General features: G+C 46.3%; 1 protein-coding gene across 2 annotated transcripts; it reads right to left on the bottom strand.

Annotated features, from left to right (window-relative positions):
- Positions 1 to 11,048: 11,048 nt before the first annotated feature.
- LOC141272983 (uncharacterized) lies at positions 11,049 to 60,170 on the bottom strand. 2 transcript variants are annotated; one of them, XM_073684237.1, is made up of 8 exons: positions 60,024 to 60,170; positions 42,915 to 43,778; positions 32,269 to 32,354; positions 32,089 to 32,167; positions 31,905 to 32,002; positions 29,500 to 29,614; positions 12,056 to 12,209; positions 11,049 to 11,972 (listed from the first exon to the last, which is right to left on the bottom strand). In XM_073684237.1, exons 2-8 carry the CDS (start codon positions 43,756 to 43,758, stop codon positions 11,231 to 11,233), a joined length of 2,118 nt encoding a protein of 705 aa, XP_073540338.1. In that variant the 5' UTR covers positions 43,759 to 43,778; positions 60,024 to 60,170; the 3' UTR covers positions 11,049 to 11,230. The 2 variants fall into 2 exon arrangements, with proteins under 2 accessions (XP_073540338.1, XP_073540337.1); XM_073684236.1 differs by lacking the exons at positions 11,049 to 11,972; positions 12,056 to 12,209 and adding an exon at positions 24,122 to 27,799.
- Positions 60,171 to 125,726: the final 65,556 nt, after the last annotated feature.

The following is a 125,726-nucleotide window of genomic DNA, read 5'->3' as shown; positions in this document are numbered from 1 at the left end:
TCCAAGCTCCATGGAAAAGTTGGAGTCTTCCTCCCACTTTTCTGGCGTCATCTTCTACGTGTGTTAGCACTTGTAGAGGGAAGGGGATTCCTCGAGATACCTCCCTTCTGGTAGCTCCATCTACCTGACTTCCCTTTTCCGGAATATTCTGGCTTTTGCTGGTAATGAGGTTTCCGAAAGGAGGAGACCTTCTTAGGTTTCTCTTCCGGAAAATCCTTTTTTTCATCTGAGGCCTTCTCCAGTATTTCATCCAATACTGGACCAAACACCCGGAGGCCTGAAAAGGGAATGGCACATAATTTACTTTTAGAATGACTGTCACTTGACCAGGTTTTTAGCCATATTGCTCTTCTGGATGCAGTAGAAAGGGCCCCATTCCCAGCAGCAAATCTTATTGATTCTGCCAAGACATCGACGACGAACCCTGTTGCCATCTTAAGTAGTGGAATAGAGTCGAGGATCTCCTCTCTGGATGTCTTCCTCCTCAGGTGGTCTTCCAGTTGTTCCAGCCATACACTCATGGATCTTGCAACTGAAGTGGATGCGATTTTGGCTTTTATTATTGCTGCAGATGTTTATTTTTAAGGAGACTGTCTGCTTTCCTATCCATTGCATCCTTTAGAGATGATGAATCCTCAAACGCGATGGATGTTTTTTTCGCTACCCTGGCAATCGGGATATCAATTTTTGGGGTTTCCTCCCATAATTTTATATCTTCTGGTTCGAATGGTAGGCGAGTTCTGAAGCTTCTCTGTGTCCTCCCACTCTTCCAGGATCATTGCCTTAATGTGATTATTCACGGGAAAAACCTTATTCCTGCGGGTTCTCAACCCCCCAAACATCTTATCCTGCACTGATGATGGTTGGTAAGTATCTTCTATCTGCATAGTGTTTTTTACTGCAGTTAACAGTGTATCGGTATCTTCCCAGGAGAAGAGATATTTTTTCTTCTCTTCTGGAGGGTTAATGATAGAGTCTTCCCTGTCCTGATGGGGGGCAGAAAAATCTGACAACTCTTCTTCCCCAGAACTGGACTCCAGCTCCTGACGTGGCCTCTTGAGACGGGGCGCACCCTGAGGAGCTTGCAGAACGACTAAGTATGTGACAGTACTCTGCACTTCCTCTCTTACTATGGCTCTTAAGTCTGACATGAAGGAGGAATGTTCTTCTTTGACAATTTTGGCAATACAGGTAGAGCATAACTGTTTCCCGTATGTGTCCGGTAGTTTCTTGTTACAGATGGCGCTCCTCCTTTTCTTAGGAGCTGATGTCATCGTGTCTTTTTTAGGTGTCTACTTGTCCTAAAAAGACAAGGAGTACAAGACTTTTACTACCGTATATCAATGGGAATGAGGTGAGAAGAGGGGAAGTACCCAGTAAACTTACTTGGGCTGGAGGTTCAGTCAGAGTGTCAGAACGACCAGTGGTTTGATCTGCCATTGCTGGTGTGCTGGTTGACTGATGACCTTAGTCCCATTCCCCCCCTTAAATAGATCTCACCTGTCTTCCATCTGAATCGTCAGAAAAAAAGGGCGTTTCTCCTTTAATTTTTAGTTTGGCACCATTTCTTTCAAATTTTCCGGAAGTGCGTTCCACAGTGGAACGCACGCCGGTTACTAGAGGTTCGCGTATCGCTCCCTCTGTAACCAGAAGTGCCGTCTCTGCCATCTTGCGCACGCTGGAATATGCAGGGCTGCAGCAGCCGGAACCAAGAGCCCCCTTTGCGGGGAAGATGGTTCCACTCCTACTGGAAAAAAAGGCTGAGGGACCCCTGGATTCAGCAGGGTGTCAGCCTCCGGACCCTGGCAAGAGGGAGGGGAGGAGTGCGAGGACCCCGGCCCGATCCTCCTGCGCCCGGCTTCAGGAACTCCTGCTCCCGGTACGTAACCTCTTCTGTGTCCGTCCCTGATAGGGACAGGAAAAACACTGGAGTGAGGGGCCTTTTAACCTCTTTTGTGTTTCCTGTCCCTATCAAGGATATGAAGGATGACCTCCTGATGGTGCTGTCAGGAGGGACGTCCTGGAAAACAGTAATAATTTCCTGAGTCCTCCCATGTACAATAATAATGTTCTGAGTCTCCCATTGTACAGCTCCCATATACACAGTATGATGCCACCACAGCTCCTCTACACAGCTTTTATTTACTACACTACAATTAACTTGTGTTGTGTTTTGTTTTTACCACAATTACCCCATTTCTAACAATGACTAACCAAGAAATACTAGACACTGTACATTTCAAAAATATAGCAGCAGCAATAGGCTGCAGTATTGTTGTGGCATTTACATATAGCAAATGTAATTTATTAAACAGGTGTGCAAAAAATCAGTAGTCTGCTACACTTTTTAAGGCAATGTTAATATTGTTTTTCATTGTAGCAATATTGCCGGCCTGCTTCTGCATGATTGCAAAGCACATAAGTACTTGACATGCAATAGGACAGGAACACTATAACCACATTGATGAAGGAAGTGACAGCAGCAGATTATGGCTCTCCTCTCTCCCTCTTTATCAATTAAATCTCAGTATTGTTATTTTTCCTTCACACTCGAATTCTCTTCATTGCTTCACTGTCACACACACACACACACATACACTATCTGTACAATGTGTTCACTGCTTTAGTCAGAGATGGGAAGAGAAAGCCATAAACTGTGAGCTGGATGATCTCCCACTTATCCAGATTCACCGCAAAATGCCAGCTGCATTCCCTGCCTTACCTTCTATACAGGCTACAATAGTCGGTCTTGATTGGCTGTGGTATACTATGTGCTATATTCTATATGATGTGATAATGTAGCACCCTGAGGATTCGGCTGCTACAGGGGTATTGCACCTCAACCCAGAGGTGTGATATTCCACTCCCGGGCAAGGAAGGAGTGTGGAACTGAGCTCGGTAGGCTGCATGCACTACATACATCCCATTTCCGAGGAACAGGCCGACGGTACTCCCACTTAGAAATGTGCAGGTACGACCGAGTCTGTTCCTGGCTGGAGTGGGAGGGGGGTGGTACATCCCAAGTAGTGTAGGGGCAGATAGGGGGAGCAGCCTGGGTAAAGATAGGAGCTCATTGGGTGCTGGTCACCTGAGCTCACACATAGAGGGTGTATATAAGGTGGGCACCAACTAAGAACAGGGTCAGTTGCAGAGAGAAAGTCAGCGAGCGGAGGAGAAGAGAGACCCAGAGTGAGAGAGGAGAAAGAGAGACCCAGAGGGGGAAACAGAAGAAAGGACTCTAAGACCCCAAATTAAATCCCCGGGTGAAGAGTCGGCACAGGGTACCGGAACCCAAGCTGGTGGGGGCAAAAACACACCCCAGCCAGAGACCGGAGACCGTGGGCAGCGTTTGCCACGGCCACCCACCACATCCACCACGAAGGCATACCACGTGGAGGGTCAGGGAACCCAAGGCCAAGGGTCTCCCAACAGAAGGCCCGAGGGAGCTGGACCTGGGTGGATCAATAGTGGGGACGGCCAGAGAAAGGACAGAAGGAGAGCTCAGGGTCACGCTCCGGACTTATTTGGGGGTTGGCTGGATCCAGAACCTGGTGGACGCAGCACGGCTCGGGAGGTCACTCGAAGCTGGAGTGACCGGAACATCAGCAGTGAGTAAACATCCTAAACTGCATAACCCGACTCTGTCTCTGATTGCCGTCTACACTGCATCACCACAACTCCCATCCTCTGCACCTGATCCCCCTGAGGCTATACCCCACCCGTTGGGGGTTATATCACCAAAGCTGCACCTACACCACCAGCCTCAGCGGACCCTGCTGCAGCGGCGGCCACAGTGACCGCAACACAACGGGTGGCGTAGTCGACATTAAGAACTTAATAACATCTGTAGGACTGCCACATACAACTGAGTTTGACACCCTGGGCACGGACCGGGTCACAGCCACTCGAAAGACTACAACCCCCATCTGATCCGGCTCCGGGTATTCCCTTGAAAGAAAGGAATATGTCCCAGGGGGCGCGTCAACTTTGGCGTAGTCGGCAGGATTACGTGCCCGCAACACCCGGGTACTGCGTGCCTGAAGAAAAGTGCAAGTTTACCTCAAGAAGAAGTCTCCTGCCGGTTCCGGAGGGTCCCCGCCATCGGACCCCATCACCAGTCGATTCCCGCCGGTTGTCCGCCATTAACAGCTTTTTCCCGCCATCTGCAGGGTTTCCCGCCACTGGGAAGCGATTCCCGCCATTTCCAAAGGTTTCCCGCCTTGGAAGAGCGGACGCCATTATGGGCGTGCCAGAGGGTGGTGAGAGGCCACCTCCCATCGTGGGCCAGGACCGAAAATGGCGCCAAAAGTGGAAACCGCCCCCACCAACAGAGACTGTGATGCTAGAGGTGTCTGTCAGCGTGAAAGAACCGCCCCTGGAGCTGACAGTCACCAAGTGGCCCCGGGACCGCCCTCGAAGTGGGAGGAGACGAAAGAAAAGAACGAAGATGGGTGCCGCCTGGAGCAGTCTGGAGCGAGCGCACCCGGAGGCAAGAAGCCTGGAGAAGAGTAACGGAGGAGCTCACCCGGAGATGGCGAGAGAGCAGAGCAGCACCGGCCCGCTGGCCAGGAGCCTGCTGGAAGAAGAGCAGAGCAGCACCGACCCGTTGGTCAGGAGCCTGCTGGAAACCACGACCCCACTAGGCCTAGTGGAGGTCCTTGCACAGCTCCCCCGAGACCGGGAGTGTGCACAGACAGCCCTGGAGGGCCTCGCACGGAGGATGGCCCGGGTACAGCGAGAGACATTGGCGGAGTGGAGCCGAGAGATGGCCCAGCAAACCAAGACCCGGAGCACGCCAGCCAAGATGAGGAGACAGACCGCCTCTGAGGATGGCGCGGGAGGACCCAAGGCCGGAGACGGCGCCGAGAAGGGAGCCGAACGCATGGAGGCAGGTAAAGGGGACGTCTATACCCCAAACCGGGACACCGCTTACCTGCCCCAGCTCCCCGTCGCAGAGCCCGAAAGTCCCCCTGCTGTGCCCGAAAACGCCATGTCACCGACGCAGACTAGGCCCCAACCGGAAGCCGCCGCCGCGACCCCTGTGACGCCATGCGCACCGACCCCGAGCGTGGCAAAACAGGAAGTAACACCAGCCTGGTCGCAGGGCCTAGAATTCCCGGGCGTCGCATCACCAACAGCGCCCCCTACCTCCGCGGAGCCTCCGGCCTGGCCGCAAGGCCAGGTAGCCCAGGGCGCCGCTGTCCTAACGGTGCCCTTCACCTTCCAGGTGCCCCAGGCCTGGCCGCAAGGCCTGGGCAACCCGGGCGCCACCACCACCGCGCCCGCACCCGTAAAACCAAGGGTGCCGCGTCTGGGAGAGGACTTGTTTGCCCAGCACACGTGGCCGGACGGGCAGCCTTTCATCTGGCCCCAGAAATATTATGAACTGGAGCACCAGAGGAGAGTTGGGGACATGTGTGCACCCCTGATTCCGGCTCCGAAGCCCGTGATAAGGATCTCGCCCCCGCTTGAAGAGACCCAATTTGAGTGGGACCCCACCGGAGAAGACCTAATGGGGTTCACTCAAGAAACCAGGGCAGCTGCAGCGGAGCGTGCTGAGTGCTGCCGACAGCAGCTCGAGGAGTTTGCGAGGGAGCGGAGAGAGAGGCGGGTCCGGGAACAACAGGCCCAAATAAGGAGCGCCGAGCAGAAGAGCCGGACCAGGAGGGACCCCCGTGCAGCGCACAGTCCCCGCACCACCGGGACTGTAATTAAGTTCAACATGCAGCATGGGTGGGGCTTCATCAGAGACCACAACACCCCCGGCGACGTCTTTGTCACGCGCAGAGATGTGGAGTCCCATCTGCCGGAGGGGCACAGAGGTCGTGACCTTTATATCGGGGACGAGGTCACCTTTACCCGGCACAAGTGTGCCAAAGGACCTTACGCCCTCCATGTGCATCGCCTGACAGAGGAGGAGCTGCGATGTGAGGAGGAAGAGCAAGAGGATCCGGACGGGTCTGAAGCTGAGATCCCCAAAGAAGGAGCAGGAGGAAGACGTTGTTGAGTACAGCGGAGCAGGTGCTGTAAATAGTTACCCGATCGGGGTACAAAGAAACTGTTATTGCTAATATAGTCCCCGTTGGGACCAGCTGAGTGAACTGTTCACCCGTTTACCCTTAATCCCACAGGCTGAGGACTGTGAGCAGCCATTCCCTTTTCCCTCCTTAACTGGCCGAGGACTGAGAGCGGCCATATCCTTGTATATAGTTGCGCGTCCTAAAGCGCCCCCTACTGGTTTTACTGTTAAATCATCTTAAAGAAAGGAACTGTCGCACTTTGCCCGGTCAACAGTTGCCCAGTGACCGGAGGAGGAACAAGAGACGACGAGAATGTTTAATGCTGCTAATTTATATAAAGTTTTATATGTTTTATATGTTTATGTTTATATGAAAATTTTTGTATGTTTTGTGATGTTTTTGTCTTACAGCCCGAGGACGTGCTGTGGTTTACCAGGGGGGAATGTAGCACCCTGAGGATTCGGCTGCTACAGGGGTATTGCACCTCAACCCAGAGGGGTGATATTCCACTCCCGGGCAAGGAAGGAGTGTGGAACTGAGCTCGGTAGGCTGCATGCACTACATACATCCCATTTCCGAGGAACAGGCCGACGGTACTCCCACTTAGAAATGTGCAGGTACGACCGAGTCTGTTCCTGGCTGGAGTGGGAGGGGGGTGGTACATCCCAAGTAGTGTAGGGGCAGATAGGGGGAGCAGCCTGGGTAAAGATAGGAGCTCATTGGGTGCTGGTCACCTGAGCTCACACATAGAGGGTGTATATAAGGTGGGCACCAACTAAGAACAGGGTCAGTTGCAGAGAGAAAGTCAGCGAGCGGAGGAGAAGAGAGACCCAGAGTGAGAGAGGAGAAAGAGAGACCCAGAGGGGGAAACAGAAGAAAGGACTCTAAGACCCCAAATTAAATCCCCGGGTGAAGAGTCGGCACAGGGTACCGGAACCCAAGCTGGTGGGGGCAAAAAACACACCCCAGCCAGAGACCGGAGACCGTGGGCAGCGTTTGCCACGGCCACCCACCACATCCACCACGAAGGCATACCACGTGGAGGGTCAGGGAACCCAAGGCCAAGGGTCTCCCAACAGAAGGCCCGAGGGAGCTGGACCTGGGTGGATCAATAGTGGGGACGGCCAGAGAAAGGACAGAAGGAGAGCTCAGGGTCACGCTCCGGACTTATTTGGGGGTTGGCTGGATCCAGAACCTGGTGGACGCAGCACGGCTCGGGAGGTCACTCGAAGCTGGAGTGACCGGAACATCAGCAGTGAGTAAACATCCTAAACTGCATAACCCGACTCTGTCTCTGATTGCCGTCTACACTGCATCACCACAACTCCCATCCTCTGCACCTGATCCCCCTGAGGCTATACCCCACCCGTTGGGGGTTATATCACCAAAGCTGCACCTACACCACCAGCCTCAGCGGACCCTGCTGCAGCGGCGGCCACAGTGACCGCAACACAACGGGTGGCGTAGTCGACATTAAGAACTTAATAACATCTGTAGGACTGCCACATACAACTGAGTTTGACACCCTGGGCACGGACCGGGTCACAGCCACTCGGAAGACTACAACCCCCATCTGATCCGGCTCCGGGTATTCCCTTGAAAGAAAGGAATATGTCCCTGGGGGCGCGTCAATAATACCATGCCGTTATGTGCAAGCTATGCCTGGTCTGCAAAGTTTACAATTAAGACACATTTGACTTCTCACATTTCCAGCAATGTCACCATCTATTCCTAATCTGCACAAACTCATCCTACCGTCACCCCAATGCGGAGCCTGCTGCTGCCATATTTGTCCCTGTTATTGGACCTGCTGTGTGCCACGAAAACAGTGTTCATCCTAATGCCTACCATTGTGCCCCTTACAAAGTAAAATGCCTCCTTCGTGCCCTCTGGATGGTAAAAATTGTCCCCTTAACATTTTTTTTTTGTTTAAATGGTTTTTATTAAGGGAAATTTTACATAATGGGGAATAAAAACAAAAAGGGGATAAAATACATAAGAATAATCAAACAATGGAAGAATATTAGCTAGGAAATGAGAAAAACAAGCTATACCTTAACCTATCTAAACTAACGAAAAGGTAACGAAAGGGAGAGGAGAAGAGGAAGACCTTCCCTTCCCTACCCCTTTTCCTCTCCCCTCCCTTCCTCTTTTTTTCCTTCCTCTTCTCCCCTTAACATTTTTTTTTAAGCCTAGTGCAAGTGCCCTAGAAAACTGTAATAATGTCATAGGAGGCCTCCCCATTTTACAGCTCCCCTTATATACACTCTGATGGCCCAACAGCTCCCTCTAGCCAGTATGATGTCCCATAGTTACCCTACACAGTATGATGCACCCATAGCTCCCCTACACACAGTTTAATGCCCCCCAAATGGTATGGTGGCCCTCACAGTAGTCCTCACACAGTATAATGCCCACCACAGCTACCTATGCACAATATAATGCTCCCCAAAGTATATTGGTCACACAGTATAATGCCCCCAGTCCCTCTACAAATAATTCTTCAAATAAAAAAACCTCACTTAACCCATATTTCCGGATCTTTTCGAGTCCGAAAGTAGACAGTGAGAGGGTGCGGATGGACAAAGTGGTGATGCCCTCCTCCCTGGCGTGATGAAATCATCAAGTTACTCTGCCCCCTACTAGGAATCAGGCTATGCTTCACCTGCCCGTTTTGTTGGCCACTGACCTAAAGCAGCCTGTTATCTAGAGAACGGAGAGCATTAGTTCAGGGAGACTGTGCTGCTGAAGAGTTTAACTGTATCTGTGTGCCGTGCAGTCACTCTGTGTGAGCCCCTCCGATTAAGGGGCCTGGGCAGACCATCCCCTCTGATCAGTTGTAGTTACGCTACTGCCCCTTCCCCTTATCATGCAACTTCGAGCACTTGGCATCCTTGAATTTAATTTAAACCAGGTGATTGAAATGTATGCTATATGTATGGTCTGATGAAGGAGAACTACTCCCTTAAACACGTGACTGGAAATTTAAAAAAAAATAATAACTTTTTATTACAAAAGCTGTTTGCACAGTGAACTTTCTGGAATGCTGACAATCATTGGATTATCCAGCAGCACCTCAAATTATTCTCTCCAAAATCGTTATCTGAAATACACAGTTTAGTTCTTGGCACTGGTTCATAGAAAGTGATAAAACAAACATAAAAGAGAACTATATACATTGCATGACTGTAAAAGTACTGACCCACATAATAAATAACACCTTATTTAAGCTGAATGGTCAATTGGCGTTTTCTTTTCTATTCACTCAGTGTAAGAACGGAGCAGCATCAGGTTTGTCTATAAAAACTATAGATGGATCAGTCTTGGCAGAAGGTAGCGTGGACAGCAACTTGTAAGAGAGGAAGACACCTAGTGGCCATAAATAAAAAAATAAAAAAAACATTTTTGGTAATGAAAGATTATATATATTATATAACTGGCAGCCCCCAGAGGCTAAATTAAACATTGATAGATAAAAAAAAACTATTTAAGTGATTTAATTTTGTATTAAAATAATTGATTAATAATTATTAATACAAAATCAATAATCACGGTACCTTCCCTTTAAAGTTGACAATGGTTTGAGCCACATTCATGCATGGTCTTACCCACTCCTAAGTGACATCTTATCATATTATTCCCATGTGTGCACATTCCACTTGTTGTGTTACTACTGATCATGCATTTATGATGTATAATTGTATATGTAGGAAAAGTTAAAGCAAGGAAAACCCACAAAACCCATATCTTTGTACCGTGTTAGCCAGTAGATAGAAAAATATTTAGATTTGAGAGTCCTCAGTGGTTGTTACCTTTTAATGGCTAACTGAAAAGATGGTAACCCTTTCACCTTCAGACGATTTTTCATTTTTTTTTTCCTCCCTTCTTGCAAGAGCCATAACTTTTTTTTTATTTTTCTGGCCATATAGCCGTATGACAACTTGTTTTTTTGCGGCACAGGTTGTACTTTTGAACCATTCATTTTACCATGTGATGCACTGGAAAGTGAAAAAAATTACAAGTGCATTGAAATTGCAAAGAAAAAGTGCAATTCCACAATTTTTTTTTCTATTTACCATGTTCACTGCATGATAAAACTGACCTGCTATTCTGATTCTCCAGGTCAGTAGAGTCCACAGATACCAACTTTTTTTTATTTTTTTTATTTCAATGATGGAAAAAAAATAATTGTAAATTTGTATATATATAAAAAAAAAATAAAATAAGAAAAAAAAAAAAGTTTGCTTTTGTCACCATTTTACAAGGCTCGTAATACTTACATTTTTTCGGGATCTGGGGCTACGCAAGAGCTTATTTTTTTCACCCTGAGCTGAGGTTTTTATTGATACCATTTTGGGGTTGAGATGATGTTTTGATCGCCTGTTATTGCAGTGTTGTGGCGACCAAAACACGTAATTCTGGCATTTTAATTCTTTTTTTTTATCATTACACAGTTTACGAATCTTCATAGATTGGCCTTTTAAGAATGTAGCAATGGATTTTTTTTTTATTCTTTTTTAATGGGGCGAAAAGGTGGGATTTGAACTTTCGTTATTATTTTTTCATATTTTTAAAAACTAACTTTTTACTGCGATGTGTAGCGAAAAATCGCAATCTCCTATGAACGCCACCTACAGGATGGCTTTCACAGAAGGATAGTCTTGACAAGCACGGAGGTCTTCAGCAGATCTCCAGCTGTCATGGCAACCCATCGGCGCCATGTGATCACGTCATGGGTGCACCGATGGGCATGTGAAATGACAGAAATTGACAGCGACTTAATAGGATAACAGCCGTGGGCGGAGCTCCAATCCACCTGTTAAAGGTACATATGATGGATGATTAAATCAGCCATCATCTGCCGGGAAATTTATTTTGTTTGGATCACAACCAATTTAGTGTTCAAAATATGTGTATTTTTGTTACTCATTACATTCAAAGCTTGAATATTCTGTATAATGATGTTGGACACACATTGTTTGAGATTGTAAAACATGGTTTACTTTATGCTGTATAAGTCATAACAATTTACAAAATATGTCGTTTTTTGGTTTAAAAACACATGGTTCAACATCACCCCCCACTTCTAAAATGACAAAATATGTCTCTGACAAAGAATATACATTACAGATTATAAAAAAAAAAAAAAAAGAGCCAGAAGATCAAGGAGCAGGAGGTACATGCCTGGGTGATCCAGACCTTTCTGATGTTTAATGCGGTGGGCGCAAGTTGGCTGAAGAAGAGGGAAAAGTGTGGAGTGAAGGGTTATACACTGTGGGGGGTTGAAGAACAGTATAGGTATGTGCAGAATGCGATGGAGGCAAGGGATGGTGTGGTTGGCGACCATGAAAAAATGGAGGGCGATTTTTGCTGGAAACATGAAATTGAGGGTTTAATTCCGAGCCAGAGACAGTTCTGTAAAGCCCATGTGGCCGAGAATAGGCTATATGAGAATGGACAGTAGCTGGTGGTGGCTGAGAAGGCACAGGGGGTGGAATAACTTTATTAACCACAGTGTGGCCAGTTTGTTGCCAATGCTCCAAAACAGCAAATAATTCCACAGGGTCACTAGGTGGGATGGCTGCCTTAACCACTATTTGTAAAGCAGCACGAGTCCTAAGGCGAATCTGGGTTGGCACACGTCGCACATAAGGAACCAAGCTGCGGCAAAATGACTCCTCACCATCATCATTTACAAGGCGGCTTAAATAATCAAGAACCCTGGTTTGAAACCCAGTCACAGTTGCGGTGGTCTGCCCCTTTCTCTTATGGGACCATCTCGAAGCACAGGAAGGAGCATTTGCTGGCTCTGGTTCTGTGGAAGTGGTAGTAGCAACAGAGACCTCTACAGTTTTCTCCGGTTCCACTACCTCTGCAGTGGCAGATATGTCTGAGGGGTTAATCGCCTCTTCTTGCAAAGCAGGATCCACATCTGGTAAGTTGCTTTTGGAGCTGAAATGTGTAATAAAAAAAAAATCACTACAATGCACACTTGTAAACATTTTGGCAATGCACAAAGCAAATATTGCACTTACGGGAGCTGCTCAATAATTGAGGATTGGAGGCTAAGCCGTTCAAAATATATGTATGGCTTCTTTTTTTTAGCAGACAATCCACTTTCAACAATCTGCATAATCTCCCCCGGGTTGTGATCTTGGCAGCTTCTCCGGCTTCTAGTTACATCATCCACTGTAAAGTGATTACATACAGGTTTTCAAAATTGCCCTCCAAAAAAATTATGGAATTAAACATTTTCTAATCATTTTGGAGCATTAATCACATTCTTTTGGAACTAACCTTGTGCAAAGAGCTATAAGATTAAGTTTTCTTTATTAAACATAGCTGTCAGAAGTATTTTTTTTTTGGCTGCTAATACTATCTAGACAGTTCTAAAATACAGATTAGGTTTGTCCGCCAACACCTGTATAGACTGAAATACTATGATATACAGTCATGGCCGAAAATGTTGGCACCCTTGAAATTGTTTCAGAAAATGAAGCATTTCTCCCAGAAAATGATGAAATAAACGTGTATAACAAAACATGTAATTGCCTTTGTATGCATTGAAACACAAAAAATTAATGAAAAAAGGCAAATTGGACATCATTTCACACAAAACCCAAAAATGGGCTGGACAAAATTGTTGCCACCTTTCCAAATGTGTGGGTAAACAACGCTGTTTCAAGCATGTGATGCTCGTTCAAATTCACCTGTGGTAAGTAATATGAAAATCACACCTGAAACCAGATAAAGGGAGAAGTTGACTCAATCTTTGCATTGTGTGTCTGTGTGCCACACTAAGCATGGAGAACAGAAAGAGGAGAGACATGACGAAGTAAGAGCTGCTCTGTTGACGTGACAAGTCACAGAATTGTAAGTGCTTAGCCCCATAGCAAAAAATAAGCAAAGACCCCTTTGAGATTGTTCAAAACGCTTTGCGTGTCCTTTTTGGTTTATACTTTTAATATAGCAGTTGATAGAAAAATATTTAGATTTGAGAGTCCAGCAGTTGTTTCTGCTTGGAACCAATTACTAATTATTATTTTTCCATATTCCCCCCCATCATTAATTAGATCACACACCCCTATATTTTTTTTTATCATTGGTATCGCTTAATCATTCTTTCACTCCATGATTTATTTATTTTTTAAGCTCAGTTTTACTGAAGATTATACAACATTACAAGGTTATATCATAGAACAAAAGAACAAGCAACATTTCTCATTGTTCAATAACGCTTTTTGACAAATTTAACCATGCCCTTAACATGCCATGGGTCTAATATCTTATGTTTTTGGTTAAGATGCCCATGTCAGACACCAAATATCACAAGAGAATACTCCATCGCCTAATGTGGGACTAATGTGAGTCAAAAGGCAATCAAACCAAGGCTTTCCTACTTTAAATCAAATTTTTTAGGACTGTATTTTTATATACCACCCTATCATAGAAAACTGCAGTATTTACCATATTAACCCAGTGTGAAATTTGTGGGGGTCTCCTATCCATCCCATGGCGATAACCTTGTGAGCCAAAAACAATGTTTCCCTGAGAATAGTGCGAGGGTAGCGAGGCCAGGTCTCCTTATCAAGGATTCTTAGTAAGCACACCGTAAGGTATAGGGGGATTGTGTGATCTCGATAACGATAGCTATGACCTCTTTCCAAAAGTCTACGATAGGAGGGAAATACCACATCAGGTGTATAAAATCTGCCGCCTCTTCCCCACACCTGCAGTTGTGGATCTACCCATTTTAGAGAACCATGATTTATTTTTAAACATTGCCTTTTTTTCCCCTTTTTACATTTCACAGACTTTCGAAGCATTAAAGGGAACCGTTCACTTCGGAAAACGCCATTTACCTGTAGATATAGGGATAAGCTGCAGGTAAATTTTATTACAGGTAAATTGCCCGGCCACCTTACTGAAAGTGCAGCTACAGGGAGAACGTGATTTTATTTCCCTTGGAAGGAAACTGCTTTCAGTCGTGGAGTCGGGCACGGAGCGGCTATAGTAGTTACTCAATGCACCCCTCACTACACTGAGTGGCAGCTGTCAACATGTCCTGGCCCTTTAATTGACAGACAGCTGTGAATGCTAATCTGTGCAGAGCGAACGGTCTAGCAAAATGCCAGGACATGCTGACAGCTGCCACGCACAGTATAGTGAGAGGTGCTGTGAGTGGCGACTATAGCCGCTCCACGCACGACTCCATGACTGAAAGAAGGTGGCTCAAAAGGAGAAAAGAAGTTAATTTTCTCCTGGGAGCCGCACTTTCAATAAGGTGTCCAGGAAGAATTGTAACACATTTACCTGCCGATAAATAGCGGTTTCCAACGTGAAAGGTTCCCTTTCACTAACATTTTTTATGCGCTTCAATAAGGCTCCTGCTTGTTGCTAATGGTGTCTTCTTTCTGACAGCTCATTCCACAAATTCAAATGCCGACTGCGCTACAGCCCGTTTGCTTTTTGTCCAATACAGTCTTCTGTAATCTCAGAAGCATCATTGCTAGCTCGACAATTAGACGAGGGAATTTACTTATCTACTAATTACATTGTTACATTGTTGAATGCTATTAGTTACACTTACATTTGTTCTTACTTACCCAAGTTCATCTTTCATTTACTCTCCCAGCAGCACACGCACCTCTCTTTTCCAGATCTGTTCATTCTATCATTTATTACCAGTGCTTATAAGTTTAAGCCAAGAATCATATTATCCCAACTATCTCTCTTTATATTACTTATTGTAGGTTTAAAAGGGATACAACCACCAAGTGAGGTCAGCACGTTTGTGCCCTTTTATGTATTTAAACCTATGTCTGTCTACAGCATGTTTATATAATGTGTTTTTCCTGATCACAAAAGGTCAGATTGACCAAGAAACGTGTAGATGTAAAACATTGTGATAAAGTCTTTACTACAAGTTAGAGGTGCTGTCCGAATCCTGGTCTTTGGGGATTTAGATGGCAACCCCCTCATAAGTACTCCACATAAGATATGATAAATGTGAACCTAACCTCAAAAGTGATAATAAAAGTTATGTACCAAGAAATAGTAACAATAAAAACTTCAAGTCATCCGGCAAAAAAGAAGCCCCAACATCACTCAGATAGGTCAATGGAAATCAGGGAGTTTCCTCATTATTCAAAGGCTCCAGAAAAAGTGACACAGCATCCCGAAAATTCTGTACTCCCACACCATGTGGCTAACCTTCCTTTCTGAGCCTTGCAATGTGCCCAAGCCACAATTGTCATGTGTTGTTATAGTCATTATTGTTATCTTGCCATGGTCATGATTCACGAGGAGGACCACACCTCTTCATGAACCTGGAGTGCCATTCGCTACGCCAGAAACCACACACTCCAGTTAGGTATTTAAAAGGGGTATTCCCATCTCCAAGATCCTATCCCAATATGTAGTAGGTATAATAATAATGATAATAGCAAATACCTCCAATTAGAAATGGAGTGTAGTTTTTCTGATTCGCAATGTCTCTTTCCTCATGTGCAGGCATTGCAGGACCTTAGGTATCCATGGTTACGTCCACTGATATAGTAACAGTTATCTAGCTGCCAGTGGTCGTAACCATGGATACCTAAGGTCCCGCAATACCTACACATGAGGAAAGAGACATAGCGAATCAAAAATACTATACTAAATTTCTAATTTAAGGTATTTGCTAATATTATTATTATTACACCCACTACATATTGGGATAGGATCTTTAAAGGGGTTTTCCCACGAACAAAAGTTCATTTTAAAAATGGTCTGTGTCTGACCGTGTACGGAACATACCACAGCTCCTGGGCAGGGGAGGAAGAAAGACCATAGAGACATTACAGCAGGGGATCGGATCACAGAGGATTCATTTCCTGAGGTAAAACATTTCACTGCCTATTTTTAAACAATGTTTTACCTCACAAAATGAACTGTGCAATATATTGAATATAACATCTTAGTTCGGTAGATCAATAGAGGTCTGATATTTCTCAAACTTTTATAGTTTATTTATTTTTTAAATAAAACAAAACCTCAATTGTCTTTGTAATGCCATTCTACAGAAGTCTTAACACTTTATTTTCTTGAGCAACAAAGCTGTGTGAGGGGTGATTTTTTTTTCTTTGTAGCATGAATGTAACGTTCTCATTAGTACCATGTAGGAGTATACTGAACTTTTTGATTGCTTTATATTCTGTTTTTTAGAAAGTAAGACCATCATTGTCATGCACAATTTTGTAGTTTTTTTTTATTGGAGTTAATCAAACAGTATGAATGATATAAACTTTATTCTGTAGGGTCATTGCAATTATGAGGATACCAAATTTAAATTCTCAAATCTTACTATTCTGCACAATAAAACTACATTAAAATATAAAAGTGTCGCCACATTCAAAGACTAACATTTTTATTTTTTTTCTGCCAATACAGCTGTGTGATTGCTGCTTTTTTCCCTCAAACTATTATTTGTGCCATTTTGGCATCACTTTTTATACATTTTTAGCAGGACAGCGAGACAAACAAAAACAGCAATTCGGTCATAATCTTATTTATATTTTTACACTGTTAAACCCAGCTACATACCACTATCTAATTGGACAGACGCGTATGACAAGAAACCAGTTGTTTTTTTCAGTAAGGGCAAGTGAGAATTTACACAGTGCAATTTAGACAGTCATATCTAGATGCAAGACCTGCACATTTTGATATGGATTTGTTATGGAGTTTGATGAAAAAGAACTGGAAAGTAGGAATATAACTACTAAAACACTAAAGTTTTTACCTTGCATCTGTTTTGGATGATTGGCAATTTCTAGACTTAGGGACCAGATATGACATTTATTAGGGTGGACAAAATGCGTGGCATCATTTTCCCCTTTGTTGTCCATCATATCTCCTAGCTGCGTTACTTCTTGAGAGGAGATGTAATTTTAGCTCCCCGAGCCACTAGTAATGTGATCTTTAAAGCTAGCTATTAGGAGTAAGTGCAGATTTTTTTTTTTTTTTTTTTTTTTAAGTCAACAGTAATATTATATTATATATATATATATATATATATGCGTCCCTGCCTCCTGCTAGGCAGGGATGCTGTTCCCCTCACCTCTCTGCTCCGTGCCCGGCGGCTTCCTTCCGCTCTGCTTGCAGCGCCCGCTCTCCCCCGGTCACTGTGCTTAGGGCGCGCGCTCCCCCTCTCTTAAAGGGGGCACGCGCGTCGCCCTAAGGAGTCCCCGGCCAATGGCCGGAGGATCCCTCCATATATAAGGCACCTCCTCCAAAATGGAGGTGCCCGAGCAATGTTGTTGCACTGTTCACTACTCTGCTTCAGCCCTCAGGTCCCGTTTCCAGTTACCTGCCAGTTTACTGTCTGATTCCTGTCTGTTATCCGCTTACCTGTTTGCTAGCCTGAGGTCCGACGGTCTGCCTTCCGACTCCTGTCAGTCTGTCTATGCACCAGCTAACCCGCTCACCTGGGAGCGCTCATCTGCTACCTGCCTGTTAGCCTACCTGGAGGCTCCGCCGTCACGTGCTGTGACCACCTGCCAGTCCAGAGACTCTTGCCCGCTCACCTGGGACCGCTCATCTGCTACCTGCCTGTTAGCCTACCTGGAGGCTCCGCCGTCACATGCTGTGACCACCTGCTTATCCAGAGACTCTCGCCTGCTCACCTGGAAGCACTCATCTGCCATCTGCCTGCTAGCCTACCTGGAGGCTCAGCCGTCACAGGTCGTACCTGCCCGTTTACCCAGAGACTGTCCCGGTCACCTGCTGTGACTGCCTGCCTGTCTTCCCTGGTCGCCACCCTCTTCCTTACAAGGACCGCCCCCTTGTATAAGTTGCTCAGAGGTTCCGCCTCCCAGACCCGTTACAGTTTGCTCGGGCCATGGAACCCGGTGGCACCCAAGCTCCCTCGCTCTCGGACCTTTGTCATGAACTGTCCCGACAGAGGTCCCAACAGGAGTCCATCCTGGGTCACCTGCGGAATGTCAATACTCGCCTGGACACTTTGACTGCCCCACCAGCAACCACCGCTAGTGTCATGACTCGCAGCCTGGCTGCTCCGCTGCCCACCAATACCATAGTATCCTGCTCTGAAATCCGGCTTTCTGCACCTCCTCGCTTCGGAGGCGACTCCGCTCAAGCTCGGGGCTTCATTAACCAGTGCACCCTGCACTTTGAACACCAGTCCCACCAGTTTAATTCCGATCGGGCCAAAGTAGCCTTCATCATGTCCCATCTCACGGGGGAGGCACTGGCTTGGCTAAATCCTCTATGGGAGAGAGGAGACCCTCTGGTGTCCGACCTGCCAGCCTTTCTCACGGCTTTCCGGAAGGTCTTTGACGAACCCGGACGGAAGACCTCATCCGCCTCATCTCTGCTACGCCTCCGTCAAGGGAGTCTCACCGTGGGCCAATATGCCATACGGTTCCGTACCCTTGCTTCGGAGCTGGCCTGGGATAACGACGCCCTGGTGTCCGTCTTCTGGGAGGGTCAGTCCGGCCGTATTAAAGATGAACTCGCCGGTCGGCACATTCCTACCACTCTCGACGACTTGATTACACTTGCCACCCGGATTGACATCCGGTTCCAGGAGCGCGCTAGGGAGGTCACCCGTGAGAGGAGGATTCCACGTCTAGTCCCTACCCTCCAGAGACCCGTCACTCCCTCTGTTACTCCCCAGGCACACTCACCTGAGCCTATGCAGGTCGACCAGACCAAGATGGTCAAGACCCGTCAAGACTTATGTCGTGCCGAGGGGAGCTGTTTCTACTGTGGCAGTAAGGAGCACCGGATCCGTTCCTGCCTTGAGAGGTCGGGAAACGTCTGTGTCTAGGATCGCTCAGAGAGGTCGCCCTAGACAAAAGTAAACCCTCTCCATCCCTGATGCTGTCTGTTTCTATCTTCTGCGGAGAGAACCGCTATTTTGAACTGGCTCAACTTGACTCTGGAGCTGCTGGAAATTTCATCTCTCAATCCCTGGTAGAAAAATACCGCATTCCCACCAAACCTCTGGCCGTACCTTGTCTAGTTCCCGTTCGTCCTGCCCGTCCTTCTCCTACCCCAGCCAATCTGCCCGGTCTTCCGGTTCCCTATTGGTCTTATGCGGATGTCTTCAATAAAAAAGAGGCAGAGACTTTACCTCCTCATAGACCATACGACTGCCCAATCGACCTGATGCCCGGCTCTACTCCTCCCCGTGGGCGAATCTACCCTTTGTCCGCTGCTGAAACCCGGTCCATGTCTGAATATATTGAGGAGAACCTGGCCCGGGGATTTATCTGGAAATCTACCTCCCCGGCGGGAGCAGGCTTCTTCTTTGTCAAAAAGAAGGACGGCTCACTCCGTCCATGTATAGACTAGAGAGGCCTAAACCAGATTACTGTGAAGAATAAATACCCCCTTCCGCTTATTCCTGAATTATTTGACCGTCTGAGGGGGGCTAGAATCTTCACCAAACTGGATCTCCGTGGGGCGTATAACCTGGTCCGTATCCGTCAGGGGGATGAGTGGAAGACGGCATTCAATACCCGGGACTGCCACTATGAGTACCTTGTGATGCCCTTCGGTCTCTGTAACGCTCCTGCCGTCTTTCAAGAGTTGGTCAATGACATCTTCCGTGATCTTCTCTACTCCTGTGTGGTGGTGTACCTGGACGATATCTTGGTCTGCTCTCCGGATCTTCCTACTCACCGGAGGGACGTTCGTCAGGTCCTGCTCAGGCTCAGGCAGAACCACCTCTACGCTAAATATGAGAAGTGCATCTTTGAGCAGACCTCTCTTCCATTTCTGGGCTACATAATCTCTCAGACAGGTCTACAAATGGATCCTGAGAAACTGTCTGCCATCCAGAAGTGGCCCCGACCAGAGGGGTTGAAGGCTATTCAGCGGTTCCTGGGCTTCGCCAACTATTACCGCCTGTTCATACCGCACTTCTCTTCCCGGACCGCCCCTATCTCTGCTCTCACCCGTAAAAGGTACGAACCCCAGAGAATGGCCGCCCGAAGCAGAGGAGGCATTTCTTTCCTTAAAACAGGCCTTCCTCTCCGCCTCGGTGCTGCATCGTCCGGACGGCAACAAACAATTCTTCCTAGAAGTTGACGCCTCCTCCTCCGGAGCTGGGGCGATACTTACCCAAAAGTCTTCTTCCGGAAGAAAGGTAACCTGCGGCTTTTTCTCCAAACTTTTCTCCTCTTCTGAGCGCAATTATTCTATAGGAGACTGAGAATTGTTGGCCATTAAGATGGCACTGGAGGAGTGGCGTTACCTGCTCGAGGGGGCTCTCCACCCGGTAATAATTTACACTGACCACAAGAACTTGGCATATCTCCAGAGCCTTAACCCGCGCCAAGCCCGGTGGTCTTTGTTTTTTGCCCGCTTTGATTTCATTCTTCATTTTCGTCCGGCTGACAAAAACATCAAAGCTGACGCCCTGTCCCGAACCTTTCTGGTGTCTGATCTTGAGGAGGAGCCTAAACACATCATCGATCCCGCCAGAGTAATGCAGGTAGCCCCCGTGGGCCTAAATAGTCTCCCTCCCGGTAAGACGTTCGTAACGGAGTCCGATCGGGAGAAGATTCTACACTGGGGTCACTCGTCTAAGCTAGCTGGGCACGCCGGTCAGAAAAAGACCCTCCAGCTTATTACCCGGCACTACTGGTGGCCTACCCTGCACAAGGATGTAATTGACTTTGTTTCTGCCTGTGTGTCCTGCGCCCGCAACAAAGTTCCGAGACATCTGCCTGCCGGCCGCCTTCTTCCTCTGCCAGTGCCTGCTGCCCCGTGGCAACAAATAGCTATGGACTTCATAACAGATCTCCCCGTCTCTGCCGGTTGTACGGTCATTTGGGTGGTTACTGACCGCTTTTCCAAAATGGCTCATTTTATTCCCCTGCCAGGCCTCCCGTCTGCTCCCGAGCTAGCTAAAGACTTTATCCGCCACATCTTCCGTCTCCATGGTCTGCCTCTCCACATCGTGTCAGATCGTGGGGTTCAGTTCACCTCACGCTTCTGGAGAGCCACATGTAAACTGCTCGACGTCACCCTGGACTTCTCCTCCGCTTACCACCCACAGTCCAATGGTCAAGTGGAGCGGATCAATCAGAATTTGACCAGTTACCTCCAGCACTTCGTTAATGCCCACCATTCAGACTGGGTGGATCTCCTACCATGGGCCGAGTTCTCTTACAACAATCACGAGAGCGAATCTTCTTCTAAATCCCCGTTTTTTGTAGTCTTCGGTCAGCATCCTCGGATCCCTTTCCCTGTCTCCACCTCTGTGGACAACCCGGCCGCAGAATCTCTCGTTAGCAAATTTTCCTCCATTTGGGAGAGTACCCGATCCGCACTCCTTCAGTCGTCCGAGCGGATGAAGAGACACGCCGACAAAAAATGCCTGGATTCCCCACAATTTCGTCCCGGAGATAAAGTCTGGCTCTCATCCAAATATGTCCGGCTCAAGATTCCTTCCTATAAGTTAGGGCCTCGGTTCATCGGCCCACTGGAGGTTATCAAACAGATCAACCCGGTGGCCTATAAATTGAAACTCCCGGCCAACTTACGGATCCCTAACTCCTTCCATGTATCTCTTCTCAAACCCGTGGTACTTAACTCCTTTTCCAAGTCTACAGGTACGCCTCCTGCTCCGGTTTCTGCTGAAGACGAGTTTGAGGTAGAGAACATTCTGGCCACCAAAAGGGTAAGAGGAAAGACCTTTTTTCTAGTGGATTGGAAGGGGTTTGGTCCTGAGGAGGGAACATGGGAGCCCCGGGAGAACATCCATGCCCCTCTCATCCTTGCTAAATTTCTGTCTGGCCTAAAAAAGGGGGGGCCTAAAGGGGGGGGGTACTGTAGCGTCGGCGTCCCTGCCTCCTGCTAGGCAGGGATGCTGTTCCCCTCACCTCTCTGCTCCGTGCCCGGCGGCTTCCTTCCGCTCTGCTTGCAGCGCCCGCTCTCCCCCGGTCACTGTGCTTAGGGCGGGCGGGCGCGCGCGCTCCCCCTCTCTTAAAGGGGCCGCGCGCGTCGCCCTAAGGAGTCCCCGGCCAATGGCCGGAGGATCCCTCCATATATAAGGCACCTCCTCCAAAATGGAGGTGCCCGAGCAATGTTGTTGCACTGTTCACTACTCTGCTTCAGCCCTCAGGTCCCGTTTCCAGTTACCTGCCAGTTTCCTGCCTGTTATCCGCTTACCTGTTTGCTAGCCTGAGGTCCGACGGTCTGCATTCCGACTCCTGTCAGTCTGTCTATGGACCAGCTAACCCGCTCACCTGGGAGCGCTCATCTGCTACCTGCCTGTTAGCCTACCTGGAGGCTCCGCCGTCACAGGTCGTACCTGCCCGTTTACCCAGAGACTGTCCCAGTCACCTGCTGTGACTGCCTGCCTGTCTTCCCTGGTCGCCACCCGCTTCCTTACAAGGACCGCCCCCTTGTATTAGAGATTAGAGACCAAAAGTTTGGACACACCTTCTCATTTAAAGATTTTTCTATATTTTCATGACTATGAAAATTGTACATTCACACTGAAGGCATCAAAACTATGAATTAACACATGTGGAATTATATATATACTTAACACAAAAGTGTGAAACAACTGAAAATATATGTCTTATATTCTAGGTTCTTCAAAGTAGCCACCTTTTGCTTTGATGACTGCTTTGCACACTCTTGGCATTCTCTTGATGAGCTTCAAGAGGTAGTCACCGGAAATGGTTTTCACTTCACAGGTGTGCCCTGTCAGGTTTAATAAGTGGGATTTCTTGCCTTATAAATGGGGTTGGGACCATCAGTTGTGTTATGCAGAGGTCTGGTGGATACACAGCAGATAGTCCTACTGAATAGACTGTTAGAATTTGTATTATGGCAAGAAAAAAGCAGCTAAGTAAAGAAAAACAAGTGGCCATCATTACTTTAAGAAATGAAGGTCAGTCAGTGCGAAAAATTGGGAAAACTTTGAAAGTGTCCCCTAGTGCAGTTGCAAAAACCATCAAGCGCTACAAAGAAACTGGCTCACATGAGGACCGCCCCAGGAAAGGAAGACCAAGAGTCACCTCTGCTTCTGAGGATAAGTTTATCCGAGTCACCAGCCTCAGAAATCGCAGGTTAACAGCAGCTCAGATTAGAGACCAGGTCAATGCCACACAGAGTTCTAGCAGCAGACAGATCTCTTCAACAACTGTTAAGAAGAGACTTTGTGCAGCAGGCCTTCATGGTAAAATAGCTGCTAGGAAACCACTGCTAAGGGCAGGCAACAAGCAGAAGAGACTTGCTTGGGCTAAAGAACACAAGGAATGGACATTAGACCAGTGGAAATCTGTGCTTTGGTCTGATGAGTCCAAATTTGAGATCTTTGGTTCCAACCACCGTGTCTTTGTGCGACGCAGAAAAGGTGAACGGATGGACTCTACATGCCTGGTTCCCACCGTGAAGCATGGAGGAGGAGGTGTGATGGTGTGGGGGTGCTTTGCTGGTGACACTGTTGGGGATTTATTCAAAATTGAAGGCATACTGAACCAGCATGGCTACCACAGCATCTTGCAGAGGCATGCTATTCCATCCGGTTTACGTTTAGTTGAACCATCATTTATTTTTCAACAGGACAATGACCCCAAACACACCTCCAGGCTGTGTAAGGGCTATTTGACCCTCTTGTGATGGGGTGCTGCGCCAGATGACCTGGCCTCCACAGTCACCAGACCTGAACCCAATCGAGATGGTTTGGGGTGAGCTGGACCACAGAGTGAAGGCCAAAGGGCCAACAAGTGCTAAGCATCTCTGGGAACTCCTTCAAGATTATTGGAAGACCATTTCCGGTGACTACATCTTGAAGCTCATCAAGAGAATGCCAAGAGTGTGCAAAGCAGTCATCAAAGCAAAAGGTGGCTACTTTGAAGAACCTAGAATATAAGACATATTTTCAGTTGTTTCACACTTTTTTGTTAAGTATATAATTCCACATGTGTTAATTCATAGTTTTGATGCCTTCAGTGTGAATGTACAATTTTCATAGTCATGAAAATACAGAAACATCTTTAAATGAGAAGGTGTGTCCAAACTTTTGGTCTGTACTGTTTTTTTATTTATTTTTTTTTATTTTATTAAAAACACACACACACACACACACACACACACACACACACACACACACACACACACACTCTGCTTTCTTCTCCTCCAGGAATGGTCTGTCATTTTCACCATTCTCAATTCACAGGGAAAAATCGGTCTTCTGTGAATACAGACTTTCACATTCCTGTGGTAGAAGATGACAGTGTCATGTAAAGAGAACTTGCAGAAGAATGTCTGTGCCTGCCTCTAACTCCTTCTCCTTACACCTCTCTACGTAGAATCTTATGAGCACCAACCATCATCTCCTATCTCAATATCGAGAAAACTCTGTTTTCACTGAAGACAGAATTTAGCCGTGAATTGAGAAGATAATCAGTCCTGGAGAAGAATGAAGCAGATATCTCTAAGAAATATTACAAAGTTTCTTATTTTCACTAGCAGTATGGATTTATGAAAAAATTAAGATGGTTACTCTTAAAGTGATTAAAGCGGTTGTCTAGTGAAAACCAGTTATCACATAGCCAAAGAATAGGAGATAGATTACTGATTGGAGGACCTCTGGGACCTCTACCAATCGCAGAACGGTTTTGCTTTGTTTTTTTCATCCCTAACAGGTCACTTTTATCCCAATTACAAAATGAAGTGGTGGACCACCGCTCCATTCATTCTCTACGTGGCTGACAGAAAAAGCTGATCTGAGCATTCGGCAACCCTATAGGGAATGAATAGAGCAGCAATTGAGCATTTTCTCATTCTAACTGGAATTTAACAGCCCTATCCTGCCAATAGGCACAGATCCCAGCAGTCAGATCCACATCGATCACACCTCCCCTCCTTTCCCTTTTCAATTTCTTTTTCTTTAAACACTTTTTATAAAAATACTAGTACATAGTTATTGATCCTGCTTGATTTGTCAGTTGACGTACTGTGTATATTTATGATGCCATTTAATAAAAATAATTGAACCATAAAGTCTCTTCTATAAATGAAAATACCATTGTCACTTATTTCTACTGAAGTGAGAATTCAGCATGAAGAAACAGAATTAAAGGGGAGCATTCATTCAGTTTCATTCCTCAAGAAGGTGACAAAGCTATAGGTTATCCTATTTGTATTGAGAAATCTTTTCCTCCATGTATTACAACAGTTGTTTTCAGGTAAATATATTCTGGGGTTTTCAAAGGTTAATTCCACAAAAAAGTGGTGGAATACTGTTATTGACCAGTTAATATACTGTATGCGAGTAATATGTCTCTAAAAAAGTGTTCCCAGTCCAGTTTTGGAGTATAAAGTTATGAATAGTAAGCGGTACTTGATGGACGGAGGTTGAACTTAACGGACCTAGGTCTTTATTCAGCCTACGTTACTACGCCTTTCAACGGCCTTACTCATTTTTCTAACAGGTAGACAGAAGTTAGACGGAAAGAGGAGTGCCGCCTGTGGTCCAGCAGATTCACTCTAATTTAGAACTGTTTTGGTTCATTGCATATCTTTTTTTTTTTTTAAACACCCGCTGTACATATGGTCTTTTTCAGCCATCTTTCTGTAAAATCAATACAGGAAGGCTCAAAAAAAAAACAATATGCCTCAGTAAAGCGGAGACTGCCCTAATCCAGCTGCCATTGAAAATTGGACTGGATGCCGGACCATGGTAGCACTAAATGTCTTGCTTAACTCTAGCATTGAGACATCTTTTCCTCAATTAATTACAACAGTTTTCAGGTAAATATGATTTTAAAAAGGTATGGCAGAATGAGGTTAATTCCATGAAAAACGGAATGTCGTTATTGGCTGCTACATGCAACTAATGCATTTTAGGCTGGTTTCACATGGTCCTATGAACTTTATGGCTGGATTTTAAGATCCGTGTTAGAGCCATAAAACCTGGACACCTTCACCATTCCCACTGAATGGTATGTAGAGCACTATGAGAGTGCAGTCAGACGGCCGCATAAATCAGAGCGAGATCTGAACACCGTGCACGGACTGGCCGGTGGCTCTCCCAACCACAGCTACGTAGAAATACATGAAGTATAGCTAAAAAAGTGACAAAAAGCGCACAATAAGGCATGACCCAGGCAATAAACGTTGTAGATTGTATGGTATTGCTCACCTGGCTGGGTTGTGTCAGGCACAACTCCTATGCAGATAGATACAAGCTGCTGCTGCTCTGCATGCTGGAATAAAACCAGCAATAAATGCAATAGCAGAAAGGGATATATGGATAAATCGGCTGCACTGCTCGAAAAGAAGATATCTAATCGTGATGATGGTGTTGAACAAAGAGCAGTTTTATTAATCTATGTTTTGTTCAACTCTGAAACGCGTAGATTAATAAAAAACAGACCTTTGTTCAACACCATAATCACAACTAAATGTGTAAATAAGCGCAGCAGATTTATCGGAATATCTCTTTCTACTATTGTATAGAAATACATGAAGCCGTTATTCTCAAGCAGGGAGAGCTGCCGGCCAGTCCATGCACTGTGTTCAGAGATCGCTCCAATTTATAAGGCTGTTTGACTGCATCCTGATCAGAATTTATTCCAAGAACATTTATCCACAATATAAAAAGTCATTTGTCTTCTCTTCAGTGTGAATTCTCTGATGTTTAAGAAGATTTGATTTCTGGGTAAAACATTTCCCACATTCAGAACAAACGAATGGCTTTTCCCCGGTGTGCGTTCTCTGATGTTTAACAAGATTTGTTTTCTGAGTATAACATTTCCCACATTCAGAACATACAAAGGGTTTCTCCCCTGTGTGAGTTCTCTGATGAATCTGGAGTTTAACTTTATTAATAAAGCTTTTTCCACATTCAGAACAAGAAAATGGCTTGTCCCCTGTGTGAATCCGCTGATGTTCTGCAAGATCTGATTTTGTGGTAAAAAATTTCCCACATTCTAAACATGGAAATGGTTTCTCCCCTGTGTGGCTTCTATGATGATCCCGTAGTTTGGCTTTAGTAATAAAATATTTCCCACATTCAGAACATGAAAATTGCTTTTCCCCTGTGTGAGTTTTCTGATGTTCAACAAGACCTGATCTCTTGGCAAACAGTTTTCCACATTCAAAACACAGATATGGCTTTTCACCAGAATGGTGTCGCTCATGTTTGACTAGAGAAGATTTCTGGGTAAAACATCTCCCACATTCTGCACATGAATATGGCTTTTCTCCTGTGTGAATTCTCTGATGTTCAACAAGAGAAGGTTTCTGAGTAAAACATTTCCCACATTCTGAACAAGTAAATGGTTTCTCTCCTGTGTGAATTCGCAGATGAACCCCGAGGTTGGTTCTATTAATAAAACGTTTCCCACATTCAGAACACGAAAATGGCTTCTCCAGTGTGTGAATTATTTTATGCCTAGAAAGAAAGGATTTCCTCCGAAAACATTTTCCGCAATCTGAACAGAAATATGGCTTTTCTGGTGTGTGAATCCTGCCTTGTATAGAAAGACTTCCATTTTTTGTAAACTGTTCCACACATTGAAACATTTTTTTTCCTCTATGATCCATTCTTGGAGTAACCACCTGTAATTGACCAGTTGATGGTTCCTCATTTAGAGTTTTAGAGGGCAGATCTATTCTTTGAAATCCCAGATGCACATTAGTACTCATAAGGTTTTCTCCTGCAGCATGCTGAATGATATCTGAATCTTCTACTTTACAATTTGGAGAAAATGTGAAGTGTCCTCCTGATTTCTTGCTGGAAGTATCTGCTTGATTAAAAAGAAATTTGACTATTTTTACTTTAAATTCCTATTAAAAAAACTGATGTAATTCAAGATTCTGGTCTCCACTCATTGCCCACAATTATGCATAAGACTAACATTTAGAAAAATGCTAACTTATCTTAAAATCCTGCCCTCCATAAATAAATCAGCCTTCATTTAAAATTTGACAAGTTCATCTATTTGCCAGTTACAAGTTTTTACAAAATAACAAGCCATGGGATAAAGAACACATCTCAAGCTTCCTTGAACATGGCTAGGTTATTTCAACAGTTGCACATAGGTTTAGAATATGGTTGCACACATCTTTGAGATGTAATCCTACTTATCCTTATTTTAACTGATATACAGTGACTCATGCGGAGCCAGAAGACTTTTCTCCTGTATTCAAAAGATAGGCCTAATTAAAGGGAACTTGAACAGATATAATTATTCATTAAATACTGCATTGTATGTACAATAATTAAACCGGTTTGAAAAACAATTGTCTTATATGGTACCACACTTGCTTCATTGCTTTAAAAAGAAAAATTCTTGGACATTTTTTAAATCTGCTTTAAAGATCCTTAAAAGGTGTTGTTTACTACCACCTTAAAAAATAACAGCCTATACTCACCTTTGGTGTTGGCACCGTTCCAGTGATAACATCACGTGAGCCCCAGGGGAGCAAGTATTGTCATGTCTTGCAAACCATGCAGGAAATCCTCTCACTTCCTTGGGACGTAAATGACATTCGGAGGAAGTCTGAACAGCAGCAGCTCTCATTTCTTCTGGATGTCAGCTTAGTCCGAAGTAAGTGAGAGTGAAGTGGCCGCTGATTGACTGCAGGACTTGCAAGACATAACATCACGTAAGCCCCAGGTGAGCCAGTGCCATCGCCGGTACTGGAGGTAAGTATAGGCTGTTTTTATTTTAGAAGGGGGAATGTAGTAATTGAGAGGAGAAGTGGAAAACCCCTTTAACCCATTCACGATATACGACATACATTTACGTCATATATTGTGTCCCTGACTTTATTGCGGGCTCACGCACCGAGCCTGCATCTTTCCCGACAGATGATGGCTGATTTAAGTCAACTATCATGTGCCTCTAACATCCGCCAAAGGTGAATATCAGCAGCATAAACTGACATTTTGACAACTAAAATCTTCACCACAAAACAACATTTTACTCAGTGTGGAGACGGTACTTGGAGAAAACTCTGCAGTGTATCCGCCCCTTGTTAACACTCCAAAATCTTCAAATACGGGGTTCTCTTAAAAACCTGGTAGGAGTTCATATAGTGCCCATTCCTGGCTCACAGTTTGTATCAGCTAAGCCTGCAGTACAAATCTGTCATATCATCCACTGCCCTTATGTTGCATATGAAATAAAAGAAGAGCATAGAACTAAACATTAAAAATTGTGATGAGTTTACCTTTGTTTAAAAAAACAAAAAAAAAAACACGTTTTTTTCATATTTCTAATACAGGATTCAAGCTGCATTAAACTAGATGTCGCTCTTCTACCCTGAAGGCACCAACACCAGAACCTGCCTTTTATGAATGGGGCTACCACTTCCATATGTGACTTCTGTATTATGCCAAATGTGACCTGATCCATTATCGAAATTACTATAGCAGCAACATCCTCTAGTAGAATTTCACTTAAAAAACAAACTCTAAATACACGTGTTTATTACTGACCTGTATCAACATCTACAGGAATTTCCTCCTCCTCCTTATTTTGTTGATCATCCGTCACATGAGTCTCCTCCTCTTCTACTTTAACCTCCAGTTTAATATTGGTTAGATCTTCACCCTGATGTCACAGATGTAAAATTCAGTACACAGTTGGAGAAGTCTAAAGATACATCCTACAATAAATGCAGTGACACCTAATGAGCTTTCCTTTGTGAGTTTTACAATTCATGTATCTTTTGTATGTTTCTTTACCAATTGTATATTTAGGTAATTGTTGTATGACCAGAAAGGGGCAGGGATATAAAAATTATCTGGAGAAGAAAAAAAAAAAAGTTAATTATTATAATATATTATATACACACACACTATAAAAGTGCATTTACACTGGCATGTTAACTTCCCAATTAATCGCCTGTCTAAACAGGTCACCAATCACCTGACAAGCAAAGCTTTGGGTGAAATGATTTTTTGCTGTAAACAACGTTATTCTATGCGCAGAGAACTATAGTATGCGGTCAACATGTCTGAACAGGCTATTAAACCATCACCGATAGGCTTGCATGTAGTCGACAGGTGGCCGGTTAATGGCCTTGGTTAGCCAGTGTAAATGGACCTTAAAAGGGAATCTGTCACTAGGATCAACCCCCCCCCCTAAGCCATCTATATGGGCATGTAGGTCATAGGAAGTTGACTAAAATGATACCTTGATATCTGCGATACGAAGTCTTAATCCAGAGAAATCCACGTTTTTTCTTGTATGTAAATAAGCCGTTCCAGGCTACGGGCCGGACACTGATCTGCATGAGAATCTGCCTCCAGAGCTTATTTTGAATAAAAGGGGGATGTTACCAGTGTGATGTATAATGACCGTTCGCTTTTCTCTTGATCTCACACTGCAGAGCTGTGTGTGATTATACCCGACACAGCTGCAGGTTCCAGCTCACAGCCAGACAGGGTTGCAATAGTGTTAACAATTCAGGGTTGTGGAGCCGATAAGCCAAACCTCCAACTTCTCAATTTCCCCGACTTCCAACTCAGACTCCAACTCCACAGCACTGCCTCACTACTGAGCGTGTACATAAAGTGAATCACAGATTCATCTCAACTAAAAGCCAAGGTCCTTCAATCAGGAATAGAACAGACATAGTAATGTAAGTTGAATAAAGACCTAGGTTCATCAAGCTAAACCTTTCTCCCCCAATTTTACATTTTGTCTAATTTAACTGTAACCCACAATGTTATAGGACATTTCATAACTTTCTCAAATTCTTATGAAAACATTTACAGCACATCCTGCATTGTACTACTGTACTAATTATATACTTTAGGAGTCGGAGTTGGTCCATTTTATACAGACCGACTCCACAACTCCAACTTCACAGCCCTGGTTGCCATACAGCAGAGCTGTGACAGCTGCAGCTGCTAACTTGTTTGTTATGAGAGAAAGTTCAGTTCTCCTGTTCTGTGTTAAGTCACATGTCTCACACTGGTAACTCCCCCATTCATTTTATTATATATATATATATATATATAATTATATTATATTATATTATATTATATTATATTATATTATATTATATTATATATATATATATATATATATATATATATTATATTATAGATATATAGATATATACACACACACCCTGGAGGCAGATTGTCATGCAGATCAGTGTCCTGTCCATTGCCCTGAACAGCTCATTTACATATAAGAAAGTGGATTTCTCTGGAATAAGACATCAGATCGCAGATATCAAGGTATCACTTTATTAAGCTTTCCATCACCTACATGCCCATAAAGACAGCTTAGTATGGTTGATCTTACCGACAGATTTCCTTTAAAAAGAACCAGTCATGTCCCCAAATGCCGTTATAGGGTTACACTGCAGGTTAATAGCGTTCCAATACTGTCCAGTTGCCTTACTGAAAAAGCAGTTACCAGGAGAAAATTAACTTTAACTTTATTCCTCCTGGGGGCCGCCAGCTTTCAGTCATATAGGTATGCCCGTAGCGGCTGCAGTTGTGTCTTTGTTAGCAACGGATCCTAGCGTGCCCCATCAATTTGATTGACAGCTCACTCTTCACAGATGCGGTTCACAGCAAGCTGTTAAAGTGCCGGGGTGTGCTTATAGCCGACGCTCACTGTGTACTGAGCAGTGACTGTAGTCATATTAGCCACGCCTCTGACAAACTCTGCAACTCCCGGGAGGAATAAAGTTAAATTTTCTCCAAGCAGCTGTACTTTCAGTAAGACATCCAGACAGCATTGGAACACTTAACTTGCAGATTAACACTATATCCACAGGTTAACAGTGTTTGAGCACATGACAGGTTCCCTTTAAGACTACGACTATGGGGTCACACACAAGCTCTATGAGAATTAGATAGGTGTCTTGGCCCAGTCTTACCTGATGATCCAGTTTGACACTGTCATTCTGGTCTAGGAGAACTTGAGAATACAAAGGACTAGAACATCTGTCTGGTGGATTTTTCTTACAGGACCCATCTGTTGGAATCACAGAGACAATGACTGAATACACTGTATGTAATCCTTAAACTTATCTACACTATAAACAATAGAGGTCTCCTTACTCTGCTGATCAGCCTTTATATACATCTCCTCCTCCTCTTTGTCTAGGACTTCAATTTTAATGTCCAGCAGACGTTCAGCCTAAACAGACAAAGTAAGAAATATAGAATTTTAAATAATTTCACGCAGTGACTGTAAACCGAAATGAAACAACATTATAAAGATAAGTCTGTTTTATTTACCTGATGAACCTGCTGGTTGTTGTGACAATCCTGGGAATACACAAGACCGGGACATTTCTCTGATTTTAATCTTTTTTCGGACGGACCTGTAGTAAAACACACAGCGATGGAATAGATTATATACACGTGAGGACCAGGAGATAATAATGTACCTGTGTGCAGAAGTATTAGGCAAGTTGTATTTTAGAGGATTATTTTTATTATTGATCAACAACTATGTTCTCAATCAACCCAAAAGACTCATAAATATCCAAGCTTAATATTTTTGGAAGTTGGAGTGGGCTTTTTTTCGATTTGGCTATCTTAGGAGGATATCCGTTTGTGCAGGTAACCATTACTGTGCCGAATTATTAGGCAACTTAATAAAAAACAAATATAATCCCATCTCACTTGTTTATTTTCACCAGGAAAACCAATATCAGTGCACAAAATTTAGAAATAAACACTTCTGACATGCAAAAACAAAAAAAAATAGTGATCAATATAGCCACTTTTCTTTATGATGACACTCAACAGCCTTCCATCCATAGATTCTGTCAGTTGCTTGATCTGTTTTCGATCAACATTGCGTGCAGCAGCCACCACAGCCTCCCAGACACTGTTCCGAGAGGTGTACCGTTTTCCCTCCCTCTAGATGTCACATTTTATGATGGACAACAGGTTCTCTATGGGGTTCAGATCAGGTGAACAAGGGGGCCATGTCATTATTTTTTCTTCTTTTAGACCTTTACTGGCCAGCCACGCTATGGAGTAGTTGGATGCATGTGATGGAGCATTGTCCGGCATGAAAATCATGTTTTTCTTGAACGATATCGACTTCTCCCTGTATCACTGCTTGAAGAAGTTGTCTTCCAGAAACTGGCAATAGGTCTGGGAGTTGAGCTTCACTCCATCCTCAACCCGAAAAGGTCCCACAAGTTCATCTTTGATGATACCAGCCCATACCAGTACCCCACCTCCACCTTGCTGGCATCTGAGTCGGAGTGGAGCTCTCTGCCCTTTACTGATCCAGCCTCTGGCCCATCCATCTGGCCCATCAAGAGTCACTCTCATTTCATCAGTCCATAAAACCTTTGAAAAATTAGTCTTAAGATATTTCTTGGCCCATTCTTGACATTTTATCTTATGTTTCTTGTTCAAAGGTGGTCGTTTTTCAGCCTTCCTTACCTTGGCCATGTCCCTGAGCATCACACACCTTGTGCTTTTTGATACTCCAGTAACGTTGCAGCTCTGAAATATGGCAAAACTGGTGGCAAATGGCATCTTGGCAGCTTCATGCTTGATTTTCCTCAATTCATGGACAGTTATTTTGCACCTTTTTTGGCCAACACGCTTCTTGCGACCCTGTTGGCTATTTGCCATGAAACGCTTGATTGTTCGGTGATCACGCTTCAAAAGTTTTGAAATTTCAAGGCTGCTGCATCCCTCTGCAAGACATCTCAGAATTTTGGACTTTTCAGAGCCCGTCAAATCTCTCTTCTGACCCATTTTGCCAAAGAAAAGGAAGTTGCCTAATAATTAAGCACACCTTATATAGGGTGTTGATGTCATTAGACAACACCCCTCCTCATTACAGAGATGCACATCACCAGATTTACTTAATTGGTAGTTGGCTCTCAAGCCTATGCAGCTTGGAGTAGGACAACATGTATAAAAAGTATCATGTGATCAAAATACTCATTTGCCTAATAATTCTGCACACAGTGTATATACAAAAATCCAGTTCTTTCAAACCACAATAGTAGACATGGAGAAGACGACACTGAAAAGTGCAGTGGTGGGATATTTTTTATACGTTTTGCCTATTCTTAAAAAAGTTTACATTGGGATCTCAGCCATTGAAACACCATTTATGAAGCTCCACAAGGATAGCGCTTGGGCTGGTACCACCTCCACCATGGAAACAGTCAGTCAAGAGTTTAGAGGAATTGTAAATGATAATGACACTCATTGGCAATTTAAAAGTTCTTAAATATAATTGAAAAGTTATTGCAGCATCGATGAGAGCTAAGTGCAAAGATGCCATAAGTCTGAACTTTCATTCATGCAGAAGCACCCACTCCCAGTAAGCAGGGGAGCACTGCACCCCTGAAAAGCCATTATGGGACAAACCCTTTAAATTCTTCTCACATGACAAAAATTACACAAGAAAGGAACTATTACAGCTTATAACTGTACCACTAAATTGTTTAATTTAAACCTTTTACTAGCAAGTGCAAATAAAGCTAAAAGTGTCAGCAAAAGCAAAAGTCAGAGCTAGTTTTGCTCATCTTTCCCTGTAAAGCCTATATTGAACCTAAGGGTGGATCCAAGAATTTTCCTAACTACTTTTATCCCTTTTACTAAAAAGGGAGGATATGTGTCCTCTGATTTGGCCAATGGGGCATCTTGGTTAACGAAAGATGGAGGGGTCTTTTCATTCTATTAAACAGAAGTGAAGATGAGCAGTTGCACAACTAATCATTCTTTGTGAATAATTAGATTTGTCAATTCTATGACTCAAATGTCTCCAAGCATCTGGAGAATATGTATTATATATTTATTTTTATGTACGAGTCTATGTCCAAGTGTCAGGCTCCGCATGGATCAGAACTGTAACCACAAACATTAAAGGGGTATTCCCATCTCCAAGATCCTGTCCCAATATGTAGTAGGTGTAATAACAAATATCTCCAATTAGAAATAGAGAATCAAAAAAACTATACTACATGTCTTTTTCCTCATGTACAAGCATTGCAGGACCTTAGGTATCGACCACTAGCAACTAGCCAACTATCACTAGATCAGTGGTCGTAGCCATGGATACCCAAGGTCCTGCAATGTCTGCACATGAGGAAAAAAAGACATAGCGAATCAGAAAAATTATACTGCATTTCTAATTGGGAGATATTTGCTAATATTACTATTACACCTACTACATATTGGGATAGGATCTTGGAGATGTGAATACCCCTTTAATTCTTTAATGTTTGTCAATTCCTCAGGGACATTTTTCACAATTAGTCTGTTGTCTACTTTTAAAAAAATAAAAACAAGGGGGGGGGGGGGATATAAATGACTTTTATATATATTTTAAACTCAAATTTATCAAAAAGCGTGAGAATTGCTCTGGCAGTGGGGACAATTATTAATTTCCCCAGCATTAGAAGAGATCAAAAGCAGAAAAACAATCTAGGAATGGACTACTGAACACAAAAACTTTAGAAACTAAATAAAGATTAGAAATCTGGTTTTACAGAGTCAAATCCCATTCTGAATACGGAAGCCTGGGCTATAGGGCACCTAACGGATCATTGGCAATGCACGCTTGTAAAATTATTTAGAAAAAGTCTTGCATTATAGTGTTTTTGTGTCTAACTGAATTTCCCCTAAAGTTTTTTTTAAAAAAAAATAAATAAATTTTCTAGTGAGGTTCCTCAAGACTCAATGGATGAAATTAACCCCTTCACGACATCCGCCCTACATATATATTTCCACAAACCACCATACATGTACGGAGCAACATTCGTGCCGGCGTGAACATCAGTGGATGTCAACGATAGATACACTGCAGTGTAACGCCCACAATCAGATATATCGTGCAGATAACAGGTGTTTTAACCCCTCTGATGCCACAGTAAATTGTGACATCGATTGGCTCACTGCTCCGATCAGCACAAAGATTGCATAAGGCTTACTGCAGAAATGAAGCAGAAATTTTCCGGAGCATTTCTGCATCTCCTTGGCAGAAAAACGCATGCGGTTTTGACACAGCCCACGCCCATGATGCGTTTTTTGGTGCGTATTTGCAGCGCGTAAACGCTCCAAAAACGCATTGCATACCTTATCCCATGGCATTCTGCAAGTTCTGTGCACATGGTCAGGATTTTTTCTGCGCGGATTTTACTCGCAGAAAAAAATACGGACATGACCAATTCTTGTGCGTTTCTGCATGCGTATTTGCCTATACAATGCATTGGAAAAACGCATGGCAAATACGCATGTAAAAACCACATGCGTTTTTCAGTCAAGGAGATGCAGAAATGCTCAGGAACATTTCTGCTTCATTTCTGCCTCCTGGGCACTAAGCCTTAGGCCGATTGTTTCCATGATGTAAGCAGGGTCACCCACGTACAGTGGCCTGTAAGGTACTGCCTTCAGCAGGAGGGGATACACCTCCTGTGTGCGATTCACTCACTGATCTAGTACACTGCAATGCCTTTGTATTAGATCAGCAATCTGGGCAGGGAAAGTTGAGGTCTCATGAAAGGACTGGGCAAAAAAAAAAAAAAAAAAAACACGTGGGTTCTCCCAATTCCTAGCGTGACACCGAGCCCCTTAGCTGCCAGAACAGCAGAACCCCACCATAAGTGACGTCATTTTACAAACTACACCTCTCAATGAATTCACCTAGGGGTGCAGTGATCATATTGACACCACAAGAATGTCACAGAATTTTATACCATTGGGCAGTGAAAAGAAAATAATTACATTTTTACTTAAAAAAATAAAAATAAAAAAATAAAAAAAATGTTGTTTTAGCCCCAGTGTATAACCCAGCTTCTTGGAAAAGAAAGCGCATGGACACCATTTTCCAGGGGACGGACCCTGAGACAACACAGCCCTAACCCCCAGCTCCAACTTCTACAATGAAAGGTTGAGAAAGTGACTGAGTGTAGGTGATGTGGGAAAACATCTCTTTAAAAAGAGAAAGCCTGCTGAGTGGCATTCGACCATTTAGCGAAATCAGACCCCGTTTTTGTCATGTCAGTGAGGGTTTTCACTATTACCGAATAATTTTGGATAAATTTCCGGTAAAAGTTAGTAAACTCCAGAGAGCACTGCAATGCCTTCAGGTTCTTAGGACGATCCCAATCAAGTATAGCACTGATCTTCTCCGGATCCATCCGAAAACCTGACTGTGACAACAGGTACCCCAAAAACGGAACCTCATGGACAGCGAAAACACATTTCTCCAGTTTGGTATAAAGTTTGTTATCTCTTAAATTCTATAGTACCTGTTTACCATGATCCCGATGTGTCTCTAAATCAGGTGAGTGAATCAAAATATCATCCAGATAGACCACCACAAACCTGCCCACTAAATGGTGGAAAATATAGTTTATGAAATGAAGGAAAACTTCAGGTGCATTGGTGAGACCAAAAGGCATAACCAGACTCTCGAAATGCCTCCTCAGGGGTATCGAAAGCAGTTTTCCATTTATCCTCTTCTCTGAATCGAACCACATTGTAGGCTCCCCTTAAATCCAACTTGGAGAACACTTTAGCTCCCACAATCTGGATGAATAAATCCAGAATCAGAGGAAGAGGATACAGATCTCAATTCCCGGAAATCTTAACAGACGGAGACCCATCTTTCTTCTCAACGAAGAAGAACCCTGCTGCCACAGGTGAAGAGGAGGGTCTGATATGTCCCTTCTCCAGACTCTCAGCAATGAAATCCTTCATGGCTTGTCTCTCCGGACCAGAAAGATTATACAGTCTGGACTTAGGTAGTTTAGCTCCGGGAATCAGGTTAATGGGACAGTCATACGCACGATGAGGCAAATTCTGACACTCCTCAGAAAATATATGTCCTCAAAAGCAGAAAAATGCAGGTAAGGTCTCCGTAGAGACTGCAGAAGGAGAAGTGCTTAAGCAGTTTTCATGGCAGAAATCTCCCCATTCCACAATTTCCCTGGATTGCCAATCCACTACCGGATTAAGCTTCACCAACCAGAGTAGACCCAGTAAATAGGAGTGTGAAGGCCCTCCAGGACATAAGGAATTAATTCATAATTAAGGGGCCCCACCCTCAGTCTTATATCATATACAACTGTGTCAGACATCTCTGAGTAAGTGCGCTGAGTCGATGGCATAAATGGGGATGGGCTTAGTTAACGTGCTGCAAGTAAGCCCATGAGTTTCAACAAACCTAGCATCAACCATGCTGACTCTAGCTCCACTGTCCAAACACACAGAAATTCTCTCAATCCTGCTCTCTAGCACCACCTCTGCAGTGATGACAAACAGAGAGCTGCATGTAGAAGACAAACACACCCCCTGATTATCCAACCCCACACTACCAAGGGGTCAATCAAGTTCCAGATGTTCCTTTTTGCTTAGGAACCGAGGGACAGACCAATAAAATGTTCCTTCTTAAAACAAAACAACCCCCCCACTCTTGCAGATTTCTGGGGAAATATGCGACGCAGTAGCGCCCCCCAACTGAATGGGCTCCTCAAAATCCATGAGTACAGATTCACCCACAGACCGCCCACCCCCACCCCCTGGCAATGGGGTGTTGCTCCAAAAAACGGGCTCCGGAGAAGGTGGTCTTCACCCTCCTATCCCGAAGGAGTCCATCTACACGTATAGCCAACGACGTGGCAGCCTCTAAGGACTCAGGGGTTTCATAAACTGCCAAGGCATCCTTCAACCTTTCTGAAAGACCCTGACAAAATTAGCTTCTAAGAGCTGGGTCATTCCACTTGTTATCGGTTGCCCATCTATGAAATTCAGAACAATATGTCTCCACTGACCGATCCCCCTGCTGAAGGCGACGCAGCCTGGATTTGGCCATGGAGATTTGGTCAGGATCATCACAGAGGAGGGCCAGAGCCCCGAAAAATCCTTTAACCGATCGGAGGCAAGCAGAGCCTTGTGGCAAAGAGAAAGCCCAGGATTGAGGATCTTCTTGTAAGGCCACAGCCCCACTATCAGTAATTTTTCTCAGGAGTCAGAAACCAGGTGAGGAACAATCAGAGAAAAGGTATAGTAGAAAAAAAAAAAAGTGCACCAATTCTGCATTTATCACGCACTCCTGGTTTTGGCTCCCACTCCTGAGAAAAAATACTGGCCTTAATGCTGACCAAATACTGATAGTGGGGCCGTGGCCCAACAGTGAGATCACAATCCCCACTCGCTGCTCCTCACCTCCTCCTGAAGAGTAAAGTCGTAGCTTAAAGGATCATTTACAAGCTTCTTTAAAACACTAAGAATTTGTCTCTACCTCCTGAAAACCTGTCTGGGAGGGCAATTTTGGGATCAAGCTGGATGGCCTACCCGCAGAGTCCCCAACATTAGGAGTCTGTGACCGCTGCTGAGCAGCTGATCGAAGGTCGGCTACCTCCAGTGACAAATTCTGAAGCCACTCTGAAACGGGATCCATAAACACAAAAAAAATTTTTTTTATTTAACTGGCTGGTGATAATATCATGCTAGGAATGGGGAGAACCCAGAATATAACCACGGGAAAAGGGAAGGGAGCCCTAAATCTAGGGAAGGGGAGAGTGGAGACCCCTAAACAGAACTACCGACAAGCCCTAACTCCCCTATCGACCCCAAATCGGTGATGCATGCATCACCGAGCAGGGTACTAGCCCTAGCAGACCCCAAGGCTGGGCCCTAGCAAGGGAGCGGGAGGGGTGAGCACAAAGTTAGCTCCACTAAAAACTAAAGAATACACAGAGGAAACAAACAGGGGAATACACTTCGCACCAAGATGACACTGGAGAAGGCACAGCAACAATGCATGAAGAAACTCCAAGGTAATTCTAGTCGACTATTACAATCCCAGGCCTGAATAGGTATAACACACCATCACCGGCAAACTGAGCACCTGAGTGTATTTAAGGATACAGAAAAGAAGTGCATCAGCACAAAGGTGAGGATAACGCAGGGTCCTAAAGGGAAAGGTATAATAAAAGGATCAGGTAGATGTTTGTAAGGCCAAACGCAGCGACCTTCTACAGCCGGACACCATATGACTGTGTCAACATTGACACACCCGTGACACTCGGCCAATTTGACATGGTACCCGTTTTCCACCACATATGGAGTATTGGTGTACGCGTGATAATTTGCATAACAAATATTGTACTGCTCATTTTCTCCTATTAGCCCTTTTGAAAATTAAAAACTTGGGGCTAAAGCAACATTTTAGTGGGGGGGAAAAAAAAAAAAAAAAAAAAAAGTAATTTTTCACTCACTCAGCCAAATGTTTTACAATTCTTTTAATCACAAGAGGGTTACAAATGCTTACTACACCTCTAAATGAATTCCTTGAGAGGTGTAGTACCCCAAATGGGGCCACTTGTGGGGGGAGGGGAGGGTTTTCACTGTTTAGGTGCATCAGGGGCTCTGCAAACGCGACATGGCGCCCGCTATCTATTCCAGGCAGTTATGTACTACAAATGTCAAATGGTGCACCTTCCCTTCTGAACCTGACCGCTGCGCCTCAAACAGTTTTTCACCAAATATAGGGTACTGGTGTACTCCGGAGAAATTGCATAACAAATTGTATGGTCCATTTTCTCCTGTTACCCTTGTGAAAATTTAAAATTTGGGGCTAAAGTAACATTTTTGTGGGGAAAATTAAAATTGGAATTTTTTTCATTGCACATTGCTTTAATTCCCGTGAAGCACCTAAAAGGGTTAATAAACTTCTTGAATGTTGTTTTGTGCATACACGAGAACTTCTTAAGCAGTATGCGACCCAGAAGTGTATGTCAAGTACACTTTCCTATAAATAAAATTAAAAAAAAAAAAAAAAAAAACACACTATAACTCGCCTGTTAATTTTACAGAACGGTTTTTAAGGCTTTCTCAAAAGTATTTGCCATCGAAGTAAAATGAGGGTCATGTTCAAATTTAAAGGGGAAGTGCAGGTTTTCATGAAAGTTTGCAGTCACTATAACTGCAGACTTGTGAATCCTCACAGTGCGGTGCCGGCAGCAAGAGCAGGTCATCATGTGATACATATATATATACACAGTGGTGGCCAAAAGTATTGGCACCCCTGCAATTCTGTCAGATAATACTCAGTTTCTTCCTGAAAAGGATTGCAATCACAAATTCTTTGGTATTATGATCTTCATTTAATTTGATTGCAAGGAAAAAACACAAGAGAGAATGAAGCAAAAATCAAATCATTGATAATTTCACACAAAACTCCAAAAATGGGCCAGACAAAAGTATTGGCACCCTAAGCCTAATACTTTGTTGCACAACCTTTAGCCAAAAAAAACTGCGAACAACCGCTTCCGGTAACCATCAATGAGTTTCTTACAATGCTCTGCTGGAATTGTAGACCATTCTTCTTTGGCAAACTGCTCCAGGTCCCTGATATTTGAAGGGTGCCTTCTCCAAACTGCCATTTTGAGATCTCTCCACAGGTGTTCTATGGGATTCAGGTCTGGGCTCATTGCTGGCCACCTTAGAAGTCTCCAGTGCTTTCTCTCAAACCATTTTATAGTGCTTTTGGAAGCGTGTTTTGGGTCATTGTCCTGCTGGAAGACCCATGACCTCTGAGGGAGACCCAGCTTTCTTACACTGGGCCCTACATTATGCTGCAAAATTTGTTGGTAGTCTTCAGACTTCATAATGCCATGCACACGGTCAAGCAGTCCAGTGCCAGAGGCAGCAACGCAACCCCAAAACATCAGGGAACCTCCGCCATGTTGGACTGTAGGGACAAAGTTCTTTTCTTTGAATGCCTTTTTTTTTTTCCTGTACACTCTATGTTGATGCTTTTTCCCAAAAAGCTCTACTTTTGTCTCATCTGACCAGAGAACATTCTTCCAAAACGTTTTAGGCTTTCTCAGGTAAGTTTTGGCAAACTCCAGCCTGGCTTTTTTATGTCTCGGGGTAAGAAGTGGGGTCTTCCTGGGTATCCTACCATACAGTCCCTTTTCATTCAGACGCCGACGGATAGTAAGGGTTGACACTGTTGTACCCTCGGACTGCAGGGCAGCTTGAACTTGTTTGGATGTTAGTCGAGGTTCTTTATCCACCATCCGCACAATCTTACGTTGAAATCTCTCGTCAATTTTTCTTTTCCGTCCACATCTAGGGAGGTTAGCCACAGTACCATGGGCTTTAAACTTCTTGATGACACTGCGCACGGAAGACACAGGAACATTCAGGTCTTTGGAGATGGGCTTGTAGCCTTGAGATTGCTCATTCTTCCTAACAATTTGGTTTCTCAAGTCCTCAGACAGTTCTTTGGTCTTCTTTCTTTTCTCCATGCTCAATGTGGTACACACAAGGACACAGGACAGAGGTTGAGTCAACTTTAATCCATGTTAACTGGCTGCAAGTGTGATTTAGTTATTGCCAACACCTGTTAGGTGCCACAGGTAAGTTACAGGTGCTGTTAATTACACGAATTAGAGAAGCATCACATGATTTTTCAAACAGTGCCAATACTTTTGTCCACCCCCTTTTTTAGGTTTGGTGTGGAATTCTATCCCATTTGGCTTTAGGACAATTCTTTTTGTGTTTTTTCATTGAAGACAAATTAAATGAAGATAATAATACCAAAGAATTTGTGATTGCAATCATTTTCAGGAAGAAACTGAGTATTATCTGTCAGAATTGCAGGGGTGCCAAAATGTGTGTGTGTATATGTATGTATGTATGTATGTATGTATGTATGTATGTATGTATATATATATATATATATATATACACACACACACACACACACACACACACACACACACACACACACACACACACACACACACACGTATATACGTGCGCACTGCGAGGATTCATGACAAACCTTCAAGATTAAAATGGCGGAGACAGGATTCAAAAACTAACATTTTTTTAATCCTTGACAAGGTCTTCCTCTGATACAGATTCAACTCTATCAGGTTTACCTGAATCGTTGGATAGAGATGAATGTCCGCAAAGATCAGAATCGTCAAAGCTTGATAGCTGTGGCAAATAATCTGAATCTTCTTCCAATTTTATTTTGGAACTGTTGTCATCAAAAGAAGTTTCCATGTTCTGCGGTGCTGTGGTTTGTTCCTCTATAGTTGGAGATAACGTTGTCTGTTCAAGTAAGTCTGGTTCAGTAGTTTGGAATAAGACTCTTCTTATAGGAGTCATTTTCTTCAAGGGTGAAAAAAATTCTTGACTTTCAGCAGAATGTAATGCATGTTTATCACCAGTCGATGTGGATGTCAGTGTATGGATTCCTTGTACGCTGTTTCCTGTCCAGATTAATGTAGAATTTATCAGAGTGCTGTATGTTTGAGTGCTGAAGCTTCTAAATCCAGGTTTGGTCAAATCATCTTCTTGACTGCTTAAATTTTCAGTCTCTACCATTTCAATCAGACACAGTTTTTGAGCAGGTGACTCGAAAACTCGCTTTGTACTTCGGTGACGATTTTTTTTTAAATTCTCCTCAATTATTGTTTCGCCTTCGCTGACAGTGGGGAATATTGATGGTATGGCATCAGGTTTTAATTTTATTCCATTATAGTGGTAGTCGTAACACTCAGCTGAAAAATGTCCAGAGCATATTACATATTTACTGGTAGTACGGCTATCCATTATTTTGTTTGACAATGCGTGGATGTCATTAAACTTTTGTCCACTGCTCTCCAGCCATGATATTATTTTGCCAATGTCATTTGGGAATTTGTGAAACATTATAGCTTGACTTTGGCCTTTGCGGCCGGACTTGTTACAACACTGGTTCACAATGCACGAAGGCATGTTTACAATATTTTATTTCTCTGAAAAAAAAAAAAAAAAAATTAAAATTACATTTAGTTTTATTAATCCAACTATATATAATGCATTCAATTCCAGCTATTAAGTAAATGACACCTACATTATGGGTTTTGAAAATGCCACTTAGTGGACATGGAAACTACACTAAACCACACTAAGTAACAAAACATAGAAACATTGGTTCAGATAAATCCTAGCAGCTAGTCAAATGTTAGGTGTTAAGTGGAGACTTAAAAAGGAGTTGCTTGGGACTTTTATATCGATAACAGGTTGGTGGAGGGGGGGGGGGTAGTTAATGAAACCCAGCACCCCTGCTGATCAGCTGTTCCCAGAGTTGCGGAGCTGCCCAGCACAGTTCCGTCAGATGCATAGTGGCCGTGGCGGGGTACTGCACGTCCTCCCCCTACTGGTACAAATAAGGGGAGGATGTACTGTACCCGATTAGCCACTATTCTGCTGATGGGGCTGTGCAGCTTTGCAACTGGTCACATCCAACTGGCAGCGGAGACAGATGATCAGCACCCCCACCAATCAGATATTGATAGCCTTTCCTTGGGATAGGCTATCAAATAGAAAACATAATAGACAAGCCCTTTAAAAAAGGGGTTGATCTTATGTATGGACTTTTTTTTCTACCAAAGAGAACCTAAGATCAGGATTTTATACCCTAAACAAATGGTATGTATGTGAAGAAGCTTAAATGCACCCATTTCTTGTACAAATCAGTTTTAAGAGAAATTCATAGATACAATTATATGCTGTGGGATCCAAATGCAGCCAGGGTGGATCAATGCACTTGAAGGTCTCAGTCCTCGTTCCCCATTACACATCAGCCGCTTGGCTCCCGTGTCTCCCCAATAGATCAATCTTGTTTCAGGCACCTGTCAGACACCACTGGATGTGGAATAGGAAGAAAGGCAGGAGATCTAGTGCATCTTTGTTCCACCCAGCCGCACTTGCAACTCATTAGTACAGAGTTTCAAAGATAGATTGCTCAAAAATGGCAAAAACTATCAGCATTAAAGCTGCTTTGCCTACATGCCATTTATATGAGGTATAAAATCTTATTCTCAGGAGCTCTGCATTTGTGGCTATAAATCATTGGAATAATTGAATTGAAAAAGAAGTACTTTTTTGCTTTATAAGGTGATTTGTTTCTCTGCACGTTCAACTTAAACGGTCATAAATCAGCTGAGAGGAGCTCAGAAAACGAGAGCTAAAAGATTGAAACTCTCCCATTGGACCTTCAGAATGTGATCACTGATGGATTGTCAGTCAACCCATGCTGCAGTCAGCAATCAAAAGTGCAACACAAAGGCTATAAAAAGCAAACATTGCAAAATTATTAATATGTAGGTTTTAGCCAAAAAGTATAAAAATGCAATCAAAGAAACTGTACATTTTTATGTCTTTGTGTGCACCACTCATATGTACAGTGTTACTATGTGATGTGTACAGTGTGCATATTTGTAAACTAGGTCCTTGATATGTATTTATCTCATACCAAAATACCTGCTCAATCTGTCTATACATTTCTGTGCTATCCAGTTTTTTATCAAAGCTACCTACAGTCATAGCCGAAAGTGTAGGCACCCTTGAAATTGCTCCAGAAAATTAAGTATTTCTCCCAAAAAAAATTATTGCAATTACACGTTTTTGTTACACACGTTTAATTTCCTGTGTGTGTAATGGAACAACACACACACACAAAAAAAAAAAACACCAGAAAACTACAAATTTGACATCATTTCACATAAAAACCACCAAAAACAGGCCAGACAAAGTTGTTGGCTCCCTTAACTTTATATTTGGTTGCACACCCTTTGGAATAAATAACTGCAATCAATCGCTTCCTATAACCATCCACAAGCTTCTTACACCTCTCAACTGGAATTTTGGACCACTCTTCTTTTGCAAACTGCTCCAGGTCGCTCATATTTGAAGGGTGCCTGCTCCCAACAGCAATTTTAAGATTTCTCCACAAATGTTCAATGGGATTTAGATCCGGACTCATTGCTGTCCACTTCAGAACTCTCCAGCGCTTTGTTTCCATTCATTTCTCTGTACTTCTTGAAGCATGTTTGGGGTCATTGTCTTGCTGGAAGACCCATTAATTAGGACGCACACCCAGCTTTCTGACACTTGGAGCACTATATTGCGTCCCAAAATCCATTGGTAATCTTCAGATTTCATGATGCTTTGCACCCAGTGCCAGAGGCCGCAAAGCAACCCCAAAACATCTTTGAACCTCCACCATATTTGACTGTAGCTGCTGTGTTCTTTTCTTTGTAATCCTCATTCCATTTTTGGTAAACTGTAGAATGATGTTCTTTACAAAACAGCTCTATCTTAGTCCCATCTGTCTACAAGATGCTTTTCCAGAAGGATTTTGGCTTACTCATGTAATTTTAGCAAAATGCAGTCTAGCTTTTTTTTTTTTTTTTTTTTATGTCTCTGTCAGAAGTAGGGTCCTCCTGGGTCTCCTGACAGAGTTTCATTTAATTCAAATGTCGGATAGTTTGCGCTGATGTACCCTGAGCCTGCAGGACGGCTTGAATTTCTTTGGAACTTGATCCACCATCCGGATTATCCTGAGTTGCAACCCTTCATCAATTTCTCTCTGCACTCCACGTCCAGTGAGATTAGCTACAGTGCCATGAGTTGTAAACTTCTTGATTATGTAGCACCGTGGACAAAGGAACATCAAGATCTCTGGAGATGGACTTGTAACCCTGAGAATATTGATATTTTTCAACACTTTGGGTTCTCAAGTCCTCAGACAGTTCTCTTTTCCTCTTTGTTCTCCATGATTAGTGTGGCACACACAGACACACAATGCAAAGATTGAGTCAACTTCTCCCCTTTTTATCTGGTTTCAGGTGTGATTTTCATATTGTCCACACCTGTTACTTGCCACAGGTGAGTTTAAACGAGCATCACATGCTTGAAACAAAGTTGCTTACCCACAATTTTGGAAAGGTGCCAACAAGTTTGTTCAGGCCAGTTTTGGGATTGTGTGTGAAATTATGTACAATTTGTTTTTTTGTGTTGTTCCAATACACACAAGTGGACTCCACGACTCCAACTCCACAGCCCTGATTACAGCGACCCAACACAGTAGGCTTGTACCTCAAACTGATATAACCTGACAGGTTCCTTTTAACTCCAATAGGGTGTTACTAAAGACTTTTCTCTGAGAATGTTTACTTCTTCTCCTGCATGACACTGACCAGTCCGAAGCAGGCTCTCTCAGTGTGAGACATGAATGCAAACAGTCTCCACACTGATCTCACTGCAGAGCTGTGTGTTTTTGCAAAGTTATAGAGTAGCGCACAGATGACGGTGAGATGAAAGGTGTTAGTAATCACTGTGGGGAAGGGGCAATACAGCAGAGCTATGATTTGTCTCATGACAAACACCTCTGCAGCTCAAGCTCTATTCTCACAGTGCTGTCAGCTCTGCTATATCCCCCCCCCCCAAACTGAGTGCTGTGAGATGAAAACTGAAAGGCAAGTGTAATCAAACTCATCTCTGCTCCTGGCACTTTGTAAATCACACATAGGTAAACCATTGAGGAGATAAGACTGTCTGTCATTACATGTCTCACATGTTACTAACCTTTTTGGTGGCATGTTCTTCTTAATCCCTATGTTACTATCTGCTTATGATTGGTCAATGTCAGAGACAGAGGAAGTAGTAGACATTCCCAGTGCAAATCTCTGGCAATGCCCCCTTGGACTTATCAAATTACAACCTAAACTTTACAAGCTAACTTCTCTACAATGGGAGGATAAATTAAAAGATAAAAATTATGCCTTACGCTTCCATAAAGTGGACAGTTTAACAAACTAAGATTGGTGAAAGGACCTCTTTAAAGAGAACCTGTCAGCATATTTTTAGATCCTAAACTAACAATGTCTATGTAAAACACCTGAAATGTTGATTATGGCTGTACCTACATATTACAAGTCTGTTTTTCTGTCTTCTGAGATCCATAGGCCAATGTTTATGCTAATGAGCTAGCAAGTGCACTTCCCACAACCCCCTTCCTTTCAATGTCTATACCCCTGAGGAAACCACATAGTAGTGGTGATACGCCCTGGGGTCTTTTCCTCATCTAGCCATGACACACAAGTTCTTATTTCATGATTTAGTTCTCTCATGCCTACCCCTCTATTAATTGGTCTTTCATTTTTGTTTTCATTTATCTTATTTGAGGATATTGGTCTATTACCATTGCTCACAGACTACTGTGCAGTATTAGATCAGTCCTCTAATTTATATTTTTCTTTGATAATAATCCTTTGTGTTTTTAGACATCTGCATCGATCCATTTAATATTATTTGTTAGTGTTATTTTTTCCTGGCATTTGTCCACTGCATTTTGGGAATATATTAGTCTATTGGTACCGTATTTTTTATTTTCTGACTACAAATTTATATTAAAAAGGTGTATGTCTATTTACATAGGCTTAGCTGAATATCCTGTGAATTGTTTGCATCAGGCAAATGAGGGTAGGAGTGGTCTTATTTTAGACACCTCATCAGTATTTTTATAGCCCATTGGCTTTTTTTTAAATTTTGTGTTCCCATGTCTTTTTGTCATTTGTAATAAAGACGTTCTAGTAAGGTTTTAAATTACAAGCCAAGCATGGTTCCTATCTCTCCCACAATTCAGTTGAGGCATAGAATAGACACCAGATAGACCCCAGATTAGACCGATACACACACTTTTTTTTGCTTAAAAGGACAAAAGAAATTGGCCATCTTGAAATTTTAGCCCTTTTAAAGAGATCATTTTACAACTTTAATTTATAATAAAATTTATTTTGACCAGAGATGCCCAAACTCTTACATGCCACATTTCAAAAGAGTCCACCCTTAGTCATTGCTCATACTTTAAACACATAGGGTCAGCTTATGACCACAGCACATGTATATATGCTTTTTTAATCCTTAATGAATAAAGGATTTAATTTTTCACACCAAGTGCTGGAATTTTATATATAAAAGGAATAGTTCAGGGATTAAGAATACAGCAAGATGCAGTGAGGGTCTGGTCTAAACTCTATATAAAAAGATCACGTATGGTCTAAGGTTGGTAAATGGGGGGGGTTAGAATTGAATTTGTATAAATGGGGTGGGCAATGGGTCAGGATAAAGGGAATCAAACACCAAGTACGTAAGCAGGGGAATGACTTGAGGGTAGTACATAACGAGATATGCATTTTCATATAGGGAATCCAGATTTATTTATTTAGGTGATCTGGTGTGTGTGCGCTGTACTCTCTTTGGTATAAAATGAAGGGGTTTACAGTGGCATGTAAAAGTTTTGGCACCCCTGGTCAAAATTACTGTTATTGTCAACAGTTAAGTAAGTTGAAGATTAAATGATCTCAAAAAAGGCTTAAAGTTAAAGATGAGACATTTCCTTTGTATTTGGGGGGGGGGGGGGATTATGTGATAATTTTTCACAGTTCAGAAATTACAAAAAGGAAAAATGGGCCGATGCTAAAGTTTGGGCACTCTTGGAGATTTGTGTGCTCAGATAACTTTGACCAAGGTTTCAGACCATAATTAGCCTGTTAGAGTTATGGCTTGTTCACCATCATCATTCAGAAAGGCCAGGTGATGCAAATTTCCCAGCTTTCTCTCCTCTAACCTTGTGCCAAAAAACAGCAGCCATGGGTTCTTCCTATCAGCTGCCTAGCACTTGGAAAATGGTGGAGGCTCACAAAGCAGGAGAAGGCTATAAGAAGATAGCAAAGCGTTTTCAAGTTGCACTTTCCTCAGTTCCAAATGTAATTAAGAAATGGCAGTTGACAAACAGTGGAGGTCAAAGTCTGGAAAACCAAGCAAAGTTTCAGTGAGAGCTGTTCGTAGGATTGCTAGAGGCAAATCAGAACCCACACTTGACTGCAAAAGTCCTTCAGGCTATGTACACATGTTCAGTATTTGATTGCAGAAATTTCTGCATCTCCTGGCAGCAAAAACGTGTTTTGCCATGATTTTAATGCGTTTTGAAAAAGTTTTTGTACAGCAAGAAATGCTTTTTAGAGCTAAAAAATATATTTGAAAAAAGAAACGTAGGACATCGCTTTAACCCGTGGATTACCGTCCGACCTGGGGAGAGTATATTGGTTAATTTAAATGATTAAAGAATGCATCTGTTTTATTTAAAATAAAGTGTTTTATCCTCAGTGTGTGTGTTTATTTAACTCTTTACTTATATGTTTAGTAATGAAGGTGTCTGGCTGACACCTCTTCATTACTAAAGCTAAGGTTAGGTGTCAGACACCTAATCCCATTACTCCCAATACTGCACTTGTTTTGTCAGTACATGCGGATCCACCGCATGTAATGACATTTCAATCGGTTAAAATCTGTAGTTGAGACTAGTGTCTCCGCTATAGAAATCGACTTGCTGCGGGTGAATTTGGGTACGTGCCCATGATCAGGAACTGCTGCGTGCTTGACGCTGCATATTTATACAGAATCAAATCCGTAGCGGCCAGAGGTTACAGCATAGTGTATGGTATTTCTAGAAATCCCATGTCCACTATGCATGCATCTGAGGCTGTGGATCACCCGCGGACACTGGCATGTGGCGCATCTTTCAGGACCGCAGCATGTCAATTTCTCTTGCGGAGTCGCTAGTCTCTGCAACAGAAATGTGACCACTAGACTGTCTTGAATGCTGTAAATCCGCATGGTTCAGTAAAAATATGCGGATTTATCTGTGTTCAATAGAACGCAGCAAAAATATGCTGCGTTCACAGCGCCGCTACGTCCGGATCGTGGGCACATAGCCTGTGTGAAGACCCAGGGTCTTTCGTGTGCATACTACTACTCAGACAACACAGGGTGAGGGTAAAACAGTGTGGCAATACTTTAATGAACCACCAAACAGACAATAAACATATATAAAACAGTCCCAGCAAATATACAAGATGGTGCAGCATTACACAGTCTCACTCTTCCGTTCGCCCGCCGGGAATGGAGCAATTGCGACTTTTGGACTTCCAGGGCCAACTACCTCAACCAGTGGCACTCCACTTTGGTTCTCAGAGAGAAGGTAGCAGCAAGCTTAGGAAGCTGACAGTCCATTGAGGTACAAGGCCAGGAGACCCTGGCTTTTTCGAACATATCCATGGGACCACGTGACGAGATGGTCCCAACCTGGTTTCTCCGAGTGTATCCATGGGTTCCAGGTGACCGGATGGTCCCAACTTGGCTAACTCAAACATATCCATGGGACCAGGTGACCGGAGGATTTCCCAAACGTTTTCATGGGACCAGGCGACCGAATGGTCCCAACCTGGGGTCTCAGAACATATCCATGGGACCAGGTGACCAGAGGGTTATAATCCTGGTTTCCCCAAACATCTCAAAAGGGTCAGTGATGGCAAATGGAGCAGTATCCCTCCAGCGAGGGCAGTGTTCCCTTGGGCTGGCATCCTCTAGAATCCAAATCTGTCTCTCTGGATGGTGCCATGCTACTGTCCTGAAGAGTCTCTCAGATTCTTCTTGCAGCACGATAGAAATCCCTTTTTATATTTACATCTGTGGCTCAGGTCATCATTCACAGGTCAGGGGAGAAAGTGCAGGGCTCATGTCCCATTTTTTGAGCATTTAATCAATTTGCATAGTTTGTCCTCCTGTTTTGGGAGTCAAGTTAGCTGGCCTGGTTAAATATGTAATTAGCATATTAGCAAATATTATTGTTATATTACCCCGAGTCTGAGTCACTGTCCTTCTTGACAGCCAAAGAGAAAACACACAACTTCAAAAGTCAACATAAAACATAATAGTGTATTTCTCCTGGCCTAACAAATTTAGGCGTCTGGATAATTAAGATTAGAAGCTGTCATCACAGCCTAAAATTAAAATAATGGTGTGGGCTCCCGCATCATTTTCATAACCAACAGAGGGAAGCCAACCACTGGGGGCTGATATTACTAGCTGGGAAAGGGGCCATTAGCCCAAAATGTTCCCTGGCTATTAATAATAGCCAGTAAAAGCTAAGCAAACAGCTGTAGGCTAGATTACACGGGGACCCGAGAAATTTTTTTTACATAGGGTTCCCTTATAAAATCAAAATCAGCAAAGGCTAGGCAGACAGCTGCGGGCTCATATTAATAGCCAAGGAAGGGGCCATGGATCTTGGCCCCCTCCGAGGCTAATAATATCAGCTCTCAGCGGTCGCAGAAATGGCGCATCCATAAGTTGCGCCAAATTTGTAGCTTAGACTCTGCTCTTACCACTTGCCCTGGTGCGGTGGCAAGTGGGGTAATATGGTTGGGGTTCGTGTCAGCCTTGTATTGGCAGCTGACATGAAGCCCAGGATAGCAATGGAGGGCGTCTATAAGACGGCCCTATTATTAACCCTGTAGTACAGGTTTGGAAATACAGACACGGCAAGAATAAAGTCTTTTATTTTAAATAAAATTCCACATGGTTTTAATCATTTATTTAAAAATCAAAAAACACCGTTATACTCACCTAACGTTCATTCCGCTCAATCCATTGTCTCCTGTAAGAAACCAAAAGTAAAATACAATCATATCCCTCACCTGTCCGACGTGATGACATAATCCAGATTGTCCCACGAAGATCTAGGTCACTTTTAGAGCAGTCACATCAGCAATCACTGGTGTGACTGTTCTAGAGGACAACACTCTATACACTGACAGGAGCAAAACCACTCCTGTCAGTGTATTTTTTTTTTTTTACACTGAGCACAGACACCGGCTGAAGAGACTACTTCTCCCCTCAGCCACGCCTGCTCTCGCTATTATCAGCAGGAGCGGCCGTAGGCTGATGAGAGGAGTAGTCTTCCGCGGTCAATTCTTTGTGCATTTTTGCCGTGTTTTTGACTCAATGACTTGAATTGAGTCAGTCAAATACGCAGCAAAAATCCGCAAATATTTTTATACTTGTGTTTTTGCTGCAAATTTGACTGACTCAATGGAAGTCAATAGGTTAAAAAAGCACAAAGAATTGACATGCTGCAGATTTAAACGCAATGACAATCCTGGCAGGAAAATTCCTGATCAAGTGCACAGCACTTTAGGATTGTCATTGCATTAGCTAGCACAAGGATTCCCTAGCGTTTTTTGTCCATTTGTGGCAGAAAAACGCTGCGAAAACACACCAAAACGCACAGTGTGCACACAGCCTTAGAGAAATTTAGCACACTTTCAAGTTGTGGTACATTGTTTTACTGTTCAGAGACACCTGCACAAATATGGCCTTCGTGGAAGAGTCTTCAAAAGAAAACCTCTCCTGCGTCCCCACCATAAAGTTTAGCATCAAAAGTATGCAAAAGAACATCTAGACAAGCCTGATGCATTTTGGAAACGAGTCCTGTGTACAGATGAGATTACAATAGAACTCTTTGGCCACTATGATCAAAGGTATGTGTGGAGAACAAAGGGCATAGAATAATCAGGAAAAGAACATCTCGCCAACCATTAAGAATGGTAGTGGATAAATCATGCTTTGGGGTTGTGTTGCAGCCAATGGCACGGGGAACATTTCAAGGGTAGAGTGAAGAATGGATTCAATTAAATTTCAACAAATTCTTGATGCAAACATAACACCACCTGTAAAAAAGCTGAATTTGAAAAGAGGATGGCTTCTACTAATAGATAATGATTCTAAACACACGTCAAAATCCACAATAGACTACCTCAGAAGGCTCAAACAGAAGGTTTTACAATGGCCCTCACAGTCCCCTGGTCTGAAACAAAGTCAGAAGTGCCAATTTCAATAATCCTCTTTGGAATCTCATATGTCCCTTCTCAAAAGTTCACAAGATCAGAAGTCAGGGGAACCTATTTCTACATAGGTGTAGGTCTCATAGGCAAGTCCCAGGCATACATAGTCTCCTCTCATTTTAAGGGAAGGTGCCACAATTTTTTATTAATAATTATTGGTTATATAATCATCAATTATTTTGATAAAAAAAAAAAAAAAAATCAGTTTTCACTTTTTTTTTTTTTTTTTTTTTTTTTTTAATTCAACCATTGGGAGCTTAATTTGCATATGCTAGAGTGTAACGACACTTCTACACCTCAAATACGGCAGCCCCTGTACATAGAAGTCAGCGGACGTTTTCCAATCGCATCTCCTGTATTGTGGCAGCCTCCTGCTGTGACCTGTGCATGCCCTCTTGGCTGTCCAGGTCACAACTGTGGGAGGAGATTGGCACCATTTTTGTGAAGCCGACAGTGTGCTGTGGGCTACACTTTCCCCCTGTCATCGCTCAGTGCGAGATGAGTGATGACTGGTGCTGCCAGGCGATACAGAAAGTGGAGGCCCTGGATGATGTGAGTATTGTCGGAGGGGAGCGGTGATCGCAGCCTGACTTCAGTAGTACAATTCAGTCTGCAGATAACTGCTCACCGCTGTGTTCAGAGCACGACAGAGTAATCCACACTGCTGTGCTCTGAATACACTGACACAGTTCTGCTATATCACTGTAAACTTACATAGCAGGGCTGTGTATGTAATGGTGACTCTGTGGGACCCATTAAACTGTAGGGTGCACTATGTGGGGCTCATTGTACTATATGGAGGACTATATAGGGAATCTAGGGAGTTCAATAGGACAAGAATTAGAATTACTTTGTAAAGGCTGCAAAGTTATGAGATTTGATCTTCCCTTTTGTTTTTTTTGTTTTTTTTGGGGGGGGGGGGGGGGAGGTGCAATTAACATGTGACCTTGCTCTGTCCATTTCTATGAGAGTAGTAGTGTAGTGGACAGAGCAGGGTCACACTTAACACCACTGCTCCTATAGAAGTGGATGGAGCGGAGGTCACATATTGCACCACTGCTCCCATAGAAGTGGAAGGAGCGGGGGTCACACATTACATTACTGCTCGCCTAGAAGTGGAATCACACACTAGATACTGTGTATCTAATCCCATCCTGTGTGATACACTCCACTGAGAACAATATCTAATCCAATCATGTGATAAACTACACTGAGCCCTGCATCTAATCCTAGTGTGTCATTCTTTGTGAATCTAATCGCAGCACGTGATACACTTCATGTATCTAACCCCAGCGTATGAAACAGCGAGCAGCACCAACTAACAGAATCGGTGCTGCCGGCCATCCTCGGTGACATGGTCTACTTATTACCATCACTGGTAGTCACCAACAAAAGGTCTCCCCACTGTGATCCTAAACTTCATTCTTTCTTATCTTTTTACATGCAAATTGCCTCTTCAGAGAAAAAGAGGACTTGAACTCAATAGCGCCACCTATTGGAAACAGCAATCCTACAAGTCACAAGCAACCCTTTTTACAAACACCCAAAAGGAGAGGGCAGGAGTTATGTCACACGCATGTGAGCAGACCCCTCCCACATTTACTGCAGTCGTAATGTGAGCTAGTTGTACACTAGGTTTTCAAGGCAAGTTTCAGCAACTGCTTCCCCTAGTGTTTAAAAGTGGAAAATATCAAAACCTTTTAAATTATTTTTCACATTTTACTAAATTAAAAAAAATATATATATTTAAAAAAAAAATTAAAACATTAACTGCTTCCCGACCACCCACTGTACATAAACGTCGGCGCTGCCTGGGCTCTGTGCAGCGCCGATGTTTATGAATGGTCGGTGGTCCCGCAGCCTTCAGGACCCCCAGGGTCCTGCAAGTTCTGCGGTTGCGGTTCAGAGCGGCAGCTCTGACAGGGGACATCATCGGGACCTGATTGGATCAGGTCCCAATGATGTTAACCCTTTGCTATCTTCTATATGCCGCGATCTATAGTGATCGCGGCATATAGAAGATAGTGAGAGGAGAGGGGGTCATCCACTTACCTCTCCGACGGTTCCCTGATGCCTTCCAGGACCTGCCGTTGTTATGGCAGCTGGAGGTCACATGACCGCCTTCAGATCTGCCATATATGGTGTCCTGCTGAGCTCAGGCTGCAGCTGAGTCCAGCAGGAGACAGACAGTGTGAAACTGTCAGCAAAGTTCTCATGCAATGTAATACATGTCTATTACATTGCATGAGAACAGTGATTAGAAAAATAAAAATTAATGTCCCATACAGGGACTAAGTAAAAAAAAAAAAGTCTAAAAAATGTTTACAAACTGTTAAAAAAAAACCACAAAATAAATAATTAAAATATTAAACCAATAAATCTGTATATTTATACAAAAACAAAACGAGTACACATATTTGGTATCGCCGCGTCCTAAACAACCCAATCTATGAAACTGTCACACTAATTAACTCCTTCTGTGCACACCGTAATAAAAATAAATAAAAAACAGAGCAAAAAACTATGCTTTTTCATCATATCGCCAAACAAAAAGTGGAAAAAAATGCGATCAAAAAGCAAAATGAAAATAAAAATGGTACCACTGAAAACGTCATCTTGTTCCACAAAAAAAAAGCCGCCATACAGCTCCATCAGCCAAAAAATAAAAAAAAAAGTTATAGCTCTCAGAATAAAGCGATGCAAAAAAAATATTTTTTCTCTAAAATAGTTTTATTGTGTAAAAGCGCCAAAACATAAAAAAATATACAGTAAGTGTAGTATCGCTGTAAACTTACTGACCCGAAAAATAATGCTGCCTTATCACTTTTACCACACGCAGAACGGCATAAAAAAAAATTCCTGAATTGTTGGTTTTTGTTAATTTTACCTCCCAAAAAACGGAATAGAAAGCGATCAAAAAATGTCATGCACCCAAAAATGGTACCAATAAAAAATGTCAACTCGTCCCGCAAAAAACAAGCCGTCACATGACTGTCGGCCGAAATATGGAAAAATTATAGCTCTCAAAATATGGCGAAGCAAAAACTAGATTTTGCAAAAAAAAGCATCTTAGTGTGTGACAGCTGTCAGTCATAAAAACCCGATATAAATCTGGTATCTCTAATCGCACCGACACGAAGAATAAAGTAATCTCATCACTTATACCGCATGAGGTAAATAGAACCAATTCTTCACCTGCTACTGATTTGTTTATTATGTCTCCCAAAGATCGCAGTAAGGCTCTGCTCACATTTATCCTGCGCTGGGCACTTACACCAGAGTTTCCGTGTAAATCTCTGAAATACGTGATTCAGCCAGAACTCATGACGGAAGATTCCCTGTAATGAGGCAGATATAGGCCACTGTGGATACCATCTGGCCTGTGATCCCACGGTGTCATTTTTTTTAGACGTGCATAAAAGTGCTGTTGGCCACAGTTTTGTGCACTTCTGAAAAAAAGGACACCGCTAAACAGAGGCCAGACGGAGTCCAGAGTAACTCTGCTGCCTCATTATAGTGAATGGATCCTGCAGGGGTTTCATCTGAATTACATCACTTGGAAATTTAGATGGAAACCCCGATGTAAATGCTCAGCCTAGAGCGCCGGATAAATGTTACCAATAAAAGCTTCAACTCGGTCCTCAAAAAAAGCTAGTCCCCACTCAGGTCCGTCATCTGTTAAAAATATAAGGGACTTCCAAGTTACTGGTAGCAGAAAGGCTCTGGAAAAGCGAAATGGCCCTTGCCCCCCAAAAGAAATTCAGAAAATGTTGTGCTCCCAAATTCAAAATGCCTAATCTACAATAATTTGTTCTCCAATTGTCAAATAGCGCTCCGTCCTTCCCAGATCTCGCTGTATGGCAAAGCGGTACGATACAGCCACATATGGGGCTGTCACATTTCGGCACCATTTTTACCCATTGCCCTGTGTGAAAATGTAAAATCTGAGGGTAAAACATTTTTTTGTGGTAAAAATATAATTATGCTTTTTTCACTGCCCAATGATATAAATGTAAAAATTAAAAAATACTCACTACTTCCCTAGATGAATTCCTTGAGAGGTGTAGTTTACAAAATGGGGTCACTTGTGGGGGTTTCTGCTGTTTCGGTATGTCAGCGACTCTTCAAATGTGACATGGTGTCTGCAACCTATCCCAGCCAACATAGCGCTCCTTTCTCTTCCAAACCCTGCCGTACACCAAAGCAGTGGTTTTCCCCCCACATACGGGGTATCGGCGTACTCAGGAGAAATTGCACAACAAATTTCATGGTGCAATTTATCCTATTACCCTTATGATAATGCAAAATTAAGGGATGAAAAACGTTTTTTGTGGGAAAAATGTGAAAATTTTATTTTTACAGCTCAATATTATAAACTTCTGCGAAGCACCTTGGGGTTCAAGGTGCTCACCACACATCTAGATATGTTCCCTAAGGGGTCTAGTTTCCAAAATGGTGTCACTTGTGGGGGGTTTCCACTGTTTAGGCACATCAGGGGCTCTCCAAACGCAACATGGCGTCTGCTAATTATTCAAACAAATTTAACATTCAAAAAGTCTAATGGTGCTCCTTCCCTTCCGAACCCTGCAGTGCGCCCAAACAGTGGTTTTCCCTCACATATGGGGTATCAGCGCGCTAATGAGAGATTGCACTACAAATTGTGTATTCCATTTTTTCCTGTTACCCTTGTGAAAATAAAAAAAATTGGGTCTAAAGTAACATTTTTGTGAAAAAAAGTTAAATGTTCATTGTTTTCTTCCACATTCCAAAAATTCCCGTGAAACACCGGAAGGGTTAATAAACTTCTTGAATGTTGTTTTGAGCACCTTGAGGGGTGCAGTTTTTAGAATGGTGTCACTTTTGGGTATTTTCTGTCATAAAGACCCCTCAAAGTCATTTCAAATGTGATGTGGTCCCTAAAAAAAATGTTTTTGTAAATTTTGTTGGAAAAATGAGAAATCGCTGGTCAACTTTTAACCCTTATAGCTCCCTAATAAAAAAAAATTTTGGTTCCAAAATTGTGCTGATGTAAAGTAGACATGTGGGAAATGTTATTTATTAACTATTTTGTGTGACATATCTCTCTGATTTAAGGGCATGAAAATTCAAAGTTTGAAAATTGCAAAATTTTCAAAATTTTCGCCAAATTTCCGATTTTTTTCACAAATAAACGCAAGTGATATCGAAGAAATTTTACCACTATCATGAAGTACAATATGTCACAAAAAAAACAAATCTCAGAATCAGTGGGATCCGTTGAAGTGTTCCAGAGTGATTAGCTCATAAAGTGACAGTGGTCAGAATTGTAAAAATTGGCCTGGTCACGAAGGCAAAAACAGGCTCTGGCGCGAAGTGGTTAATACGTAACATTTTTTCAATTGTTTAATTTTTTCTATTTATGGCACCTTCTTTTAAGATATATCTACATGTGGAGATTATACTCTGGCTTTTCCATCCAGATTTATAGGTGGAAAATTCAATTAATTATGGGATTGGTAAAATGGAAGGAATTTTAACAAATCTCATCCCTGAGCTGTGGAATAAAATCTGCAGCAGAAATTAATTTGTGGCTTGGATTTAAAGGGATTTTCACCTTTCAGGACATCTTTGTCCCCAGGTGCAGTTTAATATTTAAAAAAAAAAAAAAAAAAAAAAAAAAGCTCTGTACCCACCAGTGAGTCTTCACCACTGCAAGGAGCTAGTCAACTGGTTGACACTGTTGACATGTCAGTGTCGCAGCCAATGCCAGGCACCAGGTCTGAGGACATCCCCTTTAGGCCAGTTTTTTACCTCAGTATGTGTAAGCCAAAACCAGGAGTGGGTGATAAATCCAGAAGTGGTGACGTGTTTCTATTATACTTTTCCTCTGATTGTTCATCTCCTGATTTTGGCTTACACATACTGAGGTAAAATACTGACCCATATACTCAGCGTGTGAACGTGGTCTTAAACGTCAAAGCATTTAAATGTATGCTGCTGATTTTCCCAGTAGATTCCCCCCTCTGCCATGCATATACATAACAGATGTGGATTTTGATGCAGATTTGTTACAGTTGTGAAGCCGGACCTTGGTATGTGAATGAATGCTAAGGCTGGGGCTACATGGCGACTTTGACCACGACCCCAAAGTTCACTATGTGTTGTTGCTACATTGCAGGGTAAGTGAAGCCCCGACGTATTGCGACAAGTAAGTAGGAAAGATGCAGTTTGTTGTGGTCGTATTACCCTGGAGGTCACAATGTAATGTAACCCTTTCCAGTTAGCAAAGTTTGGTCATACAAGTATCGTGGTCACAGTCGCTATATAGCCCCAGCCCAGATATCTTTGCAGTAAGCATCTTGCTTCCAATGGTAGTAAAGTGTAGGAAGCCCATGCTGCCTGCTGGCCTCTGTGAGGCTGTGTATGTAAACGTCTGTAGTGACATACTATTAGCAACATTACAAGTATAGAGTTACACAGCATACATACCCCGAGCTAGAGCTGTAGTGGAGCTGCTCAATAATGGTGCCTGCAGGACCTGTGGTGAAGTCACCGTCACGTGAGCAGTGACTAAAAAGGGGCAAGATTTATAGAGGATACAAAGCAGTGACTCCAGGACCTGGGATGATGTCACTATCACGTGATCAGTAACTAATGATAGGAGCTGGAGATAGAACATTATGAAATGACTGTAGGACCTGTGAGGAGGTCATGTGACATTAGGGGGCGGAGCTCAGCAGTGACGAGCTGCTCTGCCAGGGCTCATGTGCTGTGTGAGTTGAGTCTAGCATGTATGGTCCCTGGTAATGAGGGACATTCAGCAGACGGCTGAGACTGCAGGGTGTAGACTCAAATCCAGGACTGTCCGCTGTATCCGGGATAGTTGGGACTAGAGATGAGCAGATGGATTCCCGGGTCTCCAGTCCTGCGTCCAGATCAGTGCTACCTGGCAGCTGGACAGGAGATCATGGAGCTCTTATCATCCGGCGGCTTTTGATCACCCGGGGCAGCATGACATCATCTGTGCGTCCATTCAGTAGGGGCCCCATATATTGCTCCATTCAGTAGGGGCCCCATATATTGCTCCATTCAGTACGGGCCCCATATAATGTACACCCTGTAGTATCAGGGCACCACAGATCCCAGCAGACGCTGGTTGCTATAAATCACTGCTGGACAGAGATCATTGTTGTAAGGTATCGATAACAGGAACTTAGTTCTTACACCCTTACAACAATGATCTCTGTCCAGCAGTGATTTATAGCAACCAGCGTCTGCTGGGATCTGTGGTGCCCTGATACTACAGGGTGTACATGCTTTAAATAGCACAACAGATCATTTCTCTCAGGGAAGTTCCACTTTCTATTCGGGCCTGGAGGCTGCACTAGAACCTGCTCTTCCTGCGTTATGCAGACCTCCTGTAAGCTTCAGGTCATCCAGACATCCATGGTCTGATGGCTGCTCCTCTGTGATCCTTTCTGCATCACAGATCAAGTAAGAACTATTTCTGGTGTACTAATGCTGCCTGCAAAAGAGGAGACAATCCATGTGTCTTCTCCTCAGGGTCACCCCAGCAGCAGCCGCTCCTGTGTGCTTCATTGTGGATGCTCTGAGTCGCTGTATGTATCTGGTTTTTCAGTCCTGCTACAGGCACACAGGGAAAGCAGCCACACAACGGAGCACACACACAGGAGCTGCTGCTGCTGGAGGTGATTGGGTTTTTTTGCTTCTGAAATTACCACACTTGACTCAGTCCAGGAGAACGCCGGATATGCAATGAGCTCGCTCTCAGTGGATGAGAAGAGGAGACAATGGGGACGTGTCGTCTGCTTCTCACTGCTGTGCGGGAGAAGTAAGGTCCCGGCGGGGACTGCGAGACGGAGGCTCAAAATCGGGACAGTCCCGCAATATACGGGACGGTTGGGAGCTATGTATATATTACTGAGGAAATCAGACTGTATGGGCTTCTGACTGGTAGAAGTGCGGACATCAGAATGTATAGGCTGGTATGTATTAGTGAGGACCAGGGCCGCCATCAGGGCATTACTGCCCTTACTGGCATATGGGGCCCGATGAGCAGAGGGGGCCCAGTCGGCTACCTGGGCACCAGCTGCAGGATTCTGCCACTTCAGTCACTGAGAAATCTATTTCTGTGCGGGAATCTTCCCGCACGGCAATAGTTAGCAGCCGCCAGTCAATCACAGGCCGGCAGCTGACGTCAGCGCGCACGTAGCTGGCATATGACGCCACTGTCATGCGCCAGCGATCATGCTTCCAGTGATGGGAGAGCGCTGCAAGGTAAGAAGAAACTTTTTTTTTTAAAGCTGCACAGTGGGGGCAAGATAGAGAGACATTGGGTTCAGAATGGGAGACATTGGGGCAGAATGGAAGCATGGGGGCAGAATGGAAACACGGGTCAGAATGGGAGACATTGGGGGCAGAATGGGAGACATGGAGGGCAGAATGGAGACATTGGGGGCAGGATGGAAGATATTGGGGGCAGAATAGAAACATGGGGCAGAATGGGAGACATGGAGGGCAGAATGGAGACATAGGGGGCAGGATGGAGACATTGGGGGCAAAATGGAGACATGGGGGACAGGATGGAGACATTGATGGCACGATGGAGACATTGGGACAGAATGGGGGCAGGATGTAGGCAAATGGGGGCAGAATGGAGACATTGGGGGCAGGATGTAGGACATTATTACTGTAGGGGCTAATAAGTCATATCATAGCCCTTATAGAAGTCATATCATATAGCCTATTATATGACTTCTAAAAGGGCTATATGATATGACTTCTATAAGGGCTATGATATGACTTCTGTCCTGTATATATACACTACACAGTGTCAGCTCTCCTGTCCTGTATATATACAGTACAGACCAAAAGTTTGGACACACCTTCTAATTTAAAGATTTTTCTGTATTTTCATGACTATGAAAATTGTACATTCACACTGAAGGCATCAAAACTATGAATTAACACATGTGGAATTATATACTTAACAAAAAAGTGTGAAACAACTGAAAATATGTCTTATATTCTAGGTTTTTCAAAGTAGCCACCTTTTGCTTTGATGACTGCTTTGCACACTCTTGGCATTCTCTTGATGAGCTTCAAGAGGTAGTGTCACGGGTGTGTCGCCACGAAGATCGTCACGAGTACACAGCCTGACTTCTCGCAGCTGACTTGTTGGTGCTTTGTGTTTTTCGGCAGTGAGGGAGTTAATTCTCTCTCTCTCTGTGCTAGACGAGGTCCAGCCTCGCCCAGCTGCAATCAATACTGCTGTAGTGAGACTCCTTCAAATGCCTGCTGGTCTGTTTGGGAAGTGTCGGTGAAAGCATTTCATTCAGACTAACAGAGCGGATCGTGGTGTTTGGAGTTTCTGAGATAAGTGTATTTGGAGTGTTTTTTATCCCTTCCTCGCTTTATCATTTATCTCCTTTCCCGTTGGTGTTCCCTCTGTTGTAGTTGTGTAGTTGTTGTATGCAAGGTGGTTTTGGTTTTTCCCTTGTACTGTCTCGTTCGTCTAAGTACTGTGTGTGGGCATATTATTACTTGTCCCCTTTTGTTGTGATCGGGGTCCTTCTCAGGACTAGATTACTTAGGTGCAGGGATCCTCAGGAGGTAGGGGTTACGCTGGCGGCCTGGACCTCTGTACCTTTAACAGTACCTCCAGGTTGAGGGACTAGTCAGGGCCCCAGCTTAGGGTCAGCTTAGGCCCCCTACCTCCAGTATACAGAGACAGCGTGACATTTTCACCGACCCACTTAGTTTTTCTCCAGCTACCATGGATCCAGTAGCCGGTCTAGCTCGGCAGTTGCAGAGTTTGTCCATGGAGCTGGCGGACGTTAGGTCCAAGGTTTTGCATCCTCAGGAGCAAGCCGGACCAGAACCTAAAGTAGCTCTCCCTGACAGGTTCACTGGGGGGCGGGACAAGTTTTTTGTTTTCCGGGAGGCATGCAAGTTGTACTTTCGGCTGCGGCCTCGGTCATCGGGGAGTGAAGAACAAAGGGTGGGAATTGTCATCTCGCTCCTACAAGGGGACCCACAATCTTGGGCGTTCTCTCTTCCCCCGGGCTCCCCGGCTCTCCAGTCAGTGGATAGGTTTTTCGCTGCTCTGGGACTCGTATATGATGACCCAGATCGGATCTCCCTTGCTGAGTCTAAGTTACGTAGGATCCAGCAGGGAGATCGTCCGGCGGAGGAATTCTGTTCGGAGTTCCGTAGGTGGGCCACGGACACCCAGTGGAATGACCCGGCTCTTAGGAGCCAGTTTTGTCATGGTTTATCCGACAAATTACAGGATGTGTTGGCACAGTATGACTCTCCCGCGTCACTGGAAGCCGCTATGGCCCTTGCTATTCGCGTTGACAGACGGCTTCGGGAGAGGTGCGGGATAACTCTACCCCCTGTGATGACTCCACCTCCTACAAGGTCCCCTCATATGGTGGTTCCCCTGGTCAGTCCAGAGGAGCCTATGCAATTAGGAGGGACATCATTTCGGGGGAGGGGACCGGTGGTGCGTCATAAGACAGGAAGGTGTTTCTTCTGCGGGAGAAAGGGACATTTTATTGGGGGGTGTCCATCCCGTCCCTTGCAGAGTGAAGAGTCGTCGGAAAACTGTTGATCCCAGGTTGTGTGGTGGACGGCAATCTGGGAGTAGGTATTTCGTCCCTAGGTTCGTCTCAGTTTCTCGTACCGGCGGAGGTGGTGGTGGGTACGAGAACTGAGAGGATATCTGTTCTTCTGGATAGTGGGGCCGGGGCTAATCTGGTTGATGCTCGGTTTGCCCGGGTTCAAGGTATGCGATTGAGTGAGTTGGCTAAACCCATCCCCATATTCTCGATCGATGCCAGGCCTCTCGGTCAGGGAAGTTTTTTGCAAGCTGTGCATGACGTAAAACTTCAAGTGGGGGCGATACATAAAGAACTGTTGTCTTGCTACGTGTTGGAGGGTCTTCCCACTCCTATAGTGTTGGGCCTTCCTTGGTTAGCTAAGCATAACCCGGTTATTAATTGGCAAACCAGAGAGATAAGCCAATGGAGTAAATTCTGTAATAAAAACTGCATGAACACGGTCATCGGTGCGGTTACTCCTTGGGTCTTACCTCCATTTCTGGCGGACTTTGAGGATGTATTCTCGGAGAAAGGGTGTCAGGAACTACCTCCTCATCGCGAGTATGACTGTTCTGTAAAACTGCTCCCTGAGGCCAAGTTACCTAAAGCTAGGTTGTATAACCTTTCTGGTCCTGAGAGGCAGGCCATGAAGGATTATATTTCAGAAAGTCTGGCTAAGGGGCATATTAGACCTTCATCTTCACCGGTGGCTGCGGGGTTCTTCTTTGTTAAGAAGAAAGATGGAGGCCTACGCCCTTGCCTGGATTTCCATGAACTTAATCGGATTACGGTCCGAGATCCGTATCCGCTCCCACTTATTCCCGATCTCTTTAATCAGATCGTGGGCGCCAAATGGTTCTCTAAGTTGGATCTCAGGGGGGCGTACAATCTGATTAGGATGAAGGAGGGGGATGAGTGGAAGACGGCGTTTAACACTCCGGAGGGGCATTATGAGAACCTTGTCATGCCATTCGGTCTGACTAATGCCCCGGCGGTGTTCCAACACTTTGTTAATGACATTTTTCGCCGCCTGGTGGGACAGTTTGTTGTCATATATCTGGATGATATCTTAATTTACTCGCCGGATCTGGTGTCTCATCAGGAGCACGTTAGGCAGGTGTTACAGATCTTGCGGGATAATAAACTGTATGCCAAATGGGAAAAGTGTGTGTTCGCCATACAGGAACTCCAGTTTTTAGGCTTCCTGGTTTCAGCGTCCGGTTTTCGTATGGACCCTGGGAAAGTGCGGGCAGTTCTTGAGTGGGATCGGCCAGAGAATCTTAAGGCACTACAACGTTTCCTGGGGTTTGCTAATTATTACCGGAAGTTCATTCGGAATTTCTCGTCCATGGTTAAGCCTCTCACAGACATGACTAAAAAGGGGACGGATTTTTCTAGGTGGTCTGACAAGGCTTGTCAAGCATTCTCCTCCTTGAAAAAATGTTTTGCCTCGGCACCCATACTCATTCAACCTGATGCGTCACAGCCATTCATTGTAGAGGTAGACGCTTCCGAGGTAGGGGTGGGAGCAGTATTGTCACAGGGTTCGTCCCCTGATAAGTGGCATCCGTGCGCCTTTTTCTCTAAAAAATTGTCGTCCGCTGAGAGGAATTACGATGTCGGCAATAGGGAACTCTTGGCCATTAAGTTAGCTTTTGAGGAGTGGCGCCATTTTTTGGAGGGGGCAGTCCATCCGGTCACCGTCATCACCGATCACAAGAACCTGCTATATCTGGAGTCCGCGAAACGTCTGAATCCCAGACAAGCTAGGTGGTCATTGTTTTTTACCAGGTTTAATTTTGTCGTTACATATCGTCCTGGGTCAAAAAATGTAAAGGCGGATGCCTTATCTCGTAGTTTCCCTGGGGCCGGGAATACGGACGACCCGATTCCTATCCTTCAGGAGGGGGTGGTGGTTTCGGCAGTATGCTCTGAGCTGGAGGAGGAGGTATTGGAGGCTCAGGGGGACGCCCCTGTTGGACCTCCTGGGAGACTGTTTGTTCCAGATCAGTTGCGACAAAAGGTGATCGAGGCACACCATAACTCAGTTTTTGCAGGACACCCGGGGAGTAAAGCAACTGTGGATCTCCTCTCGCGTCGGTTTTGGTGGCCTAACTTACATAAGGAGGTGGTAACTTTTGTCGCGTCCTGTGGGGTTTGTGCGCGCTGTAAGACCTCACATACCCGTCCGTCTGGGGCCCTCTTACCTTTGAAGATCCCGGAGCGTCCTTGGACTCATCTGTCTATGGACTTTATTACGGACCTCCCTCCGTCTTCGGGTAAAACGGTCATACTCGTTGTAGTGGACAGGTTCAGCAAGATGGCACATTTTATCGCTCTTCCGGCTCTCCCTAATGCTAAAACTCTTGCGCAGGTGTTCATTGGGGAGATTGTGAGGCTTCACGGGGTACCCTCCGAGGTGGTGTCTGATCGGGGGTCTCAGTTTGTGTCCAAGTTCTGGAAGGCGTTTTGTGCACGGCGGGGGATGCATTTGTCATTCTCATCGGCTTTTCATCCTCAGACCAATGGTCAGACGGAACGTATGAACCAGAGCTTGGAGACATATCTCCGGTGTTTTGTGTCAGAGAACCAGGAGGACTGGGCTTCTTTCTTACCTCTGGCAGAGTTTGCTCTTAATAATAGGCGGAGCGAGTCCACTGGTAAGTCCCCGTTTTTTGGGGCATATGGTTTTCACCCCCAGTTTTGTACTTTCAGTAGGGGGGGCTCTTCGGGGGTTCCTGAGGAGGAACGATTTTCCTCATCACTCGCTTCAGTATGGAGAGGGGTGCTGAAGAATCTGAATACTATGGGGAACCGATACAAACGTATGGCTGATAGGAGGAGAGTGTCTGGTCCGGACCTAAGTGTGAACGATCGGGTATGGTTGTCTACCAGGAATATTAAACTTAAGGTTCCCTCCTGGAAACTGGGTCCCAGGTTCATCAGGCCGTACAGAATCAGTTCTATTATTAATCCGGTGGCTTTCCGTCTTGACCTCCCCCCTACGTTTAAAATTCACAACGTGTTCCACAGATCGTTGCTTAAGAGGTATGTGGCGCCGGTGGTACCGTCACCTTTACCTCCCCCTCCAGTGGTGGTCAATGGTAACTTGGAGTTCCAGGTATCGAGGGTCATCGATTCACGCTTTAATCGCCGGCCCCTTCAGTACCTGGTTCATTGGAAAGGGTATGGTCCTGAGGAGAGGATGTGGGTTCCTGCGTCGGATATTAACGCAGACCGATTAGTTCGGGCCTTCCACACGACTCACCCGGATAAACCTGGCCCTGAGGGTCCGGAGGCCCCTCGTAGAAGGGGGGGTACTGTCACGGGTGTGTCGCCACGAAGATCGTCACGAGTACACAGCCTGACTTCTCGCAGCTGACTTGTTGGTGCTTTGTGTTTTTCGGCAGTGAGGGAGTTAATTCTCTCTCTCTCTGTGCTAGACGAGGTCCAGCCTCGCCCAGCTGCAATCAATACTGCTGTAGTGAGACTCCTTCAAATGCCTGCTGGTCTGTTTGGGAAGTGTCGGTGAAAGCATTTCATTCAGACTAACAGAGCGGATCGTGGTGTTTGGAGTTTCTGAGATAAGTGTATTTGGAGTGTTTTTATCCCTTCCTCGCTTTATCATTTATCTCCTTTCCCGTTGGTGTTCCCTCTGTTGTAGTTGTGTAGTTGTTGTATGCAAGGTGGTTTTGGTTTTTCCCTTGTACTGTCTCGTTCGTCTAAGTACTGTGTGTGGGCATATTATTACTTGTCCCCTTTTGTTGTGATCGGGGTCCTTCTCAGGACTAGATTACTTAGGTGCAGGGATCCTCAGGAGGTAGGGGTTACGCTGGCGGCCTGGACCTCTGTACCTTTAACAGTACCTCCAGGTTGAGGGATAGTCAGGGCCCCAGCTTAGGGTCAGCTTAGGCCCCCTACCTCCAGTATACAGAGACAGCGTGACAGGTAGTCACTGGAAATGGTCTTCCAACAATCTTGAAGGAGTTCCCAGAGATGCTTAGCACTTGTTGGCCCTTTTGCCTTCACTCTGCGGTTCAGCTCACCCCAAACCATCTCGATTGGGTTCAGGTCTGGTGACTGTGGAGGCCAGGTCATCTGGCGTAGCACCCCATCACTCTCCATCTTGGTCAAATAGCCCTTACACAGCCTGGAGGTGTGTTTGGGGTCATTGTCCTGTTGAAAAATAAATGATGGTCCAACTAAACGCAAACCGGATGGAATAGCATGCCGCCGCAAGATTCTGTGGTAGCGATGCTGATTCAGTATGCCTTCAATTTTGAATAAATCCCCAACAGTGTCACCAGCAAAGCACCCCCACACCATCACACCTCCTCCTCCATGCTTCAAGGTGGGAACCAGGCATGTAGAGTCCATCCGTTCACCTTTTCTGCGTCGCACAAAGACACGATGTTTGGAACCAAAGATTTCAAATTTGGATTCATCAGACCAAAGCACAGATTTCCACTGGTCTAATGTCCATTCCTTGTGTTCTTTAGCCCAAATAAGTCTCTTCTGCTTGTTGCCTGTCCTTAGCAGTGGTTTCCTAGCAGCTATTTTACCATGAAGGCCTGCTGCACAAAGTCTCCTCTTAACAGTTGTTGTAGAGATGTGTCTGCTGCTAGAACTCTGTGTGGCATTGACCTGGTCTCTAATCTGAGCTGCTGTTAACCTGTTAACGATTTCTGAGTCTGGTGACTCAAATAAACTTATCCTCAGAAGCAGAGGTGACTCTTGGTCTTCCTTTCCTGGGGCGGTCCTCATGTGAGCCAGTTTCTTTGTAGCGCTTGATGGTTTTTGCAACTGCACTTGGGGACACATTCAAAGTTTTCCAAATTTTTCGGACTGATTGACCTTCATTTCTTAAAGTAATGATGACCACTCGTTTTTCTTTACTTAGCTGCTTTTTTCTTGCCAAAATACAAATTCTAACAGTCTATTCAGTAGGACTATCAGCTGTGTATCCACCTGACTTCTGCACAACACAACTGATGGTTCCAACCACATTTATAAGGCAAGAAATCCCACTTATTATACCTGACAGGGCACACCTGTGAAGTGAAAACCATTTCCGGTGACCACCTCTTGAAGCTCATCAAGAGAATGCCAAGAATGTGCAAAGCAGTCATCAAAGCAAAAGGTGGCTACTTTAAAGAACCTAGAATATAAGACATATTTTCAGTTGTTTCACACTTTTTTGTTAAGTATATAATTCCACATGTGTTAATTCATAGGTTTGATGCCTTCAGTGTGAATGTACAATTTTCATAGTCATGAAAATACAGAAAAATCTTTAAATGAGAAGATGTGTCCAAACTTTTGGTCTGTACTGTATATACACTGCACAGTACCATTTCTCCTGTATATATACACTACACAGTACCACTCCTCCTGTCCTGTATATATACACTGCGCAGAGCCAGTTCTCCTGTCCTGTATATACACTGCACAGTACCACTCCTCCTGTCCTGTATATACACTACCGTTCAAAAGTTTGGAGTCACCCAGACAATTTTGTGTTTTCCATGAAAACTCATACTTTTATTTATCAAATGAGTTGCAAAATGAATAGAAAACATAGTCCAAACATTGACAAGGTTAGAAATAATGATTTTTATTAGAAAGAATAATTTTTTCCTTCAAACTTTGCTTTGGTCAAAGAATGCTCCCTTTGCAGTAATTACAGCATTGCAGACCTTTGGCATTCTAGCTGTTAATTTGCTGAGGTAATCTTGAGAAATTTCACCCCATGCTTCCTGAAGCCCCTCTCACAAGTTGGATTGGCTTGATGGGCAGTTTTTGCGTACCATACGGTCAAGCTGCTCCCACAACAACTCAATGGGGTTGAGATCTGGTGACTGCACGGGCCACTCCATTACAGATAGAATACCAGCTGCCTGCTTCTTTCCTAAATAGTTCATGCATAATTTGGAGGTGTGCTTTGGGTCATTATCCTGTTGTAGGATGAAATTGGCTCCAATCAAGCGCTGTCCACAGGGTATGGCATGGCGTTGCAAAATGGAGTGATAGCCTTCCTTATTCAACATCCCATTTACCTTGTACAAATCTCCCACTTTACCAGCACCAAAGCAACCCCAGGCCATCACATTACCTCAACCATGCTTGACAGATCGCGTCAGGCACTCTTCCAGCATCTTTTCAGTTGTTCTGCGTCTCACCAATGTTCTTCTGTGTGATCCAAACACCTCAAACTTTGATTCGTCTGTCCATAAAACTTTTTTCCAATATTCCTCTGTCCAATTTCTGTGTTCTTTTGCCCATATTAATATTTTCCTTTTATTAGCCAGTCTCAGATATGGCTTTTTCTTAGCCACTTTGCCCTGAAGGCCAGCATCCCTGAGTCGCCTCTTCACTGTAGACATTGACACTGGCGTTTTGCGTGTACTATTTAATGAAGCTGCCAGTTGAGATGCTGTGAGGCGTCGATTTCTCAAACTAGAGACTCTAATGTACTTGTCTTGTTGCTCAGTTGTGCAGCGGGGCCTCCCACTTCTCTTTCTACTCTGGTTAGAGCCTGTTTGTGCTCTCTTCTGAAGGGAGTAGTACACACAGTTGTAGGAAATCTTCAGTTTCATGGCAATTTCTGGCATGGAATAGCCTTCATTTCTAAGAACAAGAATAGACTGTCGAGTTTCACATGAAAGTTCTCTTTTTCTGGCCATTTTGAGAGTTTCATAGAACAAACAAATGTAATGCTCCAGATTCTCAACGAGCTCAAAGGAAGGTCAATTTTATAGCTTCTCAAATCAGCCAAACCGTTTTCAGCTGGGCTAACATACTTGTGCAAGGGTTTTCTAGGGTTTTCTAAACATCCATTAGCCTTCTTACACAGTTAGCAAACAGAATGTACCATTAAAACACTGGAGTGGTGGTTGTTGGAAATGGGCCTCTATACACTTATGTTGATATTGCAATAAAAACAAGACGTTTGCAGCTAGAATAGTCATTTACCACATTAACAATGTATAGAGTGTATTTCTGATTCATTTAATGTTAGCTTCATTGAAAAAAAATGTGCTTTTCTTTCAAAAATAATGCAATTTCTAAATGACCCCAAACTTTTGAACGGTAGTATATACACTGCACAATACCATTTCTCCAGTCCTGTGTATATACACTGCACAGTACCACTTCTCCTGTATATATACACTACACCGTACCACTCCTCCTGTCCTGTATACATACACTGCACAGAGCCTGTTCTCCTGTCCTATATATACACTGCACAGTACCAGTTTTCCTGTCCTGTATATATACACTGCACAGAGCCAGTTTTCCTGTCCTATATATACACTGCACAGAGCCAGTTCTCCTGTCCTATATATACACTGCACAGAGCCAGTTCTCCTGTCCTATATATACACTGCACAGTACCAGTCCTGTGTATATACACTGCACAGTACCACTTCTCCTGTATATATACACTACACAGTACCACTCCTCCTGTCCTGTATATATGTTACTGTAAAAGTCAGAAGGCCGGTAAAACCTAGGATTTACCGGTCAATCTGGACATTTACCGAGGCCGTCGGTAAAAGCTCAAAATGAAAAGTAAAATTGGACTTTTACCTGTGAAGTCTTGGTAAATGTTAACATTTACCGTCGAGCGTGGTAAAAGTCAGAAATATCAGGTGTGAAGATGGATCATCTGACTTTAACCAAGCGCAGTTGGTAAATGTGCACATTAAAATGTAGCTGAGAAGGGTGTAAGTGCAGTTAGTAAATGTGCACATTAAAATGTAGCTGAGAAGGGTGTAAGCGCAGTTGGTAAATGTGCACATTTACCACGGCTTCTTGGTAAATGTAGCTGAGAAGGGTGTAATAAAAAGTGTAAGCCACCGCGGGAAAGGTGTCTGATTAGGCAGATATGGCGAGGAAATGGAGGACACAGTGGGAAAGGTGTCTGATTAGGCAGATATGGCGAGGAAATGGAGGACACAGTGTTCAAAGTTTTTATAAATGTAATAAGAGTAAATGGGGAAAATATGGTAATAACAATGAACAAAATCTGCTACCCTGTAAGGTATCTGCTACCCTGTAACGTATGTACGTTCTATATATACAGATGTCAATCCTGACTATCCTATGATTATTGTTCCGATCATACAAAAAGTGCCCACTTCCCGCTAACATACAACCACTAACCCCACACTAAAATATGCAAAAGAGAACGTCCTATGAATCTTAGGGTATCAGTGTTCCGCATCACCCTCTCCCAAAAAGTTACAAGAAGTACACACGCTGCCGGTGTAGTAGTGTATAAATTGTCCTGTACTTAGCTTCCTGTAGAGCGCAGAGTCCAAAGTCTTTCCAAGGGCCCCTTGCAAGGTGGACGCTAACACCGCTCACACGATTTACCGTTGCCGAGCCAATGTGGTAGAACCAGAAGATATGCAGATAAGCTCTGAGCCGGAGTTGCTGGGTGCCATGAACGGTCTGTTCCACCCGAGCACCGTAGTCTCTGATCAGGGGAATCGGAAGACAGCGCATTCCGAGAAAAGGCTGGAAGGAAACAGCGCAACAGCCCTCTCTGAGCTCAGTCTAGTCAGCACAGCACCAGTCCTCTCACTCTCCCTAAAATAGCTCCTGCCTCAAGTCCTAGTTTCCTGGGGTTCTCTTCTTAGATTGCTGCCCAATCACTGCCTGAAGAAAATCACTAACTCATCAATGGCAGTGTTAGACCAGTAGATGGTGCTGTTGTACAGTCTTTCACACAATGCTGAGTAACCCTATTACAAAAGAACATGGGATTCTTGCCAAGCAGTGTGGGTAAATGGGCGTACTTCCTGTTTGTGTCCTCATGCTGGACGACTGCCTGAGTGTTTTGCAAGCTGCACATACTGCTCAAAGCTGCATAGCCGACTGCCTGTCAAAGCTGCACAGGCACTAGCTGATTGTCAGATCATGAGTGAGGAAATGAAAGATCGTTTTTCGTAGCTCTTGAATGAAGTGGTGGAGAAAAAGCGAGATAATAATTTTTATCTCACGGATGATAAATACGAGAATATATTGAAAGAAGTGAAGGAGGCTAAGGTGGCGGTACCTAAACAGAGTATTCAAACAGGCGTTTGAAGAGGTACGACATCATGACCGTCGGAAGTGATGAAAAGTTAATTGCACCAATCTCGTGTGAAAAAGACAACGTGTTGCATTACGTTCGGTGTGCAGAACTCTTTAGTGTCATTCATAATGCGCACATCAGTACCGGCCATGGAGGGCGGACCAGGATCCTAAAGGAGGTGAACCGCAAGTTCAAAAATGTCACAACGAAGTCAATAGTTATTTATCTGCGACTCTGCCAGCCATGCCAGAAAAAAAACAGAAGATTACCAAAAAAGGCCTTGTTGTGAAACCCATCCTACACAGTGAAATTAATTCTTGTGCTCGTCGATCTCATTGACATGCAATCCAATTGTGATAATGATTTCAAGTTCATATTCGTCTATCAAGACCACGTCACTAAATTTGTTCTTCTACGTGCTTTATGCACTAAAAGAGCAGAAGAGGTTGCGTACCACCTCCTTGACATTTTTTCCACTTTTGGTGCCCCGTGTATTCTGCATTCTGATAATGGGAATTTTGTAACTAGGTCATACAGAGTTTGTGCGCGATGTGGCCTGATATGAAAATAGTGCATGGTGAACCAAGACACAGCCAGTCCCAAGGCTCCGTGGAAAGAGCAAATCAAGACATTGAAAACATGTTGTCAACGTGGATGGAAACAAATAAGACACCCAAGTGGTCTGAGGGCCTTCGCTTTGTACAAGCAATGAAAAATAGAGCATACCATGAGGGAATAAAATGCTCGCCCTATGAAGCTATGTTCGGAGTACCAATGCAGATGGGTCTAGCTACCTCCAAAATTCCTAGTGATGGGATCAGAAATCTCTCTTCAGAAGAAGATCTTGAAAAAATGTTTGTTGGTTTGCAAGAAGAACCTAGTGATCTGACATCACCAACAGAAGCCGAAGGGTCAGATGAATCTAACTTTCATCACACGTCAGCACCGACAGCAGAAGAAGCTTCGGATGAATCCAACTGTCATCAGCTGTTCACAACGGAAGGAGAAGCTTTGGACTTATCCAACTGTCCGCACACCTTAACAGCACATTAAACTCCACCAATTTTGCCATCCAAGAATAATGAAGACCTAAAAGAAAAAAGTGTCGAGTCAAAGCCTTCTAAGAAAGATGGAGAACTTCATGATGATCAGCAACCTGACGTTTTGATTTCGCATACAATCAATAGAACAATTGGTGCGGTCAGAAGATTTAGAAAAGCTGCAAGAGAAGGACTTGAAATACAGGCCAAGAAAATGTTGAAATGTTCCAGTCAAAAATTACCCGAACCTAACATTGGACAGAACATCAGAATCCGAATTCCAGACGTCGACCGTTCAAAAATGGACCCTAAGTCGATCATTGCGATTATTATAAAAAAAGAAGATGACTTCTACCAAGTGGGGACTACCGCTGGGATCCTAAGTGCAGTAGGAACTCCCCACCCACTAGGGTCATCCCGCCCTCTGGCCGGACCCCCCTTCTCCGCCACTTAAAGATCACTACTTACCGGAGGCTACCAGAGGCTTCCCAGGTCTCATCGGCCGGCCGCATCCTCCTTCTTCTGGGTCACATGACTGCATACGTCACCACGAAAGTGACAGGTGCATAAGTCATGTGACACGAGTTGTGTCACATGACTTACGCATGCGTCACTTGCGTGGTGACGTATGCAGTCATGTGACCCGGAAGGAGAACGCGGACGACGAGACCTGAGAAACCTCCGGTAAGTAGCAATTTAGCTTTATACCTGTCTGCCCTGCACACTCGCACCATCCATGCCTTCCGATGATGCATGAAACATGCATTATCGGAAGGCACGGATATATTCGACAGATATCGGGATTATCTGTATCCGTACAGCCCGTTATCCGCTCGGATAACAGGTCTGGACGGATCTATCCGCTTATCCCTAGTCACAATTACAGAATTACATAGTTTTGAAGTTGCATTATTCTTGTATTTGCGTTATTTGACATTTTGAGAAGTATTTTCCTACATAAATGTTTCCTATTTGAATTCAGAATTACATAGTTTTGAAGTTGCGTTATTCTTGTATTTGCGGTAATTTGTCATTTTTGAGAAGTATTTTCCTACATAAATGTTTTCTATTTGCATTTTCCTATTTGTATTTGTTCATTTGCATTTGCATTTTGAAGAATAAAAATATTTCTAACGATTAAGGCCTTCATCAGAGTCGGAAATTGCGTTTAGTTAACTTTTACCACCATCATCTGCTGGTAAGAGTCAGAATTCTGTGACTCAAAGTTACTTTTACCAACACAGGCTGGTAGTTACTTTTACCAACAGGGGCGGAACTACCGCCCGTGCAGCCGGTTCATTGAACGGGGGCCCCGAGGGAGAGGGGGCCCCTCCAGCCTCAAGCAGGGCCGCCATCAGGGCATGTCTGCCCTGACTCCAGTATGGGGCCCAGCCGGTAGGGGCCCTCCTCTTGTGAGTCTCTCTCCTCATGGGGCCCCCGGCCCCATGCTAAGCGCCGGGTCCGGGACATCTCAGCGCTGCGCTGCGCTGCTGCGGCAGCGCCTTCATGATTCCCCTGACTTCCGGTCATGTGACGGCGCCGTCACATGGCCGGAAGTCAGGAGAACCTGGTGTCAGCGATTTGGACGAGCGCCAGGATTCTGCAGGGATCGCATGGGGGTAAGTATAACAAGTTTTGTTTTTTTCAAAATACAATTTACTAGGAGTGGGGGGAATGGGAGATGCACATGTGTGTGTGTGTGTGTGTGTGTGTGTGTGTGTGTAAGAGATGCACATGGGGGAGATGATAAAAGATGCACATGGGGTGGGGGGGATGAGAGAGGTGCACATGGGATGGGGGGGATGAGAGAGGTGCACATGTGGGGGGAGGGGGATGAGAGAGGTGCACATGTGGGGGGAGGGGGGTGAGAGGTGCACATGGGGGAGGGGGATAAGAGATGCACATGGGGGGATGAGAGAGGTGCACATGTGGGGGAGGGGGATGAGAGATGTGCACATGTGGGGGGGATGAGAGAGGTGCACATGGAGGGAGTGGTGAGAGCTGCACATGTGGGGGGATGAGAGATGAGAGATGCACATGGGATGAGAGAGGTGCACATGTGGGGGGAGGGGGATGAGAGAGGTGCACATGTGGGGGGAGGGGGGTGAGAGGTGCACATGGGGGAGGGGGATAAGAGATGCACATGGGGGGGATGAGAGAGGTGCACATGTGGGGGAGGGGGATGAGAGATGTGCACATGTGGGGGGGATGAGAGAGGTGCACATGGAGGGAGTGGTGAGAGCTGCACATGTGGGGGGATGAGAGATGAGAGATGCACATGGGGGGAGGGGGATGAGAGAGGGGCACATGTGGGGGAGGGGGATGAGAGATGTGCACATGTGGGGGGGTGAGAGAGGTGCACATGGGGGGGATGAGAGAGGGGCACATGGGGGGGTGAGAGAGGTGCACATGGGGTGGTGGTGAGAGCTGCACATGGGGGGGATGAGAGAGGGGCACATGTGGGGGGGTGAGAGAGGGGCACATGTGGGGGAGGGGGATGAGAGATGTGCACATGGGGGGGTGGTGAGAGCTGCTCATGGGGGGGTGAGAGCTGCACATGGGGGAATTGGGAGAAAATGAGCTGCACATGGGGGAATTAGGAGTAGGGGGATAATGAGCTGCACATAATGAATGTGGGGTGGGGGAGAGTAAATGATAAATGACGATGGGGTGGGGAGAGCACAGACATGATATAATGAATTGGGGCAGGGGGTGCATGTAAATAATGAATGCGGGGAGCAGGAAGTATAGAGTAGAGGTTCTAATTAAATTATATATTAAGTGCCTATTTACAGTTAATGGGGGCACCGTGGTGGATTACAATTTATATTTGGAATGGTAGGTTGCATAATAACTAACCATATATTGATGGTGGATGCACGTCTGTATTCAGCTGCGTAATGTAGAAGTTGGGGAATGTGCTCTAGATAACTGTGTTATTTTATGCAGAGACGAGTCCTGGCTGGAAGACGTGATGGCGGTCTGTGCTGGATGAAGGAGAAAAGCGTAGCTGAAGGACTTCACCTAGAGACGTCACCAGTGAGTCAGTGCATTACATGTACACTTACACTATATACTATGTACCGGGCTCCTGTGTATAATGTCACTGGTGATCACTGTATTACCTGTACACTATATACAGAGCTCCTGTGTATAATGTCACTGGTGATCACTGTATTACCTGTACACTGACACTATATACAGAGCTCCTGTGTATAATGTCACTGGTGATCACTGTATTACCTGTACACTGACAATATATACAGAGCTCCTGTGTATAATGTCACTGGTGATCCCTGTATTACCTGTACACTATATACAGAGCTCCTGTGTATAATGTCACTGGTGATCCCTGTATTACCTGTACACTATATACAGAGCTCCTGTGTATAATGTCACTGGTGATCCCTGTATTACCTGTACACTATATACAGAGCTCCTGTGTATAATGTCACTGGTGATCACTGTATTACCTGTACACTGACACTATATACAGAGCTCCTGTGTATAATGTCACTGGTGATCACTAGATTACCTGGACACTTACATTATACATACCATGTATAGAGCTCCCGTGTATAATGACACTTATGCTAATATTAGTAATGTGGTGGTAATATTAGTAATGTGGTGGTAATATGTGGTCTGGTCATGGTGTGGCAGTTTTTCTCCCTTCTGTGTGGTATTATTCGGTCACTATGTTGTGGTAATATGTGGTCTGGTGATGGTGTGGCGGTATTCCCTGTATGTGGTATTATTGGTCATTTTAAAAAAAAATGTATATGACACATTCCCTTAAAGAAAACTAAATAAAAATATATCTAAAAAGAGTATTGGATATTTTAAGAAAATTTTAATAGGTTAGAGTAGGGCCCGGCCAGAAGAGTCTACCTTATCGTGGTGGCGGCTTTAAAAATCTTTTGGCCAAAACAAAAGCTGTTGGCTATGTATGTGGCACCGTCACATGGCCGAACGTCAGGAGAGCCTGGTGGCAGCGACGTGGACGAGTGCCAGGATTCTGCAGGGATCGCATGGGGGTAAGTATAACAAGTTTTATTTTTCTTAAATACAATTAATTAACTAGGAGTGGGGGGGATGAGAGATGCACATGGGGGGAGATGAGAGATGCACATGGGGGGAGATGAGAGATGCACATGGGGGGGATGAGAGATGCACATGGGGGGATGAGAGATGCACATGGGGGGGATGAGAGATGCACATGGGGGAATTGGGAGAAAATGAGCTGCACATGGGGGAATTAGGAGTAGGGGGATAATGAGCTGCACATAATGAATGTGGGGTGGGGGAGAGTAAATGATAAATGACGATGGGGTGGGGAGAGCACAGACATGATATAATGAATTGGGGCAGGGGGTGCATGTAAATAATGAATGCGGGGAGCAGGAAGTATAGAGTAGAGGTTCTAATTAAATTATATATTAAGTGCCTATTTACAGTTAATGGGGGCACCGTGGTGGATTACAATTTATATTTGGAATGGTAGGTTGCATAATAACTAACCATATATTGATGGTGGATGCACGTCTGTATTCAGCTGCGTAATGTAGAAGTTGGGGAATGTGCTCTAGATAACTGTGTTATTTTATGCAGAGACGAGTCCTGGCTGGAAGACGTGATGGCGGTCTGTGCTGGATGAAGGAGAAAAGCGTAGCTGAAGGACTTCACCTAGAGACGTCACCAGTGAGTCAGTGCATTACATGTACACTTACACTATATACTATGTACCGGGCTCCTGTGTATAATGTCACTGGTGATCACTGTATTACCTGTACACTATATACAGAGCTCCTGTGTATAATGTCACTGGTGATCACTGTATTACCTGTACACTGACACTATATACAGAGCTCCTGTGTATAATGTCACTGGTGATCACTGTATTACCTGTACACTGACAATATATACAGAGCTCCTGTGTATAATGTCACTGGTGATCCCTGTATTACCTGTACACTATATACAGAGCTCCTGTGTATAATGTCACTGGTGATCCCTGTATTACCTGTACACTATATACAGAGCTCCTGTGTATAATGTCACTGGTGATCCCTGTATTACCTGTACACTATATACAGAGCTCCTGTGTATAATGTCACTGGTGATCACTGTATTACCTGTACACTGACACTATATACAGAGCTCCTGTGTATAATGTCACTGGTGATCACTAGATTACCTGGACACTTACATTATACATACCATGTATAGAGCTCCCGTGTATAATGACACTTATGCTAATATTAGTAATGTGGTGGTAATATTAGTAATGTGGTGGTAATATGTGGTCTGGTCATGGTGTGGCAGTTTTTCTCCCTTCTGTGTGGTATTATTCGGTCACTATGTTGTGGTAATATGTGGTCTGGTGATGGTGTGGCGGTATTCCCTGTATGTGGTATTATTGGTCATTTTAAAAAAAAATGTATATATGACACATTCCCTTAAAGAAAACTAAATAAAAATATATCTAAAAAGAGTATTGGATATTTTAAGAAAATTTTAATAGGTTAGAGTAGGGCCCGGCCAGAAGAGTCTACCTTATCGTGGTGGCGGCTTTAAAAATCTTTTGGCCAAAACAAAAGCTGTTGGCTATGTATGTGGCACCGTCACATGGCCGAACGTCAGGAGAGCCTGGTGGCAGCGACGTGGACGAGCGCCAGGATTCTGCAGGGATCGCATGGGGGTAAGTATAACAAGTTTTATTTTTCTTAAATACAATTAATTAACTAGGAGTGGGGGGGATGAGAGATGCACATGGGGGGAGATGAGAGATGCACATGGGGGGAGATGAGAGATGCACATGGGGGGGATGAGAGATGCACATGGGGGGGATGAGAGATGCACATGGGGGGGATGAGAGATGCACATGGGGGGGATGAGAGATGTACATGGGGGGGTGAGAGATGCACATGGGGGGGTGAGAGATGCACATGGGGGGGTGAGAGATGCACGGGGGGGATGAGAGATGCATCGGGGGGGGTGAGCTGCACATGGGGGGGATGAGAGCTGCACATGGGGGGGCGAGAGATGCACATGGAGGGGTTATGTTTACATAACTTTGTTGCCTTATGAAGCGCAGGGGGGGGGCCCCCAAAAATTTCTTGCACAGGGGCCCACTACAGTCTGTGTCCGCCCCTGTTTACCAACACATGCTGGTAAATGTAAAGATTTACCAATTCGCCCAGGTAAAAGTCCAAAATCGTTCGTTTATATGGAATACATCTGACTTTTACCAACGCTGTTGAGAAATGTTAAGATTTACCAAGACTTCACCGGTAAAAGTCCAATTTTACTTTTCATTTTAAGCTTTTACCGACGGCAGGGCCGGCGTCAGCAGCCGGCGCACCCGGGCAAATGCCGGGGCCCTGAGCAGGCAGAGGGGCCCACTGGCGGTCGCGCACCCCACTGGGCTATGGGCGGAGTAGAGCAGTGTCAGCGCCCGCCCTTCTCCGCCGCTTGCTCAGGGCCCCGTCAGCCGGATACTTACCTCCCCGTGCCTTCGCAGATCAGCTGTCTTCCTGCTCTGCGCTCCCTGTGACGTCTCAGGTCAGAGGGCGCGGTGACGTCTTTAGACCGCGCCCTCCCCTGAGCCATCACAGGGAGCGCTGAGCGGGAAGACGCCGACAACGCTGGAGTTCGGACCCGAGCAGCGGGCAGCGGGCAGCAGGTAGCAGAAGGGAGGTGAGTATTTGTTTTTTTTTTTAATGTATGGAGGCATGGGGCAGTATAAAGAGAAGGGGGGGGCATCCTGCATGGGGCATTATAAAGAGAAGGGGGACATCCTGCATGGGGCATTATAAAGAGAAGGGGGACATCCTGCATGGGGCATTATAAAGAGAAGGGGGACATCCTGCATGGGGCATTATAAAGAGAAGGGGGACATCCTGCATGGGGCATTATAAAGAGGGGGGGCATCCTGCATGGGGCATTATAAGGTGGGGAACAGCCTGCATGGGGCATTATAAGGGGGGGGGCAGCCTGTATGGGGCATTATGTGGGGGGTAACAGCCTGCATGGAGCATTAAAAGGGGGGGGCCTGTATAGGGCATTATGTGGGGGTTAACAGCCTGCATGGAGCATTATAAGGGGGGGGCAGCCTGTATGGGGCATTATGTGGGGGGTAACAGCCTGCATGCAGCATTATATGGGGGCCAGTATCCTGTATGGAGCGTTATAAGGGAACCGGTATCCTGTATGGAGCGTTATAAGGAGACCGGTATCCTGTATGGAGAGTTATATGGGGGCCAGTATCCTGTATGGAGTTTTATAAGGGGACCAGTATCCTTTATGGAGCGTTATATGGGGGCCAGTATCCTGTATGGAGTTTTATAAGGGGACCAGTATCCTGTATGGAGCGTTATAAAGGAACCGGTATCTTGTATGGAGCGTTATAAGGGGACCGGTATCCTGTATGGAGCATTATAAGGGAACCGGTATCCTGTATGGAGCGTTATAAGGGGACCGGTATCCTGTATGGAGCGTTATATGGGGGCCAGTATCCTGTATGGAGTTTTATAAGGGGACCAGTATCCTGTATGGAGCGTTATATGGGGGCCAGTATCCTGTATAGAGCGTTATAAGGGGACCGGTATCCTGTATGGAGCGTTATATGGGGGCCAGAATCCTGTATGGAGTTTTATAAGGGGACCAGTATCCTGTATGGAGCGTTATATGGGGGCCAGTATTCTGTATGGAGCCTTATATGGGGGCCAGTATTCTGCATGGAGCCTTATATGGGGGTCAGTATTCCGTATGGAGCCTTATATGGGGGCCAGTATTCCGTATGGGGCCTTATATGGGGGCCAGTATTCCTTATGGGGCCTTATATGGGGGCCAGTATTCCGTATGGGGCCTTATATGGGGGCCAGTATTCCGTATGAAGCGTTATATGGGGGCCAGTATTCCGTATGGAGCCTTATATGGGGGCCAGTATTCTGTGTGGAGCGATTCACCGGTTTCTGAGCTATTGTGGAATTTACAATAGATATCACTCATGTAATGTAAGAAGTGAAATCTTTGCATTGTACTATATATATATATATATATATATATATATATATATATATATATATATATATATATTCTCCGCCGTATCTCTGCATCATGAATCGTGGTATGTGTTAAAGGGGCCCACTGAGACTCTGTCGCCCGGGGCTCAGAAAAACCTGGAGCCGGCCCTGACCGACGGCCTCGGTAAATGTCCAGATTGACCGGTAAATCCTAGGTTTTACCGGCCTTCTGACTTTTACAGTAACATATATACACTGCACAGAGCCAGTTCTCCTGTCCTATATATACACTGCACAGTACTAGTTCTCCTGTCCTGTATATACACTGCACAGTACCACTCCTCCTGTCCTGTATATATACACTGCACAATACCACTTCTCCAGTCCTGTGCATATACACTGCACAGTACCACTTCTCCTGTATATATACACTACACAGTACCACTCCTCCTGTCCTATATATATACACTGTGTAACATACCTGGCGGCGTCCTTGCATGGTGGTCCATCTCCCACTGTGCAAGAGCGCGCACTTGATCTCCAGTCCAGAATGTCTCTCTGGCTTCCCTCCTTGCTGTCTGTTTGTCAGTTTTGGCTGCATAGGGCGACGCCCGCTGAACTTCCTGTTTCTTGTACCTGCTGCGGACACGCCCCTGTTGCACCTTCAGCCTATTGCTGTCCATCTTTGGGTATTTATACCACCTTCTTCCTCAAGATGGTGCCTGAGCATTGTTTCCTGTCAGTTGGCTTTTTGTCTCTGACGTGCCAGGTCCTATCCTGTTTTCCTGCCTGTTCTCCAGTTCTGTGTCTGAACTGTGGTCTGTTCTTGTGAACACGCTTCTAGCCTGTTCTTTCGCCTTCTAGGGGCTGTATTCCTAGATCTGCCTGTCTGTGCCTTGCGGTATCTGTTCCCGTCTGAACAGAGTCCTGTTTGTGTCCCAGCCTTGCTGTATTTGTTCCCGTTCCTCGGTTCCCAGTTGTCTGTGCCTCGTTTCTACTTTAGCCTTTTCTCCCTTTTCCCTCTATGTCTGTTTTCTGCGTCTTTCTGCAGAGTCTGAACTTGCTCCTAAATTCCTTCTCGTCGTCTCTGTACCTCTGTTGTGAATTTAGTGTACGCTCGCTACTTCTTTGTAAGTACTTTGTGTGCTTCTGGTTCTGCCTTTCCTTCTCCGTCTGTTCTTTGTGAACAGAGTCCTATCCCCTTGCCTTGTCTCGTTCGCCGCTCCGGCGGTTCTTAGCCGCTCTGCGGTTTCCGCTCTGCTCCTGCTTAGCTTGCCGCTCTTGCGGTTTCTGCTCTGCTCCTGCCTTGTTTACTGCTCTGCGGTTTCCGCTCTGCTCCTGCTTAGCTTGCCGCTCTTGCGGTTTCTGCTCTGCTCCTGCCTTGGTTGCCGCTCTGCGGTTTCTGCTCTGCTCCTGCCTTCTTAGCCGCTCTGCGGTTTCCGCTCTGCTCCTGCCTTGTTTACCGCTCTGCGGTTTCCGCTCTGCTCCTGCCTTGTTTGCCGCTCTGCGGGTTTCCGTTCTGCTGCGGCCTTCTTAGCCGCTCTGCGGTTTCCGCTCAGCTCCTGCCTTGTTTACCGCTCTGCGGTTTCCGCTCTGCTCCTGCCTTGTTTGCCGCTCTGCGGTTTCCGCTCTGCTGCGGCCTTCTTAGCCGCTCTGCTCCTGCCTTGTTTACCGCTCTTGCGGTTTCCACTCTGCTCTTGCCTTGCTTGCCGCTCCTGCGGTTTCTGCTCTGCATCTGCTCGCTGCTCCGGCGGTCCTGTCCTGCTCTGCTTCTGCTCGCTGCTCCGGCAGCCCCGTCCTGCTCTGCATCTGCTCGCTGCTCCGGCAGTCCTGTCCTGCTCTGCTTGTGCTCGCTGCTCCGGCAGTCCCGTCCTGCTCTGCTCTTGCCCACCGCTTCGGGCGTTCCCTCTCTGCTGTGTTTGGCTACCGCATCTGCGGTTCTGTTTCTGTGACCCAGTCTGTACTGGGTCTTGTCCTCTCTGTGCTTCAGCCCGTCCTTTCGGCCAGTACCTCCCTGCCTGCATATTCGCCTGTATCCACCCGTCTGCATACCTGCCGTGTTTGCTTATATCCACCAGTCTGTGCCAGCCTAGCCTGCCTGTTCCAGTAATCCCTGTGTGGGTCAACCCCCGTGTCCGGAGTTTGACCTGGAGTAGCACCTGGTCCCTCTGCCCGGTTTCTCCCTGGTGCACTGGCGTCGTATGCCGTCGTGCCACCTTGGTCGGATCGGCCAGATACTTAGTCACGCCCCTCCAGGCACTCTCCGGTCTATGGTCCAGTGGAACCACTACTCCCGCACACGCCAGTCAGTCCGGGCGTGTGCATAACAGCATGCTCAGGCCATGGTTCCCGTTGAGCCCCACGGCCTTCGCTCTCTGAGAAGTTTTCCAGCGAATACATGCATTAAAAATAAATAAATACATTTTTTTTTTTCTCAGCTGAGTTCCAGGCGAATTACGCACCCGTCAAGATGGATCTTTCTGCTCTCGTTCCTGCGGATCCGCCACGTTACTATGGGGATCCAAGACAAAGTCGTGCATTTGTGGAGCAATGCATGCTACACTTCAAGTTCTACCCTCTATGTTTTCCCACCGATCGGGTTAAGGTGGCATTCATTATGTCTTACCTGGCGGGTGATGCCTTGGAATGGATCAACCCCCTATATGAAACACAGGATCCGATCCTCCTGGACCTAATGGCCTTCCTGGTGGCCTTTCTAATGGTCTTCGATGATCCTAACCCGGAGGCTCCTGCTGAAGCTTCACCTCCCAATATCCCGGAGCAGCCCCGATGGGTAATGTGTGTGGGTAGCGCAATAGTCCTCCAGCCCAATGAGACTACTGCCCACCCAGAATCCTCACAGGGTGACTACGCTTTCCGGAATACTTCTCCCAACCTCAAGAGGCAGTCCAGACGTGCTAGACGTAGAGGCAAGCCGTCACGCCAGGGTCTGTCCTCCCTGAGACCTCCTGACCCCAACCTTGAAGTCCCTACTGAAGCTTCATCTCCCTGTATCCCGGAGAAGCCCCAACGGGTAACGTGCGTGGGTAGTGCTCCGGTTCTCCTGCCCGAAGAGACTTCTGCCCATCCAGACTCCACACAGGAGAACTTCCTGCACCCGGCATCAGATGCTTCACCCACTTTAACTGGTGTGCATGTCCAAGGATGCTCCAAAGCTGTGGTTACCTCTGAGTCTGTGCACCTCTATTACCTGGCGGAGGACCCCCTGTTGCCTCCTGAATCCTCTGGGATACCACTCGATGACAAATGGAGAGAGACTTCTCTACACTCGGTACTCGATACTTTGTCCGCTTCGTCCTGTGAGCCTGACAATGGGTACCCCAAAGTGGTAGTTACCCCCGAGTCTCTACACCCCTCCTACCAGGCGGAGGACCTCCAGTTGTCTCCAGAACCCTTCGGGGTGCTACCTGGTAGCGAAAGGACAGAGACTCTCCTATACTCTGTACCTGATACCTCGCTCGCTTCGTCCAGTGAGTCCAACCTAGTGTACTCCGAAGCAGAGGTTACTCCCGAGTCTCTACACCCCTCCGACCAGGCGGAGGACCTCCAGTTGTCTCCAGAACCCTACGGGGTGCTACCTGGTAGCGAAAGGACAGAGACTCTCCTATACTCTGTACCTGATACCTCGCTCGCTTCGTCCAGTGAGTCCAACCTAGTGTACTCCGAAGCAGAGGTTACTCCCGAGTCTCTACACCCCTCCGACCAGGTGGAGGACCTCCAGTTGTCTCCAGAACCCTACGGGGTGCTACCTGGTAGCGAAAGGACAGAGACTCTCCTATACTCTGTACCTGATACCTCGCTCGCTTCGTCCAGTGAGTCCAACCTAGTGTACTCCGAAGCAGAGGTTACTCCCGAGTCTCTACACCCCTCCGACCAGGCGGAGGACCTCCAGTTGTCTCCAGAACCCTTCGGGGTGCCACCTGGTGGTGAATGGACAGAGACTTTCCTATATCCTGGACCCGATACCTCGCCTGCTTCCTCCAGTGAGTCCGATCTAGTGTACTCTGAAGCAGATGTTTTCTCTGAGCCTCTGTACTCTTCTGACCCGGCGGAGGACCTCCAGTTGTTTCCTGAATTCTCCGGGGTACCACCAGATAACAAAGAGACAGTGACTTTTCCTCATTATGTACCTGATAACCTGTCTATTTCTTCCTGTGAGCTTGACAAGATGTACCTCGAAGCAGAGATTACCCCCAAGTCTCTGTCCCCCTCCAACCCGGTGAAGGACTTCCAGTTGTCTCCTGTACCCTCTGGGGTGCCACCTGAAAATATGTGGAGAGAGACTTCCTTGTGTGCTGTTCCTGGTACTCCACCCGTTTCGTCTGTTGCTAAGGATGGCTGGATAGGAGGTAGCATCCTAGCTAACCAGATGAGATCAATTTTTCCTGTGGACAGTGGAAGTGATCTCCTTGAAGTGAACGACTGGTCCTCGAATTCCCTGCAGAAGATTCTGGCAGGCCTGAAGAAGAGGGGGCGTAAGGGGGGGGGTACTGTAACATACCTGGCGGCGTCCTTGCATGGTGGTCCATCTCCCACTGTGCAAGAGCGCGCACTTGATCTCCAGTCCAGAATGTCTCTCTGGCTTCCCTCCTTGCTGTGTGTTTGTCTGTTTTGGCTGCATAGGGCGACGCCCGCTGAACTTCCTGTTTCTTGTACCTGCTGCGGACACGCCCCTGTTGCACCTTCAGCCTATTGCTGTCCATCTTTGGGTATTTATACCACCTTCTTCCTCAAGATGGTGCCTGAGTATTGTTTCCTGTCAGTTGGCTTTTTGTCTCTGACGTGCCAGGTCCTATCCTGTTTTCCTGCCTGTTCTCCAGTTCTGTGTCTGAACTGTGGTCTGTTCTTGTGAACACGCTTCTAGCCTGTTCTTTCGCCTTCTAGGGGCTGTATTCCTAGATCTGCCTGTCTGTGCCTTGCGGTATCTGTTCCCGTCTGAACAGAGTCCTGTTTGTGTCCCAGCCTTGCTGTATTTGTTCCCGTTCCTCGGTTCCCAGTTGTCTGTGCCTCGTTTCTACTTTAGCCTTTTCTCCCTTTTCCCTCTATGTCTGTTTTCTGCGTCTTTCTGCAGAGTCTGAACTTGCTCCTAAATTCCTTCTCGTCGTCTCTGTACCTCTGTTGTGAATTTAGTGTACGCTCGCTACTTCTTTGTAAGTACTTTGTGTGCTTCTGGTTCTGCCTTTCCTTCTCCGTCTGTTCTTTGTGAACAGAGTCCTATCCCCTTGCCTTGTCTCGTTCGCCGCTCCGGCGGTTCTTAGCCGCTCTGCGGTTTCCGCTCTGCTCCTGCTTAGCTTGCCGCTCTTGCGGTTTCTGCTCTGCTCCTGCCTTGTTTACTGCTCTGCGGTTTCCGCTCTGCTCCTGCTTAGCTTGCCGCTCTTGCGGTTTCTGCTCTGCTCCTGCCTTGGTTGCCGCTCTGCGGTTTCTGCTCTGCTCCTGCCTTCTTAGCCGCTCTGCGGTTTCCGCTCTGCTCCTGCCTTGTTTACCGCTCTGCGGTTTCCGCTCTGCTCCTGCCTTGTTTGCCGCTCTGCGGTTTCCGTTCTGCTGCGGCCTTCTTAGCCGCTCTGCGGTTTCCGCTCAGCTCCTGCCTTGTTTACCGCTCTGCGGTTTCCGCTCTGCTCCTGCCTTGTTTGCCGCTCTGCGGTTTCCGCTCTGCTGCGGCCTTCTTAGCCGCTCTGCTCCTGCCTTGTTTACCGCTCTTGCGGTTTCCACTCTGCTCTTGCCTTGCTTGCCGCTCCTGCGGTTTCTGCTCTGCATCTGCTCGCTGCTCCGGCGGTCCTGTCCTGCTCTGCTTCTGCTCGCTGCTCCGGCAGCCCCGTCCTGCTCTGCATCTGCTCGCTGCTCCGGCAGTCCTGTCCTGCTCTGCTTGTGCTCGCTGCTCCGGCAGTCCCGTCCTGCTCTGCTCTTGCCCACCGCTTCGGGCGTTCCCTCTCTGCTGTGTTTGGCTACCGCATCTGCGGTTCTGTTTCTGTGACCCAGTCTGTACTGGGTCTTGTCCTCTCTGTGCTTCAGCCCGTCCTTTCGGCCAGTACCTCCCTGCCTGCATATTCGCCTGTATCCACCCGTCTGCATACCTGCCGTGTTTGCTTATATCCACCAGTCTGTGCCAGCCTAGCCTGCCTGTTCCAGTAATCCCTGTGTGGGTCAACCCCCGTGTCCGGAGTTTGACCTGGAGTAGCACCTGGTCCCTCTGCCCGGTTTCTCCCTGGTGCACTGGCGTCGTATGCCGTCGTGCCACCTTGGTCGGATCGGCCAGATACTTAGTCACGCCCCTCCAGGCACTCTCCGGTCTATGGTCCAGTGGAACCACTACTCCCGCACACGCCAGTCAGTCCGGGCGTGTGCATAACACACTGCACAGAGCCAGTTCTCCTGTCCTGTATATATACACAGCACAGAGCCACTTCTCCTGTCCTATATATACACTGCACAGAGCCAGTTCTCCTGTCCTATATATACACTGCACAGTACTAGTTCTCCTGTCCTATACAGTATGTACACTGCACAGTACCACTCCTCCTGTCCTGTTTCCGGAGAGGGAACATTAGACTTTGGGAGGGTTAATATTGGTTTATCATTTTCAATATCCCTATGGGAAAATAAAAATAAATATTGGAAAACCCATTTAAATGGGTTATCCCAAGTAATTCCCTATCCCGAGAACTTTCCAATTCGTGGGGGTCCGACTGCTGGGATCCCCATGATCCCGAGAATCAGAGCTCTGAAGAGCATCATGTAAATGCAGTTGTGGTGGATCATGCGCACTTATTATAACTTAATATATTAGTAAGAACATTAGAACGTTTGGGCTCCTGCCAGGTATATATTAGTGAGGACATCACAATGCATGGACTTCTGGCCGGTATATATTAGTGATGACATTAGAATGTTTGGGCTCCTGCCAGGTATATATTAGTGAGCACATCATAATGTATGGGCTCCTGTAGGTATATATTAGTGAGCACATCAGAATTTATGGGTTCCTGCCCGGTATATATTAGTGAGGACATCAGAATGTATGGGCTCCTGCCAGATATTAATTAGTGAGGACATTAAAATGGTTGGTCTCCTGTCCGGTATATATTTGTGAGGACATCAAAAGGTATGGGCTCCTGCCAGGTATATATTAGTGAGGACATCAGAATGTATAGGGTCCTGTCAGGTATATACACACGTGGTCAAAATTGTTGGTACCCCTTGTTTAATGAAAGAAAAAAACACAATGGTCGCAGAAATAACTTGAATCTGACAAAAGTAATAATAAATTAAAAATCTATGAAAATGAACAAATGAAAGTCAGTCATTGCTTTTCAACCCTGCTTCCACAGAATTTAAAAAAAAAATTAAACTCATGAAATAGACCTTGACAGAAATGATGGTACCCCTGAAAATAATATGACAAAACGGAAGTTAAATCAAGTTGTGTCCACTAATTAGCATCACAGGTGTCTACAATCTTGTAATCAGTCAGTGGGCCTGTATATAGGGCTACAGATACTCACAGTGCTGTTTGGTGACATGGTGTGTACCACACTCAACATGGACCAGAGGAAGCAAAGGAAAGAGTTGTCTCAGGAGATTAGAAAGAAAATTATAGACAAGCATGTTAAAGGTAAAGGTTATAAGACCATCACCAATCAGCTTGATGTTCTTGTGACTACAGTTGCACATATTATTCAGAAATTTAAGATCCATGGGACTGTAGCCAACCTCCCTGGACGTGGCCGCAGGAGGAAAATTGATGACAAATCAAAGAGACGGATAATATGAATGGTAACAAAAAAGCCCAGGATAACTTCTAAAGAGTTTAAAGGTGAACTTCAAGCTCAAGGAACATCAGTGTCAGATCGCACCATCCGTCGTTGTTTGATCCAAAGTGGACTTCATGGGAGACGACCAAGGAGAACACCATTGTTGAAAAAAAAGTCATAAAAATTACAGACTGGAATTTGCCAAACTACATGTTGACAAACCACAAAGCTTCTGGGAGAATGTCCTATGGACAGATGAGACGAAAATGGACGTTTTTGGCAAGGCACTTCAGCTCTATGCTCACAGACGGAAAAATTAAGCATATCAAGAAAAGAACACTGTCCCTACTGTGAAACATGGAGAAGGCTCTGTTATGTTCTCGGGCTGCTTTGCTGCATCTGGCACAGGGTGTCTTGAAACTGTGCAGGGTACAATGAAATCTCAAGAATATCAAAGGATTCTAGAGAGAAATGTGCTGCCCAGTGTCAGAAAGCTTGGTCTCAGTCGCAGGTCATGGGTCTTGCAACAGGATAATGACTAGTGATGAGCGAACGTGATCGCCACTACTCGGTACTCGCCCGAGCATCATGGTGCTCGACAAGCTCGGCGAGTATTTCCGGGTTGCTCGGGATGAAACTCGGGTCCCCTCCCTGCATGTTTGGCGCTCTTTAGAGAGCCAATGAACATGCAGGGATTGCCTGCCCGCAACTGTAATGCCGTAGCCATGTTGGTTGTGGGCATTACAGTGATTGGCTGGCCGCACAGCGTCATCAGGTGTATATCAGACATGGCGCCGCCATGCTCATCACAGTCACTCCGGATCAGACAGTGTAGGGAGAGCTGCTGCTGAGCTAGGGAGAGATTTGCTTGTGTATTAGGTAGTGTAGGGAGAAAAACCGTTCAATACATGTAATGTGTCTGGGAGGTGGAACCTCTGAGCAACTATACAAGGGGGCAGTCCATGTAAGGAAGCGGGTGGCTCCCAGGGAAGACGGGCAGGTACTCACGGCAAGTGACAGGGACAGTCTCTGGGTAGAAGGGCAGGTAGTCACGGCAAGTGACAGGGACAGTCTCTGGGTAGAAGGGCAGCAGACAGGTGGCTGGTGAGCGCTCCCAGGTGAGCGGGCGAGAGTCTCTGGACAGGCAGGTGGTCACGGCAAGTGACGGCAGAACCTCCAGGTAGAATAGCAGACAGGTAGCAGGTGGACGCTCCCAGGTGAGCGGGCAAGAGTCTCTGGACAGGCAGGTAGTCACGGCAAGTGACGGCAGAGCCTCCAGGTAGGCTAGCAGGCAGGTAGCAGGTGAACGCTCCCAGGTGAGCGGGCAAGAGTCTCTGGACAGGCAGGTGGTCACGGCAAGTGACGGCAGAGCCTCCAGGTAGGCTAGTAGGCAGGTAACAGGTGAGCACTCCCAGGTGAGCGGGCAAGAGTCACTGGACAGGCAGGTGGTCACGGCAAGTGACGGCAGAGCCTCCAGGTAGGCTAGCAGGCAGGTAACAGGTGAGCGCTCCCAGGTGAACGGGCAAGCTGGTCCATAGACAGACTGACAGGTGTCGGAAGGCAGACCGTCGGACCGCAGGCTTGCAAGCAGGTAAGCGGATATCAGGCAGGTATCAAGCAGGAAACTGGCAGGTGACTGGCAGGTAACAGGCAGGAATCTGGCAGGTGACTGGCAGGTAACAAGCAGGAATCTGGCAGGTGACTGGCAGGTAACTAGCAGGAATCTGGCAGGTGACTGGCAGGTAACTGGTAACGGGACCTGAGGGCTGAAGCAGAGTGAAGGCTTTGCAACAACATTGCTCAGGCACCTCCATTTTGGAGGAGGTGCCTTATATATGGAGAGATCCTCCGGCCATTGGCCGGGGACTCCTTAGGATGGCGCGCGTGGCCCCTTTAAGAGAGGGGGAGCGCGCGCCCTAAGCACAGAGGCCGGGAAGCAGCGCGCGCTGCCAGCAGGGCGGGAGGAAGCCACCGGGCACGGACTGGAGAGGTGAGGGGAACGGCGTCCCTGCCTAGCAGGGGGCAGGGGCCCCGACGCTACAGTACCCCCCCCCCCCCTTTAGGCCCCCCTATTTTAGGCCAGAGAGAAATTTAGCAAGGATGAGAGGGGCATGGATGTTCTCCCGGGGCTCCCATGTTCTCTCCTCAGGACCAAACCCCTTCCAATCTACCAAAAAAAAAGGTCTTTCCTCTTACCCTCTTAGTGGCCAGAATACTCTCTACCTCAAAGACGTCTTCAGCGGAAACCGGAAGGAGTACCTGGATTGTTGGAAAAAGAGTTAAAGACAACGGGTTTGAGGAGAGATACGTGGAAGGAGTTGGGAATCCGTAAGGTGGCCGGGAGTTTTAATTTGTAGGCCACTGGATTAATTTGCCTGAGGATTTCGAAAGGACCGATGAAGCGAGGACCTAACTTGTAGGAGGGTATCTTGAGCCGTACATGTTTGGAAGAGAGCCAAACCTTGTCTCCCGGACGGAATTGAGGTGGATCCAGACGTCTCTTATCAGCATATCGCTTCATCCGCTCGGAGGACTGAAGAAGTGCAGACCTGGTACTCTCCCAAATGGTAGAAAACTCGCTGACAAGAGACTGCATGGCAGGGTTGTCCACAGAGGCGGAGACGGGAAATGGAATCCGGGGGTGCTGGCCATAGACAATAAAGAACGGGGACTTGGTAGAGGATTCGCTCTCGTGGTTATTATAAGAGAACTCGGCCCAAGGAAGGAGGTCCACCCAATCAGAATGGTGGGCATTAACAAAGTGCCGGAGATAGCTGGTAAGGATCTGATTGATCCGCTCCACTTGACCATTGGACTGAGGGTGGTAAGCGGAGGAGAAGTCCAGGGTGACGTCCAGCAGTTTACATGTGGCTCTCCAGAAGCGTGAGGTAAACTGAACCCCTCGATCCGACACGATGTGGAGGGGTAGGCCATGGAGACGGAAGATATGGCGAATAAAGTCCTTAGCCAGCTCAGGTGCAGACGGAAGACCAGGCAGGGGAATGAAGTGGGCCATTTTAGAGAAGCGGTCCGCGACCACCCAAATGACAGTACACCCGGCAGAGACAGGAAGATCGGTAATGAAGTCCATAGCGATGTGTTGCCACGGGGCAACAGGTATGGGAAGCGGCAGGAGATGACCGGCTGGTAAGTGTCTGGGAACTTTGTTGCGGCCACAAGATGAACAGGCAGAGACGAAGTCTACCACATCCTTACGCAGGGTAGACCACCAGTAATGCCGGGAAATGAGTAGGAAAGTCTTCTTTTGGCCGGCATGGCCAGCTAGTTGAGAAGAATGACCCCAGCGAAGAACCCTCTCACGGTCTGGAGGCGCCACGAACGTCTTGCCGGGTGGAAGACGAGTCAAATCCAAGGGGGCCACATTCATCACCTTGGAGGGGTTGATAATGTGCATAGGCTCCTCCTCTTGGTCGGAGGACAGGAAAGATCGGGACAAGGCATCAGCTTTGACATTTTTGTCCGCCGGGTGGAAATGAAGGATGAAATCGAAGCGGGCAAAGAACAAAGACCACCGGGCCTGACGTGGATTAAGTCTCTGGGCATTTTGGAGATATGCCAGGTTCTTGTGATCCGTATAGATGATCACCGGGTATAGAGCCCCTTCAAGCAGGTAACGCCATTCCTCCAGCACCAATTTAACGGCAAGCAGTTCTCGGTCTCCTATGGAGTAATTGCGCTCAGAGGAGGAGAAGATTTTAGAGAAAAAGCCGCAGGTTACCATTCTCCCAGAGGAAGACTTCTGGGTGAGCACCGCTCCGGCTCCAGAGGAGGAGGCATCAACCTCCAGGTAGAACTGTTTGTTGCAGTCCGGACGGTGCAGCACAGGGGCAGAGGAGAAGGCTTGTTTCAGGGAAAGGAAGGCCTCCTCAGCTTCGGATGACCATACCTTGGGATTTGCTCCCTTACGGGTGAGCGCAGATATGGGCGCAGTCCGTGACGAGAAGTGAGGAATGAAGAGACGATAGTAATTAGCGAAGCCCAGGAATCGCTGTATCGCCTTCAAGCCCTCCGGACGGGGCCACTTTAGGACAGCAGAGAGCTTCTCGGGATCCATTCGCAAGCCTGTCTGGGAGATAACATAGCCCAGGAAAGGAAGAGAGGTCTGCTCAAAAAGGCACTTCTCGTATTTAGCATAGAGGTGGTTCTGCCTGAGCCTAAGCAGGACCTCACGAACATCCCTCCGGTGTGTGGGAAGATCCGGAGAGAAGACCAAGATGTCGTCCAGGTATACCACCACGCAGGAGTAAAGAAGGTCACGGAAGATGTCGTTGACCAGTTCTTGGAAGACGGCGGGAGCATTGCAGAGACCGAAGGGCATCACACGGTACTCATAGTGTCCGTCCTGGGTATTAAATGCTGTTTTCCACTCGTCTCCCTGACGGATACGGACCAGGTTATATGCTCCGCGTAGATCCAGCTTGGAGAAGATCCTGGCGCCTTTAAGACGATCAAATAACTCAGAGATGAGCGGAAGGGGGTATTTATTTTTAACCGTGATCTGATTGAGTCCTCTATAGTCAATACAGGGGCGAAGCGAGCCATCTTTTTTTTTGACAAAGAAGAATCCGGCTCCAGCCGGGGAAGTAGACTTCCGGATGAATCCCCTGGCCAGATTCTCCTCTATGTACTCAGACATGGCCCGGGTTTCTGCTGCAGACAACGGATAAATACGCCCACGGGGTGGAGTGGCACCAGGTACCAGGTCGATCGGGCAATCATATGGCCTATGAGGAGGCAATGTCTCTGCTTCCTTCTTACCGAAGATGTCAGCATAGGGCCAGTAAGGAGCCGGAAGACCGGGTAAATTAGCTGGGATAGGTGGAGGACGAACCGGACGAACCGGAACCAGGCAGGTCTTGTGGCAGGCCGGCCCCCACCGGAGTACTTCACCAGAATGCCAGTTCAACACGGGTTCATGTGTCTGGAGCCAAGGTAGACCTAGCAATAGGGAGTGGGAGAGTCCGGACAACACATGGAAGGAGATTACCTCAGAGTGCAGCATTCCCACCTGCAGGGTTATGGGTTCCGTGACGAGCAGGATGGTCACCGGAAGGAGTCTTCCATCCACGGAGGCGACTGACAAAGGTTCAGCCAGAGACTTGGTGGGAATACGGTATTTCTCAACCAGGGACAGAGAGATGAGGTTTCCAGCGGATCCAGAGTCCAGGTGGGTGAGTTCAAAGTGACGGTTCTCTCCCCAAGAGATAGATACAGACAAAGTCAGGGTTGGAGAGGACTTATTTTTGTCTAGGGCGACCTCTCCGAGCGGTCCTAGACACTGGAGTTTCCCGGCCTCTCCGGGCAGGAACGAATCAGGTGCTCCTTACTGCCACAATAGAAGCAGCTCTCCTCGGCTCGGCGTGACTCTTGGCGAGATTTGACCAACTTGGTCTGGTCGATCTGCATGGACTCAGGTGAGTGCGCCCGGGGAGTGACAGAAGAGGAGACAGGTTTTTGGAAAGTAGGAGCTAGGCGGGGAAACCTTCTCTCACGGGTGGTCTCTTTGGTACGTTCTTGTAACCAGATGTCAATCCGGGTGGCCAGAGACACCAGGTCATTCAGGGTGGTAAGAATGTCCCGACCGGCGAGCTCATCTTTAATCCGACCGGAAAGGCCCTCCCAGAAGACAGACACCAGGGCCTCATTATCCCAGGCAAGCTCAGAAGCGATGGTGCGGAACCGTATGGCATATTGACCCACGGTGAGACTCCCTTGGCGGAGACGTAGCAAAGAGGAGGCAGATGAGGTCTTTCGTCCCGGTTCATCGAAGACCCCTCGGAAAGCAGTGAGGAAAGACAACAGGTCGGACACCAGGGGATCCCCTCTCTCCCACAGAGGGTTAAGCCATGCCAGTGCCTCCCCAGTGAGATGGGACATGATGAATGCCACTTTGGTCGGTCGGAGATAAACTGGTGGGCCAGGAGTTCAAAGTGCAGGGTGCACTGGTTTATGAAGCCCCGAGCTTGAGCGGGGTCGCCTCCGAAGCGAGGAGGTGCAGAAAGCCGGGGACCAGGGCAGGATGCCATGGTATGGGTGGGCAGCGGCGCTGCCGGGTTGCGAGTCATGACACTAGCGGTGGTTGCTGGTGGAGCAGTCAGAGTGTCTAGGCGAGAGTTGACATTCCGCAGGTTGCTCAGGATGGACTCCTGTTGGGACCTCTGATGGGACAGTTCATGGCATAGGTCCGAGAGCGAGGGAGATTGGGTGCCACCGGGTTCCATGGCCCGAGCAAACTGTAACGGGTCTGGGAGGTGGAACCTCTGAGCAACTATACAAGGGGGCAGTCCATGTAAGGAAGCGGGTGGCTCCCAGGGAAGACGGGCAGGTACTCACGGCAAGTGACAGGGACAGTCTCTGGGTAGAAGGGCAGGTACTCACGGCAAGTGACAGGGACAGTCTCTGGGTAGAAGGGCAGCAGACAGGTGGCTGGTGAGCGCTCCCAGGTGAGCGGGCGAGAGTCTCTGGACAGGCAGGTGGTCATGGCAAGTGACGGCAGAACCTCCAGGTAGACTAGCAGACAGGTAGCAGGTGGACGCTCCCAGGTGAGTGGGCAAGAGTCTCTGGACAGGCAAGTGGTCACGGCAAGTGCCGGCAGAGCCTCCAGGTAGGCTAGCAGGCAGGTAGCAGGTGAACGCTCCCAGGTGAGCGGGCAAGAGTCTCTGGACAGGCAGGTGGTCACGGCAAGTGACGGCAGAGCCTCCAGGTAGGCTAGCAGGCAGGTAACAGGTGAGCGCTCCCAGGTGAGCGGGCAAGAGTCACTGGACAGGCAGGTGGTCACGGCAAGTGACGGCAGAGCCTCCAGGTAGGCTAGCAGGCAGGTAACAGGTGAGCGCTCCCAGGTGAGCGGGCAGGCTGGTCCATAGACAGACTGACAGGTGTCGGAAGGCAGACCGTCGGACCGCAGGCTTGCAAGCAGGTAAGCGGATATCAGGCAGGTATCAAGCAGGAAACTGGCAGGTGACTGGCAGGTAACAGGCAGGAATCTGGCAGGTGACTGGCAGGTAACAAGCAGGAATCTGGCAGGTGACTGGCAGGTAACTAGCAGGAATCTGGCAGGTGACTGGCAGGTAACTGGTAACGGGACCTGAGGGCTGAAGCAGAGTGAAGGCTTTGCAACAACATTGCTCGGGCACCTCCATTTTGGAGGAGGTGCCTTATATATGGAGAGATCCTCCGGCCATTGGCCGGGGACTCCTTAGGACGGCGCGCGCCCTAAGCACAGAGGCCGCGAAGCAGCGCGCGCTGCCATCAGAGCGGGAGGAAGCCGCCGGGCACGGATTGGAGAGGTGAGGGGAACGGCATCCCTGCCTAGCAGGGGGCAGGGGCGCCGACGCTACAATACACATATCCATCTTAACAAACAGTCCTTTTGAGGACTAACTAATCCATCTGCAGAGATGTCAGGCAGGCAGTGTATATAGGCAGGCAGGCAGTGTATATAGCAGACTGCAGTGCACATAGCACAAGAGGCTCCATTCCAGTTCTGTCAGCTGCTGCTGTTAGATATTTCTGTAAGTAGGCCCAGGTCTCAGGGGCCAGGAATCATTTTTTTTGCATCTTAATCCTCATTATTTGCTTAAAAAGCAATCCAGAGAACACGGTTTTTCTGCGCCATTTGCTTGTTGGCACTGCAGAATACAGCCAGGTCCTTTCCATATTATAGCGCTAAAAATCCAGCTATTTAAAACTGTGTTTTCTCCATCACACAAATCACATATACGTTTTCAGAAAATACTGCCATTTCTGGCCTCTATTAAAAAAAATTTTCAGTGTGTCAGTGAAGCAATTGACACCAGATTGCTGTTCAAGATAGTTACCTACAGGCCAGGTATTTAAAACTGTGTTTTCTCCCTCACACGGATCACATATACATTGTCAGAAAATACTGCAATTTCTGGCCTCCATTAAATTTTTTTTTTCAGTGTGTCAGCAAAGTTTTTGACACTGGTTTGCTGTTCAAAACAGTTACATACAGGCCAGGTATTTAAAACTGTGTTTTCTTCGTCACACGGATTACATATACGTTTTCAGAAAATACTGCCATTTCTGGCCTCCATTAAAAAAAAATTTCAGTGTGTCAGCAAAGTTTTTGACACTGGTTTGCTGTTCAAAACAGTTACCTACAGGCCAGGTATTTAAAACTGTGTTTTCTCCGTCACACGGCTGACATATACGCTGTCAGAAAATACTGCCATTTCTGTCCTTGATTAAAAATTTCTTTCAGTGTGTCAGTGAAGCAATTCACAGCAGTTTGCTGGTCAAACTACTTACCTACAGGCCAAGTATTTAAAACTCTGTTTTCTCCGTCACACGAATCACATATAAATTCGCTCTAAACTCAGTCATTTGTAGTGAGCGTGCAAGATACTGTCCTCCATTTAAAATGGGCAAGGCACGTGGGAACTGGACGTGATGGTAATGGTGCATGCAGAGGCCGAGGACAAGGCTGTGGGCAAGCCGAAATTGTGCCACAACAAACACCCACATCTTCTCGTCTGACCTTCCTGTCCCAATTTCTAGGGGACCGCAGCGCACCACTATTGAACCCAGAGCAGTGTCAAAAGGTGGTTGGTTGGATAGCGAATAATGCTTCCAGTCACTTAGCCACCACCACCACCACCCTGTCTTCCACACGGTCAAGTCTCAGTAGCCGTGAGTTTGGACCGCATATTCCTCACCCTTATCCTCCTTCCTCCCACCATGCAGAGTACCCAGAGACAACTGATCCCACACTTGTTCACTTTTCCATTTATAGATTCGGACCTCTCGCCCGGTCCACTTGAAGCGGGGCAAGAGGAGATCGCGTGTAGCAATGCCCAAATATTTGAGCAGCCACGGTGACACGAAGGCGACGGTGGGAAAGTGTCACAAGAGGTGGACGATGATGAGACACAATTGCTAGAAAGTCAGGAGGAGGACAAGGGTGAGGAAGTGGAAGACGAGGTAGTGGATGATATAGTAACTGACCCAACCTGGCAGGAGGACATGCAGAGCGAGGACAGCAGCACACAGGGGGAGGGAGGCAGAGCACTCCAACAGGCAGGAAGAAGCAGTGTGGTGGCCGCAGACAGAAGGCAGGCAACCGTTCCCCCTAACACCAACACGAAGGAAGTTGCCAGTACAACTGTTAGGTCTTCCCAAGTCTGGTTGTTTTTTAAAGACTCTGCTGATAATGTTATGATCTGCTACAAGCACTAAGGAAAGACAGGAGATCTGTCCCTACAATAGAACTAAGCTAGATCCCTACGATGTAACGGGGAACCTGATCCTGCGATCAGACCCGCTAAAGTCCTCAGCTAGTCTGAACGAAGACCTATAGATGTGAGGGAGGGATCCCTACAAGAACTAGGGACTGGGAGAAAGATGGACACCTCCTAGCAGAAATTGTAGCAGTTAAATACAAACAAACAACATAGAACATAGAGGTCAAAAGACCTAGCTAAACTGACTGAGAAAGGTAACAAAGCACCTGGCTAGCTTAAGAGTAGAAATTACAATGAAGTCCAGCAAGGCCAGAAGGGCGGAGCAGGATTAAATAGGCAAAAACGGTCATGTGACTAGCATAATAGAAAAAACCTAACAGGAGAGTTCTAACAGTACCCCCTCTTCTATGAGGATCCTCCGTATCCCCTAGGCCCAGGCTTATCAGGAAACCTCTTGTGAAACGCTCTGACAAGTCTGGAAGCAGAAACATCATCTGCCCTCACCCATGAGTTATCCTCGGGACCGAAACCCTTCCAAGCGACGAGATACTGCAAACTCCATCTATACCGTCTAGAATTAAGGATGCGGGAAATTTCATATTCCCCGTCCTCCACCACCGGAGGAACAGTGGCAGTGGCGTCTCTATCTGATAAATAAGCTTTTTTCAATAGAGAAACATGAAACACCGGATTAATCTTCCAGGAGGTAGGAACCTCCAACCTAACAGCAGATTGGTTAACTACCTGAAGCACCTTAAAGGGCCCTACAAACTTGGGACCCAATTTTTTAGAAGGAATCCTCAACCGCAGATTCTTAGAGGACAACCAAACCATGTCACCAACCGTAAACAAAACCTCTTGACGTTTCCTGTCAAAGTACCTCTTAGATATTTTGTTAGCCTCCTGAAGATTACCACGCACATCCGTCCAAACTCTTTCCAAATCACCGGAAAAACTCTCCTCCTCAGGCACAGCCGATACCAATTTGGAGAATGACCCAAAAGACGGATGTCTCCCGGAACAACAAAAAAAAGGCGAACACCCAGCAGAAGAGGATGTATGTGTTATGTTCTGCTACCAAAGCTAAGGAAAGAGAGGAGATCTGTCCCTACTATAGGACTCAGCTGAATCCCTACGATGTAACAGGGAACCTGATCCTGCGATCAGACCTGCTAAAGTCCTAATCTAGTCTGTACGGAGACCTATAGATGTGGGGAGGGAATCCCTACAAGTACTAAGGACTGGGAGGAATATGGGACACCTCCTAACAGAAATAGTAGCAGACAGACGAACAAACAAAATAGATAGAACATAGAGGTCCGTAGACCAAGCAAACTAACAGAGCTAGATACAGAGCACAGGCTAGCTAGAAAGTAGATATACAATGAAGTCCAGCAAAGCCAGAAGGGCGGAGCAGGATTAAATAGGCCAACAAGGTCATGTGACCAGCAAAGGAAAAAAAACCTAACAGCAAGGTTCTAACAGTACCCCCCCTTCTAAGAGGATCCTCCGGATCCCCTAGGACCAGGCTTATCAGGAAATCTCCTGTGAAACGCTCTGATAAGTCTGGACGCGGAAACATCATCTGACCTCACCCAAGAGTTATCCTCGGGTCCGAAACCTTTCCAGGCCACAAGATACTGCAAACTACCTCTATACCGTCTAGAGTCAAGGATGCGAGAAATTTCATATTCCCCGTCCTCCACCACCGGAGGAACAGAGGCAGAGGCGTCACCATCCGACACAACAGCTTTTTTTAACAGAGAGACATGAAAGACCGGATTAATTCTCCAGGAGGTAGGAACCTCCAACCTAACAGCAGATTGGTTGACAACCTGAAGCACCTTAAAGGGCCCTACAAACTTGGGGCCCAATTTCTTAGAAGGAATCCTCAACCGCAGATTCCTAGAGGACAACCAAACCATGTCACCAACAGCGAACAAAACCTCCTGTCGTTTCCTATCAAAGTAGTCTTTAGATTTTCTGTTGGCCTCCTGAAGATTACCACGCACATCCGTCCAAACTCTTTCCAAATCACCGGAAAAATTCTCCTCCTCAGGCACGGCAGATCCCAACTTGGAGAACGACCCAAACGACGGATGTCTCCCAGAACAACAAAAAAAAGGCGAACAACCAGCAGAAGAAGATGTATGATTGTTCAGAGCAAATTCGGCAAGTGGCAGAAACTCAGACCACCCCTCTTGATTGTCTGCCACAAAACAACGCAAGAACTGCTCAACATCCTGGTTTTTCCTTTCTGTCTGGCCATTAGATTCAGGATGATATCCGGACGAAAACGACAAATGAATTCCCAACCTATCACAAAAGGCACGCCAAAAACGAGCCACGAACTGAGGACCCCTATCAGAAACAATGTCAGTAGGAACGCCATGAAGTCTGACAATTTCCTTGACAAAGGCCTTAGCGAGAGTTTTAGCGCAGGGCAGTTTGACGAAGGGAACCAAGTGACACATCTTGCTAAAACGGTCCACGACCACCCAGATGACAGTAAAACCCTCAGAGGGGGGTGGGTCAGTTATAAAGTCCATAGCCAAATGTGTCCAAGGAGCACTGGGGACCTCCAAAGGACAAAGCAACCCCGCAGCAGGAGTATGTGAGGACTTAGATCTAGCACATATAGTACATTGGCGCACCCACTTAATGACTTCCTTCTGCCATCCAGGCCACCAAAAACTGCGACCCACCAGTCTCTTGGTCTCAGAGATTCCGGGATGACCTGCCAACCGAGATTCGTGACACTCAACAAACAAATCTCTCCTAAAGGTCCCAGGCACAAACAACCTCCCATGAGGAGTGTTAGATGGGGCATTCTCCTGAGCTTTAAGAATCTCATCTTCCAAAACGGAGTCTAAAGCAGCTATCACAACACCTTCTTGTAAAATGTTTTCCTCTTTCTCAGCACCGACTATGGGAGAAAAACTGCGAGACAAGGCATCCGCCTTAACATTCTTAGTACCAGGGATGTAAGTAACGGAGAAATTAAACCGCGAGAAAAACAGTGCCCACCTAGCCTGACGGGCATTCAGGCGCTTGGCAGCATCAAGATATATCAGATTTTTATGATCCGTAAGAACCTGAACGGGAAATTCCGCACCTTCCAAGAAGTGGCGCCAGTGTTCAAATGCGAGTTTAATAGCCAATAATTCCCGATTACCAATATCGTAATTCAATTCAGTCTCCGAAAATTTTTTTGAAAAAAAGGCACAGGGATGTAATCCATCCCCGTTATCCTGAGACAATACTGCGCCAACCCCCACAGAGGAAGCATCAACCTCAACCAAAAACGGCCTAGTAACATCAGGCTGCATAAGGATGGGAGCAGAGGTGAACCTCTCCTTGAGATACACAGAAGCTTCAATGGCCTCAGAAGACCACTGAACCGCATCAGCACCTTTCCTGGTGAGATCAGTCAGAGGTTTGACAATACTAGAAAAAATTTTTATGAATTTTCTATAGTAATTGGCGAAACCCAAAAACCTCTGTATCGATTTCAAACCAATAGGCCTAGGCCATTCCTGCACAGCCTGAACCTTAACCGGATCCATCTCAAAACCTTTGCTGGAGATAATGTAGCCCAAAAAACTAATTCTCTGTACAGCGAACTCACATTTCTCCAGCTTAGCAAAAAGCGAATTGTCCATTAATAACTGTAATACCTCACGCACGCTCCGCCAATGAGACTCCAGATCTGGCGAATAAATCAAAATGTCATCCAAATACACAACCACATTTTTACCGATCAAAGGTCTAAGGATGTCATTAATCAGATTCTGAAAAAATGCAGGAGCATTAGTAAGACCAAAAGGCATAACCAGATTCTCAAAATGACCCACGGGAGTGTTAAAAGCAGTCTTCCATTCATCACCCTCCTTCATGCGCAACAGATTGTATGCCCCCTTAAGGTCAATTTTAGAGAACCACTTGGCCCCCAATAACTGGTTAAACAGATCAGGAATCAATGGCAGTGGGTAAGGATTGCGTACCGTAATTTTGTTAATCTCACGAAAATCCAGACAAGGACGTAAACCGCCGTCCTTTTTTTTTACAAAAAAAAATCCAACCGCCACAGGAGACTTAGAGGGCCTAATGTGACCGGCGGCCAAGCTTGTCTGTATGTATTCCTCCAAAGCCTTCCTCTCAGGAATAGTAAGGTTAAATAAACGACTCTTAGGAAGAGTCGCTCCAGGGACAAATTCAATAGAACAATCATAGTCTCTATGGGGAGGCAAAACCTGCGATTCTTTCTCAGAAAAAACTCTCCAAAAATCCTGAATAGGAACAGGCAATTCTCCCCTATCCAAAGCTGCAATACGCCCGTTACAACACTTGTCATAACATTTATGGCTCCAGGATTTAATTTCACTGGTAGACCAATCCAGTACAGGATTGTGAAATTTTAACCAGGGCAAACCCAATATTACTGGAGAAGGCAAGTTATTCAACACTACCAAATCCAATTTCTCATGGTGAACACCATTAATAGTGAGAGGAAATTCACTGACCTTGAGAGTAATATTCTTCAAAGGGGAGCCATTCACAGAAACCACAGCAATGGGGGATGATAAAGGTTCAGGTTTTAAATTGAGTTTTTCCACGAATCCCCCATCAATTACATTCAGTGTAGACCCGCAATCAACAAACACCCGAAATTCCATTAATTTTTCCTGAGCAATCGTGGAAGCAGCTAAAAATATACCCTTGGAATTTAAACAGGCAATACGGGCGTGACTGACCATTTTTTTTTCTTTCTTCATACGAAGCTCACAGCCTTTAATCAAATGACCAGATTTTCCGCAATAGAAACACAAGCCTTCCGAAAAACGACGGTCTTTTTCTTGAGAGCGAGGTGCCACCGATCCAATCTCCATCGGTTCACCACTGTTAGTACACACATTATCATAACCAGAAACTGACATAGCAGAGGATTTGCTCTCATTAACCCTAGCACGCAGTCTTCTATCCACCCGTATAGCTAATTGCATAGCCTGTTGCAAATCTTCAGGTGTAGGATAAGCAATTAGCAGGTCTTTAACCCTTTCACTGAGCCCAGCAAGAAATAGACTTTTCAGAGCAGAATCGTTCCACCCTGTTTGAGTGGACCAACGACGAAAATGTGTACAATATTTTTCCACATTACCTGATCCTTGTTTTAAACGTCTCAACTCAGTCTCAGCTGATGCGACACGGTCAGGATCATCATATAATAGTCCCAAAGCAGAAAAAAAACTATCCACTGATCTGAAGCATGAATCACTAGGTTGCAAAGAAAAGGCCCACTCCTGAGGCTCTTTGCGCAAAAGTGACATTAAGAACCCTACGCGCTGGGATTCATCCCCAGAGGACTTGGGTCTCAAACGAAAATACAATAAGCAAGCATTTTTAAATGAAAAAAATTCTCGATGTTCACCAAAAAATAAATCCGGCAAACATACCTTAGGCTCCAAGAAATATGCTCCAGGACAGTTACTCACGTGCTGACGGAGCTCGGCCACTTCCAGAGAGAGTCCCTGCAGGTGTTTAGCCAAATCCTGAACCGACACCATGATGGAACAAAAAAAAAAAAAAAAAAAAAAAAATCTTTCCTTAGAGAATTTGCAGGCTGGACTTACTGTTATGTTCTGCTACCAAAGCTAAGGAAAGAGAGGAGATCTGTCCCTACTATAGGACTCAGCTGAATCCCTACGATGTAACAGGGAACCTGATCCTGCGATCAGACCTGCTAAAGTCCTAATCTAGTCTGTACGGAGACCTATAGATGTGGGGAGGGAATCCCTACAAGTACTAAGGACTGGGAGGAATATGGGACACCTCCTAACAGAAATAGTAGCAGACAGACGAACAAACAAAATAGATAGAACATAGAGGTCCGTAGACCAAGCAAACTAACAGAGCTAGATACAGAGCACAGGCTAGCTAGAAAGTAGATATACAATGAAGTCCAGCAAAGCCAGAAGGGCGGAGCAGGATTAAATAGGCCAACAAGGTCATGTGACCAGCAAAGGAAAAAAAACCTAACAGCAAGGTTCTAACAGTATGGTTGTTAAGAGCAAATTCAGCAAGCGGCAGAAACTCAGACCACCCCTCTTGACTGTCTGCCACAAAACAACGCAAGAACTGCTCAACATCCTGATTCTTCCTTTCTGTCTGGCCATTAGACTCAGGATGATATCCAAATGAAAATGACAAATGAACTCCCAACCTGTCACAAAAGGCAAGCCAAAAACGAGCCACGAACTGAGGTCCCCTATCAGAAACAATGTCAGTAGGAACACCATGGAGTCTGACAATCTCCTTGACAAAGGCCTTAGCGAGTGTCTTAGCGCAGGGCAGTTTGATGAAAGGAACCAAGTGACACATCTTGCTAAAACGGTCCACGACCACCCAGATGACCGTGAAACCCTCAGAGGGGGGAAGGTCAGTAATAAAGTCCATAGCCAGATGTGTCCAAGGTGCACTAGGAACCTCCAGAGGGCAAAGCAACCCTGCAGCAGGAGTATGTGAAGACTTAGATCTAGCACACACAGTACATTGACGCACCCACTTAATGACCTCCTTCTGCCATCCAGGCCACCAAAAACTGCGACCCACAAGTCTCTTGGTCTCAGAAATTCCAGGATGACCTGCCAACCGAGACTCATTACACTCAACAAACAAATCTCTCCTAAAGGTCCTAGGCACAAACAACCTCCCATGGGGAGTGTTAGATGGGGCATTCTCCTGGGCTTTCAGAATCCCATCTTCCAAAACGGAGTCCAATGCTGCTATCACAACACCTTCCTGTAAAATGCTCTCCTCCTCCTCAGTACCAACCATGGGAGAAAAACTGCGAGATAAAGCATCAGCTTTTACATTCTTGGTACCCGGAATGTAAGTAACAGAAAAATTAAACCGCGGAAAAAAAAGTGCCCACCTAGCTTGATGGGCATTCAAGCGCTTGGCAGCATCAAGGTAGATCAGATTTTTATGATCAGTGAAAACCTGAATGGGAAAATCAGCACCTTCCAAGAGATGACACCAGTGTTCAAATGCGAGTTTAATAGCCAACAATTCCCGATTACCAATATTGTAATTAAGTTCAGTCTCAGAAATTTTTTTTGAAAAAAAGGCACAGGGATGTACTCCATCCTTGTTTTCCTGAGACAACACTGCACCGACCCCCACCGAAGAAGCATCAACCTCAACCAAAAACGGCTTAGTCACATCAGGCTGCATAAGGATGGGGGCAGAGCTGAACCTCTCCTTTAGAAACACAAAAGCTTCAATGGCCTCAGTAGTCCACTGAACCGTATTAGAACCTTTCCTGGTGAGATCGGTCAGTGGTTTAACAATAATAGAAATTTTTTTAATGAATTTTCTGTAATAATTGGCGAAACCCAAAAACCTCTGTATCGATTTCAAACCAATAGGCCTAGGCCATTCCTGCACAGCTTGAACTTTCACCGGGTTCATCTCAAAGCCCTCGCTGGAGATAATGTAGCCCAAAAAACTAATTCTCTGTACAGCGAACTCACATTTCTCTAGCTTAGCAAAAAGCGAATTGTCAATCAATAACTGCAATACCTCACGTACGCTCCGCCAATGAGACTCCAGGTCAGGCGAATAAATCAAAATGTCATCCAAATACACAACCACATTTTTGCCGATCAAAGGTCTAAGGATGTCATTAATAAGATTCTGAAAAAATGCTGGTGCATTGGTAAGACCAAAAGGCATAACCAAATTCTCAAAATGACCCACAGGAGTGTTAAAAGCAGTCTTCCATTCATCACCCTCCTTCATGCGCAACAAATTGTATGCCCCCCGGAGATCAATTTTAGAGAACCACTTGACCCCCACTAACTGGTTAAACAAATCAGGAATCAATGGCAGTGGGTAGGGATTGCGTACAGTAATTTTATTAATCTCGCGAAAGTCCAAACAAGGACGTAAACCGCCGTCCTTTTTTGTAACAAAAAAAAATCCAACAGCCACAGGTGACTTAGAGGGTCTGATATGACCGGCGGCCAAGGTCGTCAGTATGTATTCCTCCAAAGTCTTTCTCTCAGGAATAGTCAGATTAAATAAACGACTTTTAGGAAGAGTCGCTCCAGGGACAAATTCAATGGTACAATCGTAGTCTCTATGGGGAGGCAAAATTTGCGACTCCTCCTCGGAAAAAACTTTCCAAAAATCCAGAATAAGTACAGGTAACTCCCCTTAATCCACAGCAGCAATGCGCCCATTACAACACTTGTCATAACACTTAGGGCTCCAGGACTTAATTTCATCGGTAGACCAATCCAGTACAGGATTGTGCAATTTTAACCAGGGCAACCCCAAAACTACTGGAGAAGGCAAATTATTTAATACCACCAAATCCAAATTTTCTTGGTGAATACCATTAATAGTGAGGGGAAATTCATAAACCTTGTGAGTAACACATTTCAAGGGAGTGCCATCGACAGAAACCACGGCAATAGGGGATGACAAAGGTTTGGGTTTTAAATCAAGTTTTTCCAAGAATCCCCCATCAATCACATTTAGAGTTGAACCACAATCCACAAATACCCGAAGTTCAATTAATTCTTCCTGAGCTGCGGTAGTAGCAGAAAGAAATACCCCCTTAGTATTTAAACAGGCTATACGGGCGTAACTGACCTTTTTTTTTTTTTTGTTCATACGAAGCACACAGTTCTTAATGAAATGGTCAGATTTGCCGCAATAGAAGCACAAACCTTCAGAAAACCTGCGGTCTTTTTCCTGAGAGCGGGGTGACATCGCCCCAATCTCCATCGGCTCTCCAGTGTCAGTACAGACCCTCTCAAGACTCGGAGCTGACATGGCAGAGGATTTATTCTCATTAACCCTTGCACGCAGTCTCCTGTCCACCCGTATAGCTAATTGCATTGCCTCCTGCAAGTTTCCAGGTGTAGGATAAGCAATCAGCAGATCCTTAACCCTTTCACCTAGCCCAGCAAGAAACAAACTTTTCAGAGCTGAATCGTTCCACCCCACCTGAGCAGACCACCGACGGAAGTGAGTACAATAATTTTCCACATTACCTGATCCCTGCCTCAAATGTCTCAATTCCGTCTCAGCTGATGAGACACGATCAGGATCATCATACAACAACCCCAAAGCAGAAAAAAAACTATCCACTGATCTAAAGCATGGATCACTAGGTTGGAGAGAAAAGGCCCATCCCTGAGGTTCTTTGTGCAAAAGTGACATTATGAACCCTATGCGCTGTGATTCATCACCAGAGGATCTGGGTCTCAAACGAAAATACAATAAACAAGCATTTTTAAAGGAAAAAAAATCTTGTTGTTCACCAAAAAATAAATCAGGCAATCGTACCTTTGGCTCCACAAAATGCGCTTCAGAACAGCTACTCACGTGTTGTTGGAGCTCGGCCACCTCCAGAGAGAGTCCCTGCAGGCGTTGAGCCAAATCCTGAACCGACACCATGATGGAAACTGGAGGTCTTTCCTTAGAGATATTTTTGGGCTGGACTTACTGTTATGATCTGCTACAAGCACGAAGGAAAGACAGGAGATCTGTCCCTACAATAGAACTAAGCTAGATCCCTACGATGTAACGGGGAACCTGATCCTGCGATCAGACCCGCTAAAGTCCTCAGCTAGTCTGAACGAAGACCTATAGATGTGAGGGAGGGATCCCTACAAGAACTAGGGACTGGGAGAAAGATGGACACCTCCTAGCAGAAATTGTAGCAGTAAAAGACAAACAAACAACATAGAACATAGAGGTCAAAAGACCTAGCTAAACTGACTGAGAACGGTAACAAAGCACCTGGCTAGCTTAAGAGTAGAAATTACAATGAAGTCCAGAAAGGCCAGAAGGGCGGAGCAGGATTAAATAGGCAAAAACGGTCATGTGACCAGCATAATAGAAAAAACCTAACAGGAGAGTTCTAACAGATAACTCCAAAAAGGCCATTTGCAACACCTGCCAGGCCAGCATCAGCAGGGGTGGCAAAACAACCAGCCTGACTACCACCAGCATGATCAGACACATGGCAGCAAAGCACCCGACTTTGTGGGCAGAGCCCCAGGGTCCAGGAACAGTGTCTGCGGGTGGCACCATTGCTTCTTCCGCTGTTGTGCATGCAAGCCAATCCCCTGTCCATGGTGCATGCGAAGATGCCTCCTGCCCTGCACCTGTCGTTGCACACTCTCAAGTAGCAGCATCAGGAAGCACGTCCATGTCCTTGACCCAGCACAGCATTCAGTTGTCCATACCCCAGTCCTTGGAACGCAAGCGCAAATATGCAGCCAATGCCCCACAGGCCACACTACTAAATTCTCACATTTCACGACTGCTTGCACTCGAAATGTTGCCTTAAGGCTCGTGGAGATGGAAGCATTCCGCAACCTGATGGCGGCGGCCGTCCCTCGGTACTCGGTCCCCAGCCGCCACTATTTCTCCCGGTGTGCCGTCCCCGCATTACACAAGCATGTGTCCCAAAACATTAGCTGTGCTCTCAACAACGCAGTTACTGGTAAAGTCCACCTAACCACGGACACGTGGACAAGTGCTTGTGGGCAGGGACGGCACATCTCGCTGACGGCACACTGGGTTATCATAGTGGAAGCCGGGACCCAGTCGGACCTTGGGACGGAACACGTCCTCCTGACGCCAAGGATTGCGGGCCCTAGGTCAATCAGGGTTGCCCCCACAGTCTACAGCTCCTGCACCTCATCCTCCTCAGCCTCCTCCTCCTCTTCAGCCTCCATCTCCGAAATGACCACATCAGTCACAAGCTGGAAGCACTGCAGCACTGCCTCGGCCAAGCGGCAACAGGCTGTGCTGAAGCTAATATGCTTAGGTGAAAAACCGCACAATGCTGAAGAGTTGTGGACAGCTCTGAAAGAGCAGGCAGATTTGTGTCTCACACTGCTGAACCTACAGCCAGGCATGGTCGTGTGTGACAACGGCCGGAACCTGGTGGCGGCTCTGAGGCGAGGCAAGCTCACACACATACCATGCCTGGCTTATGTGCTTAACCTCGTGGTTCAGCGGTTTCTCAAATCCTACCCGGAGCTGCTGGATCTGCTTGTTAAAGTACGCCGCCTGTGTGCCCATTTTAGAAAGTCAGCTACAGCTTCCGCCTCCCTTGCAGTGTTTCAGCAGCATTTGCAGCTTCCGGCTCACAGACTGGTGTCCCCTAATATCATGGGTGACCGTTGCCAGCTAACAAACCAAAGAGCAAAAAATATACCCATTAAAAAGTAACTTTTAATTTTACATTTAAAAAATATGTACCAAATAGTACAGTTAGGACAAACTACACATATTGAGATGAGATACTTAATAATAAGGGAATGGTGGGGATAGTCATATCACAATGAAAATAAATAACAAACCCTGAATGACCCTGGTAGAGGAGCTCTCCCTACCTAGCAGCGGAGTGTTTTCACCCTAAGAGTAAAATGGTGCCCCCGCTCCACGACGGCTGTCCCTCACCTGACCCTAAATATCCCTACTCAAACACACACACAAGAATGACCAGTAAATGCCTAATTGCTGAACTAGATATGTATCAAGCACCCAATAATTATGTCAATAGGGATAGTAAATAGACACATAGAAAATAAAATAAAAAGGATCGCCTAAAAAATGAGGGCAATCCTAAAGAGACAATAGCCAATTGCAACATATACTGGTAAAAAATTATATGATTTCAAAAATATGTAGCAATGGACATTAGTCTTCTTCAAGTCTTTCTGAGGTTCCAACTGGTATTGAGGCAAATATCCCCTTCAGACCCAAAGAATATGTGGCTGTGTGAACCAGGTCCAAGAAGTACTCCCAGCAAAACACCTTCACTTCAAAAATACATCAGATGCCCTTAATAGCGGTCCCTTAGGCAGATATAGAATCACCAGCAGGTAACATGTCTCTTAGATATAATCCCAAAATCATCAGAGGATCAAAAAAAAGTCCCGAATAGTCTCAAAAAATTCAAAAATTATATAGCAATGGACTTATCTTATTCAGATCCTTCTGAGGTTCCGGCTGGTGTTCAGGCAGATATCCCCTTCAGACCCAATGAGTGTGTGGCTGTATGAACCCGGTCCAGGAGGTAGTCCCAGCAGAACATATAAGCAGATTATTTCAGAAGCACACCAGGTACCCTTAGTAGTGGTCCCTCAGACAAATATGGAGTCATCAGCAGGTAACATATACAGTGCCTACAAGTAGTATTCAACCCCCTGCAGATTTAGCTGGTTTGATAAGATGCAAATAAGTTAGAGCCTTCAAACTGCAAATGAGAGTAGGATTTATGAACAGAAGCATAAATCTTACAAACCAAAAAGTTATGTTGCTCAGTTGAATTTTATTAAATTTTAAACATAAAAGTGTGGGTCAATTATTATACAACCCCTATGTTTAATATTTTGTGGAATAACCCTTGTTTGCAATTACAGCTAATAATCGTCTTTTATAAGACCTGATCAGGCCGGCACAGGTCTGTGGAGTTATCTTGGCCCACTCCTCCATGCAGATCTTCTCCAAGTTATCTAGGTTCTTAGGGTGTCTCATGTGGACTTTATTCTTGAGCTCCTTCCACAAGTTTTCAATTGGGTTAAGGTCAAGAGACTGACTAGGCCTCTCCAACACCTTGACTTTTTCCCTCTTGAACCAGGCCTTGGTTTTCTTGGCTGTGTGCTTTGGGTCGTTGTCTTTTTGGAAGATGAAATTACGACCCATCTTAAGATCCTTGATGGAGGAGCGGAGGTTCTTGGCCAAAATCTCCAGGTAGGCCGTGCTATCCATCTTCCCATGGATGCGGACCAGATGGCCAGGCCCCTTGGCTGAGAAACAGCCCCACAGCATGATGCTGCCACCACCATGCTTGACTGTAAGGATGGTATTCTTGGGGTCGTATGCAGTGCCATCCAGTCTCCAAACGTCACGTGTGTGGTTGGCACCAAAGATCTCGATCTTGGTCTCATCAGACCATAGAACCTTGAACCAGTCTGTCTCAGAGTCCTCCAAGTGATCATGAGCAAACTGTAGACGAGCCTTGACATGACGCTTTGAAAGTAAGGGTACCTTACGGGCTCGTCTGGAACGGAGACCATTGCGGTGGAGTCCGTTACTTATGGTATTGACTGAAACCAATGTCCCCACTACCATGAGATCTTCCCGGAGCTCCTTCCTTGTTGTCCTTGGGTTAGCCTTGACTCTTCGGACAAGCCTGGCCTCGGCACGGGAGGACACTTTCAAAGGCTGTCCAGGCCGTGGAAGGCTAACAGTAGTTCCATAAGCCTTCCACTTACGGATTGTAACATACCTGGCGGCGTCCTTGCATGGTGGTCCATCTCCCACTGTGCAAGAGCGCGCACTTGATCTCCAATCCAGAATGTCTCTCTGGCTTCCCTCCATGCTGTCTGTTTGTGTCTGTTTCTGCTGCTTAAGGGCGGCGCCCGATCACTTCCTGCTTTTTGTACCTGCTGTGGGTCACACCCCTTGTGTGTCCTCAGCCTATTGCTGTCGGTCATCTGGTATATAGCTCAGCTGCTCCAATCAATCCCTGCCTGAGCATAGTGTTTCATTCAGTGTGTGCTTGCACTCTGAAGGTGCCAGGTCCCGTTCTGTGTTCTCTTGTCTGCCTATCCTGGAGGCTGTATTTCCAGGCCTGTCTGAACACGCTCCTAGCCTGTTCCTCCTGCCTTCTAGGGGCCGATTACCTAGACCCGTTCCTGTATCTTGTCTGACCTGTCTGAACACGCTCCTAGCCTGTTCCTCCTGCCTTCTAGGGGCCGATTACCTAGACCCGCTCCTGTATCTTGTCTGTCCTGTCTGAACACGCTCCTTGCCTGTTCGTCCTGCCTCTCTGGGGGCCGTATTCCCAGACCCGCTCCTGTATTCCGCTGCAGTGTCGGTCTCCTCCGTACACTCAGTTCCAGTCTGAACTCTCTCCTATCCTTTACCTGTTTTGCCTCTATGTCCGTTCCCTTCCTTTTTCTGCAGAGTCTGAACTCGTACCTAACTCCTGCTTGTTGTCTCTGTACTCCCGTTTGTGAGTTTGTGGTCCACTCGCTACTTCTCTGCTAGTACCCTGTGGGTGTCTGGCTCTGCCTTTCCCTTCCTGTCTGTTCCGTGTGAACAGAGCCCTGTCCCCCCTACTCAGCCTAGCCTGCTCTGACTCCTTTGCTCACCGCTCCGGTGGTTCTAGCCTGCTCTGACTCCTTTGCTCACCGCTCCGGCGGTTCTAGCCTGCTCTGACTCCTTTGCTCACCGCTCCGGCGGTTCTAGTCTGCTCTGACTCCTTTGCTTACCGCTCCGGCGGTTCTAGCCTGCTCTGACTCCTTGCTCACTGCTCCGCAGCCTTGCTCCGCTCTGACCCTTTTGCTCACTGCTCCGGCAGTCTTGCTCCGCTCTGACCCTTTTGCTCACTGCTCCGGCAGTCCTGTCCTGCCCTGCTTCTGCCCGCTGCTCCGGCAGTCCTGTCCTGCCCTGCTTCTGCCCGCTGCTCCGGCAGTCCTGTCCTGCCCTGCTTCTGCCCGCTGCTCCGGCAGTCCTGTCCTGCCCTGCTTCTGCCCGCTGCTCCGGCAGTCCTGTCCTGCCCTGCTTCTGCCCGCTGCTCCGGCAGTCCTGTCCTGCCCTGCTTCTGCCCGCTGCTCCGGCAGTCCTGTCCTGCCCTGCTTCTGCCCGCTGCTCCGGCAGTCCTGTCCTGCCCTGCTTCTGCCCGCTGCTCCTGCAGCCCCGTCCTGCTCTGTTCTTGCCCACCGCTTCGGGCGTTCCCTCTCTGCTGTGGTTGTCTACCGCATCTGCGGTTCTGTGACCCAGTCTGTACTGGGTCTTAACCTTTCTGTGCTCCAGCCCGTCCTTTCGGCCAGTACCTCCCTGCCTGCATACTCGCCTGTATCCACCCATCTGCATACCTGCCGTGTTTGCTTACATCCACCAGTCTGTGCCAGCCTAACCTGCCTGTTCCTGAGTCCCAGTGTGTACTGGGTCCTATCCCGCCTGTGTTCCTACCTGCTAGTGCCTCCCTGTCTGCACTCTAGCTGTGCTTGCCTGTACCCCTCTGCCTGTATTGTTCCTGAGTCCCAGTGTGTACTGGGTCCTATCCCGCCTGTGTTCCTACCTGCTAGTGCCTCCCTGTCTGCACTCTAGCTGCGCTTGCCTTTACCCGCCTGCCTGCATACCAGTCGTGCCTGCCTATACCCTCCAGTCTGTGCGCCAGCCTAACCAGCCTGTTCCAGTAATCCCTGTGTGGGTCAACCCCCGTGTCCGGAGTTTGACCTGGAGTAGCACCTGGTCCCTCTGCCCGGTTTCTCCCTGGTGCACTGGCGTCGTATGCCGTCGTGCCATCTTGGTCGGATCGGCCAGATACTTAGTCACGCCCCTCCAGGCACTCTCCGGTTCATGGTCCAGTGGAACCACAACACCCGCACACGCCAGTCAGTCCGGGCGTGTGCATAACAGCATGCTCAGGCCATGGTTCCCGTTGAGCCCCACGGCCTTCGCTCTCTGAGAAGTTTTCCAGCGAATACATGCATTAAAAATAAATAAATAAAATTAATTTTTTTTTTTTCTCAGCTGAGTTCCAGGCGAATTACGCACCCGTCCAGATGGATCTATCTGCTCTCGTTCCTGCGGATCCGCCACGTTACTATGGGGATCCAAGACAAAGTCGTGCATTTGTGGAGCAATGCATGCTACACTTCAAGTTCTACCCTCTATGTTTTCCCACCGATCGGGTTAAGGTGGCATTCATTATGTCTTACCTGGCGGGTGATGCCTTGGAATGGATCAACCCCCTATATGAAACACAGGATCCGATCCTCCTGGACCTAATGGCCTTCCTGGTGGCCTTTCTAATGGTCTTCGATGATCCTAACCCGGAGGCTCCTGCTGAAGCTTCACCTCCCAATATCCCGGAGCAGCCCCGATGGGTAATGTGTGTGGGTAGCGCAATAGTCCTCCAGCCCAATGAGACTACTGTCCACCCAGAATCTTCACAGGGTGACTACGCTTTCCGGAATACATCTCCCAACCTCAAGAGGCAGTCCAGACGTGCTAGACGTAGAGGCAAGCCGTCACGCCAGGGTCTGTCCTCCCTGAGACCTCCTGACCCCAACCTTGAAGTCCCTACTGAAGCTTCATCTCCCTGTATCCCGGAGAAGCCCCAACGGGTAATGTGCGTGGGTAGTGCTCCGGTTCTCCTGCCCGAAGAGACTTCTGCCCATCCAGACTCCACACAGGAGAACTTCCTGCACCCGGCATCAGATGCTTCACCCACTTTAACCGGTGTGCATGTCCAAGGATGCTCCAAAGCTGTGGTTACCTCTGAGTCTGTGCACCTCTACTACCTGGCGGAGGACCCCCTGTTGCCTCCTGAATCCTCCGGGATACCACTCGATGACAAATGGAGAGAGAAATGACCAAGTATGCAATGGACCAGGCAACTGTTAGGTGGATTCATAACTGGCTTAGTAATCGGACTCAAAGGGTGGTTGTAAATGGCTTCACATCCAGCTGGATGAATGTCTCAAGTGGGATACCACAGGGCTCTGTCCTGGGACCTGTATTGTTCAACATCTTCATCAATGATTTAGATGAAGGAATTGAGGGTAAACTGATTAAATTTGCTGATGACACAAAGCTAGGAGGGATAGCTAATACTAGAGAAGAGAGAGAGAGGATTCAAAAAGACCTAAATAAACTGGAGCAGTGGGCAGCAACCAACAGAATGGTTTTTAACAGGGAAAAATGCAAAGTACTACATCTGGGCAATAAAAATGAAAAAAGCATATACAGAATGGGAGGAATAGAGCTAAGCAACAGTACATGTGAAAAAGACTTAGGTATACTAATAGATCATAGACTGAACATGAGTCAACAGTGTGATGCAGCAGCAAAAAAGGCAAATACAATTCTGGGATGTATTAACAGAAGCATACAGTCTAGATCACGTGAAGTCATTATCGGTCTTTACTCCTCTTTGGTCAGACCTCATCTGGAATACTGTGTACAGTTTTGGGCACCACATTTTAAAAAAGACATAGACAAACTGGAACAAGTTCAGAGAAGAGCGACCAGAATGGTGACTGGTCTGCAAACCATGTCCTATGAGGAACGGTTGCAGGATTTGGGAATGTTTAGCTTGCAAAAAAGAAGACTGAGAGGAGACTTAATAGCTGTCTACAAATATGTCAAGGGCTGTCACATTGTAGAAGGATCATCTTTATTCTCATTTGCACAGGGAAAGACTAGAAGCAACGGGATGAAACTAAATGGGAGGAGACACAGATTAGATATTAGAAAAAACTTTTTGACAGTTAGGGTGATTAATGAGTGGAACAGGCTGCCACGAGAGGTGGTGAGTTCCCCTTCAATGGACGTCTTCAAACAGAGGCTGGACAGACATCTGTCTGAGATGATTTAGTGAATCCTGCTTTGAGCAGGGGGTTGGACCAGATGACCCAGGAGGTCCCTTCCAACTCTACCATTCTATGATTCTATGATTCTATGATTCTACACTCGGTACTCGATACTTTGTCCGCTTCGTCCTGTGAGCCTGACAATCGGTACCCCAAAGTGGTAGTTACCCCCGAGTCTCTACACCCCTCCGACCAGGCGGAGGACCTCCAGTTGTCTCCAGAACCCTTCGGGGTGCTACCTGGTAGCGAAAGGACAGAGACTCTCCTATACTCTGTACCTGATACCTCGCTCGCTTCGTCCAGTGAGTCCAACCTAGTGTACTCCGAAGCAGAGGTTACTCCCGAGTCTCTACACCCCTCCGACCAGGCGGAGGACCGCCAGTTGTCTCCAGAACCCTTCGGGGTGCCACCTGGTGGTGAATGGACAGAGACTTTCCTATACTCGGTACCCGATACCTCGCCTGCTTCGTCCAGTGAGTCCCACCTAGTGTACTCTGAAGCAGATGTTTTCTCTGAGCCTCTGCACTCTTCTGACCCGGCGGAGGACCTCCAGTTGTTTCCTGAATCCTCCGGGGTACCACCAGATAACAAAGAGACAGTGACTTTTCCTCATTATGTACCTGATAACCCGTCTATTTCTTCCTGTGAGCTTGACAAGATGTACCTCGAAGCAGAGATTACCCCCAAGTCTCTGTCCCCCTCCAACCCGGTGAAGGACTTCCAGTTGTCTCCTGTACCCTCTGGGGTGCCACCTGAAAATATGTGGAGAGAGACTTCCTTGTGTGCTGTTCCTGGTACTCCACCCGTTTCGTCTGTTGCTGAGGATGGCTGGATAGGAGGTAGCATCCTAGCTAACCAGATGAGATCAGTTTTTCCTGTGGACAGTGGAAGTGATCTCCTTGAAGTGAACGACTGGTCCTCGAATTCCCTGCGGAAGATTCTGGCAGGCCTGAAGAAGAGGGGGCGTAAGGGGGGGGTACTGTAACATACCTGGCGGCGTCCTTGCATGGTGGTCCATCTCCCACTGTGCAAGAGCGCGCACTTGATCTCCAATCCAGAATGTCTCTCTGGCTTCCCTCCATGCTGTCTGTTTGTGTCTGTTTCTGCTGCTTAAGGGCGGCGCCCGATCACTTCCTGCTTTTTGTACCTGCTGTGGGTTACACCCCTTGTGTGTCCTCAGCCTATTGCTGTCGGTCATCTGGTATATAGCTCAGCTGCTCCAATCAATCCCTGCCTGAGCATAGTGTTTCATTCAGTGTGTGCTTGCACTCTGAAGGTGCCAGGTCCCGTTCTGTGTTCTCTTGTCTGCCTATCCTGGAGGCTGTATTTCCAGGCCTGTCTGAACACGCTCCTAGCCTGTTCCTCCTGCCTTCTAGGGGCCGATTACCTAGACCCGTTCCTGTATCTTGTCTGACCTGTCTGAACACGCTCCTAGCCTGTTCCTCCTGCCTTCTAGGGGCCGATTACCTAGACCCGCTCCTGTATCTTGTCTGTCCTGTCTGAACACGCTCCTTGCCTGTTCGTCCTGCCTCTCTGGGGGCCGTATTCCCAGACCCGCTCCTGTATTCCGCTGCAGTGTCGGTCTCCTCCGTACACTCAGTTCCAGTCTGAACTCTCTCCTATCCTTTACCTGTTTTGCCTCTATGTCCGTTCCCTTCCTTTTTCTGCAGAGTCTGAACTCGTACCTAACTCCTGCTTGTTGTCTCTGTACTCCCGTTTGTGAGTTTGTGGTCCACTCGCTACTTCTCTGCTAGTACCCTGTGGGTGTCTGGCTCTGCCTTTCCCTTCCTGTCTGTTCCGTGTGAACAGAGCCCTGTCCCCCCTACTCAGCCTAGCCTGCTCTGACTCCTTTGCTCACCGCTCCGGTGGTTCTAGCCTGCTCTGACTCCTTTGCTCACCGCTCCGGCGGTTCTAGCCTGCTCTGACTCCTTTGCTCACCGCTCCGGCGGTTCTAGTCTGCTCTGACTCCTTTGCTTACCGCTCCGGCGGTTCTAGCCTGCTCTGACTCCTTGCTCACTGCTCCGCAGCCTTGCTCCGCTCTGACCCTTTTGCTCACTGCTCCGGCAGCCTTGCTCCGCTCTGACCCTTTTGCTCACTGCTCCGGCAGTCCTGTCCTGCCCTGCTTCTGCCCGCTGCTCCGGCAGTCCTGTCCTGCCCTGCTTCTGCCCGCTGCTCCGGCAGTCCTGTCCTGCCCTGCTTCTGCCCGCTGCTCCGGCAGTCCTGTCCTGCCCTGCTTCTGCCCGCTGCTCCGGCAGTCCTGTCCTGCCCTGCTTCTGCCCGCTGCTCCGGCAGTCCTGTCCTGCCCTGCTTCTGCCCGCTGCTCCGGCAGTCCTGTCCTGCCCTGCTTCTGCCCGCTGCTCCTGCAGCCCCGTCCTGCTCTGTTCTTGCCCACCGCTTCGGGCGTTCCCTCTCTGCTGTGGTTGTCTACCGCATCTGCGGTTCTGTGACCCAGTCTGTACTGGGTCTTAACCTTTCTGTGCTCCAGCCCGTCCTTTCGGCCAGTACCTCCCTGCCTGCATACTCGCCTGTATCCACCCATCTGCATACCTGCCGTGTTTGCTTACATCCACCAGTCTGTGCCAGCCTAACCTGCCTGTTCCTGAGTCCCAGTGTGTACTGGGTCCTATCCCGCCTGTGTTCCTACCTGCTAGTGCCTCCCTGTCTGCACTCTAGCTGTGCTTGCCTGTACCCCTCTGCCTGTATTGTTCCTGAGTCCCAGTGTGTACTGGGTCCTATCCCGCCTGTGTTCCTACCTGCTAGTGCCTCCCTGTCTGCACTCTAGCTGCGCTTGCCTTTACCCGCCTGCCTGCATACCAGTCGTGCCTGCCTATACCCTCCAGTCTGTGCGCCAGCCTAACCAGCCTGTTCCAGTAATCCCTGTGTGGGTCAACCCCCGTGTCCGGAGTTTGACCTGGAGTAGCACCTGGTCCCTCTGCCCGGTTTCTCCCTGGTGCACTGGCGTCGTATGCCGTCGTGCCATCTTGGTCGGATCGGCCAGATACTTAGTCACGCCCCTCCAGGCACTCTCCGGTTCATGGTCCAGTGGAACCACAACACCCGCACACGCCAGTCAGTCCGGGCGTGTGCATAACACGGATGATGCTCCCAACAGTGGAGACAGGTAGGCCCAACTCCTTGGAAAGGGTTTTGTACCCCTTGCCAGCCTTGTGACCCTCCACGATCTTGTCTCTGATGGCCTTGGAATGCTCCTTTGTCTTTCCCATGTTGACCATGTCTGAGTGCTGTTCACAAGTTTGGGGAGGGTCTTAAATAGTCAGAAAAGGCTGGCAAAAGAGATCTTTAATCCACACATGTGAAGCTCATTATTCTTGGTGCCTGAACTACTTCTTAATACTATAGGGGGACCAAACAGAATTCTTGTGGTTTGAGGGGTTGAATAATAAATGACACTCTGAATTAACTTTTAACGTTTTAAAAAAAAACAACAAACAAACAAAAAAAAACAAATATTTGCTGCAGTGCATTTCCCACTTCCAGGCTGATCTACAGTACAAATGTCACAATGCCAAGTTATTTCCGCATGTGTCAACCAGCTAAATCTGCAGGGGGTTGAATACTACTTGTAGGCACTGTATCTTACATACAGTCCCAAAATCGTCAACGGATCAAAAAGTCCCTTCAGAATAGTATCATAGTCCCTACGCGTTTCACCCCCCCTCCTCAATACGGGGCTCATCAGGGGACAGGTTTATATTAGAGGAGAACGGTGCACTGATAATAAGTGCTACCAAGCTAAAGTTCAGTCACACGTAAACTTAGCAGGACCCTGTCTTTATACCTCCCTCCACGTGCAATACGCCGTGGAATTAGACCCACCTGTGATTACTTACACAGTCGCCATGATTTTGGAACGCAAGCTGCGTACCACGATCCCCCCATCATCTCGTGTGATCAGTTCCGGTAGTAGCGTTCAATGTCATTTCCGCTTGCGTAAGTACCGATCTTAACTAGGGAAGTTACGCTTGCGTAAGTACCGATCTTAACTAGGGAAGTTACTTACGCAAACTGCGTACTGATTACCTTTATAGACACTACATGGACCTATAACACGGGGGGAGCAACCATCCTAAAATGTATAATGAAGGTATAGTAAGAATCCCCACAGAGGGCCAAGTATAAGTAAATATAGGCTTATAGATAAATACAGAAATATATTATATCCCTATATCATAATAGTGGATTATAGAATACACTAGAAAAAGTTTTCATATATGCAAGCAACAATGTTGTGACACGATAATAGAGGGAGCAAAAAGACGAAACAATATAAAATATGCTCAATGCTCTGTCATAGACAGGCAGAAATCCAAGCTACCCATAAAAAACAATAGCAATCAGTCAAGATTGTCCCAAAATAAACCAGTATACATTTTTACCAATACTGGAACCTAATGATGTATATATAAATCCTTAATCGGAAAAGAGGGGCTGATATTGATTTTTGGATAAAGGCTAATACAAATATTAAATAAATAAATAGAGGAGGCTAGACAAAACTAGAAAAATTCAGCTGTTCGTTTATACCACCAGGGTTCAAGGACTCCAGCCAAAAAATCCATCTGGATTCCCGCTGTAGAATTTTCCTGTCCCAATCACCCTGGCGATAATGGGGGTTAACAACCTGTATTGAGCGAAACGTGATGGAGTTTAGATCACCTCCATGATGTATATTCACATGTTTCGCCAGAGGTGTATCTCTCTTGTTTCGAATATCCCCCAGATGTTCACCAATTCGGACCTTCAATTGTCTTTTTGTTTTTCCCACGTAGTCTTTGGGACATGTACACGTGCAAATGTAGATGACACCCATAGTCTTACAGTTAGCAAAATGTTTATTTTTGTAGATGCGTCCAGTTGCCGAGCTGGTAAAGGTATCCGAAATTGAAACATATCTACAGAAAGTACATTGTCCACACCTAAAGGTGCCTACAGACCTTCTATCCAACCAAGTCCCTTCTCTCTTAGGGGGCACAAAATGACTATGCACCAAATTATCTTTCACAGATTTGCCTCTCCTAAAAGTAACGGATGGATAGTCAGTAATCCACTTGGAGATATCAGGATCAGTTCTTAAATTGCCCCAGTACTTCCTCAAAATTGTCATGATTTTTGGATGCTGGTCATCAAATGTTCCAATAAGTCTGGTCAAGGGGGTCTGTTCAGACCTGTCTCGAGGTACAAGTAATTTAGACCTATCCTGTTGCAGGGCAAAGTTAAACGCTTTGTTAACCACCCTAGTTGGATAACCACGATCCTTAAATCGATCCTTTAGGTCCTTAGCCTTCCCAAAAAAGTCAGAAGTAGAGGAGCAATTTCTCCGCAATCTCAAAAACTGACCTTTAGGGATCCCTTGTTTCAAGGGGATAGGATGATGACTCCCCAATTTTAAAAGACTATTAGCCGCCGTAGGTTTTCTAAAAATGGATGACCTCAAAGTACCCGATTCATCAATGGATATCTCAACATCCAAGAAGGCGATTTTTTTGCCTCCTATCTAGCCCAAACTACGGCGCGTCACCTGTATGGAGTTTGGGCTGGCGACGGTCACGCATGATATTAGGATAGTCTTCACACCCCTATCTCCCCTGAGAAATTATGAATATAAGGAAACGCGTTGGGAGCGGTGTACTATGCAAGGCTGAGGATTGAAGCTGTTCTGATGCCCTGGTGGAATTGAACTATCCCCTGTATAAGCATGAACTATCGATGTGGCTGGTGAGATCATTCCAATATTATTGTATGAATTGTGTGCTCATTATTAACCATCGATGGTCTGCTAAGAATGAAATTTGATGTTTCAGGCAGGGATGGTTCTAGGAAGGTTAGGCCACTGATCTTTGGTCGACCTGGCAATAATTTGTGTAACCTTTGGTCTATGTGACCGGTCTATTTATATTTTAGTCCTTTGTATCACTAAAGCTATATAGGTATTTATTAAAGGTTATGCTTTAACTCTTATACCACTATTTTGCTTTGATCTATTTATCAAGTGGTTATTGATTATATACCCCCTATACTGCTGATAATTTTTGCCCTATAAAAATAGGCTTTATGACTTTCAGAGTCCCTCCATCATAAATAAGACAGGATGTGTCTGATGATGTGTCACACACCACATTGCCAGATAAGGTTGTAAAATGTTAAAATGACATTTCCCAGTGAATGCATTTGTCTTAAAAAAAAAACGTAAAAAAACCAAAACAATAGGATCTTTCTTTAGTATAAAAAACAGCGTCACCAATTTAACAACAATGTAATCACATTGTTCAGCTCATGCACCTCCTCCTCCATCTCTGAAATGACCACATCAGTCACAAGCTGACAGCACTGCTGCACAGCCTTGGCCAAGCGGCAATAGGCTGTGCTGAAGATAACATGCTTAATTGACAAATCGCCCAGCGCTGCAGAGTTGTTGAAAGCTGTAACACAACAGCCTGATCTGTGGCTCTCACAGCTGAACATACAGCCAGGCATGGTCATGTGTGACAATAGGCGGAACCTGGTGACGGAGAAATGACAGCCGGGGTAGATACGGTTTCCCTCTATGCCAGTCCTTTCACCGAGCTAAAGAATATTGCTGTGGTGAAATACAACTCCCACTGAGAAGCTGTTTCAGATTGAAAAACATTGTGCCCACCAGAGGATTTGATTCTGAGGGCTAACCTTTCTCCCCCACTCAAGAACCCCATAGTAGCTGCAAAGTTAGCGCTATCATGAACTCTCCTGAAGTAGAAGCCAAGGCACACCAGGGGTTTCTCTGGTGGGACCGTCCAACCCTGCCAAGAAGCAGTCCTGGCTAAGAAAAGTGTGTGGAAAGGTTCCCGGACACTCTATGGCTGCTTTTTTACTGAGGAGGAAACACACGCAAACACGGGGAGAACATACAAAGTCCTTGCAGATGTTGTCCTTGCTGGGATTTGAACCCAGGATCCCAGCGCTGCAAGTCTTCAGTGCTAACCACTGATCCAATGTGCTGCCGTTCACCCTCTAATATCTAACAGGCTTGAGAAACTTGCACTTACTGCCACTCTATCTTCAGCTCCTTTGTGAGAAAATGCATTTGGGCAGCCACTCAGTCTACCAAATAAAATTCCTGAGAAGGAAATTGGGGATGGCTTCGCTACTGGTGCTGGGGGCAGTGCTAATATGATGGCGTTGTACCATAGTTTGCTGGAAATATTCCAGGCTGGTAGGAGGCAAGCAAATTCCCACAGAAAAATACCAGCAGTAATGTTCAGGGACCCGCGCTTGTAGAAGATGGAGACAACACCGGGAGAAATAGTGATGGCTGGGGACCGAGTATGGACACGAGGCATGTGGTTGTGAAAAGCTTCTGACGCGCCCAGGGGATGGGGAGGACTTGGCGCCCGGGCCTTGTTGTCGGTTTTGGGGAATGTCGCGGTAGTCGGCTCCCGTGCCCGTACCCTGGGCCTCTCTTTAAAAGGGTGGATAATTATGTGAAAGTTCATGACGCCACCTGTGGTGTCTGGTGAGGTTCACCAGCGCTGCGGCAGCCCACTGAGGCCCGTGTTAAGGCAGCTTGGGTGGTATAGCTCCCCGCAGGTGGAGCTAGGCCTCAGGGCAGCATGGATGAAGGGGATGCAGGACAGATGGGACCCAGCCAGGTCAGAGTAAGAACAGGGACAGACACGATAGTCACTTCAGTACCTTTTACTGATGGAAGTTCAGGCACATTCCGGAGCACTGTAGGGTGAAGGGTGCATATCAGGATCCTCCCCAGTGAGCGGGTATAGGGCCTCCTGTTTCTTGCCTTTGTGTAGTAAGTTTCTGACCTGCTTGGAGCTAGGCCTAACTTTGTCTCTGTCCTGCACCGGCTGACTTGGTGGTAGGGCCTTCTCTTGGAGTACGCGCTCCCAGCTTGCGGTGCCTCCGTGACTCCTGGCTCTGGTACGTATCAACTCTTGGGTGATCCTGGGACCTGAGGTCTTCCAGGGGTCTCCGGTTGTCTCTACAGGGGGGTATACGGCCCTGTAGACGCAGACCCGGTGTCCGGTATATGTTTTCTGGGGTGAGCTTGTACAGCTCCTCTGCCCCCAATGCTACTCACTCCTCTAGCCTTCAGTCTCGCTCGAGGCCCTCACTAGGCTATACACACTAGCGGCAGCTGGCGCGCTTCACCGCTCTTATGGCGTCAGCATGCCTTGGGCTCACTAACCTGAGCTTCACTCTAGGCTTTTTCACTAGAGGAACTGAACTGAGAACTCTGTCCCTCTCTGGCTCTGAGCAGGAACTCTGTTCTCTAGACTGAGCTCGACTCTGTATTCAGACCTGTACTTCCTGAACTCTCCAGAGGAACTGACTGCCTAGCTCCACCTTCCCTATTTACATCCCTATCGGGCTCCCTCTGGTGGTCTGAGGTGGAAGGTGGAGGTGTGTGTATGCTATGAGGGCCTCTTGTGGAGGAATCCGTCCATGCACCCCTCTAGGATCTGTGACACTCATGCGCAGCAGGGGCGCCACACTTCCGCCTCCACGAGCCTAAAAGGCCACATTTCAAGTGAAAGCAGCTTTACAGGACTTCCTGGGAGAAATGACAGCTGGGTAGATATGGTTTCTCAATTCCTTTCACCAAGCTAAAGAATATGGCTGTGGTGAAATACAACTCAGCAAAAAAAGCTGTGGACTGGCTCCGTACCGTCCCTGGCCACATTCACCTGTCCACGTGTCTGTGATTAGGCAGTCCTTCCCAGTAAGTGCACTGGGGAGGGCACGGGTAATGTTGTGGGACCCGTGCTTGTGGAAGGCGGAGACGACAACGGGAGAAACAGTGGCAGCTGGGGACCGAGTATGGACACCCGGCCGCCGCCGGCATGAGGTTGTGAAAAGCTTCCGCCTCCACGAGCCTAAAAGGCCATATTTCAAGTGCAAGCAGCTGTCCAGAAATCTGGCAGTTTAGTGTTGCGGCCTGTGGGTGGATGGGCTGGTTGCATACTTGCGCTTGCATTTCCAGTAACAGAAAACTA

This window comes from Phyllobates terribilis, unplaced genomic scaffold, assembly GCF_046119375.1.
Source record: "Phyllobates terribilis strain yellow unplaced genomic scaffold, ASM4611937v1 Scaffold_5__5_contigs__length_657084704, whole genome shotgun sequence".
Lineage (NCBI taxonomy): Eukaryota > Metazoa > Chordata > Amphibia > Anura > Dendrobatidae > Phyllobates > Phyllobates terribilis.
This window is presented reverse-complemented; position numbering and strand designations above follow the sequence as displayed.

Bases quoted from the DNA above. Each gene is read 5' to 3' on its own strand.
- LOC141272983 (XM_073684236.1), bottom strand. From the start codon at position 43,758: ATGCCTTCGTGCATTGTGAACCAGTGTTGTAACAAGTCCGGCCGCAAA. The intron at 32,168-32,268 runs GTAAATAAAACA...TTGTCTGTTTAG, and splicing joins ACAACCAGCAGGTTCATCAG to GCTGAACGTCTGCTGGACAT. The intron at 27,800-29,499 runs GTCAGTAATAAA...TTAATCAAGCAG, and splicing joins TCCTGTAGATGTTGATACAG to ATACTTCCAGCAAGAAATCA.